The sequence below is a fragment of the Oncorhynchus masou genome, chromosome 22 (assembly GCF_036934945.1).
Source record: "Oncorhynchus masou masou isolate Uvic2021 chromosome 22, UVic_Omas_1.1, whole genome shotgun sequence".
NCBI classification, from domain to species: domain Eukaryota; kingdom Metazoa; phylum Chordata; class Actinopteri; order Salmoniformes; family Salmonidae; genus Oncorhynchus; species Oncorhynchus masou.
In genome coordinates, this window is record NC_088233.1 from 9845101 (window position 1) to 9989279 (window position 144179).

Here is a 144179-nt window from a genome sequence, read left to right on the forward strand (position 1 = left end):
TCGCCTGAGGTAGAATACCTCATGATAAGCTGTAGACCACACTATCTACCGAGAGTTCTCATCTATATTATAAGGCCTTAAGCAAACAAGAAAATGCTCATCCAGAAGCGACGCTCCTAGTGGCCAGGGATTTTAATGCAGGCACACTTAAGTCTGTTTTTACCTAATTTCTACCAGCATATTACATGTGCAACAAGAGGAAAAAAACTCTGGACCACCTATACTCCACACACAGAGATGCATACAAAGCTCTCCCTCGCCCTCCATTTGGCAAATCTGACCATAATTCTATCCTCCTGATTCCTGCTTACAAGCAACAACTAAATCTGACTTGAATGCTACTCTACAGTATTGTTTGTCAAGCACAGACTGGAATATGTTCCGCGATTCATCCAATGGCATTGAGGAGTATACCACCTCAGTCACCGACTTCATCAATAAGTGCATTGATGACATCATCCCCACAGTGACCGTACATACTTATCTCAACCAGAAGCCTTGGATTACAAGTAACATCCGCATCAAGCTTAAGGCTAGAGCTGCCTCTTTCATGGAGGGGGACATTAATCCGGACGCTCATAATAAATCCCACTATGCCCTCAGGCGAACCATCAAACAGGCAAAGCTTCAATACAGGACTAAGATTGCATCCTATAACACCGACTCTCATCGGATGTGGCAGGGCTTAAAAACTATTACAGACGACAAAGGGGAACCCAGCCGCGAGCTGGCCAGTGACGCGAGCCTACCAGACGTGCTAAATGCCTTTTATGCTCACTTCTAGGCAAGCAACACTGAAGCATGTATGAGAACACCAGCTGTTCCGGACGACTGTGTGATCACGCTCTCCGTAGCCGATGTGAGCAAGACCTTTAAGCAGGTCAACTTTCACAAGGCCGTGGGGCCAGACTGATTACCAGGACGTGTACTCAAAGCATGCACGGACCAACTGGCAAGTGTCTTCAATGACATTTTCAACTTCTCCCTAACCGAGTTTGTAATACCTACATGTTTCAAGCAGACCACCATAGTCCATGTGCCCAAGGAAGCGAAGGTAACCTGCCTAAATGACTACCGCCCTGTAGCACTCATGTCAGTAACCATGAAGTGCTTTGAAAGGCTGGTCATGGCTCACATCAACACCATCATGCCGGAAACACTAGACCTACTCCAATTTGCATACCGCCCCAACATATCCACAGATGATGCAATCTCAATCGCACTCCACACTGCCCTTTCCCACATGGACAAAAGGAACACCCATGTGTTCATTGACTACAGCTCAGCGTTCAACACCATAGTGCCCACAAAGCTCATCACTAAGCTAAGGACCCTGGGACTAAACACCTCTCTCTGCAAATGGATCCTGGACTTCCTGACGGGCCACCCCTAGGTGGTAAGGATAGGCAACAACACATCCGCCATGCTGATCTTCAACACTGGGGCCCCTCAAAGGTGCGTGCTTAGTCCCAAGCACAACTCCAAAAACATCATTAAGTTTGCTGATGACACAACAGTTGTAGGCCTGATCAACGACAACTATGAGACAGCCTGGAAGGAGGCGGTCAGAGATCTGGCAGTGTGGTGCCTTTCCCTCAATGTGAGCAAGACAAAGGAGCTGATTGTGGACTACAGGAAAAGGGCCAAACACACCCCCATTCACATTGACGGGGCTGTAGTGGAGCAGGTCGAGAGTTTCAAGTTCCTTGGTGTCCACTTCACCAACAAACTATCATGGTCCAAACATACCAAGACAGTTGTGAAGAGGGCACGACAAAACCTTTTCCACCTCAGGAGACTGAAGAGATTTAGCATGGGTCCCCAGATCCTCAAAAAGTTATACAGGTGCACCATCGAGAGCATCCTGACCGGTTGCATCACCGCCTGGTATGGCAATTGCTCGGCATCTGACCGTAAGGCACCACAGAGGGTAGTCCATCACTGGGGCCAAGGTTCCTGACATCCAGGACCTATATACTAGGCGGTGTCAGAGGAAGGCCCAAAACAATTGTCATAGACTCCAGTAACCCAAGTCATAGACTGTTTTCTCTGCTACTGCACTGCAAGCGGTACCGGAGCGCCAAGTCTAGGACCAAAAGGCTCCTGAACAGCTTCTACCCCCAAGCCATCAGACTGCTGAACAATTAATCAAATGGCCACCCGGACTATTTACATTTGTTTCTGTACTGCTGCTACTAGCTCTACACCCCTTCTGAAAAAACCTACACTCGATCCCTCCGATGTCAACAACTACAGACCAGTATCCCTTCTTTCTTTTCTCTCCAAAACTCTTGAACGTGCCGTCCTTGGCCAGCTCTCCCGCTATCTCTCTCAGAATGACCTTCTTGATCCAAATCAGTCAGGTTTCAAGACTAGTCATTCAACTGAGACTGCTCTTCTCTGTATCACGGAGGCGCTCCGCACTGCTAAAGCTAACTCTCTCTCCTCTGCTCTCATCCTTCTAGACCTATCGGCTGCCTTCGATACTGTGAACCATCAGATCCTCCTCTCCACCCTCTCCGAGTTGGGCATCTCCGGCGCGGCCCACGCTTGGATTGCGTCCTACCTGACCGGTCGCTCCTACCAGGTGGCGTGGCGAGAATCTGTCTCCTCGCCACGCGCTCTCACCACTGGTGTCCCCCAGGGCTCTGTTCTAGGCCCTCTCCTATTCTCGCTATACACCAAGTCACTTGGCTCTGTCATAACCTCACATGGTCTCTCCTATCATTGCTATGCAGACGACACACAATTAATCTTCTCCTTTCCCCCTTCTGATGACCAGGTGGCGAATCGCATCTCTGCATGTCTGGCAGACATATCAGTGTGGATGACGGATCACCACCTCAAGCTGAACCTCGGCAAGACGGAGCTGCTCTTCCTCCCGGGGAAGGACTGCCCGTTCCATGATCTTGCCATCACGGTTGACAACTCCATTGTGTCCTCCTCCCAGAGCGCTAAGAACCTTGGCGTGATCCTGGACAACACCCTGTCGTTCTCAACTAACATCAAGGCGGTGGCCCGTTCCTGTAGGTTCATGCTCTACAACATCCGCAGAGTACGACCCTGCCTCACACAGGAAGCGGCGCAGGTCCTAATCCAGGCACTTGTCATCTCCCGTCTGGATTACTGCAACTCGCTGTTGGCTGGGCTCCCTGCCTGTGCCATTAAACCCCTACAACTCATCCAGAACGCCGCAGCCCGTCTGGTGTTCAACCTTCCCAAGTTCTCTCACGTCACCCCGCTCCTCCGCTCTCTCCACTGGCTTCCAGTTGAAGCTCGCATCCGCTACAAGACCATGGTGCTTGCCTACGGAGCTGTGAGGGGAACGGCACCGCAGTACCTCCAGGCTCTGATCAGGCCCTACACCCAAACAAGGGCACTGCGTTCATCCACCTCTGGCCTGCTCGCCTCCCTACCACTGAGGAAGTACAGTTCCCGCTCAGCCCAGTCAAAACTGTTCGCTGCTCTGGCCCCCCAATGGTGGAACAAACTCCCTCACGACGCCAGGACAGCGGAGTCAATCACCACCTTCCGGAGACACCTGAAACCCCACCTCTTCAAGGAATACCTAGGATAGGATAAAGTAATCCTTCTCACCCCCCCCCTTAAATGATTTATATGCACTATTGTAAAGTGGCTGTTCCACTGGATGTCAGAAGGTGAATTCACCAATTTGTAAGTCGCTCTGGACAAGAGCGTCTGCTAAATGACTTAAATGTAAATGTAATGTAGCTGTTTATTATCCATGTGTAGTCACAAATTACCTGGACTAACTGTACCCCTGCACGGTACCCCAGTATATATATATAGCCTCGTTATTGTTATGTCATTTTCTTCTGTTACTTTTAGATTTAAAAAATAATCATTTAACTTTAGTTTATTTAGTAAATATTTTCTTAACTCCATTTCATGAACTGCATTTGTCAGTTAAGGGCTTGTAAGAAAGCATTTCACGGTGAGGTCTACACCTGCTGTATTCCGTGAATACAACACACACGATAACATATGCACTATACACACACATACACATGGATTTAGGACTGTAGATATGTGGTAGTGGTGGAGTAGGGGCCTGATTGCACACAGTGTGTTGTGAAATCTGTGAACGTATTGTAATGTTTTTAAAATTGTATAAACTGCCTTCATTTTGCTGGACCACATGAAGAGTAGTTGCTTCCCTGGCAGCAGCTTATGGAGATCCATAATAAATACAAATATAAATTGTGTGTGTGGTCATCGGGGTAAACCTCTCTATTAGAGCAAGCACATCCACAATCATAATCTAAATTACTTGGTTGGTTTCTTCACTGTCTTTCAGATGTCTCTAATTCAATGACCGAGCCCTTCAATGAGGATAATATGTCCTCTCTTGTTATCCTCGTTGTTCTCTCTCTACATCTACAGTTTAATAGTAAGAATCTCTATTTTAAACCTGCACCTCATTGCCCTATGAGACTCTAACACAACATCACAGATCATATGATCAAAAACATTTCTGTAATATTTATATTTTTAAAACGCAATACTAAACCTGAACTCACACACTCAAACAGTGTTGACTTTGTCCACAGAAAAACAACAACAGCGTCTAAGAGACATCGCAATAAATATTTGCACATTAAAAAAACCTTTGGGACTTCACTTGAAATTTCCAATCGTTATAATGCGCGGAGTGAGCCAAGTGTACTTCAGCAGCTCCAGGCTGATCCGTTTACTGTAAATGAGCTTTGCCTGCGAACGGCTTCCTGACCAATTACTGTACAGTGAACTTAGAGCTCTGTATTTAATTATCCATAGGTTATTTTAAATGGACGCCTTTCAACTCACATACAGGCCATGTTGAGCTGAGCTGCCGAGCTGAGCGGCCTTGTCCTTCCAGCCTTCCAGGTTTGCGTCCCAAAAAGCACCCTACGGGCCCTAGTCAAAAGTAGTGCACTACAAAGGGAATAGTGTAATTTGGGATGCATTCCCAGCCTGCCCTGGGACATGCAAGGTGAGCAGCGTTTGGCAGACAGAGACGGATGCTGAAGCCTGAAGGGAACGCAGGGATAGGGAGACTCTGAACAGATTTACCACGCAGGGCCAATGGGAAAGGTCACCTGCGAGCCTCCCAGACCGGGGAACCAGGATTCTGACTGGTTGACCTCAGTCCCAGACCAGAAACCAGGGTTCTGACTCGCAGAGCTCTCTCCCAGACCGGGGAACCAGTGTTCTGACTGGTAGAGCTCTGTCCCAGACCGGGAGCACAGGGTACTGACTGGTAGACCTCTAATCCCAGACCGGGGAACCAGAGTTCTGACTGTCAGAGCTCTGTCCGAGACCGGGGAACTAGGGTTCTGACTGGCAGGGCTCTCTCCCAGACTTGGGAACCAGGGTTCTGACAGAGCTCTCTCCCAGACTTGGGAACCAGGGTTCTGACTGGCAGGGCTCTCTCCCAGACTTGGGAACCAGGGTTCTGACAGAGCTCTCTCCCAGACTGGGGGACCAGGGTTCTGACAGAGCTCTCTCCCAGACTTGGGAACCAGGGTTCTGACTGGCAGAGCTCTCTCCCAGACTGGGGAACCAGGGTTCTGACAGAGCACTCTCCCAGACCAGGGAACCAGTGTTCTGACTTGTAGAGCTCTGTCCCAGACCGGGGAACCAGAGTTCTGACTGGCAGAGCTCTCTCCCAGACCGGGGAACCAGGGTTCTGACAGAGCTCTCTCCTTGAACCACTTCAGTTTTCACCTCTCACTTTACTTCTACATTTACAGTGTAATGGCATAACACAACAGATTAGATAAATTGGAATGACACTTTCACTCTTTCACTCACAAAAAGAGCTGTGAACAAGCCACACCCCCAAATATTCTACTGAGCTACCGCCCCTACATTTGAACTATCAGAGAGGAAAGAGCACTTTTCTGAACTACATACTGTACAACCATCACCTTTCCCAAAAAAACTATTTTCCTACTGTCTGCTGTTATCTTTCTCTTCTTCTTCTTCTTCTTCTTCTTCTTCTTCTTCTTCTTCTTCTTCTACAATAAACTGTACTGTACCTGCACTGAAGTTATATTACAGAGGTGTCCAGTCTTGCCCAAAAGAAAGGAATTTGCTTGAGCTTAATTGTAGCCTAGTTAAAAAGCACTTAACCAAGGAATAACCCACTGCTTGATTGAGGAACTTTGCTGGACTTGTGTGATTGATTACTTAGACCTCCATTTTCCATGTACTAAAGTGCAGTTCACTGCTAAGTCCCCTGTTGGAATAACAATGCTCAATAAGACTGACATGAGAAGGACATTTTGAGGGCAAAGGCTAATAAACTCATTTTTATAAATCAACAAGTAAAAACAATATAATAATTGTACCCTGCCTTATGGAGGTCTTGGACATATTAAAGGCGGTATAAATATGATGCATATTGCTGTTACTCATTTGAGGTAACTATGGCAACATTTTGTTTTGATACACTGTTGACAAATGCATTTTGTGTCAACTACAGGGCAGTCCCCCAATACTCAATATAATGAAGAGTCTGTTGAGGAAAGAAAAAAATTAAATCTTGGCTCTTTGGATAGATGAGTAATATGCTATACTCAAGAGGTGTAACACAATTCCAATAATCGTATTAGGCTTCAGGGTGGTTATTCGGAAAGAGAAGTGGAAGACAAGATGAGCACAATGCTTGACAACAGTTCATGACAGAACCTGTCCATTACAAACAACAGTGTGCCTTGTCAAGACAACAACATTTGTATGGGAGAGATTCTGATGAAAATCCCCCCACCCCCTTTTAAGATAATTTCTTCATTAAGATCATAGCATAATGATTTACAAATGATAGATGGTGTAAAACTGTCCTTATCCTCAGGTACTGTATAACTTATCCATATTGAGCAATAAATAGATACAGTTCAACGGAATCTATTATTCCCTGTGTATTATACCCTGTGTATTATACCCTGTGTATTATTCCTTGTGTATTATATTATTCCCTGTGTATTATATTATACCCTGTGTATTATACCCTGTGTATTATTCCCTGTGTATTATATTATTCCCTGTGTATTATACCCTGTGTATTATATTATTCCCTGTGTATTATTCCCTGTGTATTATTCCCTGTGTATTATTCCCTGTGTATTATTCCCTGTGTATTATATTATTCCCTGTGTATTATACCCTGTGTATTATATTATTCCCTGTGTATTATTCCCTGTGTATTATTCTCTGTGTATTATATTATTCCCTGTGTATTATTCCCTGTGTATTATTCTCTGTGTATTATATTATTCCCTGTGTATTATACCCTGTGTATTATTCCCTGTGTATTATATTATTCCCTGTGTATTATTCCCTGTGTATTATACCCTGTGTATTATTCCCTGTGTATTATACCCTGTGTATTATCCCCTGTGTATTATTCCCTGTGTATTATACCCTGTGTATTATATTATTCCCTGTGTATTATACCCTGTGTATTATACCCTGTGTATTATTCCATGTGTATTATATTATTCCCAGTCTATTATTCAGTGTATTATTCCCTGTGTATTATATTATTCCCTGTGTATTATTCCCTGTTTATTATACCCTGTGTATTATTCCCTGTGTATTATACCCTGTGTATTATATTATTCCCTGTGTATTATACCCTGTGTATTATTCCCTGTGTATTATTCCCTGTGTATTATACCCTGTGTATTATTCCCTGTGTATTATTCCCTGTGTATTATACCCTGTGTATTATATTATTCCCTGTGTATTATACCCTGTGTATTATTCCCTGTGTATTATACCCTGTGTATTATATTATTCCCTGTGTATTATACCCTGTGTATTATTCCCTGTGTATTATTCCCTGTGTATTATATTATTCCCAGTGTATTATTCCCTGCGTATTATACCCTGTGTATTATTCCCTGTGTATTATTTCCTGTGTATTATACTATTCCCTGTGTATTATTCCATGTGTATTATATTATTCCCAGTCTATTATTCAGTGTATTATACTCTGTGTATTATATTATTCCCTGTGTATTATTCCCAGTGTATTATTCCCTGCGTATTATACCCTGTGTATTATACCCTGTGTATTATTCCCTGTGTATTATTCCCTGTGTATTATATTATTCCCAGTGTATTACTCCCTGTGTATTATTCCCTGTGTATTATTCCCTGTGTATTATACCCAGTGTATTATACCCAGTGTATTATTCCCTGTATATTATACCCTGTATATTATATTATTCCCTGTGTATTATATTATTCCCTGTGTATTATTCCCTGTGTATTATATCAAATCAGATCAAATTTATTTATATCGCCCTTCGTACATCAGCTGATATCTAAAAGTGCTGTACAGAAACCCAGCCTAAAACCCCAAACAGCAAGCAATGCAGGTGTAGAAGCAGGTGTAGAAGCACATTATACCCTGTGTATTATTTCATGTGTATTATATTATTCCCAGTGTATTATATTATTTCCTGTGTATTATACCCTGTGTATTATTCCCTGTGTATTATACCCTGTGTATTATATTATTCCCTGTGTATTATACCCTGTGTATTATATTATTCCCTGTGTATTATTCCCTGTGTATTATATTATTCCCTGTGTATTATATTATTCCCTGTGTATTATTCCCTGTGTATTATATTATTCCCTGTGTATTATATTATTCCCTGTGTATTATTTCCTGTGTATTATACCCTGTGTATTATTCCCTGTGTATTATACCCTGTGTATTATATTATTCCCTGTGTATTATACCCTGTGTATTATACCCTGTGTATTATTCCCTGTGTATTATACCCTATGTATTATATTATTCCCTGTGTATTATTCCCTGTGTATTATATTATACCCTGTGTATTATTCCCTGTGTATTATACCCTGTGTAATATAATATTCCCTGTGTATTATTCCCTGTGTATTATTCCCTGTGTATTATACCCTGTGTATTATATTATTCCCTGTGTATTATTTCCTGTGTATTATACCCTGTGTATTATTCCCTGTGTATTATACCCTGTGTATTATATTATTCCCTGTGTATTATTCCCTGTGTATTATATTATTCCCTGTGTATTATTCCCTGTGTATTATACCCTGTGTATTATATTATTCCCTGTGTATTATTCCCTGTGTATTATTCCCTGTGTATTATATTTTTCCCTGTGTATTATATTATTCCCTGTGTATTATTCCCTGTGTATTATATTATACCCTGTGTATTATATTATTCCCTGTGTATTATTCCCTGTGTATTATATTATTCCCTGTGTATTATTCCCTGTGTATTATATTATTCCCTGTGTATTATATTATTCCCTGTGTATTATACCCTGTGTATTATATTATTCCCTGTGTATTATTCCCTGTGTATTATTCCCTGTGCATTATTCCCTGTGCATTATTCCCTGTGTATTGTCCCCTGTGTATTATTCCTTGCGTATTACTCCCTGTGTATTATTCCCTGTGTATTATCCCCTGTGTATTATACCCTGTGTATTATTCCCTGTGTATTATTCCCTGTGTATTATACCCTGTGTATTATCCCCTGTGTATTATACCCTGTGTATTATTCCCTGTATATTATACCCTGTGTATTATTCCCTGTGTATTATTCCCTGTGTATTATACCCTGTGTATTATTCCCTGTGTATTATTCCATGTGTATTATACCCTGTGTATTATTACCTGTGTATTATACCCTGTGTATTATTCCCTGTGCATTATACCCTGTGTATTATATTATTCCCTGTGTATTATTCCCTGTGTATTATTCCCTGTGCATTATTCCCTGTGTATTATATTATTCCCTGTGTATTATTCCCTGTGTATTATATTATTCCCTGAGGATTATATTATTCCCTGTGTATTATTCCCTGTGTATTATTCCCTGTGTATTATATTATTCACTGTGTATTATTCCCTGTGTATTATTCCCTGTGTATTATTCCCTGTGTATTATATTATTCACTGTGTATTATTCCCTGTGTATTATTCCCTGCGTATTATTCCCTGTGTATTATATTATTCCCTGTGTATTATATTATTCCATGTGTATTATATTATTCCCTGTGTATTATATTATACCCTGTGTATTATTCCCTGCGTATTATTCCCTGTGTATTATATTATTCCCTGCGTATTATACCCTGTGTATTATACCCTGTGTATTATATTATTCCCTGTGTATTATTCCCTGTGTATTATTCCCTGCATATTATTCCTTGTGTATTATATTATTCCCTGTGTATTATTTTATTCCCTGTGTATTATATTATTCCCTGTGTATTATTCCATGTGTATTATTCCCTGTGTATTATTCCCTGTGTATTATATTATTCCCTGTGTATTATTCCCTGTGTATTATATTATTCTCTGTGTATTATATTATTCCCTGTGTATTATACCCTGTGTATTATTCCCTGTGTATTATACCCTGTGTATTATATTATTCCCTGTGTATTATACCCTGTGTATTATATTATTCCCTGTGTATTATTCCCTGTGTATTATATTATTCCCTGTGTATTATATTATTCCCTGTGTATTATACCCTGTGTATTATATTATTCCCTGTGTATTATACCCTGTGTATTATATTATTCCCTGTGTATTATTCCCTGTGTATTATTCCCTGTGTATTATACCCTGTGTATTATACCCTGTGTATTATTCCCTTTGTATTATACCCTGTGTATTATCCCCTGTGTATTATACCCTGTGTATTATTCCCTGTATATTATACCCTGTGTATTATTCCCTGTGTATTATTCCCTGTGTATTATACCCTGTGTATTATTCCCTGTGTATTATTCCCTGTGTATTATACCCTGTGTATTATTACCTGTGTATTATACCCTGTGTATTATTCCCTGTGCATTATACCCTGTGTATTATATTATTCCCTGTGTATTATTCCCTGTGTATTATTCCCTGTGTATTATATTATTCACTGTGTATTATTCCCTGTGTATTATTCCCTGCGTATTATTCCCTGTGTATTATATTATTCCCTGTGTATTATATTATTCCCTGTGTATTATATTATTCCCTGTGTATTATATTATACCCTGTGTATTATTCCCTGCGTATTATTCCCTGTGTATTATATTATTCCCTGCGTATTATTCCCTGTGTATTATTCCCTGTGTATTATATTATTCCCTGTGTATTATTCCATGTGTATTATTCCCTGTGTATTATTCCCTGTGTATTATATTATTCCCTGTGTATTATTCCCTGTGTATTATATTATTCCCTGTGTATTATATTATTCCCTGTGTATTATGCCCTGCGCATTATTCCCTGTGTATTATTCCCTGTGTATTATATTATTCCCTGTGTATTATATTATTCCCTGTGTATTATTCCCTGTGCATTATTCCCTGTGTATTATTCCCTGTGTATTATATTATTCCCTATGTATTATATTATTCCCTCTATATTAATCCCTGTGTATTATATTATTCCCTGTGTATTATTCCCTGTGTATTATATTATTCCCTGTGTATTATATTATTCCCTGTGTATTATTCCCTGTGCATTATTCCCTGTGTATTATATTATTCCCTGTGTATTATATTATTCCCTGTGTATTATTCCCTGTGCATTATTCCCTGTGTATTATATTATTCCCTGTGTATTATATTATTCTCTGTGTATTATTCCATGTGTATTATTCCCTGTGTATTATGTTATTCCCTGTGTATTATTCCCTGTGTATTATATTATTCCATGTGTATTATTCCCTGTGCATTATTCCCTGTGTATTATATTATTCCCTGTGTATTATATTATTCCCTGTGTATTATTCCCTGTGCATTATTCCCTGTGTATTATTCCCTGTGCATTATTCCCTGTGTATTATATTATTCCCTGTGCATTTTTCTCTGTGCATTATTCCCTGTGTATTATTCCCTGTGCATTATTCCCTGTGTATTATATTATTCCCTGTGTATTATATTATTCCCTGTGTATTATTCCATGTGTATTATTCCCTGTGTATTATGTTATTCCCTGTGTATTATTCCCTGTGTATTATATTATTCCATGTGTATTATTCCCTGTGCATTATTCCCTGTGTATTATATTATTCCCTGTGTATTATATTATTCCCTGTGTATTATTCCCTGTGCATTATTCCCTGTGTATTATTCCCTGTGCATTATTCCCTGTGTATTATATTATTCCCTGTGTATTATATTATTCCCTGTGCATTATTCTCTGTGCATTATTCCCTGTGTATTATTCCCTGCGTATTATTCCCTGTGTATTATATTATTCCCTGTGCATTATTCCCTGCGCATTATTCCCTGTGCATTATTCCCTGTGCATTATTCCCTGCGTATTATTCCCCATCTTTAAAAGCACAACTCCAATCTTTGGGGATACATGTTTTGTACGTCTTCGTGTCTCGCTAGTGTCAGTGATTGATGAGTGAAATCTCTAGCTTGTCATGTTTGAACTTTTTTTCCGATTCAATTAGACTTGATTAATTCCCAAGTTGAAATTAGAAAGGAATTGTCAGTGCATGACTTGAAACTTGAACTTGATTATCCAGTGATGTCCTTCACCTGGTTAATCATGCAGGCTACAATTCAGTCTCTGATCAAAAGTCAAGCACACTGCAGCTCTATTCTCTATAGAATGTTGCATGACACACCCCTACTTCAGAGCAGAAATATATGAGTCAGATGATTAAATCTAAGAAAAATACCCATTGTGGTGAACAATGACTTCATGTTATTTTACCCTAGGCCATGAGGCCATATATCATTTTGTTACTGAAGACTTTCTTCACATTTAACAAAGACAGGGAGAAAACCACACAACCACTGTCTCCATTTTCAGTTTTTCATACTTTTTTTCATAAATACCATGTTCAATCAAGTCAACAACACTGTTAGACAGAGGAGGTAAATACAACATAAAGAGAGAAGAAACGTTCAAATTGAAAGGTTATCTTTTTACATTTTGTGAGTGCTCTGTTTGCAAGTGGTTTGAAAGTTAAAGTCAAACTGTGGTCTGTTATTTGACGTGACAGTTTCATGTCTGTGTGATTGTGCTGGATGGGGACAAAGTGCTGTGGCTTCAGTTAGTCTTTCTATAGAAACGTGGTTGGCTTGAGCATACTGTACTGTATGCTTTTTAAAAAACACGTCCATTAGGGAAAATTACATGATTCAAACAGGGAAATCATACAGCTAATTTGAGTTGGAGTACCAATCATCCCCCCCTAGATTAGAATCTCACATACAGTGGGGAGAACAAGTATTTGATAACCTGCAAAATCGGCAGTGTTTCCTACTTACAAAGCTTGTAGAGGTCTGTAATTTTTTTTATCATAGGTACACTTCAACTGTGAGAGACGGAATCTAAAACAAAAATCCAGAAAATCACATTGTATGATTTTTTAGTAATTAATTAGCATTTTATTGCATGATATAACTATCTGATACATCAGAGAAGCATAACTTAATATTTGGTACAGAAACCTTTGTTGCAATTACAGAGATCATACTTTTCCTGTAGTTCTTTACCAGGTTTGTACACACTGCAGCAGGGATTTTGGCCCACTCCTCCATACAGACCTTCTCCAGATCCTTCAGGTTTCGGGGCAGACGCTGGGCAATACGGACTTTCAGCTCCCTCCAAAGATTTTCTATTGGGTTCAGGTCTGCAGACTGGCTAGACCACTCCAGGACCTTGAGAGGCTTCTTACGGAGCCACTCAGTTGCCCTGGGTGTGTTTCGGGTCGTTGTCATGCTGGAAGACCCAGCCACGACCCATCTTCAATGCTCTTACTGAGGCAAGGAGGTTGTTGGCCAAGATCTCCCGATACATGGCCCCATCCATCCTCCCCTCAATACGGTACAGTTGTCCTGTTCCCTTTGCAGAAAAGCATCCCCAAAGAATGATGTTTCCACCTTCATGCTTCACCATGACGGCGTAGTGTGTTACTAATGGTTTTCTTTGAGACTGTGGTCCCAGCTCTCTTCAGGTCATTGACCAGGTCCTGCAGTGTAGTTCTGGGCTGATCCCTCACCTTCCTTGTGATCATTGATGCCCCACGAGGTGAGATCTTGCATGGAGCCCCAGACCGAGGGTGACTGACCGTCATCTTGAACTTCTTCCATTTTCTAATAATTGCGCCAACAGTTGTTGCATTCTCACCAAGCTGCTTGCCTATTGTCCTGTAGCCCATCCCAGCCTTGTGCAAGTCTACAATTTTATCCCTGATGTCCTTATACAGCTCTCTGGTCTTGGCTATTGTGGAGAGGTTGGAGTCTGTTTGATTGAGTGAGTGGACAGGTGTCTTTTATACAGGTAACGAGTTCAAACAGGTGCAGTTAATACAGGTAATGAGTGGAGCACAGGGAGGCTTCTTAAAGAAAAACTAACAGGTCTGTGAGAACCGGAATTCTTACTGGTTGGTAGGTGATCAAATACTTATGTCATGCAAAAAAATGCAAATTAATTACTTAAAAATCATACAATGTGATTTTCTGGATTTTTGTTTTAGATTTTAGATTTGTGTTTAAGATTCCTTAAGCTCCACTGAATCCAGTAACACTGATGTGAAATTTATCCAGTAACACTGATGTGAAGGATAATTTCCTTCATACTTTGCAGCGCCCTTTAAAGGTGCAATCTGCAGTTGAAACAACAACAAAGCGGCCACCCCGTCACTAGTTTTTGTAAACAGCTGAGGGTTGGAGAAATTGAACCAATCTCAAAGTGAATGTAGCAATCACAGATTGCCCCTGTAATGCCTTCTAATGCTTCTCTTCTGTTCTATAGGGCTCGTTGTTTTGCCATTAAGCTAATTGGGTCTTTCAGCATGTTTCAAATACAGTTACATTGCAAGACTGGTAATATTGTTTTTAAAAGTTAGATCGATTTCTCATAACCTGTCAACAGTTTTCTCATTCTAACAGAGGGCCAAGGGTTGGAGTTAAGTCGGTTTGTGTTGGCCTTTGGTGGAGTGAATACTGGATATAAAATAGAATCCTTGTCAAGATGTCACACACAGTCAGAGAAAAATTCCACACCTCACTGCCCCAAAAACAAAAATAACATATTAGTACTTGTTTAAATTGAAAACATATGTCCAGCATCAGTGATGTAAATGTAAGAATGTGTTAATTCACTAATGAACAGTGAATTCATTAGACATTTGATTACACATTCTGGGCAGCAGATAAATCAACATGCAGTGTTGTCCAAACACACGCCCTCGCCAGACAAACTTGTTTTCTGTCCGACTGTGGTTTTCCAACAGTCTAAATCCATGAAACCGAGTTTCGTTCAAAACAAACCAGCATATTTCTCAAATCTGCGTCCCCTCGTAAAGAAGCCGGGCCGGACCGGGGGGAAGGAAGGCTGGAGTGGCTAGAGCTAACTGTCTGTTTTGTACTGCCCACGCTCTCAGGCCTCTGTCTCATCCATTCAAGCCTCTACATAAGGCCAGGCTTTCATTAACTCTACGGCAATTCATGAGCAAGAGGGGATTAGGTTTTTAAAAGTTTGTTTTAAAAGGGCTGTAAATAACGCTGTACTGATTCAGAGTTCATGGCTCCTTACAAGACTTGTGGAGGTGGATTTGGAAATATTGAGCCATGTAGGGTATGTTTATAATACAATGTCCCAGGGGCAGCTGAGCTCGTGGCACAGATGTATTACAGACAGGGGGGGGGAAGTGTCACTGGCTATTAAAGTGAATGTTACTAGGAGGTACCTCCTCTATATTTAAGTGGCTGAGTGGGTGTGATCTGTCATTCCAGTTGCTGCTGTCAAGGATGCCGTGTTTGCGTAACGTTATCTGACTTCTGTCTGTGTAAGAGTTATTGCTGGTTAGGTGGCCCTATTCACCGATTTGTTTTTCACTGATTCATGTTTCATAACAGAAGAAGAAAACCTAATGGAGTAAAACATTTAAAACATTTGGTAAATTTCCAGTAACGTTTTGTAAAATAGCCTTAAAATAGCCAGTCTGCTTATGCGGAGAGTAGGGGTTTCATAAGTCAGCACAGAGCATGTTTCATTCAGACGGAGTTTAGAGATGGAGAGTTACGGAGCTCAGAGATGGAGAGTTACGGAGCTCAGAGATGGAGAGTTACGGAGCTCAGAGATGGAGAGTTACAGAGCTCAGAGGTGGAGAGTTACGGAGCTCAGAGATGGAGAGTTACGGAGCTCAGAGATGGAGAGTTACAGAGCTCAGAGATGGAGAGTTACGGAGCTCAGAGATGGAGAGTTACAGAGCTCAGAGGTGGAGAGTTATAGTACACTGGTGCAGCTGCTTTGAATGTAAGATGGTAGAGTTGGGGTAGGAGAGGTGGGAAGAAGGGAAGAAGGGAGGAAAAGAGGGTGGAGAGAGGGAGAGAGAGAAAGAGAGAGGAATATACTGTAGGTAGAGAGGTTGGGTGTCCGTTTCTCATTTCTTTTCAGACACCTTCATAAGCTATAAATATCTGTTCCCAATCACCCCCTTTCCTGTAAGAGCACACCTTGGATTACACCCTCTCTCACTGTAATGAACCGCAGAGTGCCTTGCCTACTACTTCTGTATGGATCTGAATGTGAGTGAGTGTGTGAGTGTGAGGGTGTGTGAGTGCAAGTGTGAGGGTGTGTGAGTGTGAGGGTGTGTGAGTGTGAGGGTGTGTGAGTTCAAGTGTGAGGGTGTGTGAGAGTGTGAGAGAGAGAGATAGTGTATGTATGTGTTTGAGTTTGTGTGTGTGTGTGTGTGTGTGTGTGTGTGTGTGTGTGTGTGTGTGTGTGTGTGTGTGTGTGTGTGTGTGTGTGTGTGTGTGTGTGTGTGTGTGTGTGTGTGTGTGTGTGTGTGTGTGTGTGTGTGTGTGTGTGTGTGTGTGAGTGTGTGTGCGTGTGTGTGTGTGTGTGCGTGTGTGTGCATGTGTGTGTGTGTGTGTGAGTGTGAGTGAATGAGTGAGTAAGAGTGTGTGTGGTCAGGCATGCCTGAGGTTGCTGAGACTCTGCCTTCTCTCTCAGCATTAATGACAACTTCCTTCCTCCCAGACAGTCAAACACCTGATCACTTACTGTACTGAGGTGGACATGCCCACGCATCCCTCAGAGTCTACAGTAAGTAGCTCAGACCTGGCAGGCTCACACAGTGTCTAATAAGGACATTGACCTCTTGCAGTGTTAAAGTGTCAATCTGCGATTAGTACGTGCATTTTTTTACTTTCAAATTAATGACATACTGTATACCCACTTGATTCTTGAAAAATATACCCCATGAGCTTAGATTAGCTCAAGTTGTACCCCATCAGAACTTAAAATATAAGCTTGTTTTACTTCAATGTTTGTAAACGATGTAAATGTAAACAAACACTGTATAGCCTCAAAACATGGTTTCAACTATAATGGTGATATCATGGACGGTCAGTCCTTGAATCTATAGCTCTGTCTATGAATCTGGGAATGGTTACTTTTCTCCAGCCAGGGAAGAGAGTCGGTTGGCCAGGACAGGAGCGGGACGAGAGGTGGTTGGACATTGGGGCTGGCCAGACCAGGCATATGGACAAGTTAATGACTGTAATTTCTTCTTAACTTTTATCTTGAGGAAAAACATTAGCAATAGCGCAAGAACATTTCCAATAACCTTTTTGAGGGATAGCAACTTTGCTTAACTTTCTTCTTAAGTCTATAGTTAAGGAAAAAAAGGGCAGTTAAGAAGAAATATCTTCTTAAGAAGGTTTTCTGAATCTGGGCCCAGGTGATCCAGAAATCCTGGGTGGAGGATTCCGGATTTTCTGCTTATTCCCTCCTGATTGCGGAAGCCATCCAGCTTCTGAAAAACAATGGAAATTGGGGGACATTTACCAGATTTTTGCAACCCTAGTCACTAAAAGCTATCTCGGGGTCAAAGGTTACAGTAAGAAAGGAAGTAAGGGATGTGAACAGTAATGTCGGTTTTGTTAGAAGACAAAACGTTCCTAAGGCAGGACGTTCCTAAGGCAGGGTGTTCCTAAGGCAGGACGATCCTAAGGCAGGAAGTTCCTAAGGCAGGACATTCCTAAGGGAGGGTGTTCCTAAGGCAGGACGTTCCTAAGGCAGGACGTTCCTAAGGCAGGACGTTACTAAGGCAGGACGTTCCTAAGGTAGGGTGTTCCTAAGGCAGGAAAATAGCTATTTTCCACACAGAAGGTCATAAAAATATATAAAACATTTATTTAACCTTTATTTAACTAGGCAAGTCAGTTGACAACAAATTCTTATTTACAGTGACGGCCTACCAAAAGGCAAAAGGCCTCTTGTGGGGATGGGGGCTAGGATTAAAAATAAAATAAACATATAGGACAAAACATATCACGACAAGATTTAACCCACAGTGTAGTTTTACAGACCAGACGAAGTGTTCAGATGCTCCACTGCAGGAATGTTTTACCACTACAGACTGGAATATGTTCTGGGATTCATCCAATGGCATTGAGGAGTACACCCCCTCAGTCATCGGCTTCATAAATAAGTGCATCGATGACGTCGTCCCCACAGTGACTGTACGTACATAACCCAACCAGAAGCCATGGATTACAGGCAACATCCGCATCGAGCTAAAGACTAGAGCTGCCGCTTTCAAGGAGCGGGAGACTAATCCGGACGCTTATAAGAAATCCCACAAGTTGCCCAGTGCCTGCAAGACGAGCTAAATGTATTTTATGCTTGTTTCACGGCAAGCAACACTGAAGCAGGCACGAGAGCACCAGCTGTTCTGGATGACCGTGTGATAACGTTCTCGGTAGCCGATGTGAAAAAAACGTTTAAACAGGTCAACATTCACAAACGGATTACAAGGACATGTACTCAAAGCATGCGCGGACCAACTGTCAAGTGTCTTCACTGACATTTTCAGCCTCTCCCTGATGAGTCTGTAATACCTTCATGTTTCAAACAGACCACCATAGTCCATGTGCCCAAGGAAGCGAAGGTAACCTGCCTAAATGATTACCGCCCCGTGGCACTCACGTCGGTAGCCATGAAGTGCTTTGAAAGGCTGGTCATGGCTCACATCAACAGCATCCTCCCAGACACCCTAGACCCACTCCAATTCGCATACCGCCCCAACAGATCCACAGATGACGCAATCTCAATCGAATTCCACACTGCCCTTTCTCACCTGGACAAAAGGAACACATACAGCACGTGAGAATGCTGTTCATTGACTACAGCTCAGCGTTCAACATCATAGTGTCCAGGTAGCTTATCACTAAGCTGACGGCTCTGGGACTAAACACCTCCCTCTGCAACTGGATCCTGAACTTCCTGATGGGCCGCCCCAGGTGTTAAGAGTAGGCAACAACATGTCTGCCACGCTGATCCTTAACACTGGGGCCTCTCAGGGGTGTGTACTTTTCCCTCAATGTGAGCAAGACAAAGGGGCTGATCGTGGACTACAGGAAAAGGCGGGCCGAACAGGCCACCATTAACATCGATGGGGCTGTAGTGGAGCGGGTCGAGAGTTTCAAGTTCCTTGGTGTCCACATGACCAACAAACTATCATGGACCAAACATACCAAGACAGTCATGAAGAAGGCACGACAACACCTTTTCCCCCTCAGGAGACTGAAAAGATTTAGCATGGGTCCCCAGATTCTCAAAAGGTTCCTCAGCTGCACCATCGAGAGCATCCCGACCGGTTGCATCACCGGCTGGTATGGCAACTGCTCGGCATCTGACCAAAAGGCGATACAGAGGGTAGTGCGTACGGGCCAGTATATCACTGGGGCCAAGCTTCCTGCCATCCAGGACCTACAGTGCCTTGCGAAAGTATTCGGCCCCTTGAACTTTGCGACCTTTTGCCATATTTCAGGCTTCAAACATAAAGATATAAAGCTGTATTTTTTTTGTGAAGAATCAACAACAAGTGGGACACAATCATGAAGTGGAACGACATTTATTGGATATTTCTAAATTTTTTAACAAACCAAAACTGAAAAATTGGGCGTGCAAAATTATTCAGACCCTTTACTTTCAGTGCAGCAAACTCTCTCCAGAAGTTCAGTGAGGATCTCTGAATGATCCAATGTTGACCTAAATGACTAATGATGATAAATACAATCCACCTGTGTGTAATCAAGTCTCCGTATAAATGCACCTGCACTGTGATAGTCTCAGAGGTCCGTTAAAAGCGCAGAGAGCATCATGAAGAACAAGGAACACACCAGGCAGGTCCGAGATACTGTTGTGAAGAAGTTTAAAGCCGGATTTGGATACAAAAAGATTTCCTAAGCTTTAAACATCCCAAGGAGCACTGTGCAAGCGATAATATTGAAATGGAAGGAGTATCAGACCACTGCAAATCTACCAAGACCTGGCCGTCCCTCTAAACTTTCAGCACATACAAGGAGAAGACTGATCAGAGATGCAGCCAAGAGGCCCATGATCACTCTGGATGAACTGCAGAGATCTACAGCTGAGGTGGGAGACACTGTCCATAGGACAACAATCAGTCGTATATTGCACAAATCTGGCCTTTAAGGAAGAGTGGCAAGAAGAAAGCCATTTCTTAAAGATATCCATAAAAAGTGTTGTTTAAAGTTTGCCACAAGCCACCTGGGAGACACACCAAACATGTGGAAGAAGGTGCTCTGGTCAGATGAAACCAAAATTGAACTTTTTGGCAACAATGCAAAACGTTATGTTTGGCGTAAAAGCAACACAGCTCATCACCCTGAATACACCATCTCCACTGTCAAACATGGTGGTGGCAGCATCATGGTTTGGGCCTGCTTTTCTTCAGCAGGGACAGGGAAGATGGTTAAAATTGATGGGAAGATGGATAGAGCCAAATACAGGACCATTCTGGAAGAAAACCTGATGGAGTCTGCAAAAGACCTGAGACTGGGACGGAGATTTGTCTTCCAACAAGACAATGATCCAAAACATAAAGCAAAATCTACAATGGAATGGTTCAAAAATAAACATATCCAGGTGTTAGAATGGCCAAGTCAAAGTCCAGACCTAAATCCAATCGAGAATCTGTGGAAAGAACTGAAAACTGCTGTTCACAAATGCTCTCCATCCAACCTCACTGAGCTCGAGCTGTTTTGCAAGGAAGAATGGGGAAAAAAATTCAGTCTCTCGATGTGCAAAACTATTAGAGACATACCCCAAGCGACTTACACCTGTAATCGCAGCAAAAGGGGGCGCTACAAAGTATTAACTTAAGGGGGCTGAATAATTTTGCACGCCCAACTTTTCAGTTTTTTGATTTGTTAAAAAAGTTTGAAATATCCAATAAATGTTGTTCCACTTCATGATTGTGTCCCACTTGCTGTTGATTCTTCACAAAAAAATACAGTTTTATATCTTTATGTTTGAAGCCTGAAATGTGGCAAAAGGTCGCAAAGTTCAAGGGGGCCGAATACTTTCGCAAGTCACTGTATATCCTCTTTATTGTTATTCTTATTGTGTTACTTTTTATTATAACTTTTTATTTATTTTAGACTACTACTATATTTGGTAAATATTTTCTTAACTCTTCTTGAACTGCACTGTTGGTTAAGGGTTTGTAAGTAAGCATTTCACGGTAAAGTCTACACTTGTTGGATTCGGCGCATGTGGCAAATAAAATTTGATTTGTTCTAGAATAGATATCATCTCAAATCAAATTTTTTATTTGTCACATACACATGATTAGCAGATGTTAATGCGAGTGTAGCGAAATGCTTGTGCTTCTAGTTCCGACAATGCAGTAATAACCAACAAGTAATCTAACTAACAATTCCAAAACGAATTTCTTATACACAGTGTAAGGGGATAAAGAATATGTACATAAAGATATGAATGAGTGATGGTGCAGAGCAGCATAGGCAAGATACAGTCGATGATATAGAGTACAGTATATATGTATACATATGAGATGAATAATGTAGGGTATGTAAACATTATATTAGGTAGCATTGTTTAAAGTGGCTAGTGATATATTTTACATCATTTCCCATCAATTCCCATTATTAAAGTGGCTGGAGTTGAGTCAGTGTGTTGGCAGCAGCCACTCAATGTTAGTGGTTGCTGTTTAACAGTCTGATGGCCTTGAGATAGAAGCTGTTTTTCAGTCTCTCGGTCCCAGCTTTGATGCACCTGTACTGACCTCGCCTTCTGGATGATAGCGGGGTGAACAGGCAGTGGCTCGGGTGGGTGTTGTCCTTAATGATATTTATGGCCTTCCTGTAACATCGGGTGGTGTAGGTGTCCTGGAGGGCAGGTAGTTTGCCCCCGGTGATGCGTTGTGCAGACCTCACTACCCTCTGGAGAGCCTTACGGTTGTGGGCGGAGCAGTTGCCGTACCAGGCAGTGATACAGCCCGCCAGGATGCTCTCGATTGTGCATCTGTAGAAGTTTGTGAGTGCTTTTGGTGACAAGCCGAATTTCTTCAGCCTCCTGAGGTTGAAGAGGCGCTGCTGCGCCTTCTTCACGATGCTGTCTGTGTGAGTGGACCACTTCAGTTTGTCTGTGATGTGTATGCCGAGGAACTTAAACTTACTACCCTCTCCACTACTGTTCCATCGATGTGGATAGGGAGGTTTTCCCTCTGCTGTTTCCTGAAGTCCACAATCATCTCCTTAGTTTTGTTGACGTTGAGTGTGAGGTCATTTTCATGACACCACACTCCGAGGGCCCTCACCTCCTCCCTGTAGGCCGTCTCGTCGTTGTTGGTAATCAAGCCTACCACTGTTGTGTCGTCCGCAAACTTGATGATTGAGTTGGAGGCGTGCGTGGCCGCGCAGTCGTGGGTGAACAGGGAGTACAGGAGAGGGCTCAGAACGCACCCTTGTGGGGCCCCAGTGTTGAGGATCAGCGGGGTGGAGATGTTGTTGCCTACCCTCACCACCTGGGGGCGGCCCGTCAGGAAGTCCAGTACCCAGTTGCACAGGGCGGGGTCGAGACCCAGGGTCTCGAGCTTGATGACGAGCTTGGAGGGTACTATGGTGGTAAATGCATAGCTGTAGTCGATGAACAGCATTCTCACATAGGCATTCCTCTTTTCCAGATGGGTTAGGGCAGTGTGCAGTGTGGTTGAGATTGCGTCGTCTGTGGACCTATTTGGGCGGTAAGCAAATTGGAGTGGGTCTAGGGTGTCAGGTAGGGTGGAGGTGATATGGTCCTTGACTTGTCTCTCAAAGCAATTCATGATGACGGAAGTAGGTGCTACGGGGCGGTAGTCGTTTAGCTCAGTTACCTTAGCTTTCTTGGGAACAGGAACAATGGTGGCCCTCTTGAAGCATGTGGGAACAGCAGACTGGTATAGGGATTGATTGAATATGTCCGTAAACACACCAGCCAGCTGGTCTGCACATGCTCTGACGGCACGGCTGGGGATGCCGTCTGGGCCTGCAGCCTTGCGAGGGTTAACAGGTTTAAATGTTTTACTCACCTCGGCTGCAGTGAAGGAGAGACCGCATGTTTCGGTTGCAGGCCGTGTCAGTGGCACTGTATTGTCCTCAAAGCGGGCAAAGAAGTTATTTAGTCTGCATGGGAGCAAGACATCCTGGTCCGTGACTAGGCTGGTTTTCTTCTTGTAGTCCGTGATTGACTGTAGACCCTGCCACATACCTCTTGTGTCTGAGCCGTTGAATTGAGATTCTACTTTGTCTCTGTACTGACGCTTAGCTTTTTTGATAGCCTTGCGGAGGGAATAGCTGCACAATAGCTGTTTGTATTTGGTCATGTTACCAGTCACCTTGCCCTGATTAAAAGCAGTGGTTTGCGCTTTCAGTTTCACGCGAATGCTGCCATCAATCCACGGTTTCTGGTTAGGGAATGTTTTAATCGTTGCTATGGGAACGACATCTTCAACGCACGTTCTAATGAACTCGCACACCGAATCAGCGTATTCGTCAATGTTGTTGTCTGACACAATACGAAACATGTCCCAGTCCACGTGATGGAAGCAGTCTTGGAGTGTGGAATCAGCTTGGTCGGACCAGCGTTGGACAGACCTCAGCGTGGGAGCTTCTTGTTTTAGTTTCTGTCTGTAGGCAGGGATCAGCAAAATGGAGTCGTGGTCAGCTTTTCCGAAAGGAGGGCGGGGCAGGGCCTTATATTAGTCGCGGAAGTTAGAATAACAATGATCCAAGGTTTCACCAGCCCGGGTAGCGCAATCGATATGCTGATACAATTTAGGGAGTCTTGTTTTCAGATTAGCCTTGTTAAAATCCCCAGCTACAATGAATGCAGCCTCAGGAGCACATATTAAAGATCAGTGTACAAAGTCCTTTCATTAACACTGACTGACTGGTTCAATGTAATAAGATTTTGCCATTCTATCAGCAGGTAGATGTCTCCATCACTTCATTCAAAGACTCAATCATGAACACTCTTACTGACAGTTGTGGCTGCGTTGCTTGATGTATTGTTGTCTCTACCTTCTTGCTCTTTGTGCTGTTGTCTGTGTCCAATAATGCTTATACCATGTTTTGTGCTGCTTCCATGTTGTGTTGCTACCATGTTGTTGTCATGTTGTGTTGCTACCATGTGGTGTTGTCATGTGATGCTGCCATGCTATGTTGTTGTCTCGGTCTCTCTTTATGTAGTGTTGTGGCGTCTCTCCTGTCGTGATGTGTATTTTTTTTGTTGGTAGTCCGTCATTGTAAATACGAATTTGTTCTTAACTGACTTGACTAGTTCAATAAAGGTAACAAAAAAATAACAAATATAAATTTAAAAAGTATACAAAAAAGCATTACACATTAAATACACATAATGTCACAGCACATGGGCCATGCAATAACCTTCTCCTAAGGGTTTACGTTGGCAGGGACGGTAAAGGCTGGCATTCAGCCTAACACACAATGTAGGAAACCTTCACTGGAGAATATTTTTGTTTGTTACAGTGGCACATGAAGCCCATATTAAATAGTATAGTATAGTAATAGTATAATTATTCAAGACAATGATTACTGGATGAGATAAAAAAAAAAAAACAAGCTTGAATTTTTATTAAAGGGTGCTGGTTTTGCAGTGCAGGAACTAGCATATTATGTGAAATAAATTGTCTGAATTTGTGAATTGCAGATGTACTTTTTTTGACTCTGACCCTAAAGTTTCATACAGCTATTCTATCAGGTTCTCCCACCCTGTTTGATTAGGGACTAACACACAGGAGGTCCTGCAACCACAGTGTTTTCTTTCCCTGGGCCCATAACTCTTAAAAACACACAAACACTTGGGTTGTAAATGACCTGTTCATCAGGCAATGACAGGAGAGGTGATTCTGGACTCTAGGTGGGCCAGGTGTGCAGATCAGGACAGGCCAGTGGCTTGCCAAAGCCTTGTTGGCATGGCGACACAGGACCATGGAAAGTTCTGGAATCTGTCACTGCTGGCAGGGTGCTCTCAGAGTGGGACTAGTGTTGGCTTTGCCTCCAGCTGTTTCTTTACAGACAAGCTGAACGCCAAGCAACAGCCAGGGGCCAAGATCAGCCTAGAGATGGCTGCTGAGCCCGGCCCACTGGCCACACACAGACCATTTATACACATACACAACCTCTCTCTCTCTCTCTCTCTCTCTCTCTCTCTCTCTCTCTCTCTCTCTCTCTCACTCGCTCTCTCTCTCCCTCTCTCGCTCTCTCTCTCTCTCTCTTTCTCTCTCTCTCTCTCTCTCTCTCTCTCTCTCTCTCGCTCTCTCTCTCTCTATCTCTCACACACACACACTCTCTCTCTAACACACACTCTCTCCTTCTCTCTCTTACACACACACACACACATACATACATACACATACACACACACACAAACACATACATACTTCGTATGTAATAGTAGGTCACAACCAATCGGTCACAATAGGTGACCTCAATCTCTTTGTGTGAAACCCATTTCTCCAACTCCCTGGTGCCGTTGACTGCTTTACGATTTACATTTTGCAGACTGGTAAAATGGGAATCAAAACATAATTCTGCAAACTGCAAATTTCATAAGAATATAATCTTACTTATCATTTATTTTTCCACTTTTGACAACTGTAATCAATGGTGCTTGAAAACCGTTGATTGAAGCAGCCTTGAAGGTGATGTGGGTGGATAACCTCACTTAAGAAAATGGATAAAACCACACTAAAATCAACCAGACCCCTTTATTTTCCTTGCGTGGTTGATGGTATTTCATTGAAGAAAGAAAAACCGAAGATAATTCTTATTTTCTTTTTGAGGCTTTTTGTTCATTACCGTTCAGGTAAATGGTGGAAAGAAGCTGCGGAAATTAAAATGTATTGAAATCTATTTCAGTGGTAAAGTTGGCTGTGTTTCTTGGCGCGCGTTCGCATTTTTTTTTTCTCGAAAACTTCAACAGCGTGTATTGGTCAAGGAGGGGTGAACTCCTTTTGTGGCTTGACTCGGAGGTAAGAGTGTTTAGGTTTGCGGCCTGTGGAGCCTGCGGATAGAATAATTGGTGGAATTGGTGATGGATGGCCCAGAACAACGGAGGTTGAAGTATAGTACATTATTCCAGTGTAATACTGTACAACATTCTACAGTATAATTCATGAAAGCCTGGCTGGAATGGTGTACTAGAAGAATGAATGGATGGTGGATTGGATTTGATTTATTAGCATCCCCATTAGCCGATGCCAATGGCGACAGTTAGTCTTACTGGGGTCCGACACATAATTAAAAACACATTACAGACAAAAGACTACAATTTACATACAGTACATTATAAAAACATTAACGTATAGTGTTTGCATCTATCCGTTACAGCGCATTCGGAAAGTATTCAGACCCCTGGACTTTTTCCACATCTTGTTACGTTACAGCCTTATTCTAAAATTGATTAAATAAACAATTTTCCTCATCAATCTACACACGATACCCCATAATGGCAAAGACAGGTCTTTAGAAATTGTTGCAAATTTATAAAAAATAAAAAACATAAATACCTTATTAACATAAGTATTCATACCCTTTGCTTTGAGACTCGAAATTGAGCTCAGGTGCATCTTGTTCCCATTGATCATCCTTGAGATGTTTCTACAACTTGATTGGAGTCCACCTGGGGTAAATTCAATGATTGGACATGATTTGGAAAGGCCTGTTTATATAATGTCCCACAGTTGAAAGTGCATGTAAGAGAAAAAACTAAGCCATGAGGTTGAAGGAATTGTCCATAGAGCTCTGAGACAGGATTATGTCGAGGCACAGATCTGGGGAAGGGTACCAAAACATGTCTGCAGCATTGAAGGTCCCCAAGAACACAGTGGCCTCCATCATTCTTAAATGGAAGTTTTGAAACCCCCAAGACTCTTCATAAAGCAGGCCGCCCAGCCAAACTGAGCAATCGGGTGAGAAAGGCCTTGGTCAGGGAGATGACCAAGAACCCAATGGCCATTCTGACATAGCTCTAGAGTTCCTATGTGGAGATGGGGAACCTTCCAGAAGGACAACCATCTCTGCAGCACTCCACCAATCAGGCCTTTATAGCGAGTGGCCAGACGGAAGCAACTCCTCAGTAAAAGCACATGACAGCCCACTTGGAGTTTGCCAAAAGGCACCTAAAGGACTCATCTCTGGTCTGATGAAACCAAGATTGAACTCTTTGGCCTGAAGAGGCGTGATGACACGACGCAGTGAAACATAAGATACTGCAGTTTTTAATGTCCCGTCGGTAGGATAGTCTTGAACGGAGCTCATCCAGTTTATTCTCCAGTGATTGCATGTTGGCCAATAGAATGGATGGTAGAGGTTTGATACCCACTCGCCAACAAATTCTCACAAGGCACCCTGATCTCCGCCCCCTGTATTTCCTTAGTTTCTTAATGTGAATGACAGGGATTTGTGCCTTCTCTGGGAGCAGCATTATATAATTTGTCAGACTCATTAAATAAAAAAGTTTTGTCCAGTTCGAAGTGAGTAACCGCTGTTCTGAAATCCAGAAGCACTTTTCGGTCATAAGAAACTGTAGCATCAACATTATGTACAAAATAAGTTCCAAATAATGCAAAAACACACTCAATAGCCCATAAGTAGTGCGTAACATGGCAGCCATCCCTCGTCCAACGCCGTTCTTTCAATTTAGTCTTCTCAACTTGTTCAACATTCACACCATTAATTTAGAGATTCAACTGAGGTCTAGAACTTGGGTTATGATTTGTACCAAATACAATGCTCTTAGTTTTATAGATGTTCAGGACCAGTTTATTACTTGCCAACCATTCCAAAACAGACTGCAACTCAATGTTAATTTCATTAGCTTCATTGCTGATCCGTAAATGGTTGAATCATCAGCATACATGGACACACACGCTTTGTTTAATGCCAGTGGCAGGTCATTGGTAAAAGTAGAAAATAGTAGAGGACCTTAGAGAGATGCCCTGCAGTACACCACACTTGACATGTTTAACATTAGAGAAGCTTCCATTAAAGAAAACCCTCTGTTCTCTTAGATAGATAGCTCTGAATCCATGATATGGCAGAGGTTGAAAAGCCATAACGCATAGGTTTATGGTCAATAATATCAAAGGCTGAACTGAAATCTAACAGTACAGCTCCCACAATCTTCTTGTTATCAATTTCTTTCAACCAATCATGTCATTTGTGTCAGTGCAGTACATGCTGAGTGCCCTTTTCTGTAAGCATGCTGAAAGTCTGTTGTTCATTTGTTTACCGAGAAATGGCATGATAGGTCTGCTGTAAGAAACAGTAAAGGCTGCTTTACTACTCTTGGGTAGCGGAATGACTTTGGCTTCCCTCCAGGCCTGAGGACAAAGACTTTGTGCTATGCTCAAATTAAATATATGACAGATAGGAGGGGCTATAGAGTCAGCTACCATCCCTAGTTGGAAGAATGGATGGATGGTGGATTGGAAGAATGGATGGATGGTGGATTGACGATTTTTAGGGTGAGCAAATTGCTATAAAATTTTAACATTTAACAAAACAATGCCCATGGATTTCAGTTCAGCTGAGAGAGAGAGATTGGATTGAGAGAGAAGAAAAGGAAAGCGAATGACCAGAGGAAACACCAGCCCTTTTACTGTTCCCCATAAAGCAGCAGGGAGGGTTTAGCCCAGGAAGGGTTTCAGCTCCTGTGCTGTGAATCCTTCAGTGGCAACAGCCTGATAGCCTGCTGAGATGAGCTACGGTCTGACTAACCGACTGACTGACTGTACGGCTTCCTTCCTCTCTCTGCCATGTCCCAGTTCACTGCACAGTACAGTGTGAACAGCCACTGACTGGGTGGAGGCTACATTATTAACTATTATTCAAAACAGGCTACTTTTTAAAAATGAGCTTGTCTAATGACAAGCGTGGACTCATTGAATGGCTGGCATAATTTTCCAATCCAAGCCATGTTGGTGATTTTTTTAGTCCAACAAAGTGGTTGGCCTTGCAAAAATGCATGGGTGGATGGGTGTTTTTTTTGACCGTACAGGTGAAAATGTAAATATTCTAATCGTATAACATTGATAATACTTAATACCAGCTAAATAGAGTTAATAACGAAATGTTTTAGGCTACTTGTAGGAATCAGAGGAGAAAGGAGAAGGAGTATTCTAGGCAGGAAAACTATTATCTTAACTATAGCCTACTCATTCATAACCAAACGTTTTACAGTCAAAATGTCCCATGTCAGATATTTCTTAGCATAGAAAATAATGATATAATGTACCTGCCTGGGTTTCCTGGGTTCTGGACTGGTTCTGACTCTGAACAACATGCTTTTGTCCCACTAAAACCTCCTCAAATCACTGTCTCCAATAGCCTGACATTTATGACAATTTAAAATAAATTCATCTCCAAGTTTGACATGAGGGATTGGCCTTCGAGGATTGACTTACATACAACTGATCATTTATACTTCAAATGGCAAAGACAGAAATGGAGAAACCGCAAAACTCATTCTCAGCTACCACAGATCAGTAGAATGAGTTACAGAGGAGTGCATGGATGTGTCTCAAATGTCAACCTATTCCATTCATAGTGCACTACTTTACAGAGGGCCCTGGTCAAAAGTAGTGCACTATATAGGGAATAGGGTGCCATTTGGTATGCAGTCCATGTTATGGTAACCCTGAACAGGCATTAGGTAATGTTCAGGATGTACGGTTTTCAGAGTTTCAGAGTGAGACTTGAAGAGTGACCTGTTTTTTAAATCCTGGTCTGCCAAGCCAACCCATTGTGTATTGTAACTTGTTGGAGTCTTTGGTAAAATACACACTGAAATCAATGACATTCTGTGGAAGTTATATCCATCGTACTAAAAGCAATTCATTAAGATTGTGTGTAATGTGTGTGTGTGTGTGTGTGTGTGTGTGTGTGTGTGTGTGTGTGTGTGTGTGTGTGTGTGTGTGTGTGTGTGTGTGTGTGTGTGTGTGTGTGTGTGTGTGTGTGTGTGTGTGATCGAGAAAGACTGCAGTATTTTCAAAGTGCTACAGTATCTTGGAATATCTTCGAATGGTCTTCCTTAAAATTCTGATATAAACAGCAAACGTAAGGACAGAATAGTTTTTCCTATTACAGTGAGTAAAATGCATTGTTTAATATATTGTTTTTTAAGGTGGTTTTCTTAGAAAAGGAAGAGAAAGAACAGAAATATACCCAGGTTTTCTCATTCCACAACTCCCCATCTAGTTTAAACAAAGAAAAACATTTCAAAAAGAGGTCTATCTAATAGATAATGAGAAAGGTTTAGCACACTGCATCATCTACTCCTGAGTGGCGCAGCGGTCTAAGACACTGCATCTCAGTGCAAGAGGCGTCACTACAGTCCCTGGTTCGAATCCAGGGCCGTGATTGGCCGGTGTAGGCTGTCATTGTAAGTATGAGTTTGTTCTTAACTGAGTTGCCTAGTTCAATAAAGTTAAATGTATTTTTTTTTAAATATACACTGTAAACATAATCATAAACATAATCTATAGTATAAGTACCACAGTAAATCTTTTGTCATACTCGCGATATATTGTCTGATATACCACGGCTGTCAGCCAATCAGCATTCAGGGCTCAAACTACCCAGTTTATAACATAGATTAAGTACCACAATGACCAGGGGGAATACAGTACAGGCAATTGTTTTATATTTTTAAAAAAAAGAAAAGATTTTGCTGGTTGAAGACTAAGATTGATGGGTGTGAATGATTTGTAGAACAACAGCAGCAAAACGATATTCTTACTGCCTATAGTGAGACGTTGTACAGTAGAGCAGCATACCTCAAATGAACTAAGTGCAGTTGCCTGTAATTTACTTCTGAGAGACCACAGAGAGGGAAAGTAAAACTCTGCTAAAACCCATTTATCACCTTTAAGGTTTTCTAAACTAACAAACCAAGAATTAATATGCTTAGAAATGGCCAAGCTATCCAAGCACTGGCTAAACCATAAAGAAACCTTAATCAAACACATCATAACCCCTTTATGTTGTTTTTCACAGTATAGGCTATGTACACAGTGGTTAGATTAAACATGGTTTAAATACGGTGAATGGTAATCTTTTGCTTTTTCATAGACAGACTGACAGTCATGTTTTACATGCAAGCCAACTGTACAGCTTTATGATTAGAATAATAATAATAATTATAAGAAGAAGAAGAAGTAGAAGAAGAAGAAAAAGTAGAAGAAGTAGAAGAAGAAGTAGAAGAAGAAAAAGTAGAAGAAGTAGAAGAAGAAGTAGAAGAAGAAAAAGTAGAAGAAGTAGAAGAAGAAGAAGTAGAAGAAGAAGAAGAAGAAAGCTGCCCATGTCAGCCTCACAACAAAATGTGGAATATAGAACGGTTGAAATGAGCAAAGCCTGGATTTACTGAAGGATGACACGATGGGTGTTCCAAATATTGGACTGTGCAGGGGATGTATACAAGCGTAGAAATATATTCCAGATTAGAACAGGTCCTAAAATCAAAACATGAGGGAGTCTGGTTTTGTGATGAATAAATTGAGGGTGTTACTTTGGCTTCAACATGGGGTATGAGCTGTTTTGGAAGAGCACAGTCTGTAGGCCTAAGTGTGTGACGTTCAACAACTGTAGGTAGGATGAAAAACGGACAACTAGCTAATGTTGTTCTGTGTTGAGAGAGAAATTTAGCATGAATCAAAAGCAGCTTTCCTGGCTCGGGTTCTGCATGCTGGTCTGAGCCTGCCAGGAAATGGGGGCATTTTTTTTTATTTTTGCAGGTAAAAGTCGGAATTTACAGAATGGAATCAAATTTGGTATTTTTTTCCTACCGAATGTGAACGTGTTATTAGTTAGCATTGGGGACGCAGACCAGTTGGAAACTATAGCAAGCAGATTTTGGGGATCTACTCCCAAACTCAAGGCACTTTACAGTAGGACCCCTTGCTGAATTGGTTGCTTGTAAACTGCTTTAAGAACTCCACCACCCACCAGGTACATTACCCTCCTGTGTTTCTTTACTAAGGTCTGCTAAGCTACAGCACTTAGAAAAATCTGCTTTCTGAGTTTTATTCATGAAGAGAGATGCACATTATTAAATCCAGATTTTGCGTACTCTCAGGTTGCACGTTGACATATTTCATGCTGTGTTTTATATGGCCAACTAGTAATATACAACATACAGAGCATTCGGAAAGTTTTCAAACCTTTTCACTTTTTCCACATTTTTGATATATTACAGCCGTATTCTAAAATTAATTCAATTAAATGTTTTCCTTATCAATCTACACACAATATCCCATAATAACAAATCGAAAACAGGTTTTTCGAAATGTGAGCAAATTTATTAAAAAATACCTTATTTGCAGTGGGGAGAAGAGGTATTTGATACACTGCCGGTTTTGCAGGTTTTCCTACTTACAAAGCATGTAGAGGTCTGTAATTTTTATCATAGGTACACTTCAACTGTGAGAGATGGAATCTAAAACAAAAATCCAGAAAATCACATTGTATGATTTTTAAGTAATTAATTTGCATTTTATTGCATGACATAAGTATTTGATCACCTACCAACCAGTAAGAATTCCGGCTCTCACAGACCTGTTAGTTTTTCTTTAAGAAGCCCCCCTGTTCTTCACTCATTACCTGTATTAACTGCACCTGTTTGAACTTGTTACCTGTATAAAAGACACCTGTCCGCTCACTCAATCAAACAGACTTCAACCTCTCCACAATGGCCAAGACGAGAGAGCTGTGTAAGGACATCAGGGCTAAAATTGTAGACCTGCACAAGGCTGGGATGGGCTAAAGAACAATAGGCAAGCAGCTTGGTGAGAAGTATTTATCCCAGTGTTTCCTGTCTCTCTGTACCAGTGTATTTATCCCTGTGTTTCCTGTCTCTCTGTGCCAGTGTATTTATCCCTGTGTTTCCTGTCTCTCTGTACCAGTGTATTTATCCCTGCGTTTCCTGTCTCTCTGTACCAGTGTATTTATCCCTGCGTTTCCTGTCTCTCTGTGCCAGTGTATTTATCCCTGTGTTTCCTGTCTCTCTGTGCCAGTGTATTTATCCCTGTGTTTCCTGTCTCTCTGTACCAGTGTATTTATCCCTGTGTTTCCTGTCTCTCTTTGCCAGTTCATCTTGTTTTCCCCAGTGTATTTATCCCTGTGTTTCCTGTCTCTCTGTGCTAGTTCGTCTTGTTTTCCCCAGTGTATTTATCCCTGTGTTTCCTGTCTCTCTGTGCTAGTTCGTCTTGTTTTCCCCAGTGTATTTATCCATGTGTTTCCTGTCTCTTTGTGCCAGTTCGTCTTGTTTTCCCCAGTGTATTTATCCCTGTTTCCTGTCTCTCTTTGCCAGTTCATCTTGTTTTCCCCAGTGTATTTATCCCTGTGTTTCCTGTCTCTATGGGCCAGTGTATTTATCCCTGTGTTTCCTGTCTCCCTGTGCCAGTTCGTCTTGTTTTCCCCAGTGTATTTATCCCTGTGTTTCCTGTCTCTCAGTGCCAGTTCATCTTGTTTTCCCCAGTGTATTTATCCCTGTGTTTCCTGTCTCTCTGTGCCAGTTCATCTTGTTTTCCCCAGTGTATTTATCCCTGTGTTTCCTGTCTCTCTTTGCCAGTTCATCTTGTTTTCCCCAGTGTATTTATCCCTGTGTTTCCTGTCTCTCTGTACCAGTTCATCTTGTTTTCCCCAGTGTATTTATCCCTGTGTTTCCTGTCTCTCTGTGCTAGTTCGTCTTGTTTTCCTCAGTGTATTTATCCCTGTGTTTCCTGTCTCTCTGAGCTAGTTCGTCTTGTTTTCCCCAGTGTATTTATCCCTGTGTTTCCTGTCTCTCTGAGCTAGTTCGTCTTGTTTTCCCCAGTGTATGTATCCCTGTGTTTCCTGTCTCTCTGTACCAGTGTATTTATCCCTGTGTTTCCTGTCTCTCTGTGCCAGTTCGTCTTGTTTTCCCCAGTGTATTTATCCCTGTGTTTCCTGTCTCTATGGACCAGTGTATTTATCCCTGTGTTTCCTGTCTCCCTGTGACAGTTCATCTTGTTTTCCCCAGTGTATTTATCCCTGTGTTTCCTGTCTCTCTGGGCCAGTTCATCTTGTTTTCCCCAGTGTATTTATCCCTGTGTTTCCTGTCTCCCTGTGACAGTTCGTCTTGTTTTCCCCAGTGTATTTATCCCTGTGTTTCCTGTTTCTCTTTGCCAGTTCATCTTGTTTTCCCCAGTGTATTTATTCCTGTGTTTCCTGTCTCTCTGTGCCAGTTCGTCTTGTATGTTTAGTCAAGTCAACCAGCGTTTTTTTCCCCTTACTCCTTTTCTATTCTCTTTTGCTAGTCTTCCCGGTTTTGACCACTGCCTGACTCTGCCTTTGCTATTCTCCTTTTTCTAGTCCTCCCGGTTTTCTTTCTGGACTCTGTAACTGCCTGCCTGGCCATTCTGCTTGCCTTGACCTCGAGCCTGTCTACCACTCTGTACCTCCTGGACTCTGAACTTGTTTTGACCTTTTGCCTGTGCACGACCATTCTCTTTCCTGCTCCTTTTGGATTATTAAACATCTTAAACTCCAACCCTCTGCCTCCTGTGTCTGCATCTGGGTCTCGCCTTGTGTCATGATACAGCATCATGCTGTGGGGATGTTTTTCAGCGTCAGGGACTGCGAGACCTGTCAGGATCAGGGAAAGATGAATGTACAGACAGGTCCTTGATGAAAACCTGCTCCACAGCACTGAAGACCTCAGACTGCGGCGAAGGTTCACCATCCAACAGGACAATGACCCTAAGCACACAGCCAAGACAATGCAGAAGTGGCTTCGGGACAAGTCTCTGAATTGCCTTGAGTGGCACAGCCAGAGCCTGGACTTTAACCCTAGCGAATATCTCTGGAGAGACCGGAAAATAGCTATGCAGCAACGCTCCCCATTCAACCTAACAGAGCTTCAGGAGGATCTGCAGAGAAGAATGGGAGAAACTCCCCAAATACCGGTGTGCAAAGCTTGTAGCGTCATACCAAAGAAGACTCAAGCTGTAATCGCTGTTAAAGGTGCTTCAACAAAGTACTGAGTAAAGGTTCTGAATGTAAATGTGATATGTCAGGTTTTTATTTGTAATACATTTCTAAAAACCTGTCTGTAACGTGAAAAAAGTGAAGGGGTCTGAATGCCTTACGAATGCACTGTATATACAAAAGTATGGACACCCCTTCAAATTAGTGGATTTGGCTACTTCAGCAACATCCGTTGCTGCAATCTCCATAGACAAACATTGGCAGCAGAATGGTCTTACTGAAAAGCTCAGTGGCTTTCAATGTGGCACCGTCATAGGATGCCACCTTTCAAACAAGTCAGTTCGTCCAATTTTTGCCCTGCTAGAGCCGTCCAGGTCAACTGTGCTGTTACTGTGAAGTGGAGCAACAACGGCTCAGCCAAGAAGTGTTAGGCCACAGAAGCTCACAGAATGGGACCACGAAGTGCTTTAAAAAAATCTACAGTGCCTTGCGAAAGTATTCGGCCCCCTTGAAATTTGCGACCTTTTGCCACATGTCAGGCTTCAAACATAAAGATATAAAACTGTATTTTTGTTGTGAAGAATCAACAACAAGTGGGACACAATCATGAAGTGGAACGACATTTATTGAATATTTCAAACTTTTTTAACAAATCAAAAACTAAAAAATTGGACGTGCAAAATGATTCAGCCCCCTTAAGTTAATACTTTGTAGCGCCACCTTTTGCTGCGATTACAACTGTAAGTCACTTGGGGTATGCTTCTATCAGTTTTGCACATCGAGAGACTGAATTTTTTTTCCCATTCCTCCTTGCAAAACAGCTCGAGCTCAGTGAGGTTGGATGGAGAGCATATGTGAACAGCAGTTTTCAGTTCTTTCCACAGATTCTCGATTGGATTCAGGTCTGGACTTTGACTTGGCCATTCTAACACCTGGATATGTTTATTTTTGAACCATTCCATTGTAGATTTTGCTTTATGTTTTGGATCATTGTCTTGTTGGAAGACAAATCTCCGTCCCAGAATAATTTTGCACGCCCAATTTTTCAGTTTTTGATTTGTTAAAAAAGTTTGAAATATCCAATAAATGTCGTTCCACTTCATGATTGTGTCCCACTTGTTGTTGATTCTTCACAAAAAAATACAGTTTTATATCTTTATGTTTGAAGCCTGAAATGTGGCAAAAGTTCGCAAAGTTCTTTGTGGGTCGAATACTTTCGCAAGGCACTGTATATATATATATATATTTAACTATGCAAGTCAGTTAAAAACAAATTCTTTTTGACAATGACGGCCAAACCCGGACGATGCTGGGCCAATTGTGCGCCGACATATGGGACTCCCAATCTCGGCCGGTTGTGATACAGCCAGGATTCAAACAGGGTGTCTGTAGTGACACCTCTAGCACTGAGATGCAGTGCCTTAGACCGCTGCGCCACTCGGGAACCCAGTGCTGAAGTCCTTAGCGTGTAAAAATTGTCTATCCTCCATGCAACCCTCACTACCGAGTTCCAAACTGCCTCTGGAAGCAACGTCAGCACAAGAACTGTTCGTCTGGAGCTTCATGCAATAGGTTTCCATGGCTGAGCATACAAGCTTAAGATCACCATGCACAATGCCAAGCGTTGGCTGGAGCGGTGTAAAGCTCACCGGCAGTGGAAACAGTCCAATTGACAAATTTTGGTTTGGTGGATGGCAGGAAAACGCTACCTGCCCGAATGCATAGTGCCAACTAAAGTTTGGAGGAGGCGAAATAATGGTCTGGGGCTGTTTTCCATGGTCCGGGCTAGGCTCTTCAGTTCCAGTGAAGGGAAATCTTAACGCTACAGCATACAATGACATTCTAGATGATTCTGTCCTTCCAAATTTGTGGCAACAGTTTGGGGAAGGCCCTTTCCTTTATCAGCATGACAATGACCCCCATGCACAAAGCGAGGTGCATTGAGAAATGGTTTGTTGAGATGTGTGGAAGAACTTGATTGGCCTGCACAGAGCCCTGACCTCAACCCCATTGAACACATTTGGGATGAATTGGAATGCCGACTGTGAGCCGGGCCTAATAACCCAACATCAGTATCCGACCTCACTAAAGCTTTTGTAGCTGAATGGAAGCAAGTCCAACGTCTAGTGGAAAGCCTTCTCAGAAGAGTGGAGGATGTTATAACAGCAGAAAGGGGACCAACTCCATATTAATGCCCATCATTTTGGAATGAGATGTTTGACGAGCAGGTGTCCACATCCTTTTGGGCATGTCGTGTATTTGGGACTTGCTGACCTTAAATGTATACTGTTCATCTTAATCATCACATGATCATTCTATTTTTATCTGGTAAAATATACTATCTATGTTTAACTAAGGTCTGTATATTTAGATCTATACATTTAGATAATATAATCATACACTCATGTTTAAGCAGTAATAAAAAAATGTGTTGATTATTACACTGTTGCATTATTTCAATGCAGTGGCCAGGAGCCTTATTACGCATCTGATTAATGCTGTCTTTGAAAGAGACTTGTTATCCCCTATCGGCTGCATAAAAACACATTTATGTTGTAGTTGAAAACATGTCTGACAAGAGAAAATTGTATATATATATATATTTTTTTTTTACATGTATCCAAATTTTCAAACTCTCTGAGAATCTCTCATGGCCATCTACTGGCTGTATTATTGACCAGGGTTGGGGTCAATTCCATTTCAATTCATTCGTTTCAGAAATAAATTTGAAATTCAGTGAATTGAAATGGAATTGACTCCAGCCCTGTGGTCTAACTTAACTCTATTGAATAAAGACTAGATTCTTCTCTGGCCACTGTGACCATTACGTGGCAGCCTGGTTGACTGAGGTGGTCAAGGTTACTGTAAGGCCTGTAGTGTGGGTTGTGTGTGGTTGGGTTTCTCTGAGGTCTCGGTCACGTTCCCAGGGGACGGGGGTGAGGCCCTGAGACCTGTTTACCTCGGAGGCCAAGGGGAGCTCCTGCATGGATGGGGGCTTTTGTTGGTGGGCCGGACACTTGTCCTTGAGACGATTACGTCACTATAAACTAATGCAAAAGGTGTCATCAGAATCCATAATATTTCATACTGTTTACATGCTGTACCTGTTTAGATGTCAAGGGACAGAGATGACAGGGCTTTGTAGTCATAATGATGTCATATAACACAATTACATTCTCTTCTGAATTCTTTGTTACAGTGTTGCTTGGGCGCCACCTTCTTGTTAGTGCTGGTCTGTGTGTGTGTCATCAGGACTGGACTGAGATGGGTGGGGGGTTGGGGGGGGGGCAGTGTTTGCAGCTTCACCCACTAACTAGGGAGGGGCTGCACTCTCACTTACTCACACATGCTAACACACAAACATATGGTCGCTTGGAGTGGTCAGACAAGGCAGCAGCGTGTTTCACACTCTCTCACCTCCCCCTGCTCTTGCTCCAGCCATACAGACATGATGCTACAGGAGAGCACTTCACAAGACTGTTACAGGAGCTATCGGCATAACAGAAGCTGATGTGCTGCAGTCTGATGTGCCTCACTTTTTTTCTTCATTTTATCTTTCCTTTTTCATTGGGATTTGTGAGATAAATAATTACCTAAATATACAGGAGATATTGGGAAGGTAGCTGGCTAGACCAGTCTCAAGGGGGTTTCCCCATGTTACCCTCTCGCTGAAGGTCTTACTCTGAACCATATATAATTGGGCAGAATAAATACGAGTTTCTTATTTTTTGTGAAGATATCTCTATTTTGGATCTTAGAACGTTTGGAAAGAAATCTCTATTTGGGATCTTTGGAAAGTTTGCAAAGATATCTATTTTTGGGGAATTTGCAAACTGGAGAAAACCTTTTTGTGGATAACTTGTTTTGGAAATCTACTCCATGTGAGTATTTTTCATTTGGTGTATTTGATGTTTATTTGGAAGTACCAGAGAAGCCTCTCTCTGCTTCAATAAATTCTTTACTAGGTATTTCAGTATTAGTCTAGGTATTTCATTATTAGTCTAGGTATTTCAGTATTAGTCTAGGTATTTCATTATTAGTCTAGGTATTTCATTATTAGTCTAGGTATTTCAGTATTAGTCTAGGTATTTCAGTATTAGTCTAGGTATTTCATTATTAGTCTAGGTATTTCAGTATTAGTCTAGGTATTTCAGTATTAGTCTAGGTATTTCAGTATTAGTCTAGGTATTTCAGTATTAGTCTAGGTATTTCAGTATTAGTCTAGGTATTTCAGTATTAGTCTAGGTATTTCAGTATTAGTCTAGGTATTTCAGTATTAGTCTAGGTATTTCAGTATTAGTCTAGGTATTTCAGTATTAGTCTAGGTATTTCAGTATTAGTCTAGGTATTTCAGTATTAGTCTAGGTATTTCAGTATTAGTCTAGGTATTTCATTATTAGTCTAGGTATTTCAGTATTAGTCTAGGTATTTCATTATTAGTCTAGGTATTTCAGTATTAGTCTAGGTATTTCAGTATTAGTCTAGGTATTTCAGTATTAGTCTAGGTATTTCAGTATTAGTCTAGGTATTTCAGTATTAGTCTAGGTATTTCAGTATTAGTCTAGGTATTTCAGTATTAGTCTAGGTATTTCAGTATTAGTCTAGGTATTTCAGTATTAGTCTAGGTATTTCAGTATTAGTCTAGGTATTTCAGTATTAGTCTAGGTATTTCAGTATTAGTCTAGGTATTTCAGTATTAGTCTAGGTATTTCAGTATTAGTCTAGGTATTTCATTATTAGTCTAGGTATTTCAGTATTAGTCTAGGTATTTCAGTATTAGTCTAGGTATTTCAGTATTAGTCTAGGTATTTCAGTATTAGTCTAGGTATTTCAGTATTAGTCTAGGTATTTCATTATTAGTCTAGGTATTTCAGTATTAGTCTAGGTATTTCAGTATTAGTCTAGGTATTTCAGTATTAGTCTAGGTATTTCAGTATTAGTCTAGGTATTTCAGTATTAGTCTAGGTATTTCAGTATTAGTCTAGGTATTTCAGTATTACCAGGTGGTCTTGTTTAGTAGACAGAATTGGTGTCAGGCACGGGAATCAAAGGTGGCTCAGAAAGTTGTTGAGTTGGTCAGCAACCAGATTCATGCTGCCAAGTAAAAACCACCTGATAAGTAGCAGTAAGGTAAGCTGCAAACTTCTGAGGGGGTTTTCTGTACCACTTACAGTACTGCATAAAATACCATTTCTCAACACATCCTACTCAACAAATGAAAGGGGCTTTAAGTGTTCTATTTAAATATTTTTATTGTTGTTTTCAATTCATGTTTGCAGGGGGCCATTTCAAATAAATAATTGGTATTACGTATTTTACAACACCTTAATAAACCATGCTATGTACATAATTGATACTGTACATACTTTAGTTCCTGGTGAATAGCGATACAATGAAGGATGGAACATTGTCTGTTGCGTGTTCTAGAGTTCCAGACTTCCAATTCCAGAATGCTGTGTTCCAGAGGCATGCTCCAGCAGTGGAGTCTAGCTGTGTTCCTGCTCTACTCTTCTGTCCCTCTCTATGGGAGACCCATCGATGCTCTCACTAACAGAATGTAAGTCTCTGTTCTTCAGTAGTTTACAAACTGTAGATTCTCTCCGTTTCACTCTCTATTCATTATCACATTACTCCTTTTCGAATATTAAATGGTACAAGAAAAGGTAGATCAATCAATGACATCTTTTAAACAAATCACTGGAATCGCATCTAAGTTTGATCAAACACAGGACTGCTTTACTCCATCCATTGTTCGCTGATTTGAGAAAAGAGGTCTAGATATGCGGACAAGAATAGATCCACTGTACAGAACAACAAATGACATACTAGATTTAAGTGGTACAACTTGAAAATAAATGGAACAAGCAAATATATTTTCATTCAATACATTATATATTTGATGTAACATGGAATGTTTATATAATATACTAAATCATTGGTCAATTGTCTGTATATTAGACCTGTATGTACAGTATTTGAGTTGTCTCATGTAAAAACAAAAGTTTTCATGAATTCACGCCTACATGAATCCTCACTCCCTGCGTTCAAGTTTGGATTGACATTGTTGGTGAGGGTGACATGTTTTGTGGTTAACAGGATCCGCCCCATTTCTTCAATTTTTGCCTAAATTTTTTTTTGCCTAAAATTACCTACCAAATCTAACTGCCTGTAGCTCAGGACCTGAAGCAAGGATATGCATATTCTTGGCACCATTTGAAAGGAAACACTTTGAAGTGTGTGGAAATGTGAAATGATTGTAGGAGAATATAACACAATAGATCTGGTAAAAGATAATACGATGAAAAAACCAACAGTTATTTTGTATTTTTTTTTTGTACCATCAACTTTGAAATCCAAGAGAAAGTCCATAATGTATTATTCCAGCCCAGGTGCAATTTTGATTTTGGCCACTAAATGGCAGCAGTGTACGTGCAAAGTTTTAGACTGATCCAATGAAACATTGTATTTCTGTTCAAAATGTTGTATCAAGACTGCCCAAATGTGCCTAATTTGTTTATTAATAACTTTTCATGTTCAAAATTGTGCACTCTCCTCAAACATTAGAATGGTATTATTCCACTGTAATAGCTACTGTAAATTGGACAGTGCAGTTAGATTAACAAGAATGACATTTTTCTGCAAATATCAGATATGTTTATGTGCTGGAAATTTTTCTCTTTACATACAACCTCATGCTAATCACATTAGCCTACGTTAGCTCAACCATCCCGTGGATGGGACACCAATCCCGAAGAAGTTTTAAATATATGCCTCATAGCATGGTCTTTTCTTACATTATAGTGTTCACATAGAACAGCTCCCAGCTTCCACTGTGCATGTCTTGTTTATGCTGCCACCTATTGAGGTCTACTGGAACATGACCTTGGCTGCCATTCAACAATCAACACCTCCCAAGTAGGTAGTTTAGAGTCACTATACTGTACAGTAGGTAGGTACCACTGTACACAAGACAGCTGTAAGAGAAAGGGATAGGTTGATAGGTAGGGTTGTAAATACTATCTCTGCAAAGAGTCAAGTCTCCTCCTGAGACTCAATTAGTAAGTTACTGTCAGCTCACTGTGGAGCTCCTGAAGGGGTATTGCAAAGAGACCAATTCCATTTAATTGACTTAATTGAAATGGAACTGTCCCCAACCTGTGATTATTTTCCATTGCCATTTACTCTTAAAAGGAGAGTGAGTCCAGTTGAAACAATCTCCTTCTCCCCTCTCCATTCAGGAGGAGGTCAGTGAGCCACGCCCAGCTGATGCACGATAAGGGCCGTTCCCTGCATGAGTTCAAGAGACGGCACTGGATCCAGGAACTACTAGACCAAGTCCACACGTCCGACAGCGAGCGAGCCCCGGCTCCCCAGAGCAGGACCAGTGCTAATGAGTGTCACAGCACCTTCAGCGGAAGCGCCCTGTCCCCCCCCAAACCCTCTGGAGGGACCAAGAACCTCCCCCTGAGCTTCCGGCTGGGAGGGGAGGGGAGCAACCTCCCCCAGGAGACCAACAAATCTGTGGCCTACAAACACCAACCTCTGAAGGTGGTCACCAAGAGGAAAAAGAAAGTGAAGGGAGAGAGGGGGAAACGGAAGGAGAGCGAGAAGAGGAGGAGGAGGGCTCGCTCTGTAGTCACAAGTCTTACGACACAAAGAGAGGAGTTACAGAGGACACAAGACACAGTGTGACAAACATACTTCATGATGTAGCCTTTGGGTGGCGCTGCACTAAGGACTCTGACTGACAAAGATTCCAGCATCACTGACTGAGACTCAGCCTAATGTCTCAGACTCGAAACAACTGGTCTCTCCATACCATGGCCATTGGTCTTTGCTTGTATTGTTTTAATCTGCTGCTTTTTCCGTGTGCCTTGATATACAGTAATATGTTGCTACTTTTATTATAACACATAACTTCTGTATACATATTTATTAGGTGAGTAATATGAAAGTCATCAGCCATGTTAAATGAATCTTTAACTCATCCCTGGTTAGATAACAATGTAAGATATGTGCCCTTCAGGAGCAATTTACTGTATCTCCCTAATACCCTTTAAATCCTCTTCAATCAGTTGTCCATGTGTAAAGTAGAACATAGGCAACACAGTAAACGTTACGCATAAAATATTTATTGTTTGTACATATTTAAATTCACAAAATGAGGGAGGATCATTCTTTCTTTCTTTTTTTACTGCCCGGTAGCTTTTTAGATAGTCGATATTGTGAATATATAATTTCTTATCTGCAGTTAGTATTATTAGATCCATAACAAATGTTTTTACCATAATTTATTTCATTTGAACTGTATATTTATTTTGTGAATGTATTACCGTGCTGCTGATTTTTTTGATATTTTATAATAACATAAAATGCACTTTAGATATAATGATGATATCCATATGTTTTGTTAAGTTACATTGTTATAAGTGTTCTCATTTGTGGTTGATTTTAATTAAGAAAGAAAACGTTCCTTTGTTGATAAACCCTTTATTTTTATTTTCTTCTTGGTTTCTAATATTACCCAATCATCTCATTGACTAGTAAGTTATTGGATCGTCCATCAAATTCTCTCTAGTTTTAAAATATTTTTGTTTTATAAAAACAAGCCAGAGTTGAAACTGTTGGTATGACTACAGACTTGTTAAGATTCATGTCATGTTTAGCATTTGCACTGAGAGCACAATCATTAAAATAATAATAATAATCAAACCAAAGATTAAAATATTCATGTAAACATTGTGTTCTCTCTTTATGTGATGTACTACAATCAAATACTCTATTTTACTATTCTCTCTCATTGAACGTGGAGTTATGAAAGAGAAATTCATCTATGTATTTGTTGACTTTTCACAAGGTACCTTACAAGGTTGTTCATGTCACAGTAGAGAACCACGTGGTGTATTTTAACAGCCTCTCTCTGACTGAATGGACTGTATATTAATGGCACCCTATTCCGTGTATAGTGCAGGGCCCTGGTCAAAGGTAGTGCACTGTATAGGAAATAGGGGGCCATAGGGGGCCATTTGGGACACAGGCATGGATCTGCTGGTAATGGAGTAGAGGAGAGAGAGTACCAGGCAGCAGAGTTAGTAGACTAGCTACATCCTGTCCTAAGAGCCTTGGGCTCAGGCAATTAGCTGGACAGTCATAAACATAGCAGAATGTCCTGATAAAGACTCTGTCAGAAGGCTATAGCTCCACAGCTATGGAAAAAATCAATGTAAGAATGGACTGTAAGAATGGACAGAGGCATTAATAACTCACTCACTGAGAGAGAGAGAGAGAGAGAGAGAGAGAGCGAGAGGGAGGGAGGGAGTGAGGTAGAGAGGGAGGGAGGGAGAGAAGAGGGAGAGAAGAGAGAGAGAGAGAGAGAGAGAGAGAGAGAGAGAGAGAGAGGGAGGAAGGGAGAGAGGCAGGGAGGGAGGGAGGGAGGGAGGGAGGAAGAGAGGGAGGGAGGGAGTGAGGTAGAGAGGGAGGGAGGAGAGAAGAGGGAGAGAAGAGGGAGGAAGGGGGGAGGGAGGGAACAGACATCAGAACAGGAAGGATCCTTGTTCTATGAAAGGTCGGAGAAGGTCTGTGATAAGACCTCTCACTGTATCACTTCCATTCAGCCACAATAATAGCCTATACAGTAATTGCCATAGAAACTGACAATGTCAACAACAAAAAATCTGAAAATATACATTCATACAGTCATAAACCTCTGTGGAATTCAAAACACTGGAGTGTGCATCTGTGTGAGTCTGTATCTTTAAACTCAGTCGACCAGAATCAATTTGACCTGTGAGTGGTGTTCGCTTTTCTTTGCTCCATAGTCCGGTATCTAAGTTTAATACAGAGTCAAGGATCAAATCAAATCACATATTTATTCTCACACGAAATACCGTTTTCTTAAACAATTTTCATCATTATGGAGACCTTCTAAATTAAATTCATGGAGTGGCTGCCGAATTCACACATGTCGGAGAACTGCAATTTATCTTGGTACACATGAACTTCACTCAATAAACTATGAGTATGGTGAGTACCCCACAAGAGCAGAACAGAGTCATCCAAACTATTATTTCAGAAACAGAACATGTCCATGTAGTTTTAAATACTATAATAACAGTGATTTTGTCAGTTTTTTCAGTTATTTGTAGTTATAAAACCTAAATCAAGCTAATTATATTCCAAGTATATAAAGTGTATTTCGTCTTCACCAAAAAAGAGGCCTGCTTTTGCAGTGTGAAATGGAATTATCCCAAACATTAACTAAGCCTTCCCTGTATCTCACAACATGCTGTCGCCAACATGTCCTCCCTGATCTTCTCCTGTAGCTGGAGGGGTGATCCTGGGCATCGGTTTCTATGCCAACCTGATGGTGTTCTCTCTTTTTGCCAAGTAAAACACCCCGAGGAAGAACCGGCTGGATATCCTGCTGCTCAGCATGGCCTTGGCAGACTTCCTCGGCATGCTGCTCATCCCCTTCACAATGCACTCAGGTAGGTTATTTATCCCTTATTTTACCAGGTAACTTGACTGAGAAGAACTTCTAATTTACAGCAACGACCCGGGGAACAGTTAAAGGAGAGGGGGGATGAATGAGCCATTTGGAAGGTGGGGATGATTAGGTGGCCATGATGGACAAATTGGTAATTTAGCCAGGACACCGGGGTTAACACCCCTACTCTTACAATATGGGATCTTCAGTGACCACAGAGAGTCAGGACACCTGTTTAACATCCCATCCGAAAAGACAGCACCCTACACAAGGCAATGCACTGCCATGGGATATTTATTTTAGACAAGAGGAAAGAGTGCCTCCTACTGGCCCTCCAACACTACTTCCAGCAGCATCTGGTCTCCCAACCAGGACCAACCCTGCGTAGCTTCAGAGGAAATCCAGCATGGGATACAGGGTGGTATGCTTCTGGCTGTTAGAGGTCAGAGAGCATGGCTCTGGCAGACCTCCTCACCTTGCTGCTCATCTCCTTCACCCTGTAGTCACGTAGGTTGCCGGTTCGAATCCCAGGTCTGACTGGAAAATTGTGGTGGGCCAGCAACCTGGGGATTGCCAGTTTGAATCGAGGAAAAAAAACACACGTTAAAAACTGTTGAGATGGGTATGTGAGCCAGTTACTATACTGGAGGGTTGTTATGGGGATGTGGGCCAGTTACTATACTGGAGGGTTGAGATGGGGATGTGGGCCAGTTACTATACTGGAGGGTTGTTATGGGGATGTGGGCCAGTTACTATACTGGAGGGTTGTTATGGGGATGTGAGCCAGTTACTATACTGGAGGGTTGTTATGGGGATGTGGGCCAGTTACTATACTGGAGGGTTGAGATGGGGATGTGGGCCAGTTACTATACTGGAGGGTTGTAATGGGGATGTGAGCCAGTTACTATACTGGAGGGTTGTAATGGGGATGTGAGCCAGTTACTATACTGGAGGGTTGTTATGGGGATGTGAGCCAGTTACTATACTGGAGGGTTGTTATGGGGATGTGGGCCAGTTACTATACTGGGGTGTTGATGTGAGCCAGTTACTATACTGGGGTGTTGATATGGGGATGTGGGCCAGTTACTATACTGGAGGGTTGAGATGGGGATGTGGGCCAGTTACTATGATGGGGATGTGGGCCAGATACTATACTGGAGGGTTGTTATGGGGATGTGGGCCAGTTACTATACTGGAGGGTTGAGATGGGGATGTGGGCCAGTTACTATACTGGGGTGTTGTAATGGGGATGTGAGCCAGTTACTATACTGGAGGGTTGTAATGGGGATGTGAGCCAGTTACTATACTGGGATGGGGATGTGGGCCAGTTACTATACTGGGGTGTTGATGTGAGCCAGTTACTATACTGGGGTGTTGATATGGGGATGTGGGCCAGATACTATACTGGAGGGTTGTTATGGGGATGTGGGCCAGTTACTATACTGGAGGGTTGTAATGGGGATGTGAGCCAGTTACTATACTGGAGGGTTGTAATGGGGATGTGAGCCAGTTACTATACTGGGGTGTTGATATGGGGATGTGAGCCAGTTACTATACTGGGGTGTTGATATGGGGATGTGGGCCAGTTACTATACTGGGGTGTTGTAATGGGGATGTGAGCCAGTTACTATACTGGAGGGTTGTAATGGGGATGTGAGCCAGTTACTATACTGGGGTGTTGATATGGGGATGTGAGCCAGTTACTATACTGGGGTGTTGATATGGGGATGTGGGCCAGTTACTATGATGGGGATGTGGGCCAGTTACTATACTGGAGGGTTGTTATGGGGATGTGGGCCAGTTACTTTACTGGAGGGTTGATGGATTCAAAAACATAAAAGCTGAGGACTTCCATTCCTCTGTGACAATGAATTAACAATACCTCGTCTTCTTCGGCTACGCGTGGCCGCTGGGGGACACCTCCTGCAAGGTGGAGCAGTCCTCCCTGGCAGCCAGCCCCTAAAGCCTGTGAGCTGTGTCCATGACGCCAGGCCATGATCAACATCAACCCCTACTACCATGGACCTGGTGATCCTGATCTGGGCATCAGACATCTTTATCAGTTTGCCTCTCAGGATCTTTGCCACTAAGGATAGCTTTGGGGCCTGGCCTGGCTGATGTTACTATCTATCTGTCCAACATGCAAGAGAACCACTACCAACAATGGCTTGGTTTGATACTGTACCCTATTTGTTATACCAACTTTTTACCTGGTCCACTTAATTTTTTAAATGAACCTTTACTTAACTAGGCAAATCAGTTAAGAACGAATTCTTATTTAGAATGACAGCCTAGGAACAGTGGGTTAACTGCCTTGTTCGGGGGCAGAACTACAGATTTTTACCTTGTCAGCTCGGGGATTCGATCAAGCAACCTTTCGGTTACTGGCCCAGCGCGGTAACCACTAGGGTACCTGCCACCCCAGGTTTTTGGGAATAGAGTGCAATTTCAGATAAACATAATGTGTAACAAGCCTTATGTTTAATTCAAAGAATGTCACTGGAAGTAACCAGGTCTGTTTAAAAAATAAATAATAATTGTACTGTTATTTAATTTTCTAAAAACAAAATGGTGTCAAAATTTTAATATGAGAGCACACAAACATTCAAATCCAACAGGCGGTCCTGAGCCAGTACATTCTCCATTCTCTACTTCTTTGTCACCATGCTGTTGATTGCTTTTTTTCCCTAACCACAGTGCTTCTACACCTGCATTGCTTGCTGTTTGGGGTTTTAGGCTGGGTTTCTGTACAGCACTTTGAGATATCAGCTGATGTACGAAGGGCTATATAAATAAATTTGATTTGATTTGAACTACACCCGCCTGGCCTGCTTCCTCCACAAGAGCCCTGTCATATCTGTAGTGCCCGACAGCACGCAGCGAGCCTCCCTCATGGTCTTCCTGGCAACCGGAGCCTTCTCTTGTCTGCTGGCTGCCCGGGTATGATGATGATGATGATGATGACTTCATTTCTCCATTAGGAAATTATTTTTGCATCCTTTTCTTAAATGGCATCTTATTCCCAATATAGTGCACTAGATTTGACCAGGGACCATAGGGCTCTAAAGAGTGAATAACTATTCTGATGACTCTTCGTTATTAGGTACATCTTGGAGCTGTGTGTGTACGTCTCCATCGCCACGGCCAGTCCTGGGAGATTTCTACTTCACCTACACCATGCTTCGGTACCTCAACCCCTGAGGTAACCCTGCGCTGCACGTGCTGCTGATGGAGAGGTACCGCCACTGCAGTGGTGCCTGCCTGTTTAACTGCAGCAGGAACTGAGTGCAACCGCAGGTCGTCGGCATCACCACAGAGACCATGTAGACCTCACACACTGGCCACCAGGGGGAGCTGGCTTTGCTTTGGCATGGGGCTAATCTCTAGTCTGGGTACCAGTCTGTTTAGCTATCATTACACTCCTTACCACAACTGTCACGCTAAACTCGGAAGTTCCAACTTCCGGCGCCGACAGAGATGGCCGCCTCGCTTCGCGTTCCTAGGAAACTATGCAGTTTTTTGTTTTTTTACGTGTTATTTCTTACATTAGTACTCCAGGTCATCTTAGGTTTCATTACATACAGTCGAGAAGAACTACTGTATATAAGATCAGCGTCAACTCACCATCAGTACGACCAAGAATATGTTTTTCGCGACGCGGATCCTGTGTTCTGCCTTACAAACAGGACAACGGAATGGATCGCATGCAGCGACCCCAAAAAACGACTCCGAAAAAGAGGGAAACGTAGCGGTCTTCTGGTTAGACTACGGAGACGGGCACATCGTGCCCCACTTCCTAGCATTCTTCTTGCCAATGTCCAGTCTCTTGACAACAAGGTTGATGAAATCCGAGCAAGGGTAGCATTCCAGAGGGACATCAGAGACTGTAACATTCTGTGCTTCACGGAAACATGGCTCACTGGAGAGACACTATCCGATGTGGTGCAGCCAACGGGTTTCTCCACGCATCGCGCCGACAGAAACAAACACCTTTCTGGTAAGAAGAGGGGTGGGGGTGTATGCCTTATGGCTAACGAGGCATGGTGCGATGAAAGAAACATACAGGAACTCAAATCCTTCTGTTCACCTGATTTAGAATTCCTCACAATCAAATATAGACCGCATTACCTACCAAGAGAATTCTCTTCGATTATAATCACAGCCGTATATATCCCCCCCAAGCAGACACATCGATGGCTCTGAACGAACTTTATTTAACTCTTTGCAAACTGGAAACCATTTATCCGGAGGCTGCATTCATCGTTGTTGGGGATTTTAACAAGGCTAATCTGAAAACAAGACTCCCTAAATTTGATCAGCATATCGATTGCGCAACCAGGGGCGGAAAAACCTTGGATCACTGTTACTCTAACTTCCGCGACGCATATAAGGCCCTGCCCTGCCCCCCTTTCGGAAAAGCTGACCACAACTCCATTTTGCTGATACCTGCCTACAGACAAAAGCTAAAAAAAGAAGCTCCCACGCTGAGGTCTGTCCAACGCTGGTCCGACCAAGCTGACTCCACACTCCAAGACTGCTTCCATCACGTGGACTGGGACATGTTTCGTATTGCGTCAAATAACAACATTGACGAATACGCTGATTCGGTGTGCGAGTTCATTAGAACGTGCGTTGAAGATGTCGTTCCCATAGCAACGATTAAAACATTCCCTAACCAGAAACCTTGGATTGATGGCAGCATTCGTGTGAAACTGAAAGCACGAACCACTGCTTTCAATCAGAGCAAGGTGTCTGGCAACATGACTGAATACAAACAATGCAGCTATTCCCTCCGTAAGGCTATCAAACAAGCTAAGCGTCAGTACAGAGACAAAGTAGAATCCCAATTCAACGGCTCAGACACAAGAGGCATGTGGCAGGGTCTACAGTCAATCACGGACTACAGGAAGAAATCCAGCCCAGTCACGGACCAGGATGTCTTGCTCCCAGGCAGACTAAATAACTTTTTTGCCCGCTTTGAGGACAATACAGTGCCACTGACACTGCCTGCAACGGAAAAATGCGGTCTCTCCTTCACTGCAGCCGAGGTGAGTAAAACATTTAAACGTGTTAACCCTCGCAAGGCTGCAGGCCCAGACGGCATCCCCAGCCGCGCCCTCAGAGCATGCGCAGACCAGCTGGCTGGTGTGTTTACGGACATATTCAATCAATCCCAATACCAGTCTGCTGTTCCCACATGCTTCAAGAGGGCCACCATCGTTCCTGTTCCCAAGAAAGCTAAGGTAACTGAGCTAAACGACTACCGCCCCGTAGCACTCACTTCCGTCATCATGAAGTGCTTTGAGAGACTAGTCAAGGACCATATCACCTCCACCCTACCTGACTCCCTAGACCCACTCCAATTTGCTTACCGCTCAAATAGGTCCACAGACGATGCAATCTCAACCACACTGCACACTGCCCTAACCCATCTGGACAAGAGGAATACCTATGTGAGAATGCTGTTCATCGACTACAGCTCGGCATTCAACACCATAGTACCCTCCAAGCTCGTCATCAAGCTCGAGACCCTGGGTCTCGACCCCGCCCTGTGCAACTGGGTACTGGACTTCCTGACGGGCCGCCCCAGGTGGTGAGGGTAGGTAACAACATCTCCTCCCCGCTGATCCTCAACACTGGGGCCCCAAAAGGGTGCGTTCTGAGCCCTCTCCTGTACTCCCTGTTCACCCACGACTGCGTGGCCACGCACGCCTCCAACTCAATCATCAAGTTTGCGGACGACACAACAGTGGTAGGCTTGATTACCAACAACGACGAGACGGCCTACAGGGAGGAGGTGAGGGCCCTCGGAGTGTGGTGTCAGGAAAATAACCTCACACTCAACGTCAACAAAACTAAGGAGATGATTGTGGACTTCAGGAAACAGCAGAGGGAACACCCCCTATCCACATCGATGGAACAGTAGTGGAGAGAGTAGCAAGTTTTAAGTTCCTCGGCATACACATCACAGACAAACTGAATTGGTCCACTCACACAGACAGCATCGTGAAGAAGGCGCAGCAGCGCCTCTTCAACCTCAGGAGGCTGAAGAAATTCGGCTTGTCACCAAAAGCACTCACAAACTTCTACAGATGCACAATCGAGAGCATCCTGGCGGGCTGTATCACCGCCTGGTACGGCAACTGCTCCGCCCTCAACCGTAAGGCTCTCCAGAGGGTAGTGAGGTCTGCACAACGCATCATCGGGGGCAAACTACCTGCCCTCCAGGACACCTACACCACCCGATGTTACAGGAAGGCCATAAAGATCATCAAGGACATCTACCACCTGAGCCACTGCCTGTTCACCCCGCTATCATCCAGAAGGCGAGGTCAGTACAGGTGCATCAAAGCTGGGACCGAGAGACTGAAAAACAGCTTCTATCTCAAGGCCATCAGACTGTTAAACAGCCACCACTAACATTGAGTGGCTGCTGCCTACACACTGACACTGACTCAACTCCAGCCACTTTAATAATGGGAATTGATGGGAAATGTTGTAAATATATCACTAGCCACTTTAAACAATGCTACCTTATATAATGTTACTTACCCTACATTATTCATCTCATATGCATACCTATATACTGTACTCTATATCATCGACTGCATCCTTATGTAATACATGTATCACTAGCCACTTTAACTATGCCACTTTGTTTACATATTCATCTCACATGTATATACTGTACTCGATACCATCTACTGTATCTTGCCTATGCTGCTCTGTACCATCACTCACTCATATATCCTTATGTACATATTCTTTATCCCCTTACACTGTGTATAAGACAGTAGATTAGGAATTGTTAGTTAGATTACTTGTTGGTTATTACTGCATTGTCGGAACTAGAAGCACAAGCATTTCGCTACACTCGCATTAACATCTGCTAACCATGTGTATGTGACAAATAAAATTTGATTTGATTTGATTTGGCATATGACACTGAGTACAAGCAGTGGAATGTTCTCTAAACAGACTGGTACGCAGGATAGACCAAGCAGTGGAATGTTCTCTAAACACACTGGTACGCAGGATAAACCAAGCAGTGGAATGTTCTCTAAACACACTGGTACGCAGGATAAACCAAGCAGTGGAATGTTCTCTAAACACACTGGTACGCAGGATAAACCAAGCAGTGGAATGTTCTCTAAACACACTGGTACCCAGGATAAACCAAGCAGTGGACTGTTCTCTAAACGGACTGGTACGCAGGATAAACCAAGCAGTGGAATGTTCTCTAAACACACTGGTACGCAGGATAAACCAAGCAGTGGAATGTTCTCTAAACACACTGGTACCCAGGATAAACCAAGCAGTGGACTGTTCTCTAAACGGACTGGTACCCAGGATAAACCAAGCAGTGGAATGTTCTCTAAGCAGACTGGTACCCAGGATAGACCAAGCAGTGGAATGTTCTCTAAACCTAAACGGACTGGTACCCAGGATAAACCAAGCAGCGGAATGTTCTCTAAACAGACTGGTACCCAGGATAAACCAAGCAGCGGAATGTTCTCTAAACAGACTGGTACCCAGGATAAACCAAGCAGTGGGAATGTTCTCTAAACGGACTGGTACCCAGGATAAACCAAGCAGTGGAATGTTCTCTAAACAGACTAGTACCCAGGATAGACCAAGCAGTGGAATGTTCTCTAAACACACTGGTACCCAGGATAAACCAAGCAGTGGAATGTTCTCTAAACAGACTGGTACCCAGGATAGCAGCATGCCACCCTGCATCCTACTGCTGGCTTGCTTCTGAAGCTAAGCAGGGTTGGTCCTGGTTGGTCCCTAGATGGGAGACCAGATGCTTCTGGAAGAGGTGTTGGAGGGCCAGTAGGAGACACTCTTTCCTCAGGTCTAAAAAAATATCCCAATACCCCAGGACACTGCCCTGTGTAGGGTGCTGTCTTTCGGAGGGGACGTTAAACGGTCACTAAAGATCCCATGGCACATATCGTAAGAGTAGAGGTGTTAACCCTGGTGTCCTGGCTAAATTCCCAAGCTGTCCCTCATACCATTATGGTCACCTAATCATCTCCAGCTTACAATTTGCTCATTCATCCCCCTCTTCCCTGTAACTATTCCCCCTAAATAGCAGCCTTAGCAGCTGTTGTCTATTCTCTTGTGACAAATGATACATAAATATACCATACATTATTTGAGTAGCTGGCTGTAAATGAGAATGTGTTTTCAGTCAACTTACCTGGAAAATAAATGGCAGTGGAATTCTTTAAATAAATATTGTGTGTGTGCTGGCCAGCTACTCAGCCAGCTACTCAGCCAGCTACTCAGCCAGCTACTCAGCCAGCTACTCAAATAATGTATGGTATATTTATGTGTCATCTGTCACATGAGAATAGACAACAGCCTAGCTACTATTTAGGGGTAGGGGAAACTTTTTGATTTTATTTTTATTTTCTCCCCAATTTCGTGGTATCCAATTGTTAGTAGTTACCATCTTGTACTATTGTTTGTACAGATGAACATGGCACCTTCAAAAGTTTTGGAAATTGCTCCCATGGATGAACCAGACTTGTAGAGGGCTACAATTTTTTTTCCGAGGTCTTGGCTGATTTCTTTTGATTTTCCCATGATGTCAAGCATAGAGGCACTGAGTTTGAAGGTAGGCCTTGAAATACATCCACAGGTACCCCTCCAATTGACTCAAATAATGTCAAATAGCCTAGCAGAAGCTTCTAAAGCCATGACATAATTTTCTGGAATTTTTCAAGCTGTTTAAAGGCACAGTCAACTTAGTGTATGTAAACTTATGACCCACTGGAATTGTGATACAGTGAATTATAAGTGAAATAATCTGTCTGTAAACAATTGTTGGAAAAATTACTTGTGTCATGCACAAAGTAGATGTCCTTACCGACTTGCCAAAACTATAGTTCGTTAACAAGAAATTTGTGGAATGGTTTAAAAACTAGTTTTATTGACTCCAACCTTTAGTGTATGTAAAATTCTGACTTCAACTGTAATTATTGTGTGATGTTTTTAACACTTAAAATAACTTCATACGGTCTGAATATGAATATTGATTCAGTATATAGTATTACATTACAATGCAGTACATTCGCTCACATTAATCGATGAGGTTCCTGATGTGGTCTTGTTGTGTTGACGATGTACCGATCTGTTTCTTTTCATTTCTTCAGTTACTTTCCGCTTCTTCTTTTTGCGTGTCATTCTTGCCGGATCAGAATGACATGTGCTGTATACAGGATAAAAAGGGGAGTAACATTATTGTTTTAATGTTAAACTTGTTTTATTGTCAGAAACTAACAGTATTCTGTACTGGCTATTTATATATTGTAAACTGGAATTAAAATTCCGCTGTGTTCCGACAGGAATGAGATTAAAATTTCATTACATTAATTTGATTAATCGATTTAAACTTTTTGTTTGTTTCAGTTGTTTTGTATGCTGAAGTAACTTTTGGAACCCAAACAGACCTGGGATCAGGCTAATGAAATGCCACTCACCTTTGGAAACAGGCTCCTGAGTCTGAGTCGGTCCCCAGGTGGGTGAATATGGAGCAGGGTGGTCTCAGATACAGCCATTCCATCCCTGCTGACATGCTGGGTAGCTCCTTGGGCTCAGAGACAAACCCCCTTACAGGAACTGGGGGCAGTGGAGGGAATCTATCAACAGAGATTCAATACATCCATCCTAAGGTGAAATGGGTTTGGCATGTCACCAGGGTTGGGATCAATTACATTTTAATTTAGGAAATATTCAGGAAGTAAAATTAAGTGAAAAACAAAGGGAGAATTGGAATCAGATTTTCATGCTTATTTCCTCAACTGAAATGGAATTGACCCCAATCCTGTATGTCAAAACATGGTAGTGAATATACTGTTGATGAAATGTGTTAATAAATGGCAGTTTGTTTCATCCTCAGCCTCCTGTAATCAGCCTCCTGTAATCAGCCTCCTGTAATCTACCTTCTGTAATCAGCCTCCTGTAATCTACCTCCTGTAATCTACCTCCTGTAATCTACCTTCTGTAATCAGCCTCCTGTAATCTACCTCCTGTAATCTACCTCCTGTAATCTACCTCCTGTAATCAGCCTCCTGTAATCAGCCTCCTGTAATCTACCTCCTGTAATCAGCCTCCTGTAATCAGCCTCCTGTAATCTACCTCCTGTAATCAGCCTCCTGTAATCTACCTCCTGTAATCAGCCTCCTGTAATCTACCTCCTGTAATCAGCCTCCTGTAATCTACCTCCTGTAATCAGCCTCCTGTAATCTACCTCCTGTAATCTACCTCCTGTAATCAGCCTCCTGTAATCTACCTCCTGTAATCAGCCTCCTGTAATCTACCTCCTGTAATCTACCTCCTGTAATCAGCCTCCTGTAATCTACCTCCTGTAATCTACCTGTACCTCCTAACTCTTCACTCACTTTGGACAACCGCCATCTATGTTTTTATCTTGTGTGGCAATGTGTGTAAAGGATAACAGCCGCTGTTGTGTTAGCCTGTGTTTCTGTTCGGAATATGGAGACCATCTGGTGTCTGTCCAACTGTCGGTTTATCTCCTTGTACTACTGACTCTTGGAGAGTGTATTGTACCAGAGTACTCTAAGAGCATCTTAGTGTGAGAGGAATAACATATCAAACAGGCTTTTGTTGGTGGATATTTGACTGTCTATTTGAGGTAATCTATTGAGATACTAAACTGGGTGAAATTAAATAAGACAACAACAGATAAAGCTTGTAAACAAGTAAACAAACAACACACAAATTATAGCACGTTTAATGAGTGATCTTGGACAGGTAGAGCGAGGGTTACTGTGTGAGGTCTGTCTGTGGAGAATAAAGGCTATGTATTTTCTAGTGGCTGCCACTGATATCCTTGGTCTTCCTGAGTCCTGTTGTTGTCCTCCCAGTCCTGTCCTCCGTCAGTCCTAGACCGTACCACAGCTGGCACTTACACTGGTGTCCCTGAGCTATGCTGCACTTCGCCTGACTACACACACACACACACACACACACACACACACACACACCACACACACACCACACACACACACACACACACAGACACAGACACACACACACACCTATAATGTCTACTATTGTATGTTTACTGAAGGTAGGTCAACATTTGTACATCTACGTATCTATATTTATGTATATCAATGGGTAACTATGTGTCTTTACCTGTTGGATGGGAGCTGCAGGCTGGATGGGGCGGTGTAGGATGTGGGTCCTCTCCCTGTTGAGAGAGAGATAAGAATTTAGAATAAATAGAATGCTTTTCACATACAGTATGTCAAAGAGAGCAGAAATGCCCATTTCTAAAAAAAAACGACAACAACGTCTCAGACAATGTTAATTTGACTGGTACGCTTTGAATTCAATTGCAATGCCCTTTCTAGTCATTTTGATCCTATGGCTGTAACAGTTCCATCTACCACTCTCTGCTTACACTGGACTGGGGAGAGCCTTCTGATGGACTTGTCTCCTACAGGCAGATTAGCCAGGCCGGGCAGTCGCTCCCTGTCTCTGTTGTCCCGGGGAAGTTGTGAGTGGGGCAGGTGAGTGGCCTGGGGGCACTGGCAAGGACCCCAGTCGTAGCCTACAGTGCAACATGGACAAGATGGGATGGATGGATACAGATTAGTAATGAGAGGCAGGTATGTGGTGTTACAGAGAGAAGTATTGAAGGCAGAGAAGAGAAGCAAAGAGAAGAGGAAAAGAGAGGAAAAGAGAGAAGAGAGGAAAAGAGGAGAGGAGAAGAGAAGAGAAGAGGAGAGGAGAGGAGAGGAGAAGAGAAGAGGAGAGGAGAGGAGAGGAGAGGAGAGGAGAGGAGAGGAGAGGAGAGGAGAGGAGAGGAGAAGAGAAGAGAAGAGAAGAGAAGAGAAGAGAAGAGAAGAGAAGAGAAGAGAAGAGAAGAGGAGAGGAGAGGAGAGGAGAGGAGAGGAGAGGAGAGGAGAGGAGAGAAGAGGAAAAGAGAGGAGAGGAGAAGAGAGGAAAAGAGAGGAGAGGAGAAGAGAAGAGAAGAGAAGAGGAGAGGAGAGGAGAGGAGAGCAGAGCAGAAGACGTTGAAAAGACCTACTCTACCATTGAGGGTCAACTGCATCCTGCTCCTCACATAATCAGCCATCAGGTGCTGCAGGTACTCCGACTGTAAAATCGAAACCAAGACAAGCCAATCTTTCAAATAACGTACTGTAGTGTAAAACAAAGTGTTGTCGGCTTTGACCTGTCAATAAGAGTTCTACCTTCGATGTCATGGCCGGCTTCTTTGTGTCAAAGACAAGGTATAGGACAGATACCTGGAGGAAACACGCAGGGAGGACGGTGATACATGCTCTGAACATGTATCATCATGATAAAGGAATAACTGAGGGATGCAGAAATAAACACATGCTTAAGAGGAATGCTTATTTACATGCTCAACAGGAGAAAACAGACTTTCAGTGGTTCAAATGAATATCATGTCGTGAGTGTGAACGTGGGAACGCAGTATTCTCCTACACCACTTGAGGGGGGTAAGAGAATGATGAAAAATATAACCAGTGTAACAGTCTTTCTCTCCGTTCAGAAGGAACGATAGACTGCCTTCTTATCTGGAGGACTGGGCTCAGGGGGGACCAGTTGTCTCTCCCTCCATTTTGGAGGTTCCCTCCTGGGCACTGCTGGAGGAGCCTTTAACTGGAACACAAACAGAGGCCCCATACACACTCAGGTTCTACAACTGATGTACAACACATTTGACACAATGGCTGTAGCTAATACAACAGATCCTTTGACTGCACAAAAAACATTAACATAACCTTAGAGGAGACACCACACAATGGTTGTGTAAGTGGCACCACACTCTCTACACTCTTGGAAAAAAGGCAGTGGGAGGATATTTAGGGGGGTTCCAGGTAGAACCCTTTTGAGTTCCATGTAAAATCCTCTGTGGAAAGGGTTCTACATGGAACCAAAGGGGTTATACCTGGAACTAAAAAGGGATCTACATGGAACCAAAAGGGATCTACCTGGAACTAAAAAAGGTTCTACATGGAACCAAAAGGGTTCTACCTGGAACTAAAAGGGGTTCTTCTAAGGGTTCGAAATGGTATCTTTTTTTTCTAAGAGCGTAGCCCTCCCTCGTACATCTATCCACCAGTTCCTGTTTCACCTGACATGCATTTCCTTTTCATCAGATTGGTGAGCAGGGTCAGGGTCAGGGTCATGGTCCGGGTCAGGGCAGGGCAGGGCAGGGCAGGGCAGGGTAATGGTCAGGGTAATGGTCAGGGTCAGGGTCAGGGTCAGGGTAGGCTGGCAGAGGAGAAGGACTTGCTAGCTCCATGTCAGTCACACTAACAAGTGCTAATGGCCCCAAGTGGTTAGCTGATTATGGCCTTTGTCCTAACATATTCCATCCATGCTATACACATGTTCAGGTGTGCACATTTATCAATATGTACAGTGCATTCAGAAGTATTCAAACCACTTGACTTTTTCCACATTTTGTTACGTTACAGCCTTATTCTAAAATGGATTCAAAAGATTTTTTCTCTGATCAATCAACACACAACACCCCATAATAACAAAGCAAAATTTATTTTCACAAAATAAATATACAAAACTGAAACATCACATTTACATAAGTATTAAGACCCTTTACTCAGTACTTTGTTGAAGCACCTTTGGCAGCGATTCCAGCCTCAAGTCTTGGGTATGACGCTACAAGCTTGGCACATCTGTATTTGGGAAGTTTCTCCCATTACTCTCTGCAGATCCTCTTTGCTCTGTCAGGTTGGATGGGGAGCGTTGCTGCACAGCTATTTTCAGGTCTCTCTAGAGATGTTGGATCGGGTTCAAGTCCGGCCTTTGGCTGGGCCACTCAAGGACATTCAGAGACTTGTCCCGAAGTCACCCCTGCATTGTTTTGGCTGTGTGCTTGGGGTCGTTGTCCTGCTGGCAGGTGAACCTTCGTCCCAGTCTGAGGTCTTCAGTTCTCTGGAGCAGGTTTTCATCAAGGATCTCTCTGTACTTTGCTCCGTTTATCTTTCCCTCGATCCTGACTAGTCTCTCAGTCACTGCCTCTGAAAAACATCCCCACAGCATGATGCTGCCACCACCATGCTTCACCGTAGGGATTGTGCAAGGTTTCCTCCAGACATGACGCTTGGCATTCAGGCCAAAGAGTTCAATCTTGGTTTCATCAGACCAAAGAATCTTGTTTCAAACCAAGCGGGCTGTCATGTGTCTTTTACTGAGCAGTGGCTTTCTGTCTGGCCACTCTAACATAAAGGCCTGATGCTGCAGACATTTTTTGGTACCCTTCCCCAGATCTGTGCCTCGACACAATCCTGTCTCAGAGCTCTATGGACAATTCCTTCAACCTCATGGCTTGGTTTTTGCTCTGACTTGCACTGTCAACTGAGGGACCTTATATAAACATGTGTGTGCCTTTCCAAATCATGTCCAATCAATTGAATTTACCACAGGTGGACTCCAATTCAGTTGTAGAAACATCTCAAGGACGATCAATGGAAACAGGATGCACCTGAGCTCAATTTCAAGTCTCATAGCAAAGGGTCTGAACACTTATGTAAATAAGGTATTTCTGTTTTTTATTTGTAATAAATTTGCAAAAATGTCTAAAAATCTGTTTTCACTTTATCATTATGGGGTATTGTGATGTCATTACGGGGTATTGTGATGTCATTATGAGGTATTGTGATGTCATTATGGGGTATTGTGATGTCATTATGGGGTATTGTGTGTAGATGGATGAGGTAATTTTAGAATAAGGCTGTAACTAACAAAATGTGGGAAAAGGGAAGGGGTGTGAAAACTTTCCAAACGCACTGTACTTGGGAGTTCCTCTTCATTTTCATTGCCTATGATGTTAAAAGCATGGGACTTACAGGCTTCAATACATATTTGCTTTTCTTCAACGTCTTTTTGACACCATTATCCTGTAACGTAAAAGGATAGCAAAAATCAAGCTTACTAAGATGAACTAACAAAGGAAACTGATCTGTACTTCAAAAGGACAAATCTGACAGTGTCGTCCATATTGAGAGAGAGAATGACACAAACATTCCACTGACGATACTCACCCCATTTTCCTCTCTCTCCCTGGCTCTGACCAGGGGAGATCTGTTCCTCTCCTTCTTGGACTTCAGCTTCTTACGGGACGTCATCTGTGTTATAGAGAGAATACAAACAGACCGGTGGGTTATTAGTCACCTCGAAAAACACTTCCCAGAGACAAAAAACGTTTCGTGAGCGAGACAGTAATACTACTGTTACTACCTTGTTGAAGGCCTGGAGGTGAGTAGGAGGCCCGTCCGTCTGGGAGCTGTTGGATCCACTGGTGCTGGCCTCATGGTCGGTCAGTAAGGTATCTGTAGGCTTGTTGTCTATTGGCAAACCTGCCTCCTGTCTCATGATCTCCTGTAGCTCTCTCAAACACGCGCTGTACTGCAGAAACAACACGCCAGTGAGATCTGTTTCAGTATAGCTACTGTGCTTACACTGTGGACAAGCAGATATCGGCAGGACTACAGACAGTTGTGTCCGATTCTGGTCCCACCTTTGTCCGGTCCGGGTCACAGTAGTCCAGTAGTGTGTCACAGAACTGAGCCCCCAACATCTCTAGGTCCTGAGTACTGAAATGGGTCCCCTTCCTCTTACCTGGAATCCAACCAAAAGTGAACATCTTTGGTCTGAATCTGACTTGTAAACTCTGAGACGTGCAGAGTTCACTCTGAATCAAGTACTTTAGTAATAATATGCCTATGAAATGTTTCCTTTCCATTCACTCACTGTATATAGATTTTTTTTTTTTTTTTTTTGACTGTATGTTTTATTTATTCCATGTGTAACTTTGTGTTGTTGTACGTGTCGAATTGCTACGCTTTATCTTGGCCAGGTCGCAGTTGCAAATTAGAACTTGTTCTCAACTAGCCTACCTGGTTAAATAAAGGTGAAATAAATAAATAAATAAAAATGTAACTAACGTTTGGTAGAAAAATCTGTCTCCACTGTCTCTTCTGCTAGATAGACAGCAATCCTTTATTTTAATTTTTTTAACCAGGCAAGTAAGTTAAGAACAAATTCTTATTTTCAATGACGGCCTAGGAACAGTGGGTTAACTGCCTTGTTCAGGGGCAGAATGACAGATTTGTACCTTGCCAGCTCAGGGATTTGAACTTGCAACCTTTCGGTTACTAGTCCAACGCTCTAACCACTAGGCTACGCTGCCGTGGATATCCTTACCGATGTTGGAGCCACAGAACGATGTCTCCAGGGTGAAGGAGTTGAGGACCCCCAGCCTCCACAGAGACACTCTGCCTGTTCCCTCCTTACTGCGCTGTACCTTGAACTTACAGCTCCCGAACGAGAACTGAGGACACACAAGATTAGCTGAATCTTGGAAAGCCCCAACAGCCAACATGAGAAAGAACTAGGCAGTTCAGATCAAGCTAAATTCTGTTTAAACTGTGTAATCTTATCTCAGCCATTTCATCTCAATTGGGGTTGTGTTCATAAAGTGTCTCAGAGTAGGAGCGCAGCTCTAGGATCAGATTAGCCTTTTAGATCAGAATGAATAAGATTACATGTACAGTGGGGGACCTGATCCTAGATCAGCACATACTCTGAGACACTTTGTGGATACGGAACCTCGTCTTGACTAAAACAATGAGTGAGGAAGAGTAATGAACCATGTCAGGGCAATTCTTGCTGAGCATCAGAGGGAAGACTCGTTCGTGAGGGTGTCTGTCAGCGGGCCGGGGGTTCTCACAGCCGTAGGTGAAGACGTTGTGTTTACGGCTGTGTCCATGGAGATCACAGTACAGCAGCACCTTACGCTCCTCACACAGTCTGGAGAACATATGTGCTATTATTGTTTGATCAAATTGTCTGAATGATTGGTTAACTGATTGATTGGTTAACTGATTGGATTGTTTAACTGATTTATGGATAGATTGGTTGATTGGTTAACTGACTGATTGGTTAACTGATTGGATTGTTTAACTGATTTATGGATAGATTGGTTGATTGTTTAACTGATTGATTGGCTAACTGATAGATTGGTTGATTGGTTAACTGATTGATTGGTACCTCTGGACCATTGTGTGTGTGGCCCACACAGTAGGGAAGGAGTCTCTGAGGATGGACTTGTAGTTGCGGTTGAGGTCACGTCCGGTCAGCGAGCAGCGGTAGTTTCCTACTATAACCCCGTCCGGGTTCAGCATGGGCACCAGCTTGAAGACGAAGGCATCTCGGAGTAGCGCCGCATCCAGAGAGTCTCCCAGCAGGAAGTTCAGGATACCCCTCATCACCCAGGAGCTGTTGGTCGGTTGTATATTTGATGTATAGTATGGCACTCTATCAGAGTTATCCTACCATGCTTTACGGAATGAAAATAACACTTCACTTAGATCGCGTGGCAATAAAGAAATCAGGACTCTGAATTTGGTCAAAAGCAGTGCACTATACAGAGACCTCAACCTCAACTCTGGGATGGGAAACGGTGCACTATACAGAGACCTCAACCTCAACTCTGGGATGGGAAACGGTGCACTATACAGAGACCTCAACCTCAACTCTGGGATGGGAAACGGTGCACTATACAGAGACCTCAACCTCAACTCTGGGCCTGGAAGCAGTGCACTAAACAAAGACCTCAACCTCAACTCTGGGATGGGAAACGGTGCACTATACAGAGACCTCAACCTCAACTCTGGGCCTGGAAGCAGTGCACTAAACAAAGACCTCAACCTCAACTCTGGGCCTGGAAGCAGTGCACTAAACAGAGACCTCAATCTCAACTCTGGGCCTGGAAGCAGTGCACTATACAGAGACCTCAACCTCAACTCTGGGCCTGGAAGCAGTGCACTAAACAGAGACCTCAACCTCAACTCTGAGCCTGGAAGCAGTGCACCCGTTGGTCTGTACCCGTTGGTCTCTACCCGTTGGTCTGTACCCGTTGGTCTCTACCCGTTGGTCTGTACCCGTTGGTCTCTACCCGTTGGTCTGTACCCGTTGGTCTCTACCCGTTGGTCTGTACCCGTTGGTCTCTACCTGTTGGTCTGTACCCGTTGGTCTCTACCCGTTGGTCTGTACCCGTTGGTCTCTACCCGTTGGTCTCTACCCGTTGGTCTCTACCTGTTGGTCTCTACCCGTTGGTCTCTACCCGTTGGTCTCTACCCGTTGGTCTGTACCCGTTGGTCTCTACCCGTTGGTCTGTACCCGTTGGTCTCTACCCGTTGGTCTGTACCCGTTGGTCTCTACCCGTTGGTCTCTACCCGTTGGTCTCTACCCGTTGGTCTGTACCCGTTGGTCTCTACCCGTTGGTCTGTACCCGTTGGTCTCTACCCGTTGGTCTCTACCTGTTGGTCTCTACCCATTGGTCTCTACCTGTTGGTCTCGCCGGGGTGTATCCGGGCGGTCAGCACCACAGCAGGCTTGTGAATCCTGTCCTCACGGTGGGATGGGTTGGTCACCGTCAGCACCGGAACCAGGTTACCCGCCAGCGACCGGCACAGAGTCCGCACCTTACAGAACCGCGAGCGGTGGGGGTCCCGCTCGATCTTGGACAGGTGGGCCCACAGGTTGGAGTAGGTGTAAGGGAAGCAGTGGGCCAGGTAACAGGTGTCCTGATCAAGGTAACAATAATAACAACTTCACTCTATTGTAAATACAATGTATTATATTGTGTATTTGAAGAGAAGTATAATATATATTGATATATTGTAACATGTTGCTTAAATAAGCCAAAGAAAATGACAACAAAATCCCCATTTATACCTGGTTCTAACATGCATCCTTTGTTCTGATCTTGTCCACATTCTGATTGGGCCCACATTTTTAGACAAGTGTAGACAATTAAAAAATGCATTGTGATCAGATCTTCCTGACCAACTCAGGAGGTATTCAGACAGGCATTATGTCTGGATATCTTACAAGTGTAAACAGATCTGGACACACCATTTAAATAGTTATTATCCCTCCTTCTAAAATCATTGACAGGTGGCACTATTGACTTACGGCATCAATATGTAAAATGTAAATAAATACATCCATATTATTTTTGAAATAATACTTGTCGAATAATATGCATACAGGGACGGACCAGGAAATCTATTCACAATGCGGACACAGTGGATGGATATGACATATTTTAATACCATGTGTAGACATATTTCTGAAACTGTGGGTACAATCAGAATGTGGACAAAGGATTAAAGTCAGAGCTGGCCCTTTTCATTTAATGATGGGATTGATTGTTGGCTCCAAGCACCGTTTCATTGATTTACACAAGACAAGAGGATAAGAGTTGAGCCTGGTTCTTTCCCTTTACCTGGTCATAAGGGAAGCAAAAGGTCCAGGAGAGGGAGTAGCAGGGCTGGTCGGCGTGGTGCCGTCCGTTACGTTGGTAGGAGACCTGTTGGCCCACGCGGTGCCAGCCCACCCCCTGGATCCGGGCCTCCTCCTCAGAGTAGAGCAGAGGCAGCTGCCCCTCTTCATACAGACTGGTCACCTTCAAATCAACATCTATTCATTATTATTACTTATTAAGTGTTAAGCTACTGTGTGTCATATGAACATGTTGTAAAATACTTCACAACATAAAAAGAGAAGAGAATAGACGTGAGGGAAAAGAGTCCCAGTAAAAATGGTAATAACTACCTACCTTCAGCAGGTTGGTGATGGTGAAGCGGTAACGAACCCCCGCCCTCGTGTTCCTCACCCGGAAGTAGAACCACTGAGTGTGCTTCTCTGTGTACAGGTCCGTCCGCAGGGAGAGCTCATAATCAAATTCACCACTGGAATGAAATTAAATAAGATTATACAGAATGAAAATGACTGGGGACATTCATTCACTCAGAACTAGGATGTGTGACAACATACGAGGATTGAAATCAAATCACACAACACAGAAAATAGGTTGTTGGTGAGTGAACATGCATTCACTCATAACTTTGAATGACAGTGTGAGGGTTTACAGTACTTATGGATGCTCTGTACTCACACCCTGGTTGCTTTCAGCAGGTTGCCACTCTCGAAGCGTCCCTCGAACAGCAGAGTGATGTCATCAGGGCCAGAGAGAGACACAGCAGCAGCGGTCAGAGAGGAGCGACGGCCCCCCACACGAGAACCCAGGAAGTAGTTATCTTTATCTGCACAGACAAGGACATTTAAAACAAAGAGACACATGACGTGTCCTGGGGATGAGCATTTGTTTCTATCCATGTGCACTTGATTTGTCTTGACTGGAGAAATGGAATCATTGGAGTACCCCCCCCCCACCCATCTGAAGCTCCAAACAAAACAAACAGCCTTCTATTTGTTCCCAGGCAGGTGTGTGGAAGAGCTCAGTGATTGACAGAGTGGACATTTGATTTTATTTGAGTTACTTCTCTGTGTGTCATACACAACGGTGCCTTCCTCTTCAGACTCTGGTCTCAGCCACTCGCTGGTGTTCATCTGAGCACACAGCGGCTCTGGGAAGGGAGGAGCCCACTCTGACAACAGACAACAGACAAGGGACAGAGAGAATAGAGAAGACAAAATAGGAAGTGCTGCTTTGCTTGTAAAAAATATATATAAATAAAAAAGGTGCTCTTTGGATCTAAGATTGAGAGAGCTTTTCCTGAATCTCTTTTCAGTACATGAAGTGCTCTTGTAATGTGATATTGACTCTGGCCTAAAGTCTAGCTTTCCTCTAAATGATTATACATCCCTTGAGACCTCCCATTTCTCTTTAATCTGTAGTATTCTCACCAATATGCTGAATTTCCCCCGGGATGACCTCCCACTCGTGAGGCCAGCGTGGCAGTGTTTGGGACACATGTCCAGACACACCGTACAGGTGGCGGGGCTCCCTGAGGCGAGGCACAGCCCTTCCCGACTGGATCTCAAATACCACCTGGGTGGTTCTGGGTAGTGGAGAAACACGTGACACATCTGTGTGGGAAGAAGTTGGGGTTTTAGCCAATATGGTGAGCAGTTTGGGAAGCAGTTACAATACCTGTAGCTTCACGACTAGTTTAACTACAAGTTCCATTGGTTTGGTGAAAGTTAGTTAGTTTAACTAATTTCCAAACCATGTAGTTAATTCAGTGATTTCATTGTTCTTTGAAACTTTAACGATACAATAGACTTAAACATTTCTTACAGCTCTACCTTTGACAGTGAAAACAAAACAACCAAGCTATGGTTGGTGCTATGTACCATCCTGTTCTTGGATTCTATCTCACCTTCACTCTTGTGGGAACACTCCTCCTCCGCAGCTGCCTTCACCTGTTCTTCATCCTCCAACTCCTCTTCATCATCAAAAGATGAGTAGCTGAAAGAACTGTGACATGTTCTTCTATGAATGTTGACCCTCATCTCATTGTCATCCCCTGTAAATCCTGTGGAATGGCAGGATCATTTATCTAATTTTGAACGTACATCAGGGTAATCTCACTCACCGCAAGACTGCAAGCTTTCATAAACATCTCAGTGTCAAGATCATACTAACCCTCATATTGCCTGTTGTAGAGAGGATACATCGTAGATGCATGTCCTTTGAGAAAGGTTTCTACGTCTGTGTCCTCGTATTGTTGCCCATGGAACTGTTGGTATCATGAATATAGTTTTCTGAAATAGTCACACATAGGTTATGATTGTGAAGTCTGCTTCTAAAAAGCATAATAAACATGAGTCAGGTAAACCCAGCAGAACACCATTTTTAGTTGTTTACAGTTGCAATATCAATTTCCATAGTGGTTTGAGGGCAGATTTCCAAAATACCTCTCCTTGGAATCCTGCAGCCAGTCAACCAGACTGTAATTCAATCTGACAGCACAGAAATTCACCCCATCACTTAAAACTTGCTGGCCTGATCTCATTTAGCAGCGTTGTACATTCAAAAAGATGAGACACACACTCCAGAAAGTCAGAGGCCAGCTAAATGAATTAGAATCTGACAGACGTTTTCCTGTGACATCACCCATCGTGGTTTGGTTTCATTGACTGATGAACTAAGCAAAAATAAACTTATACAACAAAAACGTGTATTAAATCCAAAAAAAAACAAAAAAACAACAGGTAACGTTAGAATGCATTTAGTATCGTGATAACTAGGTTTCATTGGTTTAGCCAACAATTATAATTTATAATTATATATTTATAATATAATGCTGACGTTTTATTCATTCAAGGTCAGGATTTGATCAACATCAGGAACACAAGCATTTCGCTACACCCGCAAAAACATCTTCTAAAAAACATCTTCTAAATATGTGTATGTGACACATTTGATTTGATCAACTCACACACATTGTCACCTGTGAAAGAACAAAACACAACACACACCAGTCAGTGGGCACGTTAACGTTAGCTAGTTAACGTCTTTGTTACTGTTTGTTTTAGGTAAAACTACAATAGCTCGTTATCAATATACTTCCTCGTTATCAATATACTTCCTATGCAATTATTGAGTGAGTGCATTCGCTACCTACCGCATAGTAGAAAAGCATCATCCGCAGCGTGTTGTTTCCGGTGAAGACAGCAGAGCGGAAAATGCACCGTACACGGTCACCGTGACAACTAACGTGGCGCGAGATCCCCCACATTCTTCTACTTGTTAGTTGAAAGATACAATATTTTCTTAGGGCGAACGGCTACACTATATCACATGTATCACAAGTATACAAATCAGTATGTTACATAAAAACAACAAGTGTCTAATTGTTGTTAATGTATACAGATGTATTGATAGCCTCATTAAAAATGTATCGAGCCCCGGACCGAAAATCATCCTTCATGAGCGCACTAACTTTTTCATAACTGATATGTGAAGGAAAGCATTCTGTTAAATTCCAATATTATTTATGGTTGTTCACAAATCATTATTTCTGCTTTTTTTTAAAAGAAGGTTGTGGGCGTTATCTCATGTAAAACATGCCTTGTGGTGACAACAAATGACTGATTATCTGGCAGTAGTAATTTGATAGGAGGACCACAATGGAAATAAGTCCCAGACTTTGTGAGTTATCCTCAATTCATGTACATCTATGTCTTTTTCAAGTTTTATGTGTGCTTGTTTTGTTTTTTTAATGGTTGAATTAATAAATTGAACTAAACGAGTCCTGGGGAGGTTGTCCACCCAAGACGACCATTGTTGCAGAATAGTATGCCTTCACAATACATATTTATACTGTTGGGCAGACCTAAAGCGATGATTCCCTTTCCCAAAACATACTTTCATTGAGTTATTTGCTGGAGTTGTGGTCAATTCTAAACAACACTATAATAATGAGCCTCATGGCCAGCCAGTGAGATAGGCCTACTTGAAACTGTCAGAGATCCAAGAGGATAGTGTCAAGTGTCAATGAGGGTAAAGAGATAAGGTCAATTACTACAGACAAAGAAGGGTAACGTTAGAATTCTCATACCATCATCATTATCTTAATTTATCTCTTACGTTCATCATCTCTTGCGGTGTGAGGCCTTCCTGTTCATCAGACACTGCTGCTCTCACAGTGTTCATTTGGTAATGGTATGTAATGGCCTGCCAGGTGTCAGGGAAGAGGTGGTTGTTATCAGGGGTCCTGAGCCAACAGCAGATAAAGGGACTTTGACACACGCACGCACCCCTGCGTTGTATGTAACTTGCACCACTCTAAATGATTGATTGGTTGATGTTATTCATTTTATTTGTAACATGATCTATCTCTTCTAGGAACACTAAACCCAGGGTTGGAAACATATATTTCCAGGTATTTACTTGTACGGCACCTGGTCAAACGCTTATCACAAAGTTATAGCCTATGAATTAGGCTACTTGTCATTTGGTTTCGTTTAGAGTTACAACCATTAATATTATAGTATGGACCCAAACTAAATTGCTTCACAACAAAGTGAAACAGAACAATTCTGTTAGGATCCAGACTATAGATACATCCTAGAGGATCAGAAGAAGCCTGGTGCCATGAGCTCATAGCTCCATAAAAGCCACTAGAATGTGTGTCTGTTTATTTATAGGTGTTTCTAAAGTTCTCTAGCAGTGGTTTGCCTCCTGAGCTGGTTTCAGTTACACCTACTGCTCTGGAAAATGTATCTCTTTCTCTCACACACACACACACACACACACACACACACACACACACACACACAGACACACAGACACACAGACACACACACACACACACACACACACACACACACACACACACACACACACACACACACACACACACACACACACACACACACACACACACACACACACACACACACACACACACACACACACACACACACACGAGATCTTTCGGTGAGATTCCATAAGACTTTTTGTGCCCGACATTCTAAGATAAAAGTATGGTAACTGATGTCATGTAATATACATGACAGTACATGCATGTATAGGTGGTGTTACTATGCAGACAGCATGCACGGCAAGAAATAGTGTTGCCAGACAACAGTACACTTACAAAAAAGTGTGCAATTAACCCACTGTTTGCACGTGGAGAAACTAGACATATATAAATAATTGAAGCAACATGGTGGAAGCAACAGGCACAGGTGCTACTCAGACTGGGGCAATATTATAAAAGGTCAATCGTGACCTGGATGTTAACCCTTGACCACATTCATTACACAGGCCAGCTTGTGAAACCCATGGTGGTAGGTTTGGGATTGTATCTTCTATTTAAAATGGTTTAGAATAAGGGAATGTAGAGTACAGTTGAGCACAAAGTAAATGTCGGTGCTATACAATATACAAGAACAATATTGTCTATTCAGTCTACAGTGCATACGGAAAGTATTCAGACCCCTAGACCCCCCCCCCAAAAAAACAGCCTTATTCCAAAATAAATCAAATAAAATCTACAAACAATACCCCATAATGACAAAGCAAAAAAGTCAATACATATTTTAAATTGCAAATGTGTTTCAAATAAAAACTGAAATATCACATTTACATAAGAATTCAGACCCTTTCCTCAGTACTTTGTTGAAACACCTTTGGCAGCGATTACAGCCTCGAGTCTTCTTGGGTAAGACGCTTACAAGCTTGGCACACATGTATTTGTGGAGTTTCTCTCATTCTTCTCTACAGATCCTCTCAAGCTCTGTCAGGTTGGATGGGGAACGCCACACTCGCTGCACAGCTATTTTCAGGTCTCTCCAGAGATGTTCGATTGGGTTTCAGTCAATGCACTAATTGGGCCACTCAAGGACATTCAGAGACTTCTCCCGAAGCCATTCCTGCGTTGTATTGGCTGTCCTTAGGGTCGATGTCCTGTTGGAAGGTGAACCTTTGCCCCAGTCTCAGGTCCTGAGTGCTCTGGAGCAGGTTTTCATTAAGGATCTCTATTTCCTTTGCTCCATTCATCTTTCTCTCAATCCTGACTAGTCTCCAAGTCCCTGCCGCTGAAAAACATCCCCACAGCATGATGCTGTCACCGCCATGCTTCACCTTAGGGATGGTGCCAGGTTTCCCCCAGACGTGACGCTTGGCATTCAGGCCAGATAGTTCAATCTTGGTTTCATCAGACCAGAGAATCTTGTTTCTCATGGTCTGAGAGTCCTTTAAGTGCCTTTTGGCAAACTCCAAGCCGGCTGTTATGTGCCTTTTACTGAGGAGTGGCTTCCGTCTGGCCACTCTACCATAAAGGCCTGATTGGTAGAGTGCTGCAGAGATGGTTGCCCTTCTGGAAGGTTCTCCCATCTCCACAGAGGAACTCTGTCAGAGTGACCATCGGCTTCTTGGTCAACTCCCTGACCAAGGCCCTTCTTGCCCGATTGCTCAGTTTGGCCTGGCGGCCAGCTCACTCTGGGTGGTTCCAAACTTCTTCCATTTAAGAATGATGGAGGCCACTGTGTTCTTGGGGACCTTCAACGCTGCAGACATGTTTTGGGACCCTTCCCCAGGTCTGTGCCTCAACACAAAAAGTCTTGGAGCTCTACGGACAATTCCTCCAACCTCGTGGCTTGGTCTTTGCTCTGACATGCACTGTCAACTGTGAAACCTTATATTTAACCTTTATTTAATTAGGCAAGTCATTTAAGAACACATTCTTATTTACAATGACAGCCTACCCCGGCCAAACCCTCCCCAAACCCGGACGACGCTGGGCCAATTGTGCGCCGCCCTATGGGACTCTAGTTCATGGCCGGTTGTGATACATCCCGGGATCGAACCCGGGTGTGTAGTTACACCTCTAGCACTGCAGTGCCTTAGACCGCTGCACCACTCGGGAGGCCCTTACATGTTCGATTGGGTTATATAAACAGTTGTGTGCCTTTCCAAATCATGTCCAATCAATTGAATTTACCACAAGTAGACTCCAATCAAGTTCTAGAAATATCTTAAGGACGATCAATGGAAACAGGATGCACCTGAGCTCAATTTCCAGTCTCATAGCAAAGGGTCTGAATACTTAAGTAAATAAGGTCTTTCTGTTTTTTATTTAATTCATTTGCAAATATCTCTAAAAACCTGTTTTTGTGCTGTCATTATGAGGTATTGTGTGTAGATTGATGAGGAATAACAATTATTTAATCAATTTCAGAATAAGGCTGTAACATAACAAATGTGGAAAAAGTTGAGGTGGCTGAATACTTTCCGAATGCTCTGTAAATTCTTCTGTGGCTTACTAACGATACAGTTAATCTGGAGTCACATCAGCCACATAGTGGAATAAAGTACATCCCGCCAACCATAGTTACCTTAGGTCAAGTATTTATAGTACATTACTGAACCATCCAGATGAGATGGGCTTGCTCACAGATCATGATCCATAAAAGTTCATTAAAGTGACACAACCAAAATGTCCTTTACGACATTATACATTTTCAGTTTCTTAAAAACGGAACAATATACAAGGGGTGCAATTTTGGTTTAATAAGTGGGTGGGTACGCAAAACTGCCCCCCGTCATCAAGCTAGGAAAGTGATCGATAAAACTAGATCAAAGGTAATTCAATAATCAATATTGTGCTGTACCTTTAGCCAATAGCCTAACAAATCTAACAACACTGAAACTGTTTTTATTAAGACATCCTCTATATCAAATTTCAGCCTCTCTCCCCACAAAAATTTCCCTCCACTTTTTTCTTTGTTTTTACTCACACAGGAAAGGTTTGAAAACAGAAGTAAATTTGCTTACCGCCCCAATAGATCCACAGACGATGCAATTGCCATCACACTGCACACTGCCCTATTCCATCTGGACAAGAGGAATGTAAGAATGCTGTTCATTGACTATAGCTCAGTCTTCAACACCATAGTACCCTCCAAACTCATCATCAGGTGAGGGTCCTGAGGGATTGGTGCCAGGAAAAGAACCTCTCCCTCAATGTCAACAAAATGAAGGAGCTGATGGTGGACTTCAGGAAAAAGCAGGGAGCACGCCCCTATCCACATTGACAGGACCGCAGGGGAGAAGGTAGAAAGCTTCAAGTTCCTCGGCGTACACATCGCTTACGATCTGAAATGGTCCCCCCACACAGACAGTGGGGTGAAGAAGGTGCAACAGCACCTCTTCTACCTCAGGAGGCTGAATAAATTTGGCTTGGCCCATAGACACTCACAAACTTTCACAGATACACAATTAAGAACATCCTGTCCGACTGTATCACCGCCTGGTACGGCAACTGCACCACCTGCAAATTTTCTGGGTGGCCATTTGATTAGCTGATCAGGAGTCTTATGGCTTGGGGGTAGAAGCTGTTTAGAAGCCTCTTGGACCTAGACTTGGTGCTCCGGCACCGCTTGCCGTGCGGTAGCAGATAGAATCGTCTATGACTAGGGTGGCTGGAATTTTTGACAATTTTTATCGCCTTCTTCTGCCACTGCCTGGTATTTACGTCCTGGATGGCAGGTAGCTTGGCCCCGGTGATGTACTAGGCCGTACGCACTACCCTCTGTCGTGCATTTCGGTCGAAGGCCGAGCAGTTGCCATACCAGGCAGTGATGCAACCCGTCAGGATTTTTAAATTTGTAAACATTTTTATTTCACCTTTATTTAACCTGGTAGGTCAGTTGAGAACAAGTTCTCATTTACAACTGCGACCTGGCCAAGATAAAGCAAAGCAGTGCGACAGAAACAACAACACAGAGTTACATGGAATCAACAAGCGTACAGTCAACACAATAGAATAAAAAAGAAAGTCTATATACAGTGTGTGCAAATGGCATGAGGAGGTAAGGCAATAAATAGGCCATAGTAGCAAAGTAATTACAATTTAGCAGATTAACACTGGAGTGATAGATATGCAGATGATTATGAGCAGACAATGGTGTGTAAGTAGTGATACTGGTGTGCAAAAGAGCAGAAAAGTAAATAAAAACAGTATGGGGATGAGGTAGGTAGATTGGGTGGGCTATTTACAGATGGACTATGTACAGCTGCAGCGATCGGTTAGCTGCTCAGATAGCTGATGTTTAAAGTTAGTGATGGAAATGTAAGTCTCCAGCTTCAGCGATTTTTGCAATTCGTTCCAGTCACTGGCAGCAGAGAACTGGAAGGATAGGCGGCCAAAGGAGGTGTTTGCTTTGGGGTTGACCAATGCTGAAGCGCGTGCTGCGGGTGGGTGTTGTTATCGTGACCAGTGAGCTGAGATAAGGCGGAGCTTTACCTAGCATAGACTTGTAGATGACTTGGAGACAGGTCTGGCAACGAATATGTAGCGAGGGCCAGCCGACTAGAGCATACAGGTCGCAATGGTGGGTGGTATAAGGCGCTTTGATAACAAAACGGATGGCACTGTAATAGACTGCATCCAATTTGCTGAGTAGAGTATTGGAAGCTATTTTGTAGATGACATCGCCGAAGTCGAGGATTGGTAGGATAGTCAGTTTTACTAGGGTAATTTTGGCGGCGTGAGTGAAGGAGGCTTTGTTGCAAAATAGAAAACCGATTCTAGATTTTATTTTGGATTGGAGATGTTTGATATACAGTAAGTCTGGAAGGAGAGTTTACAGTCTTGCCAGACACCTAGGTATTTGTAGTTGTCCACGTATTCTAGGTCAGAACCGTCCAGAGTAGTGATGCTAGTCGGGTGGGCAGATGCGGGCAGCGAACGGTTGAAAAGCATGCATTTGGTTTTGCTAGCATTTAAGAGAAGTTGGAGGCCACAGAAGGAGTGTTGCATGGCATTGAAGCTCGTTTGAAGGTTTGTTAACATAGTATCCAAAGAAGGGCCAGAAGTATACAGAATGATGTCGCCTGCATAGAGGTGGATCCGGGGAATCACCCGCAGCAAGAGCGACATCTTTGATATATACAGAGAAAAGAGTCGGCTTGAGAATTGAACCCTGTGGTACCCCCATAGAGACTGCCAGAGGTCCGGCTCACAGGCCCTCCGATTTGACACACTGAACTCTATCTGCGAAGTAGTTGGTGAACCAGGCGAGACAGTCATTTGAGACCCAAGGCTATTGAGTCTGCCAATAAGAATACGGTGATTGACAGAGTCAAAAGCCTAGGCCAGGTTGATGAAGACGGCTGCACAGTACTGTCTTTTATCGATGGCGGTTATGACATCGTTTAGTACCTTGAGCGTGGCTGAGGTGCACCTGTGACCAGCTCGGAAACTGGATTGCACAGCGGAGAAGGTACGGTGGGATTTGAAATGGTCAGTGATCTGTTTATTAACTTGGCTTTCTAAGACTTTAGAAAGGCAGGGCAGGATGGATATAGGTCTGTAGCAGTTTGGGTCTAGAGTGTCACCCCCTTTGAAGAGGGGGATGACCGCGGCAGCTTTCCAATCTTTAGGGATCTCGGACGAAATGACAGAGAGGTTGAACAGACTGGTAATAGGGGTTGCAACAATGGCGGCGGATAATTTTAGAAAGAGAAGGTCCAGATGTTCTAGCCCAGCTGATTTGTACGGGTCCAGGTTTTGCAGCTCTTTCAGAACATCTGCGATCTGGATTTGGGTGAAGGAGAAGCTGGGGAGGCTCGGGCAAGTAGCTGAGAGTGGTGCGGAGCTGTTGGCCGGGGTTGGGGTAGCCAGGAGGAAAGCATGGCCACACGTAGAGAAATGCTTAATGAAATGTTCAATTATCATGGATTTATCGGTGACCGTGTCGCCTAGCCTCAGTTCTCACTTGTTCTCCATGGACTTTACAGTGTCCCAAAACTTTTGGGAGTTAGAGCTACAGGATGCAAATTTTTGAAAAAGCTAGCCTTTGCTTTCCTGACTGACTGTGTGTATTGGTTCCTGACTTCCCTAAACAGTTGCATATCGCGGGGACTATTCGATGCTATTGCAGTCCGCCACAGGATATTTTTGTGCTGGTCAAGGGCAGTCAGGTCTGGAGTGAACCAAGGGCTATATCTGTTCTTAGTTCTGCATTTTTTGAACGAGGCATGCTTATTTAAGATGATGAGGAAATTACTTTTAGAGAATGACCAGGCATCCTCTACTGACGGGATGAGGTCAATATCCTTCCAGGATACCTGGTCCAGGTCGATTAGAAAGGCCTGCTCGCAGAAGTGTTTTAGGGTGCGTTTGACAGTGATGAGGGGTAGTCGTTTGACCGCGGACCCATCACGGATGCAGGCAATGAGGCAGTGATTGCTGAGATCCTGATTGAAAACAGCAGAGGTGTATTTGGAGGGCAAGATGTTCAGGATAATATCTACGAGGGTGCCCATGTTTACGGATTTAGGGTTGTACCTGGTGGTTTCCTTGATAATTTGTTTGAGATTGAGGGCATCTAGCTTAGATTGTTGGACTGCTGGGGTGTTAATGGCTTAAGGACAACAAAGTCAAGATATTGAAGAGGCCATAACTAAGCCCTGACCTCAACCTATAGAAAATGTGTGGGCGGAACTGACAAAGTGTGTTCGAGCAAGGAGGCCTTCAAACCTGACTCAATTACACCAGCTCTGTCAGGAGGAATGGGCCAAAATTCACCCAACTTATTGTGGGAAGCTTGTGGAAGGCTCCCCAAAACGTTTGACCCAAGTTAAACAATTTGAAGGCAATGCTACCAAATACTAATCGAGTGTATGTAAACTTCTGACCCACTGGGAATGTGATGAAAGAAATAAAAGCTTCTCGTGTCACGTTCGTCATAGTGAGGAGACCAAGGCGCAGCGTGATATGAATACATCTTCTTTAATTAACAAAGACCACTAAACAAACTAACAAAATAACAAAGACGTGCAAGTACACATAGACAATAACCCACAAAAACCAAAATGGAAATGGCAACCTAAATAGGATCCTCAATCAGTCAACGATAAACAGCTGTCTCTGATTGGGAACCAATTCAGGCCACCATAGACCTACATATACCTAGACATACTAAAACACCATAGATATACAAAAACCCTAGTCAGGACAAAAACACCTCGACAATACAGAACTAAACCAACCACCCTTGTCACACCCTGGCCAAACCAAAATAATAAAGAAAACAAAGTTAACTAAGGTCAGGGCGTTACATCTCTCTACTATTATTCTGACATTTCACATTCTTAAAATAAAGTGGTGACCCTAACTGACCTAAAACAAGGTATTTTTACTAGGATTAAATGTCAGTAATTGTGAAAAAAGGAGTTTAAATGTATTTGGTGTATGTGTAAGGTGTATGTAAACTTCCGTCTTCAACTGTTTATACTGTATTCTATTCCACTGTATTTTAGTCCATGCCACTCCAACATTGCTTGTTCTAAAATTGATATATTTCTTAATTCCATTATTTTACTTTTAGATTCGTGTGTATTGTTGTGAGTTGTTAGATATTACTGCACTGTTGGAGCTAGGAACACAAGCATTTCGCTACACCTGCAATAGCATCTGCTAAATATGTGTGTCACCAATAAAATTTGATTTGTGTACAGATGGTGCACCATGACAGTGAAGCCTGTAGAGATGTTTAACACTGTGTCAGTGTAAAAAGTAGGGAATTGGCCAGGAAAACTGACAAATCAATAACATTACATTGCTATACTGACTAATAAAAACTCACAATGCACAAAAAAAATATCTGAATTATCGCTTAATTTGACCTCTGGTTTAATCGTTTGATTCAGGGCTTATGTGAATTAAAAGAATACCTACTCTTTGCCAGCTCTCTCTCAAACGGCAAAAGCTAGCTAAGTTCATTTACTTCTGCTGAAACGGGACAAAAAGGATATAAACAACAGCTGTTTGATAGTAATAATGGCCACTTCATATCGTTATCTGACAGATAGCTACAGGCTGGAGCTGAACTGGTTGTGGTAGCTAATAGCTAGCTAATTCATTCACCTCAGTCAAGAGGGGATGAAACATTAGCTAAAGTTACATCTCAGTTACACTACTAGCTCAGCACTGGGAATAAACACCAGTTTAGTTTTTTTCTGTTACGTTAAACAGCAGTTACCTTACCAGCTACATCAGTCAACTAAAGAGTAGCCAGTTTCTGCTCTGCTTGCTTTTACAACTTGGAGAACGAGCGCAACACATACACACTGACAGCAGCTGCCTTAGTTCAACTCTCCTGTGCTGGTCCAGCCAATCTTTCAGAAGCTTTGCCTTCACACAGCCTGTCCGACCACTTTGAGACATCCGCATGGTCCTAAAGCACATCAATGCCATTTTTGGTATCACAGTGCAAAAAATAAAACTGGGGGGACCAAAACTGCAATTTCAGAATGTGTTTGGGGGGGGGGGGTCATAACGCCCCCCTGTCCCCAATGAACGTTGCGCCTCTGCTATACTATACATAACATGAGTTATTACTAAAATAAAAATGAATGTTCCAGAAGAACATTGATGTCGTTCCCTGATTAACAACCGTGAAGAGGACAGCGTCTCAGTCTTGGAATTGATCCCTCTATAGATGCCAGGCAGGGCTTGGATTCACACCTGGGTTTAAATACCATTTGAAATCATTCAAACACTTTAAGCGTTTGCTTTTGCCTGCCTGGAGTGTAGGTTGGAGCAGGGTTTGCAGTTTGGGAGTATTATGTTGGTCGATTAAAGCCAGGTAAGCTCAATCAAGCACAGAGAAAGTATGTTCAATTATTTCAAATACTATTTGAACCCAGGTATGTTTGGATGCCGTCTGCCAATGCTGTCTACTAAAAAAAGGGCTTGATATGATCAAGCAGTGAAATCATTCTGGGACAGAGCATGAAGGGGAGCCGAGGAGATAGAATGTAGAATGCAGAAGAGGATATTCCGAGGAACCCACAGCCTTCCGGAACTGGAGTGTCGGGTTTCAAATCCTCTTGCCCCATGCCTAGTTGGTTAGCTACGTATCTGCAAAAACATCGACATCAACGTCAGATGACGACCTTTTAAAATGGATGTGTGGCAATCAAATCCTTGGGGGACACAGAGGGTGCCTCCTTCCCCACAGAGTCAGTCACTGGCAAGGAGAGACACCCTTTTGCTTTAGGGTGTTTGAGTGCCAGGTGGGCTGGGTTTGCACTTTTGGGACTTTTTCCATTGGTTCCATTACATCCGCCAAACTCAGTCAAGCACAACTAAAGTATTTGACATGACTGAACTCAGGTCTGGATGCCTGGCGGTGTCTCCGGCCCCCTCTGATTACGTGCTCACAGACATACACGGGGGGCTAATGGGGATGGCATATGAACATCTTATCGTTGATTAGGCCAACACTTTCATGCTCCTAATGAGAAGGGTTTGCAATCAGTCTTGGCATGTCAGACATATTTATAATACACCAGGGAGATGAAGGACGAAATGTTTGACAAGATATAGCCTACTGTAACTCATTTTAATTACTGCCATATCGTGAGATTTTATTCTAACGTTGTTGTGTGACGTTAACTCTAAATTAACAATGTAGCTAAACCCTTAGGTCCCCCATAGGACCTTGTTCCTGACCTTACAAAATATGCTTGCTAATGAAACAGAGGTTATCCTCCTTTCTCAAAATTAATACCAATACACAATAATCTCACAATAGCTGGATATTCCCCACATCCTTAGATATCATTTGTATCTCACCTGCTGGCTGTGGTATTGTGTGAGAATAGTCTAAATGACTAAACTCTTATGGTCTCGAGACCAAACTTAAGACTGCTGTGTAAAAAGGAAACCTGTTTAAATATGAAGCATCCAAGTCAAAGACCCCCTACGTCATATCCAACAACACAGTAGGAACAAGAATGAGCTGTTGACTAGAGAGACTGACCTGCTAAAAATCTGATATACAGTGGGGTCCAAAATTATTGACACCCTTGATGAAGACGAAAATAAATAAATAATTCAAATACTGAGCTATATTGTACGCTTAAGAACATTTGGAAATTAGATAATTTTATACAAATGCAATTAGTTTGTTTTCAGTGGGTTTCAAGTCCGGAGAATGAGATGGACATTTCAAAATGTTGATTTTGTGGCCAATTAAAAAACAGAAATGTGGATTTTCATGTCTGCGTTGTGTTATTGTCTTGCTGGAAGATCCAGTTGAGGATTCGTTTCAGTCTCCTGGAAGAGGCAACCAGGTTTTTGGCTAAAATGTCCTGGTTCTGGGTAAAATTCATGATGCCATAGACCTTAACAAGGGTTCCCAGGACCAGTGGAAACAAAATAGCCCCATAACATCAAAGATCCACCATATTTGACAGTAGGTATGGGGTTATTTACTGCTCATACATTCTCATCCACTATATTTTACAGTAGGTATGGGGTTATTTACTGCTCATATATTCTCAACCACCATATTTTACAGTAGGTATGGGGTTATTTACTGCTCATATATTCTCAACCACCATATTTTACAGTAGGTATGGGGTTATTTTCTGCTCATACATTCTCATCCACCATATTTTACAGTAGGTATGGGGTTATTTTCTGCTCATACATTCTCATCCACCATATTTTACAGTAGGTATGGGGTTATTTTCTGCTCATACATTCTCATCCACCATATTTTACAGTAGGTATGGGGTTATTTTCTGCTCATACATTCTCATCCACCATATTTTACAGTAGGTATGGGGTTATTTTCTGCTCATACATTCTCATCCACCATATTTTACAGTAGGTATGGGGTTATTTTCTGCTCATACATTCTCATCCACCATATTTTACAGTAGGTATGAGGTTATTTTCTGCTCATACATTCTCATCCACCATATTTTACAGTAGGTATGGGGTTATCTACTGCTCATACATTCTCATTTTAACACTGAACCCACCACTGGTGTGCTCTGCCAAAGAGGTCTATTTTCCCATTTCATTTGGCATGTGTTAATTTGTGGATGTCCATCATCCATTTAGTGTGATACACTTCATGACCAACAGTATATGGACACCTACTCGTCGAACATCTCATTCTAAAATCATGGGCATTAATATGAGGTTGGTCCCCCCCCCCCCACATTGCTGCTATAACAGCCTCCCCTCTTCTGGGAAGGCTTTCCACTAGATGTTGGTACATTGCTGCTATAACAGCCTCCACTCTTCTGGGAAAGCTTTCAACTAGATATTGGAACATTGCTGCGGGGACTTGCTTCCATTCAGCCACAAGAGCATTAGTGAGGTCGGGGGCACTGATGTTGGGCGACCAGGCCTGGCTCGCAGTCGGCATTCCATTCGGGCAGGTAGAGTTCTCCTGGCATCCACCTAATGGGGCAGCAGGGTAGCCTAGTGGTTAGAGCATTGGGCTAGTAACCAGAAGGTTGCAAGTTCAAATCCCTAAGCTGACAAGGTCTGTCGTTCTGCCCCAGGCAGTTAACCCACTGTTCCTAGGCTGTCATTAAAAATAAGAATTTGTTCTTACCTGACCTGCCTGGTAAAATAAATTTAAAAACAGATTCATTTCTGAGTGTAAAATGACTTGGTGTAAATATTTTTAGTACGCATTCACCATCACATTTACTCGAAATTAATTTTCCTTAATGCTATTGAACATGTAAAAGGATTCCAATGGCTCGAGTAACATTTAAATTTTTATGAAATTGAGCACATTGATAAGATATCAAGGCAACTTTGAATAAGACCTTAATTGAAACTGTAAAGCCTGCGGACTTTGTTTCGATGTCTTTTGTCATTGGAGACCACTGTGCTGGAGGACATCTGCAAGATGCTGCTGGCAGACTTAAATAATACATCGATGTCAAATCAGTCTCATTAAGTTGTTGTTCTTTTTTGTTTGTTGTCAAACATAAGGTCTACAACAAAAATACCCATAAATAGTACTTTTCTCACCGGATACTTTAAAAAAAAATTTTTTATTTGAGTCGTTTCTTAAGAGTGTTATTTATTCGAGTAAAAATAAGCATCTTATTTACAGAACTTTTATTGAAGTATAGATTTTCAGCACTCTATCCATCTGTGCAGATTATACATAGCCTAACTATAACATGTGGGCGAGCATCCACACTGGAGTTAAATGTATCATTCTACCGTAGGCCTACGTCTGTCAATCAACTGAAGGCCCAAATCAGCTCATCAACTCAGCCAGGGGGGAAAACACTGTAGCATATTACCGTTTTTCACACTTTCCAATATGTGGCTCATAATATGATAGGCTAATGGATAGCCTACAAAATGTAGCCTATTTGAATATAATCAAATTAACAAGGGGCCTATTGCAACCATCGATGGCACTAGATTATCGGCAGCTGGTGTCTAGTTAAACCATCAATATGCGCTAAATTCACCATTACAGCTGATCTTAATTGCAACCATTATTGGTCACCTCATTACCGCTCTCTAAATGATGTCGCCGTTACTTTAATCAGAGATATGTATTTAATGGCGGGAATGCAGGGTATCCTAGTGGTTAGAGCGTTGGACTAGTAACCGCAAGGTTGCAAGTTCAGACCCTCGAGTTGACAAGGTACAAATCTGTCCTTCTGCCCTTGAACAGGCAGTTAACCCACTGTTCCAAGGCCGTCATTGAAAATAAGAATTTGTTCTAAACTGACTTGCCTAGTTAAATAAAGGTCAAATAAAATAAAAAATGCTCATGTCTCCACCCTAACAATGGGAGTCGTTGTCCCAAAGGCAGGCAGGAAGGCAGGCAAGAAGTTTAGCTCTTCATATTTAACCCATAGAAACACATTTGGCTTATTCTGGACAGATTTTGGCAAGAGTGAGCCTTCTCGCTTCCCTTGCTAAATCCGGAGAAATTATGGACCATGTAAAATGTAAATAAAAACTGGTCACTAAATGTAACTAGAATGAAAAAGTAAAAACAATTGGCTGGTATGCCCTCACTGATTGGTTTACCCGCTATAGCACTGTCCGGTTAGAACATGATGTTGAGGCCCATCACTGTAATCCTGATAGTCACCACCACACACAGACACAGCTGTTTCCATTTGAGGATGTTTATATGATTTTTGTAATCTGAATGATTTGGAATCTTATTGTTGTGGTTATTTAGATACATGCACAACATTCAGACATTCGTGTTCCTGTCGACAATAAAAACAGTCCTCAGAAACATGGCGTCTTCTCCCTTCAGACGACGATAACGCTCTGACCTGAATGGCCGGGTGCAGTGTCCAGATGCTCATTTCCAAGCGCTCTGATTGGTTGGGTATGGCAGGGCTATGATGGGTAAGGGATAATTTTGGTAGGCTGAGCAGCCAAACTAACAGGACTTAAGGGAAACTGAAGAGACCGTGAGGGGAAGTTAGGTAGAGAGGAGAGGAGCAGGACAGACTTTTTTAAAGCCACCATTTCTTCTGGAAATAGTAACATCCACGAAAAGGCTCTAACCTAAATGGCACAGTCTCTAATGGGGGCCACAGTATTGAAAGGACAACAGTCTCTGAAAAGCCACAGGCCTCGAGGGGAAGCTTACTGCTAGCGTGCCAAATCTTACCCGGCAGGACAGGCAGGGCTTAGGGGCCACCCCGTGAGGGCGGTACACAAATACGCAGAGATAGTCTTGGGCCTCCCCATGGAACACCACGTGGGTGGGGGGGATGCCCTCTAACTGGGCTGGTGCAGGGCAGCTGGGCCCCATCCTTAGACGCTGAGTGCAATGCTGGAGGCTGGCCACGGCTGAAGCAGGTGGCTCGCCTCCTGCGGCGGAGGAATGTGGCATGGCGGCCACAACTGTCGTTGGCAGCTCACTGGCTGCGGCTGGTGACACTTTCCCCACTGCTGAAAGCAATGACTGTCATGGTGGAGCATGTGGGGACCCCTGGGTGAGGATCATCAGGGATCTGAAGACAGGGGCCGGCTGTGCCCCAGAGATAAGATCAGGTGGTCTCCCATGTGGGAAGGGCTAAGAGTCGTCCAAGGCTGGAAGCAAGCCACCCCCCAGAACTAGAGACAGCAGGCCCTCGGGGTCAGGGAACGGTGGATCCCCCAGGTCAGGGAGCAGAGGTTCCCCCAGGTCAGGGAGCGGAGGTTCCCCCAGGTCAGGGAACGGTGGATCCCCCAGGTCAGGGAGCAGAGGTTCCCCCAGGTCAGGGAGCGGAGGTTCCCCCAGAACTAGAGACAGCAGGCCCTCCGGGTTAGGGAACGGTGGATCCCCCAGGTCAGGGAATGGTGGATCCCCCAGGTCAGGGAACGGTGGATCCCCCAGAACTAGAGACAGCAGGCCCTCCGGGTTAGGGAACGGTGGATCCCCCAGGTCAGGGAACGGTGGATCCCCCAGGTCAGGGAACGGTGGATCCCCCAGGTCAGGGAACGGTGGATCCCCCAGGTCAGGGAACGGTGGATCCCCCAGGTCAGGGAACGGTGGATCCCCCAGGTCAGGGAACGGTGGATCCCCCAGGTCAGGGAACGGTGGATCCCCCAGGTCAGGGAACGGTGGATCCCCCAGGTCAGGGAACGGTGGATCCCCCAGGTCAGGGAACGGTGGATCCCCCAGGTCAGGGAAGGATGGATCCCCCAGGTCAGGGAAGGATGGATCCCCCAGGTCAAGGGGGCGGAGGGCCTAGCAGGGCAGGAGACTTGGAACCCCATACTAAATCTGAGTACTGCAAGTCAGGTATAGTGGGAGGCTGCAAACCTAGCCAAGCAGGGAACATATAGTCTAGTATAGTGACTGGGTGCAGGTTGAGGGCTGTGAACTGTCTAACTGCACATCTAGAAGAGCAGATACCACAGGGTCTAGCAGGACAGGAGACCCAGGGACTAGAACTAGGGCAGGTGGTTTGGCATGTAGCACTGAGGGAGCTGACTGTTGGCGACTGAGGCTGGAGGCTGCCGACCAATTGAGGGCAGATGCTGCAAACCTCGTGGGGCAGAGAACCTATAGCCTGGCGGAGCACTGGACTGAGTACCGACTAGAGCTGGAGACGGCAAAACTAGAACGGCTGAAGGCTGGGGGCCTAATGCTGATAACTTTAAGCTTGACACGGAGAACGTATCTGGACCTGACAGGGAAACCAACTCTGGACCCGACAGGGAAACCGACTCTGGACCTGACAGCGAGAAAATGACTCTGGACCCGACAGAGAGAAAATGACTCTGGATCCGACAGGGAGAAAATGACTCTGGACCCGATAGGCAGAAAATGACTCTGGACCCGACAGGGAGAAAATGACTGTGGACCCGACAGGGAGAAAATGACTCTGGACCCGACAGGGAGAAAACAACTCTGGACCCGACAGGGAGAAAATGACTCTGGACCCAACAGGGAGAAAATGACTCTGGACCCGACAGGGAGAAAATGACTCTGGGCCCGACAGGGAGAAAACGACTCTGGACCCGACAGAGAGAAAATGACTCTGGATCCGACAGGGAGAAAATGACTCTGGACCCGATAGGCAGAAAATGACTCTGGACCCGACAGGGAGAAAATGACTCTGGACCCGACAGGGAGAAAATGACTCTGGACCCGACAGGGAGAAAATGACTCTGGACCCGACAGGGAGAAAATGACTCTGGACCCGACAGGGAGAAAACGAAGCTGAAACTGACAGGGAAAATGACTCTGAACTTGACAGGGAGAATGACCATGGACATCTCAGGGAAACTGATGCTGGACCTGCCAGGCAGAACGACTCAGAACCTGACAGGGAAACTGATGCTGGACTTGGAGAATAGTAGAGCTCTGGGCCTACTAGAGAAACTGGTACCTTTGAGCCTAGCGGGAGCCTGTTGACCCACCTGGGCTAGGGACTGAGGGACGACTAATGCTGGAGACAACAGACCTCATGCAGCTGGAGACAACAGACCTCGTGCAGCTGGACACAACAGATCTCATGTAGCTGGAGACAACAGACCTCGTGCAGCTGGAGAAAACAGACCTCGTGCAGCTGGAGACAACAGAGCTCGTGCAGTTGGAGACCAATGACCTAGTGCAGCTGGAGATCAATGACCTAGTGCAGCTGGAGATCAATGACCTAGTGCAGCTGGAGATCAATGACCTAGTGCAGCTGGAGATCAATGACCTAGTGCAGCTGGAGACCAATGACCTATTGCAGCTGGAGAAAATTGACCTAGTGCAGCTGGAGCCCAATGACCTAGTGCAGCTGGAGACCAATGACCTAGCGCTAGGGACTGAGGGCAGGTGAGGGCTGAGGACTGAGAACCTAGCACAGGTAACTTGTGGCTTAGCAGGGCAGGAGGATCTAAGCCTGGCGGGCTAAGGAGCTGTGGGCTGACTATGTCTGGAGACTGTGAGCTTAGTACAATGAACTTGGGGCCTTGTAAGACTGGGGGCTCTAAACCTGGTGGGATAGGCCTAACAACTTAGGCAGGAGGCAGGGCAGTAGAATGCAGAGCTGCAGATGGGGCATCTAACTTATGGCCTAGCATGGCAGGGGGCTCTAAGCTTGGCAGGCTAGGACGCTGTGTACACAAAATGGATCTCTGACCCTACAAGGAAGGAAGGGAACTGACCTTACTGGGAAGGAGGAGAACTCTGACCCTACCGGGAAGGTTGAGAACTGTAACTCTACCGGGAAGGAAGGGAATTCTAAACCTGACCCTACCTGGAAGGAAGGAGACTCTAACCTGACCCTACCGGGAAGGAAACTCTACACCTGACCCTACCGGGAAGGAAGGAAACTCTAAACCTGACCCAACCGGGAAGGAAGGAGACTCTAAACCTGACCCTACCGGGAAGGACACTGAACGCCTGGTTACTTTACACTGAACGCCTGGTTACTTTACACTGAACGCCTGGTTACTTTACACTGAACGCCTGGTTACTTTACACTGAACGCCTGGTTACTTTACACTGAACGCCTGGTTACTTTACACTGAACGCCTGGTAACTTTACACTGAACGCCTGGTAACTTTACACTGAACGCCTGGTAACTATACACTGAACGCCTGGTAACTTTACACTGAACGCCTGGTTACTTTACACTGAACGCCTGGTTACCAGCAGGTCCCACCAGGCTGTGACTGGAGAGGCCTCAACGTCTGGGCTGTACTTGACCTCTGCAGTAGCTGCAGGCTGTGGCTCCATCCAAGAAGCAGGCTGTGGGCCAGGAGCAGTGAGGGAGTCCTGAGGGAGAGCAGGTGGAGTCTTTGAGGCTGAAGGTTCCAGGGTAGCAGACAGTCGAACCTCATGTACCTGAGCGGCCAAGAGGGACATCTGTTGGGAGAGCGGCTGGACCACATTTGGGCGAGGTGGTGCTCCTGACTCTCTGGCAGATATGATGTAGGCTCCAGCCCGGGGGTCCTGGAGCGACAAAGATCTGTTGAATAGCTGGGCCACCTCGGGACATAGTGGGGGTCCCAATGGTTCCGTGGAGGTGGTGAACACTCAGGCCCGGGAGGTCCTGGTGTAGTGTGTCTCATGGGAGTAGCCGGGCTGACTTGGGGAGTACCGGCAGTGATTGAGCTCCCGTGGCGGTGACAATGGCTCTAGCCGGAGTGGTGGTGGTGGTCAGGAGAGTAGTGGCGGTACCAGTATTCCTGCGGTGGTGACAATGGCTCTAGCCGGAGTGGTGGTGGTCAGGAGAGTAGTGGCGGTGCCAGTGCTCCTGCGGTGGTGACTCAGGCCGGGAGAGCCTAGAGTATGCCCTCCTGATCTCATGCTGCTCGTGACGTAGGTACTCGCATTCCCTCATCAGCTCCCAACTGGTGAGGGTGTAGTCACTCCCTGACCACTGAGGAGGCCTGAAGCAGGGCTGGTAGTCATTTAGATGAGAGAGGTTTGTAGAGCCTCACAACTCATCTTCCTCAGGTGCATGATGGCTTTGTGTGGCGTTGAGGGCGGAAGTGGGTGGTGACAGGCTTCTCGTACATCTGAGGGATGCAGGATAACTCGTCTGCATCCTGGGGTGTGGAAACAACTCCTTTTATGGCTACTTCAACATCTCAATTATAGCAGATCAGAATCCGGTGATACGAAGGACCGTGTAAAAGCTATCGGTCGCTAAATCGGGCAAGAAGGACTACAGACAAATGGTTGGATGTTATGCCCTCATCCATCTGAGCGGTTGGCTGTGGATGCCCTCACCCATCTGAGCGGTTGGCTGTGGATGCCCTCACCCATCTGAGCAGTTGGATGTTATGCCCTCACCCATCTGAGCGGTTGGCTGTGGATGCCCTCACCCGCTATATAGTTATAACTGATTGGTTTGGTTCTGCCCTTCGGTTGACGATAACATTCTAACCTGACTGGGCGGGTGCGGCATTTCCAAGCGCTCTGATTGGTTGGGAATGGCAGGGCTATGATGGGTGAAGGATAACTGAGGTAGGCTGAGCAGCCAAACTAACGGGACTTAAGGGAAACTGAAGGGACCGTGAGGGGAAGTTAGGTGGAGCGGAGAGGAGCAGGACTGACTTTTTTTACACTTCTTCTCTGCCTTAGTCCTGCTTGCAACCAAAGTATTTTGTTATCGGAACAACTTAGTCCTTTTTTAACAGACTAAGGAAAATGTATCTATTTGACCAGCATTCTGTACAATATAAATAACTTGTTAACCACAGCAAATTTACTGTGGCAATTTACCCGACACTATGAATGGAAACTAATGTTGGTGTAGCCTACTGTTATTATTTTATTAATTTCCTATTTATGTTATCAAACATTGTCTGGTATGATAATTTCTTATCAAGATTGGGGTAAAATATCCCTTGATTGTCCATTTTGTAATGTGACCCTAAATCAAGTCAACGGGGGATTGAGTTATTGTGCCAGAAGAGCGTGCACTGGAATCGAATGCATGACAACTTGGTATATCTATATGTGTACAAGGAAGGCAGAGGCCCTAACAGCTCTGAATATATTCATGCTTGTGCACTGTGTACATATGAGCCCTGTGGAACCTGGCATTGACCTCTATGTTGCCTTACATTCTTGGTGTGAATGACTTGAGGATATCCTGTTGACATGAGGGTCTCCTGCACCCATGTGTGTGTGTGTGTGTGTGTGTGTGTGTGTGTGTGTGTGTGTGTGTGTGTGTGTGTGCGCCCCACAGCAAACTGAATAATATATTTTTTTCAGCACACCTATAGTAAACCATGTCCACTACATTACAGTTACTGAGTTTATTTACTGATTCACATATGCCATATTTACTCTGTGAAAGAAGTGAGTCTTTCAGAGGCAAATTAGGTGACTGGTCATCACTTAGGGCTATTTTTCATCTTCATCACCAATGGGGAAAAGACGACAAGTGAAAAATGATGGAGAAATTCTACAACAGGATTCCTAACAGTAATGATGCCATTCTTAGAACCTTTTTTAAATTCAAACCCATTTATCTGCCTGCAGTAAAGCCATTACTCTGACTGTTTGTTTACTGTTTGTTTCCGTGGAGACAGAAGCCCCTGAGGACTTGGCTTGACCTAGACGGTCGTTGGGTAACAGATCATCACAGGCGGCACAACGTCCTTACACTGACATTTAACTCTGACATCCAACCCTGGGTCTGTATAGATAGAGGGGGCAGTTAAGCTGTGTCCACTATGTTCATGGTCACCCATTCACAAAACATTTGATCACCACAAAAGTGAACTTCATTGGCCATCAATTAGAAAGCTGTGATAGCATGGGTTGGGTACATAGGCTACTGCATCAAAAACTGGTTCCCTTCTGGAGTGTAGATGCATAGCCTATCTTGGGTTTGGTGCTTCAGTTTTGACACAGACATTAATCAACGGTGTTCCTAGGAAAGATTGTTGATCTTGTTTCAGATTATTTCTCAGTCTTCAAAGTACATCATGTGTGAAGCATATGAAACCGGAGCTCCAAGTTGGTGGGCAAGGTTGTGTAAGATAGAGATTCATTTACAGAGTGGGCCTACCCTACAATCATTTTTTAGGAACATGACACAAACAAAAGAGAAAAGAAAACTCTCCCTTAGAGGGTTGTAGCCAGTCTTAATTGTACAGGCATGTAAATGCTACTTACCACATGTTACTTACAGCACATATTAAACTGCAACATGTTGGACTTTAATGCACAACTGCTTTCGATTTAGGCCTACATCCAATCTCAGGGGATAATAAAATCTAAATTTGGGGAGCTAAACTCTTGACTACTTCTTCTCCTCTTACAGGCCTTGTCTAGTCAATTCAGAACCAGTGGTTCTTATTAGGACGACATGGGCACCCGAAAGCAGTACGGAAAGTGTCATTCAACCTTTCTCACTATCTCTCTCACCTCTCTTACAAACCACTACCGAGCAGTTTCAGGCCTACTGTTACGGAAGCAACAGGACCTGAGGGGAGGTTACATTATAATTGGGGTGAGTGTACACGTAGCTGTTTTTTTACACCCTAGTCTCTCTGGGACCCCAAATGCTAGGTCACATTTCTGCGAGAGGCCCCCTGTTCCAAGTTGTAAAATGGAACCCTTTAAGTGCTGGGAATAAGGGGGGGTATTGGCTGAGGTTTCCTGAAGACGTTATCCACTGTGGGTGCTCAGGTGTCAGTCAAGCTAGCAGTTTCCACTGGCCCGGTCCAGGAGGGCCCCTGGTTGGATATGTGAAGCTGGTGCTTTACAGTCTGCTTTCTGCTTTAGTTTAGAGCTCCTAGTAATCTGCTTTAGTTTAGAGCTCCTAGTAATCTGCTTTAGTTTAGAGCTCCTAGTAATCTGCTTTAGTTTAGAGCTCCTAGTAATCTGCTTTAGTTTAGAGATCCTAGTAATCTGCTTTAGTTTAGAGCTCCCAGAAATCTGCTTTAGTTTAGAGCTCCTAGTAATCTGCTTTAGTTTAGAGCTCCTAGTAATCTGCTTTAGTTTAGAGCTCCTAGTAATCTGCTTTAGTTTAGAGCTCCCAGTAATCTGCTTTAGTTTAGAGCTCCTAGTAATCTGCTTTAGTTTAGAGCTCCTAGTAATCTGCTTTAGTTTAGAGCTCCCAGTAATCTGCTTTAGTTTAGAGCTCCCAGTAATCTGCTTTAGTTTAGAGCTCCTAGTAATCTGCTTTAGAACCCTTGTGGTTATTTCAGATTGGTAACAAATATTCAAAATGCAGCAGGAAAAAAATACCTTGTAAAATCTACAGAGTTATGATGTTTTTGTGTAGGCAGGGGCTCCAGTTTATAAGTTTAACTAAAGGACACTTGGACAGTCCTTTAAAAAAAAATGATGGCTGTGATTTGTTTCTCTGAAATATGATACTAGAGAACTAGTCAACACTGCAAGTCCTGAGTTGAGGAAACTTTAAGAAGTGTAATAGGTGTTTACTAGTTGAGTTAGATTTAACAACATGGCACAGGGAGAGCAGTGAGTGAGCAGGGGACAGTGCAGCAAGTGTCATCACGTCAGTCAACTTGGGGAGGGCATCTGGTAGTTTAAAATGGTGTGAATATGATCAGCATCAGTGTAGACAGCCAACGGTAGCAAGTAGACTGCCTGGATTACATTTCAGTACCTTCTGCAACTAAAAAAAGTGTATGTATTTAAATGGAGGAAACCATCAAGAAGCAAACTGTTCCTGGGCAGTAAAAAACTACCGAGAAAGTGATAGTTGGGGCCGTGGAGGTGAGTGAAGCCCTTACCCTTGAGAAGGGTAAAAGATGACTGTTGTGTCCTGTGAGATCCAGGACGAGACTGTGGTAGTTTCTCCCCTCTACCAAGATGATTGCGACGTGGAGCGGGGCGATCAGGAGTGCAGCGAGAGGGTCGTCATCAACATCTCGGGACTGCGCTTCGAAACTCAACTGAGGACCCTCTCGCGCTTTCCTACCACGCTCTTGGGAGACCCACGTAAAAGGATGCGCTTTTTCGATCCGTTGAGAAATGAGTACTTTTTTGACAGGAATAGACCCAGCTTTGATGCCATTCTCTATTATTACCAGTCTGGAGGAAAGCTTAGGAGACCTGTCAACGTTACCATGGACATTTTCATGGAAGAAATGACATTTTATGAAATCGAAGAGGAAGCAATTGATATGTTTAAAGAAGATGAAGGTATGATCATAGAGGTGGAACGTGCGATGCCTGACAACGAGTTTCAGCGACAGTTGTGGCTGTTGTTTGAGTACCCGGAGAGCTCAGGGCCTGCCCGGATGATCGCTGTCGTATCAGTCAGTGTGATTGTAATATCCATTGTGATCTTCTGTCTAGAGACTTTACCACAGTTCAGAGAAGATACCAGCGCAAACCTACCATTAAGTAATCACCATACCACGAATGGGACGACTCTCCATAAAAAACCCAATCTATTCACAGATCCGTTTTTTATGGTGGAGACACTTTGCATCGTGTGGTTTTCCTTTGAGTTTCTCGTGAGGTTTTTATCTTGCCCGAGCAAACCGGCTTTTTTCAAAAACGCAATGAACTCCATCGATATCTTAGCGATAGCACCTTATTTCATCACCCTTGGCCTTGAACTAGCAGAGCAACAGGAAGCAGGAAGCGAGCAGGCCATGTCGTTAGCCATACTCAGAGTCATCCGTTTGGTTCGAGTGTTCAGGATTTTTAAACTTTCCAGGCACTCCAAGGGTCTCCAAATCCTGGGTCAGACACTCCACGCCAGCATCAGCGAACTCGGGCTTTTGATATTCTTTCTTCTCATAGGGGTTATTCTGTTCTCCAGCGCAGTTTACTTTGCAGAGGCAGACGACCCTGAATCAGGATTCTCAAGTATCCCCGCCGCGTTCTGGTGGGCGGTGGTGTCCATGACAACGGTTGGATATGGAGACATGTGCCCGGTTACTATTGGTGGCAAAATAGTGGGATCTATGTGTGCCATTGCAGGAGTGCTGACCATAGCCCTACCTGTCCCTGTTATCGTGTCCAATTTTAACTACTTTTATCACAGAGAGCGTAATGACGAGGAAACCGCTGTGTATACCCACGTGACTTGTGGTCAACAGAACGTTTCATTCGGAGAATTCAAATCGACCAGCGACAGCAGACAGTCCCTCACCAATTCAGAGTACACGGAAGAGGATTCTTGCGAGACTATCAGATTAACAAACTTCAACCCATTTGAACATTACACTGGCAAACTGACGGATGTATGAAAAACAAGCATCGGCCTAGTTGAGCAGGGAAAAAACCGTCTCTGTGAGTAGCCCCTGAGTACTTTATTACGCGCGCTTTTACGCACGCTGTTAGTTGGCATGTAAATCTTCAAATATCTTGAATTAATTTGTTGGATACCGACAGTAGGTTTACAGCTTCGTTAAAGTAATGCCAGGTCAGTGCCAGCTCTATGTGCATGTTTGAATAATTGCGCGCGTTTTTATTCACGCTATTACTCAGTGTTTGTTGTCATATGATCTTCAAAAAACAGGAATCAATTTGTTTGACACCTTCAGTAGGCCTATAGCTTTACCCCCACAACAATTTTTAGAACTGGGTTTCTTTTGCATAGCCTATAGAATTTCTGAACTCGGAGCGCCACTGTGTGGTTGAAACGCAGTCGTGCAGCAGACGCTTCTAAGGCAAAACAAATCCAACCGCTATTATCTGAACAGTGTGCAAGAAATAGCTCATAATCAAAAGTGTGTATGTGTGTGTATTATTTACTCATGACTATACATACATTGTCACTAACAACATTCTGGATTGAATTGATGGAATATAACCACATGAAAAAGCATTCTCTTCTTTCTACTTGCAGAGTACAAGATCCGAGACCCTTGCCTTTCTGCTACACTTGAAAGAAAATGCAAGCAATTCCATATATATCTGTAACTGGAAAAGTCAAGATAGGGATCAAACGTCACACACTTGTCCCATGAACTACTGGCCAGTAATGTGAGATGACAGGTGCTGCTGCAGCATCCAATGGAGAGCCCCTTGAACAAACTACCAATCTGAATGTTCAATGAACCTTTCAATGTACTTTGCAATGTATTCAATGAACTGGAATGACTACTGTGTAGATATCCTGTAATGTATGGTTGTAAATATGCCTTTAAAAAAAAATGCTATCCTTATGTTCTCAGCTCAGAATCGAAATGTGAACATGCCTTGCTCTGTGTGCCTTTGTGGAAAGTTTTGAAGGAACTACTTGTGTAGTCCTTTATTTTATATAACTATTTATTGTACACAAATTCAAATTTAGCTGTAAATGGTCCTTGGGAAGGAATCACTGGTGTTAAAATAATTTGCCCATAGGAATTTGAATTATGTCTGCATGTAAAGAGAAATCAATAGTTCTCTAAAATGTTAATGAAAGGTCTATTTCTATTTTTCTAAGATTGTAAAATTGTATGTGAACTTTTGAACTATATTTTTTAAATAAATAAATCCTCATTTTGTTTTAATATTAACTACCGTTCATCCCAATGGGGGGGGGGGGGGGTTCTCATTCTTTGTTGATTTCAAAAAAGCTTTTGACTCAATATGGCATGAGGGTCTTCTATACAAATTGATGGAAAGTGGTGTTGGGGGAAAAACATACGACATTATAAAATCAATGTACACAAACAACAAGTCTGCGGTTAAAATTGGCAAAAAACACACGTCTTTCCATAGGGCCTAGGGATGATACAGGGATGCAGCTTGAGCCCCAACCTCAACATATATATCAACAAATTGGTAAGGGCGCAAGAACAGACTGCAGCACCTGGCCTCACCCTACTAAAATCTGAAGTCAAGTGTCCACTGTTTGCTGATGATCTAGTGCTTTGTCCCCGACCAAGGAGGGCCTATAGCAGCACCTAGATATTCTGCACAGATTCGGTCAGACCTGGGCCCTGACAGTAAAAATTGTGTTCCAAAAAAGGTCCTGTTACCAGGACCACAAATACAAATTCCATCTAGACACCGTTGCCCTAGACCCCACAAAAAAAACATGCATACCTCAGCCTAAACACCAGCGCCACAGGTCATATCCACAAAGCTGTGAACGATCTGAGAGACAAGGCAAGAAAGGCCTTCTATGTCATCAAAAGGAACATAACATTTGACATACCAATTAGGTTCTGGCTAAAAATACTTGAATCAGTTAGAGAACCCTTTATGGTTGTGAGGTCGGGGGTCCGCTCACCAACCAAGAATTCACAAAATGGGACAAACACCAAATTGAGACTGCAAAATGATCCTCTGTGTACACAAAATAATTACTTGACACATTGGAAAGAATTAACAAAAAAACTGAGCAAACTAGAATGCTATTTAGCCCTAAAAAGTGAGTACACAGTGGCAGAATACCTGACCACTGTGACTGACACAAAATTAAGGAAAGCTTTAACGATGTACAGACTCAGTGAGCATAGCCTTGCTATTGAGAGAGGCCGCCGTAGGCAGACCTGGCTCTCAAGAGAAGACGTGTGCACACTGCCCACACAATGAGGTGGAAACTGAGCTGCACTTCCTAACCTCCTGCCAAATGTATGACCATATCAGAGACACATAATTCCCTCAGATTACACAGATTCAGAAAGAACTAGAAAAGAAACCCAATTTTAATAAACTCCTACATCTACTGGGTGAAATTCCACAGTGTGCCATCACAGCAGCAAGATTTGTGACCTGTTGCCACAAGAAAAGGGCAACCAGTGAAGAACAAACACCATTGTAAATACAACCCATATTTATGTTTATTTTTTTCACTTTTGTACTTCAAACATTTGCACATCGTTACAACACTGTATATATACATAATATGACATTTGAAATGTCTCTATTCCTTTCAAACGTTTGTGAGTCTAACGTTTACTGTTAATTTAAATATTGTTTATTTTCACTTTTATTTATTATCTATTTGACTTACTTTGGCAATGTCAACAAACATATGTACACCTTGCTAATAAAGCCCATTGAATTGAATTGAGAGAGAGAGAGAGATCCAGTGAAAAGAGAATAGTGTAAAAAACACACACCTGGCTTCCCTCTCTGTAACATTACTAATGGATTTGGAGTGTTATGCACAGTGGTACCGAGACAGCTGAGCTTTACAGTGAGTGGGCTTGATCCCTCCCAGTTCCAATCTCATATGTCACATACAGTAATGCTGTTGTCAGATGTGTGCTTTGTGCTTCATAACAACCTCAAGATAAGCTGTAATACAATGTATTATACATCTGATCATGTAATACTGTGTCAGTGATTAGGTAATGGTAATATAGCGGAGAGAGTGTCATGGAGATGTGTTGTGCGGAGAGGGAGGGTTGGGAATACGGTTCATTTCTTATTAATGATATTCGAGCTCACTACAATTGATGTTTTCCTTAATGTCTATCAATGGATCATGTCCATAGCTGCCTTCCCTATTGCTGAGTGCTCGGTTGACTGTAACGTCTTAAAAAATAATATTGTTGATTTGCAATTGTAATTTCGAATGAAATAGGTGGCCTAACTCACAAAACGAATTTTAGATTTTAATGCTAGGCCTACAGAACACTATTTGAGTTGTAGCATTAATCCCAGACTCGTTCCTAATGGATATATCGATAAAGCTACACAGATGTGATGAAATTACAATGTGTGGTAATAAATATTGAGTTGTGGGATATTGATACAATTAGCTTCATCTGCTGGATACATTGGCACATGGCCATTGGTGTATTTATGCCTATAGGCCTACTTCTACAGTATGTGCAATTAATCATGCTTTGTAAATTATCATATATTTTTTGTTTATTCGGTTTATTACATCCATAAGATCCAAAAGTTATGACCCTAGATATTTTTCGAATTTGGTATGTTAATTAGATCAATTAAAAAAATACACATATCAAAACACAATTTCATAAAATCATCGAGGGTGACGCGAAAGAGTTAGTTATTGGCTTATTAATGATCAGACACCTCCTAACATTCACTAATGCAGGCCTTCTAAAAAAAGTTAATTCAATGAACTCACTGCAACTTGAAACAGATATATCTTAAATCAGTAACATGCCTGTTTTCAATTGTCCTATCGATTAGATTGACAGTAACAACAACATAATATTGCGCCATGCACTAGGAAGGGCAGGGGGTAGGTGGTCAGGATAATGGTCGAGCGCGCTCTGGTCGGAGACGCGCTGCTCGAGACCGCTGTCCATGGTGCTGAAACAGGCACTCCTGCTGAAATGGTCTGTACCGCAACCGCTCTTTCCGGTCAGTGGCCACTCACAGAATTGAGCTGAGAGGAGAGTATGAACAACTGCGAAGTTGAGAGAGAAACATGTACACTGTATAAATTCATTACTGTAGTTTTAGTTAGTTTATCAGTAGCCTATCATCAGGACCATTGTTGATTGGTTGGGAAATAATTATTAAGGTACTAGCTTGCTCATAACCCTTCCTTCAGAAGAGCAGATATTACGCCAATGCTGGCACACACAATGCTCTTGCTTTTGTGGTGTAGAGAGAACTCGTGGCAGCGTGCTTTAGTACAGCCGGTCTGCATTGCGTCGAACCGCGCTCTCCTCCCTCCCTCCTTCTCTCTCCCTCTCCCACGCTCACCCCCGCCCCACCACCCTGAAACTCAAACACACACACGCACACATACTCCACTTTCTCTCCACCTCCACTCTCCTTGCATGTGAAATACCTAACAACAATATGCTGAACCATTATTAAGAAATGATTCTCTCTTCACATAATCGATTCCTCCCTCTTTTTAAGCACCTCCAGTCTCCATCCCCTCTTAACAGTGTGCCGGCTCGAGGTAAAACACATCCCAGAATGCCCGTCATCTTGTCTAGGCTACTCGTAACAGGACATTTCTGCTGATGCGGTAATGTCTGAGAATGGTAAGGGTTCGCTTATTGCCCCTTAATGTATCTCCCCCCTGAATGGCAGAATGATACTTTCTCCTGCGGTATAAGCTGTCCAGTCCGAAGTGCCCAACCGCACAAGCGGCTACAGACGTTGCGGTTTACAGTTACTTTTTCTCCGTTTTTTCCATCTTCACGTTTCTCCTCTGACTCCCGCGTGATTTTACATCGAATGTGAAGAAGAGACGACAGGATCAAGATGTAGCCAAATAAGACATTTAAGTTATCCGAGACGAACGGCTCAGACAGTGATGCCTTGAGAGTTTTAGCCTAGCAGGGCGATCTGACGCTGCACAGAGGAAAGCACCAATGTGTTGCGGTGGGGTGCAACGTAAAGTGTTCATGTATTTGCACATGACAACAACTCTCCGGATGGCCAGGATGTCCTAGCGTTGAATGACTGTGCTGAGTCGCGGACAAGACGCATTCCTTCACGATCATCCTGAGGTAAGCCTTGAAACTGGTGCACTCTGTCTGTCTGTCATTTGAGGTTTAGGGTCAAGAGGAATACTTCCAAGGCTATTGTTATCTATAACTATTAGGCCATTTATAGACTGTTACTTTTAGTGTATTTAACACTTAATTATTTGCGTGAGGCAAGTTTCAAACAGTGTTATGTGACAAAACATGCATATAAAAGTAGTGCAATTATGTGACATTTAACCCTGTCAAATACAATATGCATAGTCGATTGCTTTGTCTAGATTATCACCAATAAAACAATATAGTTTTCCCCTTTAAATGCTGATAAATAAACAGTGTAGCCTAGAGGCCAAATAAATAAATAAATGGCAGAAATTGCTGAGCCAGCATACATCTCCACTGCTCCTAAGATCCATTATTTTCTATTTTTTTCTCTCTCTGACTGTGTGACAGAGGCAGCAGCAGCAGATGCAGCGGAGAGCAGCAATGGTTGAGTCAGCCAGATCCGCAGTGGAGCCGCACTGAGGCAAAGCAAGTTATACCCCCCCTGTCTGGGGACTAGCACAAGAAATAGGGGGAGAAGAAGAAGAGAGGAGAAGGAAATTGTATTCTGCCAAAACCTGAATGCCGCCTGTTCAATCAGATTAACCGGATAACCGGAATTCCACAACTCCTGCTGCAACAGAGCTCCCGAATTCCAGCTACAAGATGACCGTAGTGGCAGGAGATAACATGGACGAGGCCGTGGCAGTGCCGGGGCACCCGCAGGACTCGTACCCCCCCGACCACGAAGACCACGACTGCTGCGAGAGGGTGGTCATCAACATAGCGGGGATGCGGTTCGAGACACAACTCAAAACTCTTTCCCAGTTCCCCGAGACATTGCTAGGCAACCCCAAGAAGAGGATGCGCTACTTTGACCACCTGAGAAACGAGTATTTCTTTGACAGAAACCGTCCCAGTTTCGATGCCATCCTCTACTATTACCAGTCTGGCGGTAGACTGAGAAGGCCCGTCAACGTCCCGTTGGATATGTTCTCGGAAGAGATAAAGTTTTATGAGTTGGGAGTGGATGCCATGGAGAAATTCCGTGAGGACGAGGGCTTCGTTAGGGAGGAAGAACGTCCTTTACCTGAGAAGGAGTTCCAGCGTCAGATCTGGCTGCTTTTTGAGCACCCAGAGAGCTCCGGTCCAGCCAGAGGGATTGCTATAGTATCTGTTATGGTCATTCTGATTTCTATAGTCATCTTTTGTTTAGAGACTTTACCTGACTTGAAAGAAGACCCTAGGGGTCGGTTTAAGACTGTAGGGAACCATACTTTTTTCTACAAACCAAACATCCTAACCGATCCCTTCTTCATTATTGAAACTCTTTGCATTATCTGGTTCTCGTTTGAGTTGTTAGTGCGTTTTTTCGCGTGTCCAAGTAAGGCGGTCTTCTCCAAAAACATGATGAACATTATTGATATAGTGGCCATCATTCCTTACTTCATCACACTGGGAACGGAGCTGGCTGAGGACCCCGAAGACCAGGACGAGGGCATGGGGGAGCAGGCAACATCTCTGGCCATCCTCAGGGTGATCCGTTTGGTCAGAGTGTTTAGAATCTTCAAGCTGTCACGACACTCCAAAGGATTGCAGATCCTGGGACAGACCCTCAAGGCCAGTATGCGCGAGCTCGGATTGCTAATCTTCTTCCTCTTCATTGGAGTCATCCTGTTCTCCAGCGCGGTGTATTTCGCAGAGGCCGAGGAGAAAGGGTCGCACTTCGGCAGCATCCCAGAAGCCTTCTGGTGGGCCGTGGTATCTATGACAACTGTGGGCTATGGGGACATGGTGCCTGTCACTATAGGGGGTAAGATAGTGGGCTCCCTTTGCGCCATAGCTGGTGTGTTGACGATTGCGCTCCCAGTGCCTGTCATTGTGTCCAACTTCAACTACTTCTACCACAGGGAGACCGAGGGAGAGGAGCAGGCCCAACTCTTAAACGTTAGTGAACCAAACATTAGTGAAAGCAATTCTAGTCGCCGTAGCTCATCCACTGTCAGCAAATCAGAGTACATGGAGATTGATGGAGATATAAATAATAGCATCGACAACTTTAGAGAGGCAAACCTCAGAACTGGCAATTGCACTATAGCCAACCAAAACTGTGTAAATAAAAGCAAGCTGCTCACAGATGTGTAGAATTAGACACCACGGGACTTAAATGATGCCGTCACATGTTAACTGCACTAGACCATCAGGTCTGAAAGCTTCATTCGCCTCCTATAAGCGTTCTAGCATTACAACAACAACCATGCGCAGCAATCTGAAAGTAATTATTACAGGGAGAAACAAGAAAATGAAGCTGTTACTAGAGAATATAACATAGAGTAAATTCATTATTCTAAAATGATCCTTTAAATAAGTATTGAAAAAAAAGAAACAACTTCTATTTATCAAGCAAATGCGGGCGTCCTTGGAGGAACACTAATCAACAGCACTCACGAGGACATATGTCTTTATCAGACGAAGCCAGGCGTCGTAATTAAAATGAAATGCATGGATTACAGATAACATTTCAGCAAGTTGCACAATGCATCAAGGAGAAAATGCATCAGAAATATGCTCTGCTGCCTGCAGAGAGAGAGAGAGAGAGAGAGGGAGACGCAAGTCAGCATCTGTAGCAGTCAGACAGTGGTTGGATCGAGCGACGCCTCGCCCGAAGTCAGAGGGGCTACTCCTCTACCCCTCTGTCATCAAAGGATTTACTATCCAGCAAAGCTCCCAGGAAAAAGACTGATCGCTGATCTCCTGGTTTGGATGATGACGAGGAGGATCTAGGATACGGACATCCGCAATGCTGCTATTTTCCAGCAGTAAGATGCTGTAATTATGATATCACTAAGTGATTCAATGGGATTTTAGCCCTTTAAATGCAAGACAGCACAATTATATAACAAAAGAGCTTCACATGAGCATGTTTAGAAACTCTCCATACATGTTGATATTGGCATGCGTGATGATGAGACATAACCTCATAATAATGGAGAAAAAAATATTTTGGATATTTGCATCCCCCTTATGCCTTCATTCGATTCTTCCACCCATCTATGCTTTTGTTTCACTGAGAGTGCAGTACTGGTTTCAAATAGGTTATTCATTTCAAAATGCTAATCGTTTAGAAGTATCTAGGGAGTGAATGTTAAAAATCGTAAGGGAAACAGTAACTAAACTAAGATCATAGCATGAGAAAAATCAACCTGCATTACGGCCTATCGACTAGATACTGTGTATACTAGTATATCTAATGCATGACATCAGTATTCAGCTTGTTGCAGTTACAGACACTGAATAGTGTCTCATACTGTCATGGAAATGAAACGTGGGTAATTAAAAAAAAATCCCTGAAACGTTTCTGAAATGTGACAAAATACAGTATATCCAAACCCAATTCCGGGGTTCAGACTTAAAACGTTCTCGATCAAAGAAGCAGAATAAATACCTATTATCAAAAATGCATATTCTCCTAAATACGCACCAAGTATTACAGTATTACTACAATAGTGCAGTGCATGGACCTTCTTTGAACAAAGAAAAAGTAAACATATTATGAGTCATGTCTTCCATTTCACCACTAAATTTAGGGACGTTTGTTTATTTCCACAAACAAAACAATCGAAATAGCTCTAATTTGAATGAAATTAGCGTTTGTTTAATAAATATTGCAATTCATTATTTTGCACTTTAGTTGCTAGTGCCTTTACCCCTCTCACCATGCAACAGGTTCAGTGAAAGTGCCTCTGTGTATATAGCCTACAACATAAATACATGTTGAACAGATCAGGTGCAGAAGATCTTGTTTCCGCAATATTCTGTTATGAATGCTGTTATTGATGTGGATGATGATGATGATGGTTATTAATACAGTGAGAGAATGTTCAGTGAAAACAACCATGGAAGTCCATTACCAACATGACCCAGGATTGAGTTTACCCAAGATTCTAGAACAACTCAACATTGTTGTCCTCATGATGCACTTATGCTCTTCCTGGAACCAACCATCCTCCTGTGCTTTATGTTTCTTCACCATGCACCACTTCAAATCCAAAGGGAATATCCATTGCTTTGCATTTGCTTTGCATTGCATTGTTGCTATTGATTTATGTGCCATAAGTCTTGCGTGTCTACCTCAGTGAGGTTACTGCAGAACTGAAGCCAGACTCCTAGCCAGGCAGAGCTGCAAAGCAGGCTATATCGATGCAGAGCAGAGCTTACTTCTTCCACAACATGAAAAATTGCCTTTTAGTGGACGAGGCTGTGGTCATCAGGGCCTGCACTTACAAAGTGCCTCAGAGTAGGAGCGCAGATCTAAGATCAGGTCTCCCAATGTCCATGTAATCTTATTCATTCTGATCTAAAAGGCTAATCTGATCCTAGAGCTGCGCTTCTACTCTGAGACACTTTGTGATTACAGGCCCAGATGCTGAATTGTTAGAAGCACTTAAAATATACTCTAGCACCCTTAACCCTATCACTTTTCCTTCCAAGCTATGCATAATCAAAAAAGAATAGAAACAAACATCTATACAGATGTAGGATCTTAATTTGATCCATCTTTTGTTGATGATAATTTTCCTGCTTGGCAGGAAATGCAAACTTGTGGTGTATTCAAGGTTTAAAAAGGCTTTTGAAGTTTGTAATTTCTGCTTTAAAAATGTCAGATTTGATTTGCCCTAATGTAAAATGTATCAACCCTTACAAAAAATGCCAATTAATTATAATCCACATTTCCTGTTTCTGCAAAATTATTTCCTGCTGTAGAAAACTAACTCAAATTAAGATCCTACATCTGTAGTAGCAGAGTAGACCAGAGCATAATGATATAGACTGGCTGATTCTCGAAAAACATGTTAATACAAGTGGTTTGGTTTCAAATCAAATTGTATTGGTCACGTACACATATTTAGCAAACGTTTATGAAATGTTTATGTTTCTATCACCAACAGTGCAATATTACCTAGCAATGGTGTGTATAGACAGTATATGAATAGAAAAGGTTTGTACAGCAGTAGTTATACAGAATGGTGTGTATAGACATGATTAAAGTGACCAGTGTTCCATGACTATGTAGATAGGGCAGCAGTTTCTGAGGTGCAGGGTAACCATTTGGATTCTTTGGTGTGACAGTTGAGAAGCAATGCAGGTTTGATACTATTACGCAGTGGTGGAAAAAGTACCCAGTAGTCATACTTGAGTAAAAGTCAAGAAACCTTAACAGGAAATTACTCAAGCAAAAGTGAAAGTCACCCAGTAAAATAATACTTGAGTAAAAGTCTAAAACGATTTGTTTATAAATGTACTTAAGTATCAAAAGTAAAAGTATAAATAATTTAAAATGACTTATATTAAGCAAACCAGATGGCACAATTGTTCATGTTCTTTTTTTTTTTACATTTACAGATAGCCAGGGGCACAGTCCAACACTCAGACATCATTCAGAAACAAAGCATTTGTGTTTAGTGATTTCGCCAGGTCAAAGGCAGTAGAGATGACCAGGGATGTTCCCTTAAGAAGTACGTGAATTGGACCATTTCTGTCCTGCTACTTTTGGGTGTCAGGGAAAATGTATGTAAAAAGTACATCGTTTTCTTTAGGAATGTAGTGAAGTAAAAGTAAAAGTTGTCCAAAAATATAAATAGTAAAATAAAGTACAGATACCCCCCCAAAAAACGACTTAAGTGGTACTTTACACCACTGCTATGACATCATAGAACTATCCTGTCCAATTATATCTGTGATTGCCTGAAAAGTGTGCCACACTTCATTGATGAGAAATGCCCATTCTAGTAATAATATTTCTGTGTGTACCCAGGGAGTTTTAAGTCTATTTTTTTCCCCACCCTGGGCATTATAAGCAAATTATAAAAGGCTCCACAGTCTTTGCTAGTTCAATTTGCTCAATATCTACATATTGTATTTCATCATTGTGTCTTCCAGCTTTCAGCAAAGCTTACGGATGCTTTGTGAATGCTGTTATGTTGTTTAGGCAACATTTTGGCTGTCATAATCAAAATCCATTTAGAATCAAGGCATGACACTGGTATCACTCCAGGAAATGTTTGTGCCACTGAAGTCGAGGGATGACACACAACAGACGTAATGACGCCCACACATCAACATAGCTAAAGATTTATGACTGGATGTTACCTGGAGGAAAAGGACTGGACCGTGTTTCCTTTCGGGTCTCCACGACAGTGTGACAAGGTTCTTAGCGGACTAACAGCAAGCTAGCAAAGCAGGCTAATGTACACATTGTTTGGCAAAGCAGGCTAATGTACACATTGTTTGGCGAAAAGGCCGCACACTTAGAATGTGTCTGTCTAGCAGAGAGCCTTCGTAGATGTCACTTCAGTTCACACATCGGTTCAATATATACAATAAATACAATAAGTGTTACTTCTGTGTCAGGGATTTTCAGGGTTTCTGACCAAGAGAATGTCATCACGTCTTAAGAACAGACACGGAATCTCCCAAATACAGCCAATACAAAGTGGCTGTCCCATCTCAAGTTTCAAGTGTCAACGTTTATCTGCCACTTTGACAAGATACAACCGCTGTAAAACAGCATAGTAAAATTCTCACCTTGAGAGCAATTTCCCAATAACACGGTGATAATAATAATAAATACAGTAGATACTAATAGAATGAAACATTTAAATAATAATCCACACCAGAATTACGATGTGAGTTAAAGAAACAAGAGATTGCAAGTATATACAGGCCACTGCCAATACCTTATTCAATGTGCAGGGGTACTGGAGTGGTTGAAGTGGATTTATACATAAAAAGTATATCTACCATGTACAATAGCTAGCTAACCATCAGGTAAATGATGTGTTTTTACCATCTGTGGTTTCTCTTATGGCCCAGAAGAGTGGTTGGACAAAATATGTCCTGTTCCACCAAATACCCATGATGCAACAGTTCACAGTGAGGTTGAGGGCCGTCACTAGTTACCCCAGCCACATAGTCATAAGTATGGCTAAACCTTTGAATTTGTGGCTGTGGTAGCTAGTGACATCCAAGTTTGAGGGAACCCATGCGAAACCCCTCACGTCATGATACCAGTACATCCATTGCTCTTGCCGTGAGGGCAATCTATGCATGGTGCTATGCATTTAACTGTTCTATAAAAAAAAACTAAAAAAAACAATGCATTCTTATAGCAATAGAATTACAGGTACCTGTTTCTTAGAAACTTTTGTAAAATAAGATATTCATTAATCTATTTTAAAAAGATATGGAGAAGACAGATGGTCTCAGTCTCTTTACCGATATTTACAACATGGCTGTCTGTGTATGTTGTTTGTTGTATTCTTTGATTTCATGAACGTCAGTGGGGTCAAAGGTTAAAGATCAAGGTTAACATCAGGGTCCTGATCATTAGGGAAAACATTTTTAAAACATTTTGCAACAAGAACATTTTGAGTTTCTTATTGGACAGAGAGTCAATCCCCAGTCAATCTCCCCATTTCACTCCGATTTAGAGCGGTTTATTCTATTTGGTGCCGAATGAACATGACCCTGTCCTAACACTAAGCATAGAAAACCTATGAAAAGGCCAAATATAGGTATTGTACAGTGGCCATCCAATCCCCGTCAACCTCATAGGTCTACCTGGAGTAGTTTTCCAGCGAGGACGTTGTGTTGACAAACACAGCAAAGTAGCCGGCAGCACCCTTCCTCAGGATTGAAGGGCTGTGAATTTAGTGTGAAGGAGAGTCTGAGATGATGCAGATATAGGTGTGTTTGTATAATGTATGCTATTCAAAAGAAACACTAGTGAGGTCTATTAAGAATACCATTCAGAGAACCTCAAGTAAAAGTAAACTATATCTCAAACGAAGAAAGAAACACTGTCAAATAAGAGTATTGCAAGCAACTTTATAGAGCAACATGTCAAAAACCAATGATCTCTATGTTTTTTATTGTGTATCTTATTTTTTGTTTTCTTTGTCACTATACTACGATTGATTCCCACTGGGCACAGACGTCAATTCAAGGTCTATTCTACATTGGTTCAAAGTAATTTCATTGAAATTACGTGGAAACAATGATGATTCAACCAGTGGGTTGTATTTAGGAAGAACATGACAATATCCTGAAATATCAAATATCAAAGACAATAATAATGTGTTCCTTTGCCAAGCCATGATGATTAAACTGAAGTACTATTGTTGTCAATTCACTGCACTGACAATTTACTGTACTGACAATTCACTGCACTGATTATTCACTATACTGTCAATTTACTGCACTGACAATTTACTATACTGTCAATTTACTGCATTGACAATTCACCGTACTGTCAATTCACTGCATTGACAATTCACCGTACTGTCAATTTACTGCACTGACAATTTACTGTACTGACAATTCACTGCACTGACAATTCACTATACTGTCAATTCACTGCACTGACAATTCACTGCACTAACAATTCACTATACTGTCAATTCACTGCACTGACAATTCACTGCACTGACAATTCACTATACTGTCAATTTACTGTACTGTCAATTTACTGTACTGACAATTCACTGTACTGACAATTCACTGCACTGACAATTCACTGCACTGACAATTCACTATACTGTCAATTTACTGCACTGACAATTTACTGTACTGACAATTCACTGCACCGACAATTCACTATACTGTCAATTCACTGCACTGACAATTCACTGCACTAACAATTCACTATACTGTCAATTCACTGCACTGACAATTCACTGCACTGACAATTCACTATACTGTCAATTTACTGTACTGTCAATTTACTGTACTGTCAATTCACTGTACTGTCAATTTACTTTATTGTCAATTTACTGTACTGACAATTCACTATACTGTCAATTTACTGTACTGACAATTTACTGTACTGACAATTGACTGTACCGGACAAGAAACAACTGTGTTAGCATCAAGATGTATGGATAGTATTTTTTATTTAATTTAAAGAAACACGGGAAAACCCATCCAAACAAACCAAACCATTTAAGAGAGTTTCCAAACTTCCATCACTGAAAACCAACTGATAATGTATAGATAATGAATACATATCTCTATGGCAACCAAAAACTGCATGGTTAACAGAAGACTGCATGAGCTTTAAAACCTTTCCAAACTGTAGATCAATTATAATAGCGGTTGCATCTTTTAAAGAAATCCCTTGCTTTCATCTAAACCAAAGGCTTCTATGTCAAAAATTTTCCTTTAATTTGAATGTATTTTAGACATTTTTTATTGTATGCTAAAGAAACGTTTTCGTCTCAGACCAAACGTGCGTTCTGATTGGTGCTTGCTACACTATGGCAACACTATGTACTGAATCTGATCAGTTCTGATGTAAGTATTAACATCACTCCATGTTCAAACTAGCCTGGTCTCAGATCTGTTTGCACTGTCTTGCCAACTATAGGCTCATTGTCAGGCCAAACACGGCAATTACCAATGACAACAATCATAGGAGTTGGCTATACAGCACAAACAAACCTGTGACCAGGCTATACGTTCAAACCTCTCTTTACTAACATGCTGAGCGAGCGTGTGCGAGTGTTACAAAATAAATGTACACATACATGTTATTCAATCATTTGCAGACACACTGCACACGCGCGTCTGCGTAGCCAGGCGCTAAACTAGATCTTGGTTCCATTTGTGACGCTTTGATGCTCTGCAAGTCCCATCTTCTCATTGGTATTTAGGATCATATACCCACGTGGGTGATTGAAAGATGAACTGAGGTCCACATTCCAGTCGGTGGTGGTAATGCACCTTAAAATTGGTTGCTAATATAAAGTCCAAAGAAGAATAAGAAGCCTGAAGGAGGAGAGATTAGTAGAAACAAACTCGGTTGACCGTTTTATCTGTGGATCCATTGTCTGAGTAGAGGACCTTGTGCATTTCAGGTAAAATTAACAACCAAATGTTTATATCCCAGGACAAATGATCTAGCAACAGCAAGCTAGCTAAATTGGCATATATGTTTAATGCTTTTCGACATGTCCCCAAAAATGATGTCATTGGTTCAGAATTCGTTTTGATATTTCAACCTGCGTGTCCTGAGGCAAGCGCCCATTCTAGTCAGCGTGTTAGAATGGTGATGAGAGGTGACTAGTTCCTGTTTGATGACAGGCAGTGATGTGATTGGTAGATACGGATAGACGGTAAGAGAAACATGTAAGACATTATTTGTGTCTGAAATGGCACCCTATTCCCTCTATAGTGCACTACTTTTGACCAGAGTCCTATGGCCCCTGTAGTCGTAGTTGTGCACTAGAGTCCTATGGCCCCTGGTGGTCAAAAGTAGTGCACTAGAGTCCTATAGCCCCTGGTGATCAAAAGTAGTGCACTAGAGTCCTATGGCCCCTGGTGATCAAAAGTAGTGCACTAGAGTCCTATGGCCCCTGGTGGTCAAAAGTAGTGCACTAGAGTCCTATGGCCCCTGGTGGTCAAGGGTGCCTTTTAGCATGCTACCATTGTGCATGTATATAAGAAATGTGATCCTATAAGATATCTATAACAACCGATAGAAAACCTATTGAACGGGGAATGTGACCGAGCATCTCAGAGACAAGACATACTGTTAACTCCCGGTGTCTGTTAAATCAAAATCCAATCCAATGTTATTTGTCACATGCTTGGTAAACAACAGCTGTAGACTAACAGTGAAATGCTTCCTGATGGGCCCTTCACCAACAATACAGAGAGAAACATAGAAAACATTATAGAAAGATAATATTGTAGATATATAAAAATGTTTTGTCAAGATCAGGTATGTTTGTCATGTAGAACTGAGTCCTGTCAGATCTACTCGTTACATTTCTACCTGAAATGTTGTTAACGTTTAACCTCATCGAATACACCACTGCTCTTTATATTTGTATTATAAGTAATCCATTTGCCTACTTTCCAATGTTTGTCATTTTTTCACATTGTATATTGAGGATTACACTATGATATGTCGGGCTTGTCAGATGTCAGAGGAAAAACATGGTCTGTGATATATGCAAAGGTATTTATTATCTAACTTATGTCACACTGTATGACTTCATCGTTCATGAAATTCAATAAATGCTAAGGATCAGATTGTGTGTTGTCGTTAGTTGCTTGGAAAACAAGGTAATTTTGGGTGTCTAGTCAAGTCTACAGCTGATGAATGTTTGTGTACTTGTGAGCCACTAAGGGTTTAAGTTTCTGATTCCGCTTCTATCAAACCCCAATGGTGAATATCCCAAGGACACGGTAAGTGGACCACATTCTTTATCGATGCTACAAACATCTTAGTACTTCAATATTGATTAACACCTACATTAAATCATTTGGATTCAAAACTACGTACCCTGCCTTCAGTATCTGGCTACAGAATCTGGCTACAGAATCTGGCTACAGAATCTGACTATAGTACCTGGCTACAGAATCTGGCTATAGTACCTGGCTATAGTACCTGGCTACAGTACCTGGCTATAGTACCTGGCTATAGTACCTGGCTATAGTACCTGGCTATAGTACCTGACTACAGAATCTGGCTATAGTACCTGGCTACAGAATCTGGCTATAGTACTGGCTATAGTACCTGGCTATAGTACCTGCCTTCAGTACCTGCCTTCAGTACCTGCCTTCAGTACCTGCCTTCAGTACCTGCCTTCAGTACCTGCCTTCAGTACCTGCCTTTAGTATCTGGCTACAGAATCTGGCTACAGAATCTGACTACAGAATCTGACTATAGTACCTGGCTACAGAATCTGGCTATAGTACCTGGCTATAGTACCTGGCTACAGAATCTGACTATAGTACCTGGCTACAGAATCTGGCTACAGTACCTGGCTACATAATCTGACTATAGTACCTGACTATAGTACCTGGCTACAGAATCTGGCTACAGTACCTGGCTACAGAATCTGACTATAGTACCAGGCTACAGAATCTGACTGTAGTACCAGGCTACAGAATCTGACTATAGTACCTGGCTACAGAATCTGGCTATAGTATCTGACTATAGTACCTGACCATAGTACCTGGCTACAGAATCTGGCTACAGAATCTGGCTATAGTATCTGGCTACAGAATCTGACTATAGTACCTGGCTACAAAATCTGGCTATAGTATCTGACTATAGTACGTGGCTACAGAATCTGGCTATAGTATCTGACTATAGTACCTGACCATAGTACCTGGCTACAGAATCTGGCTACAGAATCTGGCTACAGAATCTGGCTATAGTATCTGGCTACAGAATCTGACTATAGTACCTGGCTACAGAATCTGGCTACAAAATCTGGCTATAGTATCTGACTAAAGTACCTGGCTACAGAATCTGGCTATAGTACCTGACTATAGTACCTGGCTACAGAATCTGGCTATAGTACCAGGCTACAGAATCTGGCTACAGAATCTGGCTATAGTACCTGACTATAGTACCTGGCTACAGAATCTGACTATAGTACCTGGCTACAGAATCTGGCTATAGTACCTGGCTACAGAATCTGGCTATAGTACCTGGCTATAGTACCTGGCTATAGTACCTGGCTACAGAATCTGGCTATAGTACCTGGCTACAGTACCTGGCTACAGTACCTGGCTACAGAATCTGGCTATAGTACCTGGCTACAGAATCTGACTATAGTACCTGGCTACAGAATCTGGCTATAGTACCTGACTATAGTACCTGGCTACAGAATCTGGCTATAGTACCAGGTTACAGAATCTGGCTACAGAATCTGGCTATAGTACCTGGCTACAGAATCTGACTATAGTACCTGGCTACAGAATCTGACTATAGTACCTGGCTACAGAATCTGGCTATAGTACCTGGCTACAGAATCTGGCTATAGTACCTGGCTATAGTACCAGGCTACAGAATCTGGCTATAGTACCTGGCTACAGAATCTGGCTATAGTACCTGGCTATAGTACCTGGCTACAGAATCTGGCTACAGTACCTGACTATAGTACCCGGCTACAGAATCTGGCTATAGTACCAGGCTACATAATCTGGCTATAGTACCTGGCTACAGAATCTGACTATAGTACCTGGCTACAGAATCTGACTATAGTACCTGGCTACAGAATCTGGCTATAGTACCTGGCTACAGAATCTGGCTATAGTACCTGACTATAGTACCTGGCTACAGAATCTGGCTATAGTACCAGGCTACAGAATCTGGCTATAGTACCTGGCTATAGTACCTGGCTACAGAATCTGGCTACAGTACCTGACTATAGTACCTGGCTACAGAATCTGGCTATAGTACCTGGCTACAGAATCTGGCTATAGTACCTGGCTATAGTACCTGGCTACAGAATCTGGCTATAGTACCTGGCTACAGTACCTGGCTACAGAATCTGGCTATAGTACCTGGCTACAGAATCTGACTATAGTACCTGGCTACAGAATCTGGCTATAGTACCTGACTATAGTACCTGGCTACAGAATCTGGCTATAGTACCAGGCTACAGAATCTGGCTACAGAATCTGGCTATAGTACCTGACTATAGTACCTGGCTACAGAATCTGGCTATAGTACCTGGCTACAGAATCTGGCTATAGTACCTGGCTACAGAATCTGGCTATAGTACCTGGCTACAGAATCTGGCTATAGTACCTGGCTACAGTACCTGGCTACAGAATCTGGCTATAGTACCTGGCTACAGAATCTGACTATAGTACCTGGCTACAGAATCTGGCTATAGTACCTGACTATAGTACCTGGCTACAGAATCTGGCTATAGTACCAGGTTACAGAATCTGGCTACAGAATCTGGCTATAGTACCTGACTATAGTACCTGGCTACAGAATCTCACTATAGTACCTGGCTACAGAATCTGGCTATAGTACCTGGCTACAGAATCTGGCTATAGTACCTGGCTATAGTACCTGGCTACAGAATCTGGCTACAGTACCTGACTATAGTACCTGGCTACAGAATCTGGCTATAGTACCAGGCTACATAATCTGGCTATAGTACCTGGCTACAGAATCTGACTATAGTACCTGGCTACAGAATCTGACTATAGTACCTGGCTACAGAATCTGGCTATAGTACCTGGCTACAGAATCTGGCTATAGTACCTGACTATAGTACCTGGCTACAGAATCTGGCTATAGTACCAGGCTACAGAATCTGGCTATAGTACCTGGCTATAGTACCTGGCTACAGAATCTGGCTATAGTACCTGGCTACAGTACCTGGCTACAGAATCTGGCTATAGTACCTGGCTACAGAATCTGACTATAGTACCTGGCTACAGAATCTGGCTATAGTACCTGACTATAGTACCTGGCTACAGAATCTGGCTATAGTACCAGGTTACAGAATCTGGCTACAGAATCTGGCTATAGTACCTGACTATAGTACCTGGCTACAGAATCTGACTATAGTACCTGGCTACAGAATCTGGCTATAGTACCTGGCTACAGAATCTGGCTATAGTACCTGGCTATAGTACCTGGCTACAGAATCTGGCTACAGTACCTGACTATAGTACCTGGCTACAGAATCTGGCTATAGTACCAGGCTACATAATCTGGCTATAGTACCTGGCTACAGAATCTGACTATAGTACCTGGCTACAGAATCTGACTATAGTACCTGGCTACAGAATCTGGCTATAGTACCTGGCTACAGAATCTGGCTATAGTACCTGACTATAGTACCTGGCTACAGAATCTGGCTATAGTACCAGGCTACAGAATCTGGCTATAGTACCTGGCTATAGTACCTGGCTACAGAATCTGGCTACAGTACCTGACTATAGTACCTGGCTATAGTACCTGGCTACAGAATCTGGCTATAGTACCTGGCTATAGTACCTGGCTACAGAATCTGGCTATAGTACCTGGCTACAGTACCTGGCTACAGAATCTGGCTATAGTACCTGGCTACAGAATCTGACTATAGTACCTGGCTACAGAATCTGGCTATAGTACCTGACTATAGTACCTGGCTACAGAATCTGGCTATAGTACCAGGCTACAGAATCTGGCTACAGAATCTGGCTATAGTACCTGACTATAGTACCTGGCTACAGAATCTGACTATAGTACCTGGCTACAGAATCTGACTATAGTACCTGGCTACAGAATCTGGCTATAGTACCTGGCTACAGAATCTGGCTATAGTACCTGGCTATAGTACCTGGCTACAGAATCTGGCTATAGTACATGGCTATAGTACCTGGCTACAGAATCTGGCTACAGTACCTGACTATAGTACCTGGCTACAGAATCTGGCTATAGTACCAGGCTACATAATCTGGCTACAGAATCTGGCTATAGTACCTGACTATAGTACCTGGCTACAGTACCTGGCTATAGTACCTGGCTACAGAATCTGACTATAGTACCTGGCTACAGAATCTGACTATAGTACCTGGCTACAGAATCTGACTATAGTACCTGACTATAGTAACTGGCTATAGTACCTGACTATAGTACCTGACTATAGTACCTGGCTATAGTACCTGGCTATAGTACCTGACTACAGTACCTGACTATAGTACCTGACTACAGTACCTGACTACAGTACCTGACTACAGTACCTGACTATAGTACCTGGCTATAGTACCTGGCTACAGTACCTGACTACAGTACCTGACTACAGTACCTGACTATAGTACCTGACTACAGTACCTGGCTACAGTACCTGGCTACAGTACCTGACTATAGTACCTGGCTACAGAATCTGGCTATAGTACCTGGCTACAGTACCTGACTATAGTACCTGACTACAGTACCTGACTATAGTACCTGGCTACAGAATCTGGCTATAGTACCTGGCTATAGTACCTGACTACAGTACCTGACTATAGTACCTGGCTACAGTACCTGACTATAGTACCTGGCTACAGAATCTGGCTATAGTACCAGGCTACATAATCTGGCTACAGAATCTGGCTATAGTACCTGACTATAGTACCTGGCTACAGTACCTGGCTATAGTACCTGGCTACAGAATCTGACTATAGTACCTGGCTACAGAATCTGACTATAGTACCTGGCTACAGAATCTGACTATAGTACCTGACTATAGTAACTGGCTATAGTACCTGACTATAGTACCTGACTATAGTACCTGGCTATAGTACCTGGCTATAGTACCTGACTACAGTACCTGGCTACAGTACCTGACTACAGTACCTGACTACAGTACCTGACTATAGTACCTGGCTATAGTACCTGGCTACAGTACCTGACTACAGTACCTGACTACAGTACCTGACTACAGTACCTGGCTACAGTACCTGGCTACAGTACCTGACTATAGTACCTGGCTACAGAATCTGGCTATAGTACCTGGCTACAGTACCTGACTATAGTACCTGACTACAGTACCTGGCTATAGTACCTGGCTACAGAATCTGGCTATAGTACCTGGCTATAGTACCTGACTACAGTACCTGACTATAGTACCTGGCTACAGTACCTGACTATAGTACCTGGCTACAGAATCTGGCTATAGTACCTGGCTACAGAATCTGGCTATAGTACCTGGCTACAGAATCTGGCTATAGTACCTGGCTACAGAATCTGGCTATAGTACCAGGCTACAGAATCTGGCTATAGCACCTGGCTATAGTACCTGGCTACAGAATCTGGCTATAGTACCTGGCTATAGTACCTGGCTACAGAATCTGGCTACAGTACCTGACTATAGTACCTGGCTACAGAATCTGGCTATAGTACCTGGCTACAGAATCTGGCTATAGTACCAGGCTACATAATCTGGCTACAGAATCTGGCTATAGTACCTGACTATAGTACCTGGCTACAGTACCTGGCTATAGTACCTGGCTACAGAATCTGGCTATAGTACCTGGCTACATAATCTGACTATAGTACCTGGCTATAGTACCTGGCTACAGAATCTGGCTATAGTACCAGGCTACAGAATCTGGCTACAGAATCTGGCTATAGTACCTGGCTACAGAATCTGACTATAGTACCTGGCTACAGTACCTGGCTACAGTACCTGACTATAGTACCTGGCTATAGTTCCTGGCTACAGAATCTGACTATAGTACCTGGCTACAGAATCTGGCTACAGAATCTGGCTATAGTACATGACTATAGTACCTGGCTATATAATCTGGCTATAGTACCAGGCTACAGAATCTGGCTATAGTACCTGGCTATAGTACCTGGCTACAGAATCTGGCTATAGTACCTGGCTACAGAATCTGGCTATAGTACCTGGCTATAGTACCTGGCTACAGTACCTGGCTATAGTACCTGGCTACAGAATCTGACTATAGTACCTGGCTACAGAATCTGACTATAGTACCTGGCTACAGAATCTGGCTATAGTACCTGGCTACAGAATCTGGCTATAGTACCTGGCTACAGAATCTGGCTATAGTACCTGGCTATAGTACCTGGCTACAGAATCTGGCTATAGTACCAGGATACAGAATCTGGCTATAGTACCTGGATACAGAATCTGACTATAGTACCTGGCTACAGTACCTGACTATAGTTCCTGGCTACAGTACCTGGCTACAGAATCTGGCTATAGTACCTGGCTAAAGAATCTGACTATAGTACCTGGCTACAGAATCTGGCTACAGAATCTGGCTATAGTACCTGACTATAGTACCTGGCTACAGAATCTGGCTATAGTACCAGGCTACAGAATCTGGCTATAGTACCTGGCTACAGAATCTGGCTATAGTACCTGGCTACAGAATCTGGCTATAGTACCTGGCTACAGAATCTGGCTATAGTACCTGGCTATAGTACCTGGCTACAGAATCTGGCTATAGTACCAGGCTACAGAATCTGGCTATAGTACCTGGCTACAGAATCTGACTATAGTACCTGGCTACAGTACCTGACTATAGTTCCTGGCTACAGTACCTGGCTACAGAATCTGGCTATAGTACCTGGCTACAGAATCTGACTATAGTACCTGGCTACAGAATCTGGCTACAGAATCTGGCTATAGTACCTGACTATAGTACCTGGCTACAGAATCTGGCTATAGTACCAGGCTACAGAATCTGGCTATAGAATCTGGCTATAGTACCTGACTATAGTACCTGGCTACAGAATCTGACTATAGTACCTGGCTACAGAATCTGGCTATAGTACCTGGATACAGAATCTGGCTATAGTACCTGGCTATAGTACCAGGCTACAGAATCTGGCTATAGTACCTGGCTACAGAATCTGGCTATAGTACCTGGCTATAGTATCTGGCTACAGAATCTGGCTACAGAACCTGACTATAGTACCTGGCTACAGAATCTGGCTATAGTACCAGGCTACATAATCTGGCTACAGAATCTGGCTATAGTACCTGACTACAGTACCTGGCTATAGTACCTGGCTACAGAATCTGACTATAGTACCTGGCTTCAGAATCTGACTATAGTACCTGGCTACAGAATCTGACTATAGTACCTGGCTACAGTACCTGACTATAGTACCTGGCTACAGTACCTGACTATAGTACCTGACTATAGTACCTGACTATAGTACCTGACTATAGTACCTGACTATAGTACCTGGCTACAGAATCTGGCTATAGTACCTGACTATAGTACCTGGCTACAGAATCTCACTATAGTACCTGGCTACAGAATCTGGCTATAGTACCTGGCTACAGAATCTGGCTATAGTACCTGGCTATAGTACCTGGCTACAGAATCTGGCTACAGTACCTGACTATAGTACCTGGCTACAGAATCTGGCTATAGTACCAGGCTACATAATCTGGCTATAGTACCTGGCTACAGAATCTGACTATAGTACCTGGCTACAGAATCTGACTATAGTACCTGGCTACAGAATCTGGCTATAGTACCTGGCTACAGAATCTGGCTATAGTACCTGACTATAGTACCTGGCTACAGAATCTGGCTATAGTACCAGGCTACAGAATCTGGCTATAGTACCTGGCTATAGTACCTGGCTACAGAATCTGGCTATAGTACCTGGCTACAGTACCTGGCTACAGAATCTGGCTATAGTACCTGGCTACAGAATCTGACTATAGTACCTGGCTACAGAATCTGGCTATAGTACCTGACTATAGTACCTGGCTACAGAATCTGGCTATAGTACCAGGTTACAGAATCTGGCTACAGAATCTGGCTATAGTACCTGACTATAGTACCTGGCTACAGAATCTGACTATAGTACCTGGCTACAGAATCTGGCTATAGTACCTGGCTACAGAATCTGGCTATAGTACCTGGCTATAGTACCTGGCTACAGAATCTGGCTACAGTACCTGACTATAGTACCTGGCTACAGAATCTGGCTATAGTACCAGGCTACATAATCTGGCTATAGTACCTGGCTACAGAATCTGACTATAGTACCTGGCTACAGAATCTGACTATAGTACCTGGCTACAGAATCTGGCTATAGTACCTGGCTACAGAATCTGGCTATAGTACCTGACTATAGTACCTGGCTACAGAATCTGGCTATAGTACCAGGCTACAGAATCTGGCTATAGTACCTGGCTATAGTACCTGGCTACAGAATCTGGCTACAGTACCTGACTATAGTACCTGGCTATAGTACCTGGCTACAGAATCTGGCTATAGTACCTGGCTATAGTACCTGGCTACAGAATCTGGCTATAGTACCTGGCTACAGTACCTGGCTACAGAATCTGGCTATAGTACCTGGCTACAGAATCTGACTATAGTACCTGGCTACAGAATCTGGCTATAGTACCTGACTATAGTACCTGGCTACAGAATCTGGCTATAGTACCAGGCTACAGAATCTGGCTACAGAATCTGGCTATAGTACCTGACTATAGTACCTGGCTACAGAATCTGACTATAGTACCTGGCTACAGAATCTGACTATAGTACCTGGCTACAGAATCTGGCTATAGTACCTGGCTACAGAATCTGGCTATAGTACCTGGCTATAGTACCTGGCTACAGAATCTGGCTATAGTACCTGGCTATAGTACCTGGCTACAGAATCTGGCTACAGTACCTGACTATAGTACCTGGCTACAGAATCTGGCTATAGTACCAGGCTACATAATCTGGCTACAGAATCTGGCTATAGTACCTGACTATAGTACCTGGCTACAGTACCTGGCTATAGTACCTGGCTACAGAATCTGACTATAGTACCTGGCTACAGAATCTGACTATAGTACCTGGCTACAGAATCTGACTATAGTACCTGACTATAGTAACTGGCTATAGTACCTGACTATAGTACCTGACTATAGTACCTGGCTATAGTACCTGGCTATAGTACCTGACTACAGTACCTGACTATAGTACCTGACTACAGTACCTGACTACAGTACCTGACTACAGTACCTGACTATAGTACCTGGCTATAGTACCTGGCTACAGTACCTGACTACAGTACCTGACTACAGTACCTGACTATAGTACCTGACTACAGTACCTGGCTACAGTACCTGGCTACAGTACCTGACTATAGTACCTGGCTACAGAATCTGGCTATAGTACCTGGCTACAGTACCTGACTATAGTACCTGACTACAGTACCTGACTATAGTACCTGGCTACAGAATCTGGCTATAGTACCTGGCTATAGTACCTGACTACAGTACCTGACTATAGTACCTGGCTACAGTACCTGACTATAGTACCTGGCTACAGAATCTGGCTATAGTACCAGGCTACATAATCTGGCTACAGAATCTGGCTATAGTACCTGACTATAGTACCTGGCTACAGTACCTGGCTATAGTACCTGGCTACAGAATCTGACTATAGTACCTGGCTACAGAATCTGACTATAGTACCTGGCTACAGAATCTGACTATAGTACCTGACTATAGTAACTGGCTATAGTACCTGACTATAGTACCTGACTATAGTACCTGGCTATAGTACCTGGCTATAGTACCTGACTACAGTACCTGGCTACAGTACCTGACTACAGTACCTGACTACAGTACCTGACTATAGTACCTGGCTATAGTACCTGGCTACAGTACCTGACTACAGTACCTGACTACAGTACCTGACTACAGTACCTGGCTACAGTACCTGGCTACAGTACCTGACTATAGTACCTGGCTACAGAATCTGGCTATAGTACCTGGCTACAGTACCTGACTATAGTACCTGACTACAGTACCTGGCTATAGTACCTGGCTACAGAATCTGGCTATAGTACCTGGCTATAGTACCTGACTACAGTACCTGACTATAGTACCTGGCTACAGTACCTGACTATAGTACCTGGCTACAGAATCTGGCTATAGTACCTGGCTACAGAATCTGGCTATAGTACCTGGCTACAGAATCTGGCTATAGTACCTGGCTACAGAATCTGGCTATAGTACCAGGCTACAGAATCTGGCTATAGCACCTGGCTATAGTACCTGGCTACAGAATCTGGCTATAGTACCTGGCTATAGTACCTGGCTACAGAATCTGGCTACAGTACCTGACTATAGTACCTGGCTACAGAATCTGGCTATAGTACCTGGCTACAGAATCTGGCTATAGTACCAGGCTACATAATCTGGCTACAGAATCTGGCTATAGTACCTGACTATAGTACCTGGCTACAGTACCTGGCTATAGTACCTGGCTACAGAATCTGGCTATAGTACCTGGCTACATAATCTGACTATAGTACCTGGCTATAGTACCTGGCTACAGAATCTGGCTATAGTACCAGGCTACAGAATCTGGCTACAGAATCTGGCTATAGTACCTGGCTACAGAATCTGACTATAGTACCTGGCTACAGTACCTGGCTACAGTACCTGACTATAGTACCTGGCTATAGTTCCTGGCTACAGAATCTGACTATAGTACCTGGCTACAGAATCTGGCTACAGAATCTGGCTATAGTACATGACTATAGTACCTGGCTATATAATCTGGCTATAGTACCAGGCTACAGAATCTGGCTATAGTACCTGGCTATAGTACCTGGCTACAGAATCTGGCTATAGTACCTGGCTACAGAATCTGGCTATAGTACCTGGCTATAGTACCTGGCTACAGTACCTGGCTATAGTACCTGGCTACAGAATCTGACTATAGTACCTGGCTACAGAATCTGACTATAGTACCTGGCTACAGAATCTGGCTATAGTACCTGGCTACAGAATCTGGCTATAGTACCTGGCTACAGAATCTGGCTATAGTACCTGGCTATAGTACCTGGCTACAGAATCTGGCTATAGTACCAGGATACAGAATCTGGCTATAGTACCTGGATACAGAATCTGACTATAGTACCTGGCTACAGTACCTGACTATAGTTCCTGGCTACAGTACCTGGCTACAGAATCTGGCTATAGTACCTGGCTAAAGAATCTGACTATAGTACCTGGCTACAGAATCTGGCTACAGAATCTGGCTATAGTACCTGACTATAGTACCTGGCTACAGAATCTGGCTATAGTACCAGGCTACAGAATCTGGCTATAGTACCTGGCTACAGAATCTGGCTATAGTACCTGGCTACAGAATCTGGCTATAGTACCTGGCTACAGAATCTGGCTATAGTACCTGGCTATAGTACCTGGCTACAGAATCTGGCTATAGTACCAGGCTACAGAATCTGGCTATAGTACCTGGCTACAGAATCTGACTATAGTACCTGGCTACAGTACCTGACTATAGTTCCTGGCTACAGTACCTGGCTACAGAATCTGGCTATAGTACCTGGCTACAGAATCTGACTATAGTACCTGGCTACAGAATCTGGCTACAGAATCTGGCTATAGTACCTGACTATAGTACCTGGCTACAGAATCTGGCTATAGTACCAGGCTACAGAATCTGGCTATAGAATCTGGCTATAGTACCTGACTATAGTACCTGGCTACAGAATCTGACTATAGTACCTGGCTACAGAATCTGGCTATAGTACCTGGATACAGAATCTGGCTATAGTACCTGGCTATAGTACCAGGCTACAGAATCTGGCTATAGTACCTGGCTACAGAATCTGGCTATAGTACCTGGCTATAGTATCTGGCTACAGAATCTGGCTACAGAACCTGACTATAGTACCTGGCTACAGAATCTGGCTATAGTACCAGGCTACATAATCTGGCTACAGAATCTGGCTATAGTACCTGACTACAGTACCTGGCTATAGTACCTGGCTACAGAATCTGACTATAGTACCTGGCTTCAGAATCTGACTATAGTACCTGGCTACAGAATCTGACTATAGTACCTGGCTACAGTACCTGACTATAGTACCTGGCTACAGTACCTGACTATAGTACCTGACTATAGTACCTGACTATAGTACCTGACTATAGTACCTGACTATAGTACCTGGCTACAGTACCTGGCTACAGTACCTGGCTACAGTACCTGACTATAGTACCTGGCTATAGTACCTGGCTACAGTACCTGACTACAGTACCTGACTATAGTACCTGACTATAGTACCTGGCTATAGTACCTGGCTACAGTACCTGGCTACAGTACCTGGCTACAGTACCTGACTATAGTACCTGGCTACAGTACCTGACTATAGTACCTGACTACAGTACCTGACTATAGTACCTGGCTACAGAATCTGGCTATAGTAACTGGCTATAGTACCTGACTATAGTACCTGACTATAGTACCTGGCTACAGTACCTGACTATAGTACCTGGCTACAGAATCTGGCTATAGTACCTGACTACAGAATCTGACTACAGAATCTGACTATAGTACCTGGCTATAGTACCTGGCTATAGTACCTGGCTATAGTACCTGACTATAGTACCTGACTATAGTACCTGGCTACAGAATCTGGCTACAGAATCTGGCTACAGTACCTGGCTACAGAATCTGACTATAGTACCAGGCTACAGAATCTGACTATAGTACCAGGCTACAGAATCTGACTATAGTACCTGGCTACAGAATCTGGCTATAGTATCTGACTATAGTACCTGACAATAGTACCTGGCTACAGAATCTGGCTATAGTATCTGGCTACAGTATCTGACTATAGTACCTGGCTAAAGAATCTGGCTACAAAATCTGGCTATAGTATCCGACTATAGTACCTGGCTACAGAATCTGGCTATAGTACCTGGCTACAGAATCTGGCTATAGTACCTGGCTATAGTACCTGGCTACAGAATCTGGCTATAGTACCAGGCTACAGAATCTGGCTACAGAATCTGGCTATAGTACCTGGCTACAGAATCTGACTATAGTACCTGGCTACAGTACCTGGCTACAGTACCTGACTATAGTACCTGGCTATAGTACCTGGCTACAGAATCTGACTATAGTACCTGGCTACAGAATCTGGCTACAGAATCTGGCTATAGTACATGACTATAGTACCTGGCTACATAATCTGGCTATAGTACCAGGCTACAGAATCTGGCTATAGTACCTGGCTATAGTACCTGGCTACAGAATCTGGCTATAGTACCTGGCTACAGAATCTGGCTATAGTACCTGGCTATAGTACCTGGCTACAGTACCTGGCTATAGTACCTGGCTACAGAATCTGACTATAGTACCTGGCTACAGAATCTGGCTATAGTACCTGGCTACAGAATCTGGCTATAGTACCTGGCTACAGAATCTGGCTATAGTACCTGGCTACAGAATCTGGCTATAGTACCTGGCTATAGTACCTGGCTACAGAATCTGGCTATAGTACCTGGCTACAGAATCTGGCTATAGTACCTGGCTACAGAATCTGGCTATAGTACCTGGCTACAGAATCTGGCTATAGTACCTGGCTATAGTACCTGACTATAGTTCCTGGCTACAGTACCTGGCTACAGAATCTGGCTATAATACCTGGCTACAGAATCTGACTATAGTACCTGGCTACAGAATCTGGCTACAGAATCTGGCTATAGTACCTGACTACAGTACCTGGCTACAGTACCTGACTATAGTACCTAACTATAGTACCTAACTATAGTACCTGGCTACAGTACCTGACTATAGTACCTGACTATAGTACCTGAATACAGAATCTGGCTACAGAATCTGGCTATAGTACCTGACTATAGTACCTGGCTACAGTACCTGACTATAGTACCTGGCTACAGTACCTGACTATAGTACCTGACTATAGTACCTGGCTATAGTACCTGGCTACAGAATCTGGCTACAGAATCTGACTACAGTACCTGACTATAGTACCTGGCTATAGTACCTGGCTATAGTACCTGGCTACAGAATCTGGCTATAGTACCTGGCTATAGTACCTGGCTACAGTACCTGGCTATAGTACCTGGCTACAGTACCTGACTATAGTACCTGGCTACAGTACCTGACTATAGTACCTGACTATAGTACCTGGCTACAGAATCTGGCTATAGTACCAGGCTACAGAATCTGACTATAGTACCTGGCTACAGAATCTGACTATAGTACCTGGCTATAGTACCTGGCTACAGTACCTGACTATAGTACCTGGCTACAGTACCTGACTATAGTACCTGGCTATAGTACCTGGCTACAGAATCTGGCTATAGTACCAGGCTACAGAATCTGACTATAGTACCTGGCTATAGTACCTGGCTACAGAATCTGACTATAGTACCTGGCTACAGAATCTGGCTACAGAATCTGGCTATAGTACCTGACTATAGTACCTGACTATAGTACCTGGCTACAGAATCTGGCTATAGTACCTGACTATAGTACCTGGCTACAGAATCTGGCTATAGTACCTGACTATAGTACCTGGCTATAGTACCTGGCTACATAATCTGACTATAGCACCTGGCTACAGAATCTGACTATAGTACCTGACTATAGTACCTGGCTACAGTACCTGACTATAGTACCTGGCTATAGTACCTAGCTACAGAATCTGACTACAGTACCTGGCTACAGTACCTGGCTATAGGTACCTGACTATAGTACCTGACTATAGTACCTGGCTACAGAATCTGACTATAGTACCTGACTACAGTACCTGGCTACAGAGTCTGACTATAGTACCTGGCTACAGAATCTGACTATAGTACCTGACTACAGAATCTGACTATAGTACCTGGCTACAGTACCTGGCTATAGGTACCTGACTATAGTACCTGACTATAGTACCTGGCTACAGTACCTGACTATAGTTCCTGACTACAGTACCTGACTATAGTACCTGGCTACAGTACCTGACTATAGTACCTGACTACAGTACCTGGCTACAGTACCTGACTATAGTACCTGACTACAGAATCTGACTATAGTACCTGACTACAGTACCTGACTACAGAATCTGACTACAGTACCTGGCTACAGTACCTGACTATAGTACCTGACTACAGTACCTGACTATAGTACCTGACTACAGTACCTGGCTACAGAATCTGACTATAGTACCTGACTATAGTACCTGGCTACAGAATCTGACTACAGTACCTGGCTACAGTACCTGGCTATAGTACCTGGCTATAGTACCTGACTATAGTACCTGACTATAGTACCTGGCTACAGAATCTGGCTATAGTACCTGACTATAGTACCTGACTACAGTACCTGGCCATAGTACCTGGCCATAGTACCTGACTACAGTACCTGACCACAGAATCTGACTATAGTACCTGACTACAGTACCTGACTATAGTACCTGACTACAGTACCTGACCACAGAATCTGACTATAGTACCTGACTACAGTACCTGACCACAGAATCTGACTATAGTACCTGACTACAGTACCTGACTACAGAATCTGACTATAGTACCTGACTACAGTACCTGGCTACAGTACCTGACTATAGTACCTGACTACAGAATCTGACTATAGTACCTGACTACAGTACCTGACTACAGAATCTGACTACAGTACCTGGCTACAATACCTGGCTATAGTACCTGACTATAGTACCTGACTATAGTACCTGACTATAGTACCTGACTATAGTACCTGGCTACAGTACCTGGCTATAGTACCTGGCTATAGTACCTGGCTATAGTACCTGGCTATAGTACCTGGCTACAGAATCTGACTATAGTACCTGACTATAGTACCTGGCTACAGTACCTGGCTATAGTACCTGGCTATAGTACCTGGCTATAGTACCTGACTATAGTACCTGACTATAGTACCTGACTACAGAATCTGACTATAGTACCTGACTAGGGTACCTGACTATAGTACCTGACTACAGTACCTGCCCATAGTACCTGACCACAGTACCTGACTATAGTACCTGACTATAGTACCTGACTACAGTCCCTGGCCATAGTACCTGACCACAGTACCTGGCTATAGTACCTGACTACAGTACCTGCCCATAGTACCTGACCACAGTACCTGACTATAGTACCTGACTATAGTACCTGACTACAGTCCCTGGCCATAGTACCTGACCACAGTACCTGGCTATAGTACCTGACTATAGTACATGACTATAGTACCTGACTATAGTACCTGACTATAGTACCTGACTTCAGTACCTGACTTCAGTACCTGGCTATAGTACCTGGCAACAGAATCTGACTATAGTACCTGACTACAGTACCTGACTACAGTACCTGACTACAGTACCTGGCCATAGTACCTGGCCATAGTACCTGACTATAGTACCTGGCTACAGTACCTGACTACAGTACCTGACCACAGTACCTGGCTATAGTACCTGACCACAGTACCTGGCTATAGTACCTGACTATAGTACCTGACCACAGTACCTGACCACAGTACCTGGCTATAGTACCTGACTATAGTACCTGACTATAGTACCTGACTATAGTACCTGACTATAGTACCTGACTACAGTACCTGACTACAGTACCTGGCTATAGTACCTGGCTATGGTACCTGGCTATAGTACCTGACCAGAGTACCTGGCCATAGTACCTGACTATAGTACCTGGCTATAGTACCTGACTAGGGTACCTGGCTATAGTACGTCATATCTGTGTCTTCTCGTTTCTCCTTTGCCCTCCAGCCAATCCCGTAAAAAAGATATGGGAAGAATTAAAACACTTCAGGTTAAATACTGTTAGAAGGTCAAATAAGAATTAAAACACTACAGGTTAATTACTGTTAGAAGATTAAATAAGAATTATTATAATACCGTTAGAAGGTTCAATAAGAATTATAATAATACAGTTAGAAGGTTCAATAATAATTATAATAATACAGTTAGATACTGTTAGAAGGTTCAAGAAGGCCATGATATTACCTAATTACCTGATATTACCCAATCAATGACATAGTATTACATTACTCTGCTCCTGGCCCTCTCTCTGCTCCTGAACCTCTCTCTGCTACTAGCCCTCTCTCTCTGCTCCTGGCCCTCTATCTCTGCTCCTGGCCCTCTCTCTCTCTGCTTCTGGCCCTCTCTCTCTCTGCTCCTGGCCCTCTCTCTCTCTGCTCCTGGCCCTCTCTCTCTCTGCTCCTGGCCCTCTCCCCGGCCCTCTCTCTCTGCTCCTGGCCCTCTCTCTCTGCTCCTGGCCCTCTCCCCGGCCCTGTCTCTGCTCCTGGCCCTGCCTCTCTGCTCCTGGCCCTCTCCCCTGCCCTGGCCCGCTCTCTCTGCTCCTGGACCTCTCTCTCTCTGCTCCTGGTCCTCTCCCTGGCCCTCTCCCTGGCCCTGGCCCTCTCTCCCTGCTCCTGGACCTCTCCCTGGCCCTGGCCCTCTCTCTCTGCTCCTGGACCTCTCCCTGGCCCTGGCCCTCTCTCTGCTCCTGGCCCTGGCCCTCTCTCCCTGGCCCTCTCTCTCTCGCTCTCTAGCCCTTTCTCTGGCTCTCTCTCTCTCTCTCCCTCCCACCAGAGCTCTGCTGTACTGTAGTACAGAATACAGACACTGCTATCAGCCAGGCCTGTCACACACATACACACAAAACAGCTGTCTCACACCATGTGATTGCTAAAAATGTGTCATCCTGAGGGCAGTGTCTGAGTTATACAAACAAGAAGGGAGTGGGTGTTGTGTTTCTGTGGGTGTGAGTTGCATACCCAAACAGTGTGTAGACCCAAGCTTTCGCTGTGTGTCCAAGCAGGGAGCTGTAATGACCCAGCTTACTGTACAAATAACCACCCCACCACATCCCTAGCTATCTCTACCGTGCGAGTCCGCGAGGAATGAGTTTCAATATTTAATTGAAACTGTGTTGGAAGCCGCTGTCTTGGTAATCCCTCTCAGTCTGTCTGCTACAGCAACTGAGGGACTGTGGGTCAGGTCAGTGGTACAACAGTAATCCGCCCCCTAGTGTCTATCTCATATTTGAATGGTACAGTATATTTGAATGGTACTGCATATTTGAAAGGATATAGTATATTTGAATGGTACAGTATATTTGAATGGTACAGTATATTTGAATGGTACTGCATATTTGAAAGGATATAGTATATTTGAATGGTACAGTATATTTGAATGGTACAGTATATTTGAATGGTACTGCATATTTGAATGGTACTGCATATTTGAAAGGATATAGTATATTTGAATGGTACAGTATATTTGAATGGTACAGTATATTTGAATGGTACTGCATATTTGAAAGGATATAGTATATTTGAATGGTACAGTATATTTGAATGGTACTGCATATTTGAATGGTACAGTATATTTGAATGGTACTGCATATTTGAATGGTACAGTATTTTTGAACGGTACAGTACATTTGAACAGTACAGTACATTTGAACAGTACAGTATATTTGAACAGTATAGTATATTTGAACAGTATAGTATATTTGAACGGTACAGTACATTTGAACGGTACTGTTGCTCACATCGGTTTTTATCAGAGTGAGTGCTAATAACCACACAAAAACAAATGAGTGCACAAACAAGCATGCACAAACCAATAAACACACACGCACGCACGCACGCACGCACGCACGCACGCACGCACGCACGCACGCTGTCGTTTTCCCTGAGTCAGGCTTCTGGCTCACTTGATATTCCTGATCGATTCCCATAAAGACTCTCACCCCATATACCTTAGACAGAAAGCCCATGCTATTCCCATAAAGACAGACTCTCACCCCATATCCCCTTTAGACAGAAAGCCCATGCTATTCCCATAAAGACAGACTCTCACCCCATATCCCCTTTAGACAGGAAGCCCATGCTATTCCCATAAAGACAGACTCTCACCCTATATACCTTACAGACAGAAAGCCCATGCTATTCCCATAAAGACAGACTCTCACCTCATATCCCCTATAGACAGAAAGCCCATGCTATTCCCATAAAGACAGACTCTCACCTCATATCCCCTTTAGACAGGAAGCCCATGCTATTCCCATAAAGACAGACTCTCACCCTATATACCTTACAGACAGAAAGCCCATGCTATTCCCATAAAGACAGACTCTCACCTCATATCCCCTTTAGACAGAAAGCCCATGCTATTCCCATAAAGACAGACTCTCACCCCATATCCCCTTTAGACAGGAAGCCCATGCTATTCCCATAAAGACAGACTCTCACCCCATATCCCCTATAGACAGAAAGCCCATGCTATTCCCATAAAGACAGACTCTCACCCCATATACCTTACAGACAGAAAGCCCATGCTATTCCCATAAAGACAGACTCTCACCCCATATCCCCTTTAGACAGAAAGCCCATGCTATTCCCATAAAGACAGACTCTCACCTCATATCCCCTATAGACAGAAAGCCCATGCTATTCCCATAAAGACAGACTCTCACCTCATATCCCCTATAGACAGAAAGCCCATGCTATTCCCATAAAGACAGACTCTCACCCCATATCCCCTTTAGACAGGAAGCCCATGCTATTCCCATAAAGACAGACTCTCACCCCATATCCCCTATAGACAGAAAGCACATGCTATTCCCATAAAGACAGACTCTCACCCCATATACCTTAGACAGAAAGCCCATGCTATTCCCATAAAGACAGACTCTCACCCCATATCCCCTTTAGACAGAAAGCCCATGCTATTCCCATAAAGACAGACTCTCACCTCATATCCCCTTTAGACAGAAAGCCCATGCTATTCCCATAAAGACAGACTCTCACCTCATATCCCCTATAGACAGAAAGCACATGCTATTCCCATAAAGACAGACTCTCACCCCATATACCTTAGACAGAAAGCCCATGCTATTCCCATAAAGACAGACTCTCACCTCATATCCCCTTTAGACAGAAAGCCCATGCTATTCCCATAAAGACAGACTCTCACCTCATATCCCCTATAGACAGAAAGCACATGCTATTCCCATAAAGACAGACTCTCACCCCATATACCTTAGACAGAAAGCCCATGCTATTCCCATAAAGACAGACTCTCACCTCATATCCCCTTTAGACAGAAAGCCCATGCTATTCCCATAAAGACAGACTCTCACCTCATATCCCCTATAGACAGAAAGCCCATGCTATTCCCATAAAGACAGACTCTCACCTCATATCCCCTTTAGACAGGAAGCCCATGCTATTCCCATAAAGACAGACTCTCACCCCATATACCTTACAGACAGAAAGCCCATGCTATTCCCATAAAGACAGACTCTCACCTCATATCCCCTTTAGACAGAAAGCCCATGCTATTCCCATAAAGACAGACTCTCACCTCATATCCCCTATAGACAGAAAGCCCATGCTATTCCCATAAAGACAGACTCTCACCTCATATCCCCTATAGACAGGAAGCCCATGCTATTCCCATAAAGACAGACTCTCACCTCATATCCCCTATAGACAGAAAGCCCATGCTATTCCCATAAAGACAGACTCTCACCCCATATACCTTAGACAGAAAGCCCATGCTATTCCCATAAAGACAGACTCTCACCCCATATACCTTAGACAGAAAGCCCATGCTATTCCCATAAAGACAGACTCTCACCCCATATACCTTAGACAGAAAGCCCATGCTATTCCCATAAAGACAGACTCTCACCCCATATACCTTAGACAGAAAGCCCATGCTATTCCCATAAAGACAGACTCTCACCCCATATACCTTAGACAGAAAGCCCATGCTATTCCCATAAAGACAGACTCTCACCCCATATCCCCTATAGACAGGAAGCCCATGCTATTCCCATAAAGACAGACTCTCACCCCATATCCCCTTTAGACAGGAAGCCCATGCTATTCCCATAAAGACAGACTCTCACCTCATATCCCCTATAGACAGAAAGCACATGCTATTCCCATAAAGACAGACTCTCACCCCATATACCTTAGACAGAAAGCCCATGCTATTCCCATAAAGACAGACTCTCACCTCATATCCCCTATAGACAGAAAGCACATGCTATTCCCATAAAGACAGACTCTCACCCCATATACCTTAGACAGAAAGCCCATGCTATTCCCATAAAGACAGAGTCTCACCCCATATCCCCTTTAGACAGAAAGCCCATGCTATTCCCATAAAGACAGACTCTCACCTCATATCCCCTTTAGACAGAAAGCCCATGCTATTCCCATAAAGACAGACTCTCACCTCATATCCCCTATAGACAGAAAGCACATGCTATTCCCATAAAGACAGACTCTCACCCCATATACCTTAGACAGAAAGCCCATGCTATTCCCATAAAGACAGACTCTCACCTCATATCCCCTTTAGACAGAAAGCCCATGCTATTCCCATAAAGACAGACTCTCACCTCATATCCCCTATAGACAGAAAGCACATGCTATTCCCATAAAGACAGACTCTCACCCCATATACCTTAGACAGAAAGCCCATGCTATTCCCATAAAGACAGACTCTCACCTCATATCCCCTTTAGACAGGAAGCCCATGCTATTCCCATAAAGACAGACTCTCACCTCATATCCCCTTTAGACAGAAAGCCCATGCTATTCCCATAAAGACAGACTCTCACCTCATATCCCCTACAGACAGAAAGCCCATGCTATTCCCATAAAGACAGACTCTCACCCCATATACCTTAGACAGAAAGCCCATGCTATTCCCATAAAGACAGACTCTCACCCCATATCCCCTATAGACAGAAAGCCCATGCTATTCCCATAAAGACAGACTCTCACCTCATATCCCCTATAGACAGAAAGCCCATGCTATTCCCATAAAGACAGACTCTCACCCCATATCCCCTTTAGACAGGAAGCCCATGCTATTCCCATAAAGACAGACTCTCACCTCATATCCCCTATAGACAGAAAGCCCATGCTATTCCCATAAAGACAGACTCTCACCTCATATCCCCTATAGACAGAAAGCACATGCTATTCCCATAAAGACAGACTCTCACCCCATATACCTTAGACAGAAAGCCCATGCTATTCCCATAAAGACAGACTCTCACCTCATATCCCCTATAGACAGAAAGCACATGCTATTCCCATAAAGACAGACTCTCACCTCATATCCCCTATAGACAGAAAGCCCATGCTATTCCCATAAAGACAGACTCTCACCTCATATCCCCTATAGACAGAAAGCACATGCTATTCCCATAAAGACAGACTCTCACCCCATATACCTTAGACAGAAAGCCCATGCTATTCCCATAAAGACAGACTCTCACCCCATATCCCCTTTAGACAGAAAGCCCATGCTATTCCCATAAAGACAGACTCTCACCTCATATCCCCTTTAGACAGAAAGCCCATGCTATTCCCATAAAGACAGACTCTCACCTCATATCCCCTATAGACAGAAAGCACATGCTATTCCCATAAAGACAGACTCTCACCCCATATACCTTAGACAGAAAGCACATGCTATTCCCATAAAGACAGACTCTCACCTCATATCCCCTTTAGACAGAAAGCCCATGCTATTCCCATAAAGACAGACTCTCACCTCATATCCCCTATAGACAGAAAGCACATGCTATTCCCATAAAGACAGACTCTCACCCCATATACCTTAGACAGAAAGCCCATGCTATTCCCATAAAGACAGACTCTCACCTCATATCCCCTTTAGACAGGAAGCCCATGCTATTCCCATAAAGACAGACTCTCACCTCATATCCCCTTTAGACAGAAAGCCCATGCTATTCCCATAAAGACAGACTCTCACCTCATATCCCCTACAGACAGAAAGCCCATGCTATTCCCATAAAGACAGACTCTCACCCCATATACCTTAGACAGAAAGCCCATGCTATTCCCATAAAGACAGACTCTCACCCCATATCCCCTATAGACAGAAAGCCCATGCTATTCCCATAAAGACAGACTCTCACCTCATATCCCCTATAGACAGAAAGCCCATGCTATTCCCATAAAGACAGACTCTCACCCCATATCCCCTTTAGACAGGAAGCCCATGCTATTCCCATAAAGACAGACTCTCACCCCATATCCCCTATAGACAGAAAGCCCATGCTATTCCCATAAAGACAGACTCTCACCTCATATCCCCTATAGACAGAAAGCACATGCTATTCCCATAAAGACAGACTCTCACCCCATATACCTTAGACAGAAAGCCCATGCTATTCCCATAAAGACAGACTCTCACCCCATATACCTTAGACAGAAAGCCCATGCTATTCCCATAAAGACAGACTCTCACCCCATATACCTTAGACAGAAAGCCCATGCTATTCCCATAAAGACAGACTCTCACCCCATATCCCCTTTAGACAGGAAGCCCATGCTATTCCCATAAAGACAGACTCTCACCCCATATACCTTAGACAGAAAGCCCATGCTATTCCCATAAAGACAGACTCTCACCCCATATCCCCTATAGACAGAAAGCCCATGCTATTCCCATAAAGACAGACTCTCACCTCATATCCCCTTTAGACAGGAAGCCCATGCTATTCCCATAAAGACAGACTCTCACCTCATATCCCCTTTAGACAGAAAGCCCATGCTATTCCCATAAAGACAGACTCTCACCCCATATCCCCTTTAGACAGAAAGCCCATGCTATTCCCATAAAGACAGACTCTCACCTCATATCCCCTTTAGACAGAAAGCCCATGCTATTCCCATAAAGACAGACTCTCACCTCATATCCCCTATAGACAGAAAGCACATGCTATTCCCATAAAGACAGACTCTCACCCCATATACCTTAGACAGAAAGCCCATGCTATTCCCATAAAGACAGACTCTCACCTCATATCCCCTTTAGACAGAAAGCCCATGCTATTCCCATAAAGACAGACTCTCACCTCATATCCCCTATAGACAGAAAGCACATGCTATTCCCATAAAGACAGACTCTCACCCCATATACCTTAGACAGAAAGCCCATGCTATTCCCATAAAGACAGACTCTCACCTCATATCCCCTTTAGACAGGAAGCCCATGCTATTCCCATAAAGACAGACTCTCACCTCATATCCCCTATAGACAGAAAGCCCATGCTATTCCCATAAAGACAGACTCTCACCCCATATACCTTACAGACAGAAAGCCCATGCTATTCCCATAAAGACAGACTCTCACCTCATATCCCCTATAGACAGAAAGCCCATGCTATTCCCATAAAGACAGACTCTCACCTCATATCCCCTATAGACAGAAAGCCCATGCTATTCCCATAAAGACAGACTCTCACCCTATATACCTTACAGACAGAAAGCCCATGCTATTCCCATAAAGACAGACTCTCACCCCATATACCTTACAGACAGAAAGCCCATGCTATTCCCATAAAGACAGACTCTCACCTCATATCCCCTATAGACAGAAAGCCCATGCTATTCCCATAAAGACAGACTCTCACCTCATATCCCCTATAGACAGAAAGCCCATGCTATTCCCATAAAGACAGACTCTCACCCCATATCCCCTATAGACAGGAAGCCCATGCTATTCCCATAAAGACAGACTCTCACCCCATATCCCCTTTAGACAGGAAGCCCATGCTATTCCCATAAAGACAGACTCTCACCCCATATCCCCTATAGACAGAAAGCCCATGCTATTCCCATAAAGACAGACTCTCACCCCATATCCCCTTTAGACAGGAAGCCCATGCTATTCCCATAAAGACAGACTCTCACCCCATATCCCCTTTAGACAGAAAGCCCATGCTATTCCCATAAAGACAGACTCTCACCCCATATACCTTAGACAGGAAGCCCATGCTATTCCCATAAAGACAGACTCTCACCTCATATCCCCTTTAGACAGAAAGCCCATGCTATTCCCATAAAGACAGACTCTCACCTCATATCCCCTTTAGACAGAAAGCCCATGCTATTCCCATAAAGACAGACTCTCACCTCATATCCCCTATAGACAGAAAGCACATGCTATTCCCATAAAGACAGACTCTCACCCCATATACCTTAGACAGAAAGCCCATGCTATTCCCATAAAGACAGACTCTCACCCCATATACCTTACAGACAGAAAGCCCATGCTATTCCCATAAAGACAGACTCTCACCTCATATCCCCTATAGACAGAAAGCCCATGCTATTCCCATAAAGACAGACTCTCACCTCATATCCCCTATAGACAGAAAGCCCATGCTATTCCCATAAAGACAGACTCTCACCCCATATCCCCTATAGACAGGAAGCCCATGCTATTCCCATAAAGACAGACTCTCACCCCATATCCCCTTTAGACAGGAAGCCCATGCTATTCCCATAAAGACAGACTCTCACCCCATATCCCCTATAGACAGAAAGCCCATGCTATTCCCATAAAGACAGACTCTCACCCCATATCCCCTTTAGACAGGAAGCCCATGCTATTCCCATAAAGACAGACTCTCACCCCATATCCCCTTTAGACAGAAAGCCCATGCTATTCCCATAAAGATAGACTCTCACCCCATATACCTTACAGACAGAAAGCCCATGCTATTCCCATAAAGACAGACTCTCACCTCATATCCCCTATAGACAGAAAGCCCATGCTATTCCCATAAAGACAGACTCTCACCTCATATCCCCTATAGACAGAAAGCCCATGCTATTCCCATAAAGACAGACTCTCACCCTATATACCTTACAGACAGAAAGCCCATGCTATTCCCATAAAGACAGACTCTCACCCCATATACCTTACAGACAGAAAGCCCATGCTATTCCCATAAAGACAGACTCTCACCTCATATCCCCTATAGACAGAAAGCCCATGCTATTCCCATAAAGACAGACTCTCACCTCATATCCCCTATAGACAGAAAGCCCATGCTATTCCCATAAAGACAGACTCTCACCCCATATCCCCTATAGACAGGAAGCCCATGCTATTCCCATAAAGACAGACTCTCACCCCATATCCCCTTTAGACAGGAAGCCCATGCTATTCCCATAAAGACAGACTCTCACCCCATATCCCCTATAGACAGAAAGCCCATGCTATTCCCATAAAGACAGACTCTCACCCCATATCCCCTTTAGACAGGAAGCCCATGCTATTCCCATAAAGACAGACTCTCACCCCATATCCCCTTTAGACAGAAAGCCCATGCTATTCCCATAAAGACAGACTCTCACCCCATATACCTTAGACAGGAAGCCCATGCTATTCCCATAAAGACAGACTCTCACCTCATATCCCCTTTAGACAGAAAGCCCATGCTATTCCCATAAAGACAGACTCTCACCTCATATCCCCTTTAGACAGAAAGCCCATGCTATTCCCATAAAGACAGACTCTCACCTCATATCCCCTATAGACAGAAAGCACATGCTATTCCCATAAAGACAGACTCTCACCCCATATACCTTAGACAGAAAGCCCATGCTATTCCCATAAAGACAGACTCTCACCCCATATCCCCTTTAGACAGAAAGCCCATGCTATTCCCATAAAGACAGACTCTCACCTCATATCCCCTTTAGACAGAAAGCCCATGCTATTCCCATAAAGACAGACTCTCACCTCATATCCCCTATAGACAGAAAGCACATGCTATTCCCATAAAGACAGACTCTCACCCCATATACCTTAGACAGAAAGCCCATGCTATTCCCATAAAGACAGACTCTCACCTCATATCCCCTTTAGACAGAAAGCCCATGCTATTCCCATAAAGACAGACTCTCACCTCATATCCCCTATAGACAGAAAGCACATGCTATTCCCATAAAGACAGACTCTCACCCCATATACCTTAGACAGAAAGCACATGCTATTCCCATAAAGACAGACTCTCACCCCATATCCCCTTTAGACAGAAAGCCCATGCTATTCCCATAAAGACAGACTCTCACCTCATATCCCCTTTAGACAGGAAGCCCATGCTATTCCCATAAAGAAAGACTCTCACCTCATATCCCCTTTAGACAGAAAGCCCATGCTATTCCCATAAAGACAGACTCTCACCTCATATCCCCTACAGACAGAAAGCCCATGCTATTCCCATAAAGACAGACTCTCACCCCATATACCTTAGACAGAAAGCCCATGCTATTCCCATAAAGACAGACTCTCACCCCATATCCCCTATAGACAGAAAGCCCATGCTATTCCCATAAAGACAGACTCTCACCTCATATCCCCTATAGACAGAAAGCCCATGCTATTCCCATAAAGACAGACTCTCACCCCATATCCCCTTTAGACAGGAAGCCCATGCTATTCCCATAAAGACAGACTCTCACCCCATATCCCCTATAGACAGAAAGCCCATGCTATTCCCATAAAGACAGACTCTCACCTCATATCCCCTATAGACAGAAAGCACATGCTATTCCCATAAAGACAGACTCTCACCCCATATACCTTAGACAGAAAGCCCATGCTATTCCCATAAAGACAGACTCTCACCCCATATACCTTAGACAGAAAGCCCATGCTATTCCCATAAAGACAGACTCTCACCCCATATACCTTAGACAGAAAGCCCATGCTATTCCCATAAAGACAGACTCTCACCTCATATCCCCTTTAGACAGGAAGCCCATGCTATTCCCATAAAGACAGACTCTCACCTCATATCCCCTTTAGACAGAAAGCCCATGCTATTCCCATAAAGACAGACTCTCACCTCATATCCCCTATAGACAGAAAGCACATGCTATTCCCATAAAGACAGACTCTCACCCCATATACCTTAGACAGAAAGCCCATGCTATTCCCATAAAGACAGACTCTCACCTCATATCCCCTTTAGACAGAAAGCCCATGCTATTCCCATAAAGACAGACTCTCACCTCATATCCCCTATAGACAGAAAGCACATGCTATTCCCATAAAGACAGACTCTCACCCCATATACCTTAGACAGAAAGCCCATGCTATTCCCATAAAGACAGACTCTCACCCCATATACCTTAGACAGAAAGCCCATGCTATTCCCATAAAGACAGACTCTCACCTCATATCCCCTATAGACAGAAAGCCCATGCTATTCCCATAAAGACAGACTCTCACCTCATATCCCCTTTAGACAGGAAGCCCATGCTATTCCCATAAAGACAGACTCTCACCTCATATCCCCTATAGACAGAAAGCCCATGCTATTCCCATAAAGACAGACTCTCACCCCATATACCTTACAGACAGAAAGCCCATGCTATTCCCATAAAGACAGACTCTCACCTCATATCCCCTATAGACAGAAAGCCCATGCTATTCCCATAAAGACAGACTCTCACCTCATATCCCCTATAGACAGAAAGCCCATGCTATTCCCATAAAGACAGACTCTCACCCTATATACCTTACAGACAGAAAGCCCATGCTATTCCCATAAAGACAGACTCTCACCCCATATACCTTACAGACAGAAAGCCCATGCTATTCCCATAAAGACAGACTCTCACCTCATATCCCCTATAGACAGAAAGCCCATGCTATTCCCATAAAGACAGACTCTCACCTCATATCCCCTATAGACAGAAAGCCCATGCTATTCCCATAAAGACAGACTCTCACCCCATATCCCCTTTAGACAGGAAGCCCATGCTATTCCCATAAAGACAGACTCTCACCTCATATCCCCTTTAGACAGAAAGCCCATGCTATTCCCATAAAGACAGACTCTCACCTCATATCCCCTATAGACAGAAAGCCCATGCTATTCCCATAAAGACAGACTCTCACCTCATATCCCCTTTAGACAGAAAGCCCATGCTATTCCCATAAAGACAGACTCTCACCTCATATCCCCTTTAGACAGAAAGCCCATGCTATTCCCATAAAGACAGACTCTCACCTCATATCCCCTATAGACAGAAAGCCCATGCTATTCCCATAAAGACAGACTCTCACCTCATATCCCCTTTAGACAGGAAGCAGTTATGATGACATCTCTGAAACCACACAAGTATTTATTCATTGACCAAATATTTTCCAGTGAGGAGTATAGAATTTCATAGACACAGAGAAAAACTATCCTGGCTTGATTTGTTTCCCACATTTGACAATGTTGGCAAAGCACTTCCTTAACTGCCAAAATAAAGGAAACACTTGAGCAAATGAGGGATACAAAGTACACTACATGACCAAAACTATGTGGGAACCTGCTCGTCAAAGATCTCATTCCAAAATCATGGGCATTAATATGGAGTTGGTCCCCCCTTTTCCTGCTATAACAGCCCCCACTATTCTGGGAAGGCTTTCCACTAGATGTTGGAACATTGCTGCGGGGACTTGCTTCCATTCAGCCACAAGAGCATGAGTGAGGTCGAGCACCAATGTTGGGCGATTAGGCCTGGCTCGCAGTCAGAGTTCCAATTCATCCCAAAGGTGTTCGATGGGGTTGAGGTCAGGGCTCTGTGCAGACCAGTCAAGTTCTTCAACACCGATCTCAAAATATAATTTCTGTATGGAGCTCACTATGTGCATACTGTGTCACAATGAAACAGGAAAGGGCCTTCCCCAAACTTTTGCCACAAAGTTGGAAGCACAGAATCATCTAGAATGTCATTGTATGCTGTAGCATTAAGATTTCCCTCCACTGGAACTAATCCATACATTAGGGCCTAATGAATTTATTTAAACTGACTGATTTCCTTACATGAACGGTAACTCAGTAAAAAAAAAAAAAAAATGTTGCATGTTGAATTTAGATTTTTGTTCAGTGTATATACAGTACCAGTCAAAAGTTTGGACACGGGATGGAATTTAAATTAAATATGTTTTTTCTCCATGAAGTAATCCTACAATGTACAGTACCACTCAAAAGTTTGGACACATTTATTCAAGGGTTTTTCTTTATTTTCACTAGTTTCTACATTGTGGAATAATAGCGAAGACATCAAAACTATGAAATAACACATATGATTCTATATGTGTTATTTCATAGTTTTGATGTCTTCGCTATTATTGTATCGCTATTTGTAGTAACCAAAAAAGTGTTAAACAAGTAAAATATATATTTTAGATTTGGATTCTTAAAAGTAGCAACCCTTTGCCTTGATGACAGCTTTGCACACTCTTGGCATTCTCTCAACCAGCTTAATTAGGAATGCTTTTCCCACAGTCTTGAAGGAGTTCCCACATATACTGAGCACTTGTTAGCTGCTTTTCCTTCACTCTCCGGTCCAACTCACCCCAAACTATCTCAATTGGGTTGAGGTTGGGTGATTGTGGAGGTCAGGTCACAATCAGCTTTGTCAGCGATAGTGTAGTAATTCCACTTCCAATATGGCCCTAATCAAGGGCTCACCAATCCTTTTCCTGGAGAGCTACCCTCTTGTAGGTTTTGGCTTCAATCTCAGCTGTAACTAACCTGATTCAGGTTATCAACCAGATAATTATAAGAATCAGGTGCGCTTGATTCGGGTTGGAGTGAAAACGTACAGGATGGTAACTCTCCAGGAACAGGGTTGGAAAGCCCTGCTCTAACTCCACCCCATTTACCCTTAGGCCCTAACCACACCCCAGTCACACTTAGGCCTTAACCACACCTCATTCACCCTTAGGCCCTAACCACACCCCATTCACCCTTAGGCCCTAACCACACCCCATTCACCCTTAGGCCCTAACCACACCTCATTCACACTTAGGCCTTAACCACACCTCATTCACCCTTAGGCCCTAACCACACTCCATTCACCCTTAGGCCCTAACCACACCCCATTCACCCTTAGGCCCTAACCACACCTCATTCACCCTTAGGCCTTAACCACACCCCATTCACCCTTAGGCCTTAACCACACCCCATTCAACCTTAGGTCCTAACCACACCCTATTCACCCTTAGGTCCTAACCACACCCCATTCAACATTAGGCCATATCCCCAACCTACCCCATTATCCCTTAGGCCCTATCCCCAACCTACCCCATTATCCCTTATGCCTTAACCACACCCCATTCACCCTTAGGCCCTAACCACACCCCATTCAACATTAGGCCCTATCCCCAACCTACCCCATTATCCCTTAGGCCTTAACCACACCCCATTCACCCTTAGGCCCTAACCACACCCCATTCAACATTAGGCCCTATCCCCAACCTACCCCATTATCCCTTAGGTCCTAACCACACCCTATTCACCCTTAGGTCCTAACCACACCCCATTCAACATTAGGCCATATCCCCAACCTACCCCATTATCCCTTAGGCCCTATCCCCTACCTACCCCATTATCCCTTAGGCCTTAACCACACCCCATTCACCCTTAGGCCCTAACCACACCCCATTCAACATTAGGCCCTATCCCCAACCTACCCCCAACCTACCCCATTATCCCTTAGGCCTTAACCACACCCCATTCACCCTTAGGCCCTAACCACACCCCATTCAACATTAGGCCCTATCCCCAACCTACCCCATTCACCCTTAGGCCTTAACCACACCCCATTCACCCTTAGGCCATATCCATAACCTACCCCATTATCCCTTAGGCCTTAACCACACCCCATTCACCCTTAGGCCCTAACCACACCCCATTCAACATTAGGCCCTATCCCCAACCTACCCCATTCACCCTTAGGCCTTAACCACACCCCATTCAACCTTAGGCCATATCCCCAACCTACCCCATTATCCCTTAGGCCATATACTATGGATTAATGCATGAAAAGGCTTCTTCCAATTATTGATAAACATGTACCTGTTAAGAACTGACTGTTAGAACTGTTAAGGTTCTGTGGATTGATGAGGAATTGAACAACTGTATGGTTGAAAGAGATGGGGCAAAAGGAGTGGCTAATAAGACTGGCTGCACATCTGACTGGCTGACTTACTGCAAATGTAGAAATGATGTGACTAAACTCAACAAAAAGAAGAAGAAACTTTATTATGAAGCCAAGATCAATGATATAAAGAATGATGGAAAAAAACTTGAGTACTTTAAATGAAATTAAGGGCAGAATTCAACTCCATATTTAATCGAATCAGATGGCATATGCATCAAAAAACATTTGATGTTGCCAATTATTTTAATGATTAATTAATTGGTTAAGTGGGCAAACTTAGCCAGGAAATGTCAACAATGAACAGTGAGCCATCGTACTCATGCATTAAAAAAATAATGAAAAAAGCATTGAAAATAAGATTTTTATAAAGTAAGTGTGGGAGGGTTGGAAAAAGTATTGTTATTGATCAATAATGACAAGCGTCCTGGCATTGGCAATTTAGATGGAAAGCTACTGATTGGAAAGCCAAAGTCATTTTGCTACCCAAGAGTGGTAAAGTGGCCTTTACTGATTCTAACAGCTTGCTGCCAGCTCTTAGCAAACTGTTGCAAAAAATGTGGTTTGACCACATAAAATGCAATTTCCCTGCAAACAAATTAACAACAGACTTTCAGCATGCTTATAGAGAAGGGAACTCAACACTGACACAAATGTCTGAATATTGGTTGAAAGAAATTGATAAGATTGTGGGAGCTGTACTGCTCGATTTTAGCACAGCCTTCGACAGTATTGACCATAACCTGTTGTTGAGAAAACTGATGTGTTATGGCTTTTCAACCTCATCCATATCGTGGATCCAGAGCTAACTTTCTAAGAGAACAGAGGGTTTTCTTTAACGGAAGCTTCTCTAATGTCAAACATTTAAAGTGTGGTGTACCACAAGGCAGCTCTCTAGGCCCTTACTATTTTCACCAATGACCTGCCACTGGCATTATTAAATCAAGCATGTGTGTCCATGTATGCTGATGATTTGACCATATACGCATCAGCATCCACAGCTTATGAAGTCACTGAAACCCTTAACAAAGAGTTGCAGTCTGTTTTGGAATTGTTTGAAACTGGTCCGTAACATCTCGAAAACTAAGAGTATTGTATTCGGTACAAATCATTCCCTATGTTCTCGACCTCAGTTGAATCAGGTAATGAATGGTGTGGCTGTTGAACAAGTTGAGACGAAATAACTTTGTGTTACCTTATATTGTAAATTGACATGGTCAACACATATGGATTCAATGATTGTAAAGGTGGGGAGAGATCTGACCGTAATAAAAGATGCTCTGCTTTTATGACAATGCACTCCAAAAAGCAAGTCCTGACAGGCTCTAGTTTCATCTTATCTTATCTTAATTATTGTCGAGTCATATTATCAAGTGCTGCAAAGAAAGACCTCGTTGAGCTGCAGCTGGCCCAGAACAGAGCAGCACGGCTTGTTCTTCATCTTAATCAAAGTCATAATATTAATACTATCTCAGCCAGTCTCTCTTGGCTAAGAGTTGAAAAAAGACTGACTGCATCACTTTTATAAGAAACATTGTGCTGAAAAATGCAAATTGTTTGCATAGTCAGTTTACACACACTTAACCCACCAGACACGCCACCAGGGATCTTTTCACAGTCCCCAAATCCAGAACAAATTCAAGAAAACGCACAGTATTATATAGAGCCATTATTGCATGGAACTCCGTTACATCTCATATTGCTCAAATGAACAGCAAACCTGGTTTCAAAAAACATCCATCTACACACAATATCCCATAATGACAAAGCAAAGACTGGTTTTTAGACATTTATGGATTCATCAAAAATAAAAAAAACTGAAAAAAAGGGAAGGGGTCCGAATACTTTCCGAATACACTGCATGTGCGAGTATGCGTGCTTAAATGCCGGTGTGTGTATTTATGTGTGTACCCCTCACGTTCCTTTCTACTCTGACCCCATTCCTCTCTGCTTTACCTCCATTAGTGAGAGAGTAGAGGCAGGCTACTGCTGCTGTGTTGCTGCTGACACACATGTTTAATTATTAGCAACACTTCCATAATTCCCTTCCTTTGTCCTTGTGGAAGTCCACAGAGATTACGCCCCAAATGGAATCCTATTCCCTATATACTTTCGTGCACTACTTTGTGGAGCTGTCGGTGGCAAGAGGTAATAGAGCAGGCATATTTGGGCCCCACGAGCCCTGTTCAAATGGGTGTTGCACTATATAGGGAATAGGGTGGCATTTGGGATGCAACAGCCCACAAATTGTCTTTGTTGGAAGTCAGGGAGGCAGGCCGGGTAAATGTGCCTGCTCTTTACCTCTGGCCACTGACAGCTCTATATCACGGCAGTGATACAGCAAAGAAATGGATGAGAGATTCAGGACAGGCCAGGGGAAAACTATCAACAAGGCAGGTCCTACAGGCCCTAGTTTTGACACACCTTTACTACTGTTCAGTCGTGTGGTCAGGTGCCACAAAAAAGGACTTAGGAATATTGCAATTGGCTTAGATCAGGGCAGCACGGCTGGCCCTTGGATGTAAACAGAGAGCTAATAATAACATGATGCATGGCAATCTCTCCTGGCTGAAAGTGGAGGAGAGATTTACTTCATCACTACTTGTATTTATGAGAGGTATTGACATGTTGAATGCACTGAGTTGTAGCTGTCTGTCCAAACTACTGGCACACAGCTCGGACACCTATGCATACCCCACAAGACGTGCCACAAGAGGTCTCTTCACAGTCCCCAAGTCCATAACAGACTATTGGAGGCCACAGTACTACATAGAGCCATGACTACATGGAACTCTATTCCACGTCAAGTAACTGACGCAAGCAGTAAAATTAGATTTAAAAAACAGATTAAAAACACCTTATAGAACAGCGGCGACTGTGAAGCAACACAAACACTGACACAGACACACACACAATAACATATGTACTATACATACACATGGATTTAGTACTGTAGATATGTGGTAGTGGTGGAGTATGTGCCTGAGGGCACACATTGTGTTGTGAAATCTGTGAATGCA

General features: G+C 43.2%; 4 protein-coding genes and 1 pseudogene across 4 annotated transcripts; 4 read left to right on the plus strand and 1 right to left on the minus strand.

Moving 5' to 3' along the window:
* The first annotated feature begins 40684 nt into the window (after positions 1-40684).
* On the plus strand, positions 40685-43152 carry LOC135508634 (parathyroid hormone-related protein-like). The gene is made up of 2 exons (XM_064928876.1): positions 40685-40890; positions 42572-43152. The coding sequence occupies exons 1-2, from the start codon at positions 40733-40735 to the stop codon at positions 43023-43025; spliced, it is 612 nt and encodes a 203-aa protein (XP_064784948.1). The 5' UTR covers positions 40685-40732; the 3' UTR covers positions 43026-43152.
* A 2477-nt stretch (positions 43153-45629) lies between these two features.
* LOC135509789 (melanin-concentrating hormone receptor 1-like) lies at positions 45630-49146 on the plus strand (annotated as a pseudogene).
* A 5599-nt stretch (positions 49147-54745) lies between these two features.
* LOC135509790 (cytosolic carboxypeptidase 2-like) lies at positions 54746-67520 on the minus strand. Its single transcript, XM_064930689.1, has 22 exons — positions 67313-67520; positions 67047-67202; positions 66571-66753; positions 66204-66311; positions 65819-65966; positions 65480-65612; positions 65147-65326; positions 64204-64442; positions 62905-63132; positions 62505-62664; positions 62059-62185; positions 61373-61473; positions 61093-61260; positions 60897-60980; positions 60702-60752; positions 58386-58488; positions 58056-58144; positions 57895-57958; positions 57260-57409; positions 56992-57046; positions 55311-55469; positions 54746-55039 (listed from the first exon to the last, which is right to left on the minus strand). Exons 1-22 carry the CDS (start codon positions 67341-67343, stop codon positions 54886-54888), a joined length of 2871 nt encoding a protein of 956 aa, XP_064786761.1. The 5' UTR covers positions 67344-67520; the 3' UTR covers positions 54746-54885.
* Positions 67521-91656: 24136 nt separating this feature from the next.
* LOC135508635 (shaker-related potassium channel tsha2) lies at positions 91657-94353 on the plus strand. The gene is made up of 2 exons (XM_064928877.1): positions 91657-93151; positions 93711-94353. Exon 1 carries the CDS (start codon positions 91657-91659, stop codon positions 93106-93108), a length of 1452 nt encoding a protein of 483 aa, XP_064784949.1. The 3' UTR covers positions 93109-93151; positions 93711-94353.
* Positions 94354-98116: 3763 nt separating this feature from the next.
* LOC135508991 (potassium voltage-gated channel subfamily A member 1-like) lies at positions 98117-109360 on the plus strand. Its single transcript, XM_064929253.1, has 2 exons — positions 98117-98250; positions 98680-109360. The coding sequence occupies exon 2, from the start codon at positions 98935-98937 to the stop codon at positions 100411-100413; it is 1479 nt and encodes a 492-aa protein (XP_064785325.1). The 5' UTR covers positions 98117-98250; positions 98680-98934; the 3' UTR covers positions 100414-109360.
* The last annotated feature ends 34819 nt before the right edge of the window (positions 109361-144179 follow it).

Excerpts from the sequence above, each read along its gene's own strand:
- LOC135508634 (XM_064928876.1), top strand. The coding sequence starts at position 40,733 with ATGGAACATTGTCTGTTGCGTGTTCTAGAGTTCCAGACTTCCAATTCC. Across the intron at positions 40,891-42,571 it reads GATGCTCTCACTAACAGAAT|GAGGAGGTCAGTGAGCCACG; the intron begins GTAAGTCTCTGT and ends CTCTCCATTCAG.
- LOC135509790 (XM_064930689.1), bottom strand. The coding sequence starts at position 67,343 with ATGTATCCTCTCTACAACAGGCAATATGAGG. Across the intron at positions 58,489-60,701 it reads GCAAATATGTATTGAAGCCT|TTAAAGGCTCCTCCAGCAGT; the intron begins GTAAGTCCCATG and ends TTTGTGTTCCAG. Across the intron at positions 55,470-56,991 it reads CTGCAGCTCCCATCCAACAG|ATTCCCTCCACTGCCCCCAG; the intron begins GTAAAGACACAT and ends CTCTGTTGATAG.
- LOC135508635 (XM_064928877.1), top strand. The coding sequence starts at position 91,657 with ATGACTGTTGTGTCCTGTGAGATCCAGGACGAGACTGTGGTAGTTTCT.
- LOC135508991 (XM_064929253.1), top strand. The coding sequence starts at position 98,935 with ATGACCGTAGTGGCAGGAGATAACATGGACGAGGCCGTGGCAGTGCCG.